At 29.8% G+C, this 137,029-nt stretch overlaps 24 protein-coding genes across 50 annotated transcripts; 12 read left to right on the forward strand and 12 right to left on the reverse strand.

Annotated features, from left to right (window-relative positions):
• Positions 1-12,630: 12,630 nt before the first annotated feature.
• Positions 12,631-16,111, forward strand: LOC122515339. The gene is made up of 4 exons (XM_043632656.1): positions 12,631-13,345; positions 13,475-13,604; positions 14,020-14,306; positions 14,414-16,111. Exons 1-4 carry the CDS (start codon positions 12,638-12,640, stop codon positions 16,109-16,111), a joined length of 2,823 nt encoding a protein of 940 aa, XP_043488591.1. The 5' UTR covers positions 12,631-12,637.
• A 177-nt stretch (positions 16,112-16,288) lies between these two features.
• Positions 16,289-17,561, forward strand: LOC122515127 (uridine diphosphate glucose pyrophosphatase NUDT14-like). 2 transcript variants are annotated; one of them, XM_043632340.1, is made up of 4 exons: positions 16,289-16,834; positions 17,053-17,126; positions 17,230-17,399; positions 17,471-17,561. In XM_043632340.1, exons 1-3 carry the CDS (start codon positions 16,395-16,397, stop codon positions 17,379-17,381), a joined length of 666 nt encoding a protein of 221 aa, XP_043488275.1. In that variant the 5' UTR covers positions 16,289-16,394; the 3' UTR covers positions 17,382-17,399; positions 17,471-17,561. The 2 variants fall into 2 exon arrangements, with proteins under 2 accessions (XP_043488275.1, XP_043488276.1); XM_043632341.1 differs by having other exon boundaries at positions 17,494-17,561.
• Positions 17,464-20,249, reverse strand: LOC122515126 (beclin-1-like protein). Of its 2 annotated transcripts, XM_043632338.1 has the most exons (6): positions 20,166-20,249; positions 19,531-19,811; positions 19,136-19,296; positions 18,636-19,048; positions 18,061-18,549; positions 17,464-17,675 (listed from the first exon to the last, which is right to left on the reverse strand). In XM_043632338.1, exons 2-6 carry the CDS (start codon positions 19,640-19,642, stop codon positions 17,558-17,560), a joined length of 1,293 nt encoding a protein of 430 aa, XP_043488273.1. In that variant the 5' UTR covers positions 19,643-19,811; positions 20,166-20,249; the 3' UTR covers positions 17,464-17,557. The 2 variants fall into 2 exon arrangements, with proteins under 2 accessions (XP_043488273.1, XP_043488274.1); XM_043632339.1 differs by lacking the exon at positions 20,166-20,249 and having other exon boundaries at positions 19,527-19,618.
• Positions 20,244-21,142, forward strand: LOC122515129 (transmembrane protein 170A). Its single transcript, XM_043632342.1, has 4 exons — positions 20,244-20,334; positions 20,407-20,580; positions 20,642-20,747; positions 20,833-21,142. The coding sequence occupies exons 2-4, from the start codon at positions 20,484-20,486 to the stop codon at positions 21,026-21,028; spliced, it is 399 nt and encodes a 132-aa protein (XP_043488277.1). The 5' UTR covers positions 20,244-20,334; positions 20,407-20,483; the 3' UTR covers positions 21,029-21,142.
• Positions 20,665-24,294, reverse strand: LOC122515125 (E3 UFM1-protein ligase 1 homolog). 2 transcript variants are annotated; one of them, XM_043632337.1, is made up of 6 exons: positions 23,977-24,294; positions 23,120-23,700; positions 22,893-23,039; positions 21,452-22,807; positions 21,137-21,298; positions 20,665-21,012 (listed from the first exon to the last, which is right to left on the reverse strand). In XM_043632337.1, the coding sequence occupies exons 1-5, from the start codon at positions 24,045-24,047 to the stop codon at positions 21,156-21,158; spliced, it is 2,298 nt and encodes a 765-aa protein (XP_043488272.1). In that variant the 5' UTR covers positions 24,048-24,294; the 3' UTR covers positions 20,665-21,012; positions 21,137-21,155. The 2 variants fall into 2 exon arrangements, with proteins under 2 accessions (XP_043488272.1, XP_043488271.1); XM_043632336.1 differs by having other exon boundaries at positions 20,665-21,020.
• Positions 24,295-24,547: 253 nt separating this feature from the next.
• On the reverse strand, positions 24,548-36,275 carry LOC122515112 (metastasis-associated protein MTA3). 4 transcript variants are annotated; one of them, XM_043632312.1, is made up of 14 exons: positions 36,069-36,275; positions 35,052-35,794; positions 33,375-33,442; positions 33,129-33,222; positions 30,588-30,770; positions 28,849-29,100; positions 28,495-28,766; positions 28,214-28,402; positions 27,385-27,804; positions 26,693-27,290; positions 26,457-26,606; positions 26,338-26,367; positions 25,659-25,920; positions 24,548-25,573 (listed from the first exon to the last, which is right to left on the reverse strand). In XM_043632312.1, the coding sequence occupies exons 2-14, from the start codon at positions 35,149-35,151 to the stop codon at positions 25,435-25,437; spliced, it is 2,757 nt and encodes a 918-aa protein (XP_043488247.1). In that variant the 5' UTR covers positions 35,152-35,794; positions 36,069-36,275; the 3' UTR covers positions 24,548-25,434. The 4 variants fall into 4 exon arrangements, with proteins under 4 accessions (XP_043488247.1, XP_043488249.1, XP_043488248.1 ...); XM_043632314.1 differs by lacking the exon at positions 30,588-30,770; XM_043632313.1 differs by lacking the exons at positions 26,338-26,367; positions 36,069-36,275.
• Positions 36,276-38,214: 1,939 nt separating this feature from the next.
• Positions 38,215-40,741, reverse strand: LOC122515202. Its single transcript, XM_043632443.1, has 3 exons — positions 39,257-40,741; positions 38,366-39,169; positions 38,215-38,282 (listed from the first exon to the last, which is right to left on the reverse strand). The coding sequence occupies exons 1-3, from the start codon at positions 39,597-39,599 to the stop codon at positions 38,248-38,250; spliced, it is 1,182 nt and encodes a 393-aa protein (XP_043488378.1). The 5' UTR covers positions 39,600-40,741; the 3' UTR covers positions 38,215-38,247.
• On the forward strand, positions 40,212-42,572 carry LOC122515340. Its single transcript, XM_043632657.1, has 6 exons — positions 40,212-40,266; positions 40,387-40,514; positions 41,505-41,782; positions 41,866-42,039; positions 42,102-42,183; positions 42,246-42,572. The coding sequence occupies exons 1-6, from the start codon at positions 40,212-40,214 to the stop codon at positions 42,444-42,446; spliced, it is 918 nt and encodes a 305-aa protein (XP_043488592.1). The 3' UTR covers positions 42,447-42,572.
• Positions 42,573-43,184: 612 nt separating this feature from the next.
• LOC122515101 (MAD2L1-binding protein) lies at positions 43,185-44,369 on the reverse strand. The gene is made up of 2 exons (XM_043632289.1): positions 43,793-44,369; positions 43,185-43,675 (listed from the first exon to the last, which is right to left on the reverse strand). Exons 1-2 carry the CDS (start codon positions 44,209-44,211, stop codon positions 43,312-43,314), a joined length of 783 nt encoding a protein of 260 aa, XP_043488224.1. The 5' UTR covers positions 44,212-44,369; the 3' UTR covers positions 43,185-43,311.
• Positions 44,370-44,691: 322 nt separating this feature from the next.
• Positions 44,692-47,144, forward strand: LOC122515099 (histone acetyltransferase type B catalytic subunit). Of its 2 annotated transcripts, none has more exons than XM_043632284.1 (7): positions 44,692-44,843; positions 45,305-45,457; positions 45,593-45,852; positions 45,989-46,145; positions 46,225-46,439; positions 46,553-46,704; positions 46,774-47,144. In XM_043632284.1, exons 2-7 carry the CDS (start codon positions 45,309-45,311, stop codon positions 47,071-47,073), a joined length of 1,233 nt encoding a protein of 410 aa, XP_043488219.1. In that variant the 5' UTR covers positions 44,692-44,843; positions 45,305-45,308; the 3' UTR covers positions 47,074-47,144. The 2 variants fall into 2 exon arrangements, with proteins under 2 accessions (XP_043488219.1, XP_043488220.1); XM_043632285.1 differs by lacking the exon at positions 44,692-44,843 and adding an exon at positions 44,927-45,078.
• Positions 47,145-47,892: 748 nt separating this feature from the next.
• Positions 47,893-49,502, forward strand: LOC122515100 (S-methyl-5'-thioadenosine phosphorylase). Its single transcript, XM_043632288.1, has 6 exons — positions 47,893-47,928; positions 48,125-48,285; positions 48,363-48,583; positions 48,660-48,862; positions 48,945-49,154; positions 49,262-49,502. The coding sequence occupies exons 1-6, from the start codon at positions 47,908-47,910 to the stop codon at positions 49,298-49,300; spliced, it is 855 nt and encodes a 284-aa protein (XP_043488223.1). The 5' UTR covers positions 47,893-47,907; the 3' UTR covers positions 49,301-49,502.
• A 1,793-nt stretch (positions 49,503-51,295) lies between these two features.
• On the reverse strand, positions 51,296-60,960 carry LOC122515098 (V-type proton ATPase subunit C). Of its 4 annotated transcripts, none has more exons than XM_043632280.1 (9): positions 60,723-60,960; positions 59,220-59,541; positions 55,811-56,383; positions 52,500-52,686; positions 52,246-52,344; positions 51,946-52,154; positions 51,698-51,842; positions 51,483-51,618; positions 51,296-51,414 (listed from the first exon to the last, which is right to left on the reverse strand). In XM_043632280.1, exons 2-9 carry the CDS (start codon positions 59,503-59,505, stop codon positions 51,319-51,321), a joined length of 1,731 nt encoding a protein of 576 aa, XP_043488215.1. In that variant the 5' UTR covers positions 59,506-59,541; positions 60,723-60,960; the 3' UTR covers positions 51,296-51,318. The 4 variants fall into 4 exon arrangements, with proteins under 4 accessions (XP_043488215.1, XP_043488216.1, XP_043488217.1 ...); XM_043632281.1 differs by lacking the exon at positions 60,723-60,960 and adding an exon at positions 59,805-60,155; XM_043632282.1 differs by lacking the exon at positions 60,723-60,960 and adding an exon at positions 58,098-58,128 and having other exon boundaries at positions 59,220-59,336.
• A 15,108-nt stretch (positions 60,961-76,068) lies between these two features.
• On the forward strand, positions 76,069-77,512 carry LOC122515297 (UDP-xylose and UDP-N-acetylglucosamine transporter-like). The gene is made up of 5 exons (XM_043632604.1): positions 76,069-76,160; positions 76,270-76,486; positions 76,554-76,868; positions 76,988-77,139; positions 77,246-77,512. The coding sequence occupies exons 1-5, from the start codon at positions 76,084-76,086 to the stop codon at positions 77,493-77,495; spliced, it is 1,011 nt and encodes a 336-aa protein (XP_043488539.1). The 5' UTR covers positions 76,069-76,083; the 3' UTR covers positions 77,496-77,512.
• A 900-nt stretch (positions 77,513-78,412) lies between these two features.
• On the reverse strand, positions 78,413-97,029 carry LOC122515299 (AMP deaminase 2). 8 transcript variants are annotated; one of them, XM_043632610.1, is made up of 13 exons: positions 96,518-97,029; positions 94,634-94,791; positions 86,759-86,987; positions 86,129-86,309; positions 82,193-82,349; positions 81,415-81,619; positions 80,686-81,233; positions 80,305-80,600; positions 80,097-80,223; positions 79,857-80,020; positions 79,489-79,783; positions 79,299-79,409; positions 78,413-79,211 (listed from the first exon to the last, which is right to left on the reverse strand). In XM_043632610.1, exons 3-13 carry the CDS (start codon positions 86,850-86,852, stop codon positions 79,041-79,043), a joined length of 2,349 nt encoding a protein of 782 aa, XP_043488545.1. In that variant the 5' UTR covers positions 86,853-86,987; positions 94,634-94,791; positions 96,518-97,029; the 3' UTR covers positions 78,413-79,040. The 8 variants fall into 8 exon arrangements, with proteins under 8 accessions (XP_043488545.1, XP_043488544.1, XP_043488543.1 ...); XM_043632609.1 differs by lacking the exon at positions 86,759-86,987 and having other exon boundaries at positions 81,415-81,601; XM_043632608.1 differs by lacking the exon at positions 86,759-86,987.
• A 642-nt stretch (positions 97,030-97,671) lies between these two features.
• LOC122515298 (uncharacterized protein PF11_0213) lies at positions 97,672-102,991 on the reverse strand. Of its 3 annotated transcripts, XM_043632606.1 has the most exons (5): positions 102,911-102,991; positions 101,946-102,017; positions 101,799-101,861; positions 100,874-101,036; positions 97,672-100,625 (listed from the first exon to the last, which is right to left on the reverse strand). In XM_043632606.1, exons 2-5 carry the CDS (start codon positions 102,014-102,016, stop codon positions 97,803-97,805), a joined length of 3,120 nt encoding a protein of 1,039 aa, XP_043488541.1. In that variant the 5' UTR covers position 102,017; positions 102,911-102,991; the 3' UTR covers positions 97,672-97,802. The 3 variants fall into 3 exon arrangements, with proteins under 3 accessions (XP_043488541.1, XP_043488540.1, XP_043488542.1); XM_043632605.1 differs by lacking the exon at positions 102,911-102,991 and having other exon boundaries at positions 101,946-102,390; XM_043632607.1 differs by lacking the exons at positions 101,799-101,861; positions 101,946-102,017; positions 102,911-102,991 and adding an exon at positions 101,296-101,372.
• LOC122515303 (peroxynitrite isomerase THAP4-like) lies at positions 102,797-104,151 on the reverse strand. Its single transcript, XM_043632619.1, has 3 exons — positions 103,649-104,151; positions 103,164-103,560; positions 102,797-103,087 (listed from the first exon to the last, which is right to left on the reverse strand). The coding sequence occupies exons 2-3, from the start codon at positions 103,548-103,550 to the stop codon at positions 102,953-102,955; spliced, it is 522 nt and encodes a 173-aa protein (XP_043488554.1). The 5' UTR covers positions 103,551-103,560; positions 103,649-104,151; the 3' UTR covers positions 102,797-102,952.
• A 7-nt stretch (positions 104,152-104,158) lies between these two features.
• LOC122515302 (katanin p60 ATPase-containing subunit A-like 1) lies at positions 104,159-107,177 on the forward strand. 2 transcript variants are annotated; one of them, XM_043632617.1, is made up of 10 exons: positions 104,159-104,773; positions 104,847-104,982; positions 105,073-105,217; positions 105,310-105,400; positions 105,475-105,596; positions 105,688-105,867; positions 105,946-106,088; positions 106,168-106,280; positions 106,411-106,537; positions 106,674-107,177. In XM_043632617.1, the coding sequence occupies exons 1-10, from the start codon at positions 104,509-104,511 to the stop codon at positions 106,870-106,872; spliced, it is 1,521 nt and encodes a 506-aa protein (XP_043488552.1). In that variant the 5' UTR covers positions 104,159-104,508; the 3' UTR covers positions 106,873-107,177. The 2 variants fall into 2 exon arrangements, with proteins under 2 accessions (XP_043488552.1, XP_043488553.1); XM_043632618.1 differs by having other exon boundaries at positions 104,871-104,982.
• A 93-nt stretch (positions 107,178-107,270) lies between these two features.
• On the reverse strand, positions 107,271-108,600 carry LOC122515304 (RNA-binding motif protein, X-linked 2). The gene is made up of 4 exons (XM_043632620.1): positions 108,280-108,600; positions 108,026-108,178; positions 107,514-107,643; positions 107,271-107,435 (listed from the first exon to the last, which is right to left on the reverse strand). Exons 1-4 carry the CDS (start codon positions 108,291-108,293, stop codon positions 107,313-107,315), a joined length of 420 nt encoding a protein of 139 aa, XP_043488555.1. The 5' UTR covers positions 108,294-108,600; the 3' UTR covers positions 107,271-107,312.
• A 3,446-nt stretch (positions 108,601-112,046) lies between these two features.
• On the forward strand, positions 112,047-113,571 carry LOC122515341. Its single transcript, XM_043632658.1, has 4 exons — positions 112,047-112,366; positions 112,427-112,687; positions 112,821-112,997; positions 113,088-113,571. Exons 1-4 carry the CDS (start codon positions 112,047-112,049, stop codon positions 113,569-113,571), a joined length of 1,242 nt encoding a protein of 413 aa, XP_043488593.1.
• A 626-nt stretch (positions 113,572-114,197) lies between these two features.
• LOC122515382 lies at positions 114,198-119,507 on the forward strand. Of its 3 annotated transcripts, none has more exons than XM_043632706.1 (13): positions 114,198-114,261; positions 114,342-114,428; positions 114,637-114,805; positions 114,933-115,194; positions 115,305-115,515; positions 115,662-115,907; positions 115,996-116,127; positions 116,224-116,423; positions 116,496-116,619; positions 116,695-116,801; positions 117,616-117,776; positions 117,855-119,062; positions 119,202-119,507. In XM_043632706.1, the coding sequence occupies exons 2-13, from the start codon at positions 114,393-114,395 to the stop codon at positions 119,328-119,330; spliced, it is 2,985 nt and encodes a 994-aa protein (XP_043488641.1). In that variant the 5' UTR covers positions 114,198-114,261; positions 114,342-114,392; the 3' UTR covers positions 119,331-119,507. The 3 variants fall into 3 exon arrangements, with proteins under 3 accessions (XP_043488641.1, XP_043488643.1, XP_043488642.1); XM_043632708.1 differs by having other exon boundaries at positions 114,248-114,297; positions 114,384-114,428; XM_043632707.1 differs by having other exon boundaries at positions 114,255-114,273.
• Positions 119,508-119,865: 358 nt separating this feature from the next.
• LOC122515383 (spermine oxidase-like) lies at positions 119,866-122,948 on the reverse strand. The gene is made up of 9 exons (XM_043632709.1): positions 122,852-122,948; positions 121,899-122,268; positions 121,564-121,807; positions 121,226-121,439; positions 120,874-121,104; positions 120,656-120,781; positions 120,371-120,573; positions 120,190-120,310; positions 119,866-120,109 (listed from the first exon to the last, which is right to left on the reverse strand). Exons 2-9 carry the CDS (start codon positions 122,119-122,121, stop codon positions 119,990-119,992), a joined length of 1,482 nt encoding a protein of 493 aa, XP_043488644.1. The 5' UTR covers positions 122,122-122,268; positions 122,852-122,948; the 3' UTR covers positions 119,866-119,989.
• Positions 122,949-123,816: 868 nt separating this feature from the next.
• LOC122515384 (serine protease snake-like) lies at positions 123,817-125,981 on the forward strand. 3 transcript variants are annotated; one of them, XM_043632711.1, is made up of 6 exons: positions 123,817-124,289; positions 124,377-124,409; positions 124,497-124,880; positions 124,951-125,221; positions 125,297-125,547; positions 125,614-125,981. In XM_043632711.1, exons 1-6 carry the CDS (start codon positions 124,199-124,201, stop codon positions 125,949-125,951), a joined length of 1,368 nt encoding a protein of 455 aa, XP_043488646.1. In that variant the 5' UTR covers positions 123,817-124,198; the 3' UTR covers positions 125,952-125,981. The 3 variants fall into 3 exon arrangements, with proteins under 3 accessions (XP_043488646.1, XP_043488645.1, XP_043488647.1); XM_043632710.1 differs by having other exon boundaries at positions 124,377-124,880; XM_043632712.1 differs by lacking the exon at positions 124,377-124,409 and having other exon boundaries at positions 123,817-124,134.
• LOC122515385 (palmitoyltransferase ZDHHC16A) lies at positions 125,974-128,397 on the reverse strand. Of its 3 annotated transcripts, none has more exons than XM_043632714.1 (6): positions 127,998-128,397; positions 127,785-127,932; positions 127,264-127,573; positions 126,974-127,164; positions 126,585-126,895; positions 125,974-126,484 (listed from the first exon to the last, which is right to left on the reverse strand). In XM_043632714.1, exons 1-6 carry the CDS (start codon positions 128,042-128,044, stop codon positions 126,397-126,399), a joined length of 1,095 nt encoding a protein of 364 aa, XP_043488649.1. In that variant the 5' UTR covers positions 128,045-128,397; the 3' UTR covers positions 125,974-126,396. The 3 variants fall into 3 exon arrangements, with proteins under 3 accessions (XP_043488649.1, XP_043488648.1, XP_043488651.1); XM_043632713.1 differs by having other exon boundaries at positions 125,974-126,487; positions 127,998-128,391; XM_043632716.1 differs by lacking the exon at positions 127,998-128,397 and having other exon boundaries at positions 125,974-126,487; positions 127,264-127,580; positions 127,785-127,876.
• A 509-nt stretch (positions 128,398-128,906) lies between these two features.
• LOC122515386 (pre-rRNA 2'-O-ribose RNA methyltransferase FTSJ3) lies at positions 128,907-132,613 on the forward strand. The gene is made up of 6 exons (XM_043632717.1): positions 128,907-128,973; positions 129,068-129,531; positions 129,643-130,573; positions 130,664-131,107; positions 131,220-131,601; positions 131,782-132,613. Exons 1-6 carry the CDS (start codon positions 128,907-128,909, stop codon positions 132,035-132,037), a joined length of 2,544 nt encoding a protein of 847 aa, XP_043488652.1. The 3' UTR covers positions 132,038-132,613.
• The last annotated feature ends 4,416 nt before the right edge of the window (positions 132,614-137,029 follow it).

Genomic DNA, 137,029 nt, shown 5'->3' on the forward strand with positions numbered 1-137,029 from the left:
TAACGCTTTTAAAACACGCCCCCTTCTTCTTCTTCTTCCTTCTTCCTCCTTCACCTCTTCCTCCTCCTCCTCCTCCTCCTCCTATTCCTCTTACATCTCTCTCAAATTTATTTATTATTAATTTATTAATTAATCCTTTGAGATATAGGATGGCTTTTTTTTTCTTTTTGATAAAATTAAATAAATGAAAATTATTAAATTATTAGTACCTACCGATAAATTCATCCAATTGTTTTTACTTTTTAAATAAATGAATGACTAAGCTGCGTGTATTTATTAATCAATCAATTATTATATATATATCGAAGTATATTCATTTAAATAAAATTGTTTTGTTCGATGAATACATTTTACAAATAATTTTATATTAAAATTCATTGATCATGTTTTACGAATCCTTGATTGGCACGCGTCGAAACACTGGAGTGTTGGATCAATCCGCTCTTATTTATTTTTAACGACACGTTATTGTAACGCAAACGGCCCTAGACCGGTACTGAATGATCACTCTCTCTTTCTTTCTCTTTCTCTCTTTCTCTCTTTCTTTCTGTGTTTAATCTTTCGTTCGATCGATCGATCGATTGATCGGTTATTAAATACGTATGGCCCATCAAACACCCTATATGTACCTTGTAATTATCACCATCATTCTTATTATATTGCTTGATAACCATTCGTTACTGTTCATATAACATATAATTAAAAAAAAATGTTATTTCTCTTAACGATGTGATCCTAACAATGAACATATCGACAATCATAAACACGAATTTTAATTCATTAATTAATCTTAACGATCGCGTTAACTATGATCCTCTCTCTCTCTCATTCTTGAAACAATAAATAATTTCATTCGACAATGAAATATCACAACCACCAGTTAAATATAATTGAATTATAAATATTCATTATATTAAAATATAAAGTATAAACCAATTAATCAAATCAATTATTACACCTAATACTTTAATAATAATAATGAATTTCAACGCAACACGAAATAAATAAATCAGCTAGAACAGGATCGCGAGAAGAATGATTGTGGTAAAAGTTGCTTGCTTTCTTTATTTTCTTTTTCTTTTTCTTTCATTCTTTATTTCTTTTTTTCTTGTTCTTTTTGTTTTTATTATCCGGTGACTGTGAGAATATTACAGGTCCAACACGTACTTCGATTACTGTCTCACGTTTCCTTCACACTCCTTTCATTAAAACGGATTAAATATAGAGAAAATCAAGCATCGTACATACCACCACACATAGATAATATTCTTACTTATATACGTGTGTGTGTGTGTGTGTTAAGGTATATCGTAATCGAATACGGGTGTTAGTGGATCGTCGGTTGTGTAACACATAAAACGGGGCGCACAAAAGACGATGCTATCAGGGTTGGAGGAGGTTCCGCGTAATCTATCCAATTATCGTTTGATCAGAGCCGTATCCTTCAATGTCCAGGGCCCCTCGACTCACCGTGAACAGTATTCTTCAAGTGGATGGATGATACTTCTTTTTGTAACCCCTTGAAACCTCCCCCCACCACCACCACCATCACCATCATCACCAAAAAAAAACAAGACCACTCGAGTTGATGTTGGTGCCAACTATTCTGTATGTTACTAGATTCGTTTTCACTGTCATCGGCATCGGTGAAAAAATAGGTAAGGTTTTGTTTAATGCATTGATTAGAAATACGTTTGTCAAAGGGTGGATTGGAAAATGATTAATAGAGAATTTATTTAAAAGAGGATTAAATGTGATTGTTTGATTTAGTAGATTTGAAATGGTTCCTCGTTAAGCATATCTTACATGATTTTACACAAGAATTTCATGAAATTCTATAAAATAAAAGTGTATAAAAAATTAAAAGTAGTGTCAGTAGATAAAGATGAAAGAAAGTAAAGAATAGTTGGGTAAGTTAGTAAAACACAAACTTAAAACGAATAATAATAATAATAAGAAGAAGAAGAAGAAAAAGAAGAAGAAAAAGAAGAGAAAAGAAGGGAGGTAAAAATGTTTGAAGAAAAATAAAACTAGAAGAAGGAGAAGAAGGAGAAGAAGAAAGAGAATAAGAAGAAGAATAAGAAGAAGAAGTATATAGGAGAGAGGTAAAGGTAAAAGAGAAAAGAGGGAGTGGACCGCGGCGAGGTCGCGACCTGTAAGCCCGCAGGCAGGGCCCCAGTGAAAGGCCCAACGGCGATCCGCATCCGCGGGGGCCTACGACGTAGACCCGAAGCCGAGTTGAAAGAACGAGGGAGAGAGAAAACATAGCAAGTAAAACTGAAACGAACAACCAAACGAACGAACGAACCAACGAACCAACGAACGAACCAACGGACGAAGGTACGAACAGAGGAACGAACTAACATAGGAACGACGAATGGGGGTTGGGTGGTGGTGGTGGTGGTGGTAGTGGTGGGGGGAAGGAAGGAAGGAACGAGGGGTCTTAGCGAGGGGCCTTAGCGAGGGGCCTTAGCGAGGAGGCATCGTGAGTCGTTTCTTAAGATCGCCTTCTTCTTGGCGGGCCCACTGCCATTATGGCGCACTTAAAGTGGCAATCGTGTTGGAAGGCACCACTGCCGCGCGCAATATAACCAAGAGTTGCGCAACCTAAGCTTGACCCCACCCTAAGGTCCATTCGTGGACGCTTATTCTACGCCACAGCTAACGTAATCGTGACATGGCACCAGTATACTTCGCTACTGACGGAATCCTCATTCTCATCCTCATCCTCATCCTCATCCTCATCCTCATCCTCATCCTCATCCTCATCCTCATCCTCATTCTCATTCTCGTTCTCATTCTCATCTAACTATTCTTCTTCTTTTTTTCCCCCCATAAAACTTTACTCGAACTATTTTCTGTTTTTCTTTTTCATTTCTATCAGGATCAACGAACAAGGACCTTTATAAATACCCTATACGTATTACCTTGTAACTTTGACCATTAATTACTATTATCAAGTATTTTTCTTTTTTCAACTATGTATTACACATTTATAAAAAAGTATAATTTACACAATAAATACTGTTATTATTTAGTTTATATTTAAAAATCTATTGTATTTTTTCTCATAGAACTGTCACTTTCCTTTTTTTATAATGTATTTAGATTAACGATCAAATGTATTTTGAAATGTATATCATTGACAAGCGTAATGGGAAATAAAAAACACGTGACTCCGGTGGCAAGGATATCTTTGAAATTCGAACTTAAATACGTATTAAAGAAAGAATCTAAAGAAAAAAAAAGAAAAGAAAAAAATCGAAGATCATATGCAAATAAAAATAGTACGATTATACGCATGCATGATTTAAATGCATCTAATTATTTACGTAAGTCGGTATAAGAACATACTAGACTTGATAATTATGATTATTTATAGTGCGTAAACAGTAGTTGCATAACGGTAGTCGTGTAACTTACATATGACGATTAAAAATTAAATAATAAATGATCATGAATAAAAAAGAAAAAAAGAAAAGAAAAGAAAGAGATCAAGAATTAATAAAAAAAAATAAATATAAATGACAATATACAATATATATTACGAAGAAATAATTTGTAAAATCAAATACGAGATAACGATCGATTAAAAATCTAACGTTAATTTGTTACAATGTAAAATATCTACAATGCTGCTACGGGTATTATACGTTTAATGTTTGCGCACGATAAATGCAACGTACACACTGCAATACGCATTAGCGATATCAGTTAACAGGCGTGTTAGAAAACGTTAAGGAATACATAGAGAAGTTTCAGTACCGAAAGTAACATACATTAGAGAGACCATGAACGTATCTTCAACAACCATGTGCGTAGAACATTATGCTTTCCATAATGGAGAAAACATTTCTCAACGTAATCGAAATAAAAAAGAAGATAAACAAAATCAACAAAATATATTGGCTAGGATCGAAACGTTAAAGTGAGAGAAAGAACCAACAAAATTAAGATAATAGTTTTGTCGTATATCCCGACACCGATTCAATCTTATTCTCTTCTAAAGTCTTTTAAAATTCTCATTGGAAATGGGGAGAGTGGGGGGGGAGTGTGTGTGTGTGTGAGATGCTCTTTCTCTCTCTCTCTCTCTCTCTCTCTCTCTTAGATCGTTTTCTCTTCAGCAAAGTACCTTGTTTCCTTTTGTTCTTCCTATTTTCTTTCTACCACCATTACTACGATCAAAGTAAAGGCATATACGTGATGATAGTTGTAATAGTGTTAGTTAGGTAGGTAGGTAGGTAGGTAGTACGCCTGTGCACATGGGTCGCGTCTAACCCGGTTCTCGAAGATTCATCCAGGTTGTCTTCGTACCGCTGTGGGGCTGGCTCTCTTATGGGGTTCCTGCTAACGACCTTTCCCCCGATAACTTACGCGATTTAATAGTCGAGTACACTAACGTAAGCTCAAATCTACTACTCCTACCACCACAACCATCACCACTTTCTTTATTCGTGTTAAATCTACGCGCGTGTATGTGTGTGTATGTGTGTGTGTGTAGGTTTATATGTAGGTATAGAAACAGAGATATAATACACACGAGAAGTCAGTTATTCTAGAATCTTACATGAAAGTTAGAAAGAGTGAGAGAGAGAGAGAGAACAAGTGCACACACAAAGATCCAGACTGAGGATCGTGCAAGGGAAAAGTTATGTGCGATCCTGGAAGAACCTTCGTGCAAAACGCGTCTTCTTCTCTCGATATCTTTTTCCTTTCTTCCTTCCTTCCTTCTTTCTTTCCTTCCTTCCTTCCTTCTTTCTTTCTTTATCTAACGTCAAGAGCCGGTTTCTGCATTCTAAATATACTTGTTTTGCCCGTTTAAATCTTTCCCCATCTGATTTCGTATACTCTCATATCTTTTCTTTTCTTTCTATTTTTTAAATGAATTTGTTGTTGTTGTTTTTGTTGTCGTTACTTTTTAATCGATACAATGGTATCGATTAAAGTGTCTTTACAATCGTATACGATTGTTTGTTCTTATCAAATATTCGATTAATTTTTATCTTTTTTTTTTAATTACTGTAATACAATTGTTCGTTCTTTATTGAATATTTAATTATCATTTTTATTCAAACTTTAAATTATTTTCAAAATATATATTATAATATATAATATAATTATATATTATATTAATATATTTAATTATAATTAATATATATTAATATATAATATATATATATATTATATATATAATAATCATATATATATCACTTATTTAATAATATTTCTAGACTCTATATTACAAGTTCCCATATATCAGTATCCCCCAGATGCACCATGATAAGGATCGCTAACTCAGATCTTGAAATTTCTTTTGTTGTCTGTATAATCCCATGTTGGATTAGTAAGAAGGAGCATGGTCATCATACCGATACCACATTAATGTGAGAAAAATGATCCTAGATAGCTCATATATTCTACATTACCAGTGCTGATCTCTTCTTAATGAGTCCTTTTCGATTTAACGTCAAGAATCATAGCAACTCGGTGCTCAACACTTCTGTCATACTACTAGCTGCTGTTAAATAATGATCGTTGTTACCCGACACTGATCTTTCTTTCTTTTTATATTTTTTTTGTATCTTTTTCTCTGAATATATAGTTTCTTTCGAAGTAAAATGAAAGTGAGGAAGCATAACGCGAAAAATTACAAAAGGTGGTGGGCTTGAAGTAGAAGAAGAAGAAGAAGAAGAAGAAGTAAAAGAAGAAGTAAAAGAAGAAGAACGGTTCGTTCCTACGTGTGAAAATTCTCGGAAGCAATAGAAATAAACGATCAAATTTACCAGGTAACTTTCTTAAAACACTTTCAGTTGAATTTCAACGAACGTTAACCACTTTGAGGATTCATTGCTAAAATATTCTAACGTTTAGCTTCGACACTTTACTACTGCAAAATGTACACCGGCAATGATCTTGCAACGATTATCCTTCTTCTTCTTTTACTTCTTCTACTTCTTCTTCTTCTTCTTTAACGTGTACACATATACAAAAGAAAAGAAAAGAAAAAACCTCACAAAAATTAAAAAATTTTAACGAGGATATTTTTACGCGGTAGAAAATATTGAAATAAAGAAAAGCAAAGGTTGAGCATTTATGTCACAAAAAATGATCGATACTTCTTGGTTGGTCTTTCTTATGAAAAAAAGAAAGAGAATGAGAGAGAGAGAGAGAAAGAGAGACCTTGAAATACAGAGTCGTCGTTTATTTAACCAGTAATTCCCTTAGACGCTTCCAACGAAAACGATTGTTACGTTCATCTTAAACCGTCGTTAAAGACCATCGTAAAATAAATGTCAAGTCTAACGCAATTACCTGTGCACGTGTAACTGCAAGCTGCTGTCGTCAGAATGGAAGGACAAAGAATAGTCATTAATTCTTTTAACTTGTGGAATATATCCAAATAAACGGCATAAATTTTTCTTTTGTTGGCTCCTTCATTATATTTCCAAAGAATCCACACACACACACAAATACACATAAATATCAAATAAAATAAATGATTATTTAAATATATAAAAGAAAACAAAACAAAAAAATCAGATAGAATCAAATAAGGTATATTACATAATCATTGTTATTTCTTAAATAATATTAAATGACGTTATGGTGGAAGGAATAGAAAAAAGAACAACCCTCTCTTACCCCCATAACGGGTAACATACGTATATATATACCATAGTTAATTCTATTAAAGAAGACTCGATACGCGCATCAATCTCGTACTAATAACGTGCCGGGACAATTTACTTTGTCTCAGCCATCTGCCGTATATTAAGCCCATATGTAGTTACGGTTTCTGTCTCGAGGCTAAGAGAAATCATATTTCTTTCTCATTCTTTCTCTTCTTTGATAACCGTATATCCCAAGGAAAATACTATCTCTCTCTCCCTCTCTCTTTCTCTCTCAATGCAATCACGATGCATCCCGATGCATGCATGCCCTCTCCGGATCAAAGTACATATACCGCTTCGGTTACAATTAACCACACACTACTCAACTCTCCTCAATACAAATATCAAATCCACCAAAGCCTATCTTCTTGGTTTTGTAATTAGTACACCTACCAATATACACACACACATACTCACAGAGATACAGATGCATACATTTACATGTTTGAGAAGAAGAAGATGATGAAGAAGCTTTGTTCGTGAATACTATCAAAATTGTTTTTTTTTTATTACCCAAACGATTTCTTTACCTCGTCATTCATTATTCTATCAATATTTGTAGAAATTGTACCTTTTAATTAAATGAAATATAATTCTTTTTTGAATTTGAATCATTCAACAATTTACGCGTATAATTTTTTAATTCTAACTCGTGACCGTTTAAAACAAACGACCTTTGAAAACCAACAAAGAGAATTCAATAGTCCTGACGATCGTATTACTAGAAAGCTTTCCCTTCTTCTTCTTCTTCCTGACCTTTCTTCTTAATGCAATTTCATGATATACGTTACACGATCTTAACAGTAGCTTAAGTATTAAATACAAGAAACAAAGAAGATTAAATCATCATTACTTTAGAAAAATATCAAAACTTATTAAATCTATACTTAATAAGAAGAACAAAAAAAAACAAAAACTAATGTAAGTTTTTTCACGTAAGCCGATTTGACGACGAAATATGATCTAAAAACTTGAACTGATAAATTTAGATCCATCTAATAGAATAAAAATGAAACAAAAAAACAAGCATTCAATAAACTCAGACAAATATAACAAAAAGAAATAAGACCAGCAAGTTTCCATGTAACCACCGGTGAGTTGGACCAATGACCTAACACTGAAGTCGTTAAGAACAGGAACGTTAAAGGGCTAAACATAAACTCGATCCAACTTAACAATCAACAAACCCAGCCAAGCCAAGCCAGCCAAGCCAAGCCAGCCAGTCAGCCAACCAGCCACCACCACCTATGGCTTCCATCATGTTCTGGACATGTACGAGAACAAATTAGGATCCACCAGTTACTTGACAAATTTCGTCTAGCGCTGCGGGATAGCAACATCTAATATCCTTCCTTTACTTTCTCGCTCACTCTTGTTTCTCGTCCTCCTTTCTCTCCCTCCCTCCCTCCCTCCCATTCCTTTCCCCATCCTCCCATCCTCCGCAATATCCCTCTTTCGTTCCTACTGTCATAGAACTCGGTTGGCCGAACGTAATCGCCCCCAGCCATATCCTTTTGTATTCCTCGCACGAACACTCAAACCTTTCAATACGATTCACGTTCTATTCTCGTAAACCCTATTTCTCGTATATCTGTATATATATGTGTGTATTTACGTATGTATCAGTGTACGTGTAAGACTCTGCTTTACTTGTGATACATCCATTTATACCGGGTGAGGTATATAAAACAAAGCAACAAAAATGTGTCGTTTTCTCGAACATTATATCACACTTTATCATTGATATTCTTTCGTCTCGATATTTTTTCTTCTCCCCTTACCATTCGAATAAGAAGCTTCTAGGAAAAAAGCTTTCGCTTTTCGTCTCGATTGAAAATTTTCGATACAATTTAAACAAGAGTTTAACTTTGAAAAATTAGATTGCGTTAGCATCGATATCAAATAAGTTTAATTCGACAGTTGTTTCTATTCCTAATGAATAATCGAATGATTCGAGTAACCTGTTTTAATATCTCACCCGGTATGCATTTATGTGTACGTGTTTCAGTGTGCGTGTATTGGCAAGAAACGTTTGTACTGGAGCGTGCAATACATATCAGCGTGATAGCTGCTAGGACGAAAGAGGATGAAACTTTCTTCCTCTGTGCTAAAGAAGAAGAAGTAGAAGAAGAAGTAGAAGAAGAAGAAGAAGAAGAAGAAGGTACCGCTAGTGCCCTCTGACCTCTCGAGCCAAGCGAACGAGGCCTCTTTCCTTCATGGGCACCGGTAATTTTACCTTCGATCCTGGCTTCCTGGTGCTACCCAGATCTAGATCATCGACGAAAATCCAAAGGAAAGATTCCTTGCTCCTTTCGCAAACTAAACATTTGCCAACCGATTCCTCATTCTTCTATCCCCCTATCTTCTTCTAATTCGTAAATGAGAACAACGCGTTGGAACACACTTGTTTCCTAGGCTGCTGCTGCTGCTACTTCAAGCACCTGAAATAGAACATTCGAAGTAATTACAAATAGAAATTGTTCTAGTTTTATCGAAGGAGAAAGAATTTTATTTTGTTATATTATTTTTCATTTATATATTTATATATTTTTATTAATTTTGTAATTATTCGGTACTCGTATAGAGTATATTAAAATATATTATAAATATTGCAAATGATCGTTATTTTTCTATTTTTGATTATAAATTAAGAAATCTATCTCGTATCTCACATCTTCTACTTTTCAAATATAAGATGAAAAATATTGCCATGACCTACTATGAAACAGGTGAAAGGTACCGAAATTCTCTTTTTTTTTTTTTTTCTTTTTTTGTTTGATTAGTCAACCTGTTGACAGTTATCGCATCGTACGATAATTAAAATAATATTTTAATATATGACATTTGAAATAACTAAGAAATATTATTTAACATTTGTAAATAATTAACATTGAATTAAATGAAATTCGACGAAAAAAAAAAAAGGTTATAAAAATGAGTTATATAAAAATATAATTGTAAATTTAATCATAATCATTAATTTCTCTTGAATCTTTCATATTCGCAATTTGAAAGAATAATGTTGACCCTGAATGCTTTAAGATTATCAAGTACATTAAAACGAGTAAAAACTTTAACAGTATCTACAAGGATACCTTCTTCTTAGCTTGCATTCTCTCACGACGAAGAAAATCCTTCAGAAAGATAAAGAAAAACATAAACATGAGACAAAAATAAAATCTCATAGTATAAAAACTATCATTCGAAACAATCGTCATCGTTATAAATCACACACACATACACACACACACACAGACAGACAGACAGACAGTTACATATTATAATTAAAATACGCAACGACGATTTGAAATTATGTTGAATATTCCCAGGGATTATTAAATTAATCAAATGCAGATATATGATAAACGATACAACTATTAAAACAGTTACTTAAGAATTATCCATTGATATACTCTAAGTATATTAACAGTTAAAAAAAAAGAAAAACAAAAATACAAAAAAGAAAAAACAAAATTAAACTTTTACATAATACATACATAAAAAACTGTCTTAATTAATATTCTAAATCCCAGTATAAAATAGTATATATAGTTTCTTTTAACAAATCTAACATATATTCAAATTTAATATCTATTATTGAAATAAATAAAACAAAAAAATATATATATATATTTTGGACATGGGGTGAAAAAAAGCAAATATATATATGGTGGAAGGATAGGTTGGTATTAATCGTTAATCGCCAATTACGCAGGGTTGAGTCCCGGTTCCAAAACTCTCAGAAGCATTTTAACGAGCCGCTCTCTGTGTCGCCCAGCAAAAGGAATTTAACTTGGTCTCATCCTTCGAGTAGCTTCCAACCATGGGCCCCCACGACGAGCACCCACAACGGTGTTCTTCGCGATATCCTTCTCTCTCTCTCTCTCTCTCTCTCTCTTTCCATCTCTTTTCCTCTCATTCATTCCTTTTCCTTCCTTTCTTTATTTCTATCTTTCTTTCTCTTTCTCATTCTTATGTGTTCCTCGTTTCTCCAACTACTATAGTCGTCCACCTCCTTTTCACCATCTCCAATATAAAGTAGCTGTGTGTGCGTGCGTGTGCTGCACCCCGTACCAATTAGCGCATACTTCGGCTGTTGGTGTTCGGGACCCCAGCATGGTCCCGACAGAAGGTGCTCTCTCAGGACCCAACTACGAGAACGACGGTCCGTTTTCAAGGTGACTTTTCTTCGCATATTTAACCCTTCACGAACGTTAAACCTCTTTTTACGCGGTATGATCTACTTAAAAGACTAGGTAGATTTATAAGAAATATTCAATTAAAGGTGTGTTCACTTTTCTTTTCAAGAAATAAATTATTAATTAAAAAATAGCACGCCGTAGTTTATGGGCTTCCTATTCCCTTTTTTTCCCTCCCGTCGATCGGATTCTTCCATTTAATAGTTTCTTTTAGATATACGTTCGTATCTCTATGGAAATGATGTAAATATATGTGCAATACTTATATATCTATTTATTCATTTTTTACTTGCTTCAAAACATTGACCTTGTTTATCCAGTCATAAGAATATTAATTATGCGAATAACTCGTCCGCTCATTAATCACTCGTTACCATATTTGCATATGGCGTTCGAGTGTTTTTATAGGAAACGCGTATTTAATGCAATGTCGGACGTCGACCAATAAGAAAAAACTTCAGTATTCTATATGCGTTTATAATTGATCGATAAGAGCCAATTGTATAATTGCATTGTAATGATATGTAAATTTTGATATCAAATAATTCGTCAAAATATTTGAACATTGCGTTTTCCCGTAATAACTTGTAATTAAACGCGTTTTCAATTGATGCACAAAATGTTCATATTAAATATAACGGTAGATTTAATATGATAGAAAAGGAATAGGAATTCTTCAGGACGTAATGATTAATTTCTTAAACAGAAAACACGACGAAATGAAACGCCTCTCTTACGGGGTCCCAATAACGGTGTCTGGCATCGTGTTTCGCGCCATAAGTTTTTAAGTATATAGTCAATGTAAAAGCTACGTAATAATCTACGACGAAATAACAGATATCTAAAATTCGAGGAATACTATTATGTAATTTCTTACATCTATTATTTGTAGATAAAAAAAGGAAAAAGGAAAAAAAATAAAATATCCTGACAAATCGTTTTATAATATAATATTTCAACTCTTAATCAAATGTGTTTTTGGAGTTTACTCCTTAAGAATCGAATTTTTGGAGTTCACTTATTAAGAATCGATTATCATATAAGACGCCCGGAATGAAAAAAATATGAAGAGTTTTTTCTTAAATTAAATTACCAAAGAATATATAAAGATTACTTAATGATTAAATTATAATTTTTCTTAAAAATATATTGTACATATATACTTAAACTTTAACATTTCACTCAAATATGAATGTCTATGAAGACGATTATTTAATTCAAACGGTGAAAAAGTAAGCTACTCGAATGAGCCACTATAGTGGCTCATGGACCTGGAAAAAATAATCGCAAAAGCCACTTTAGTGGCAGGCCGGCTAAGGGCGATATCGGTAATTGCAGTGCTCTATCTTTATCTACTGACCGTCGGTAACTGCCACCGTCGGTAACTCCCACTGTCGGTAACTCTACCGTCGGTAACTCTACCGTCGGTAACTCTACCGTCGGTAACTCCTACTGTCGGTACTCCCACTGTCGGTAACTTCACTGTCGGTAACTCCACTGTCGGTAACTGCCATCGTCGGTAACTGCCACCGTCGGTAACTGCCACCATCGGTAACTGCCACCGTCGGTAATGCTCGCAATATATGCTGCAAATATATGCTGCAAATATATGCTGCAAATATATGCTCGCTCAAAAACATCATAACTCGTTTGTTAATGTCACTATTAACCAAACCATTTCGACCCAGAATCCTTACAAAATTGTCTGCACTTTTATTGATCATTTTAATTTATTCGAACAAAAATAAAATAGGTTCCATTTTAAATATGTCGTCGTGTTTCGGTGGTCAAGAAAAACAAATTTATCTGGTCGAAGTATTGATCGATAAATTACAATTGACGCCGGATAAAATTAAGGATATCGGCGAACAAGGTGTTACGATTAAATTCAAACTTCTCGATTTTCCAATATTTGAAATCACGCGTGAGGATTTTGAATCTGTGAAAATTCCTCCTATAGGAAAAAACGGGATTATCAAATTTTCCGTTGGTAGAAGTTGTTTATTTATTAGAAAACCAAAAGAACTTGTTGAAGAACTTCGAACGACCAGTGTCGGAATCGGTGTATTTTGTATAGGTGACACTTATCCTTTAGCAGAAACCACTGTCAAATTGTCCGGTTGTCTATGCGACCAAGTAGCAATGTCAACTAATGATCCCGAAAATATGCCTAAACCATTCTCGGTAAAGGGTGGTTTTCATCTGTTAGATCCAGGAGAAAATCCATCAGGAATATTGGACATGGAATTAAAAATCACTTGTTTCGGACGATTCATAACTACGAAATACGAACTCAGGCCTAATTTTTTCGTTTTCAAAAAACAGGGCGATATGAGAGAATTTTGCGTAGAACGAAACATACCACCTCACGTTCGTGAAAATTTGATCAAAGCGGATTATCCTTTACCGGAATCCATACACGAAAAATTAATCGCCAGTCCCGAAATCAAAGTTCCTGATCAGCAAAAGAGAAGGGTGGTCACATGTTAGATCCAGGAGAAAATCCATCAGGAATATGACATGGAATTAAAAATCACTTGTTTCGGACGATTCATAACTACGAAATCGAACTCCAGGCCTAATTTTTTCGTTTTCAAAAAACAGGGCGATATGAGAGAATTTTGCGTGAAACGAAACATACCACCACCTCACGTTCGTGAAAATTTGATCAAAGCGGATGATCCTTTACCGAATCCAATACACGACGAAAATAATCGCCAGTCCCGAAATCAAAGTTCCTGATCAGCAAAAGAAAGAAAAAAAGGGAAGAAAAAGAGGATCAAAAAGAAGATGATTCGATCGTTAGAATTAAAATTGATTATACGAATTTGCAAAGAAATGGAATCTAATTGATATAAATAAAAAACACAATTGAAATGAAATGTTATCTAGTCTGTAAAGTAAATCACCATGACAACCAAACGTCTTTCAATAAATTTCGTTAATTCTAATAAGACCACTAAATTAAATGGCGTATGCGCTCAAAAATAAAATAAAATAAAATAATCCGTCGCGATTGAAAAATGTTATCCTAAATTCTCGTTTAATTAACAACAACAAAAAACTAACATTCGTTGATTTTCTTTTATGTCCAAATTATTCAATGAATAATAAATTGACATTGGCGGAAAAAAATCACTTCTTGCAAGGAGGTACATCATCGCCGGCAGGATTATCGATGAACGATCCAGTTTTCAAAGATTTAACGTCAGCTGAGAAATTGAACAATCGTGAGTACCGTGACTTGATTTATCAAACTTATTCAAACGAATCGACTTGCAACTGTGGCCCGATAAATCAAACGTTTCTTCATCATCCGTTAATATGTCGGTCCGGTTGTCAGCGTTTTTGTTGCATGAAATTAAGAAATCCAAAAATACTTAGGACAGTATGTAAAGACAAAATAAATTTACCACCCAGAAACGAGGAAACAAAATGAGGAAAAAAAACAATGACCGATTAAGAGGAGGAGGAGGAGGAGGAAGTGGAGACGATTATTATCCTGGCACAAGTACACCTATCGACATTGACGATAACATCGAGTTCACTTGGTACGGTAATAAAATCACGAAAGAAAATCGTTTGGAAGGTGGAGGATATGAATCTAAATTACCGGGTTGCGTGTGTTCCGGTTCACCGAGTCTTTATAAGAAACCAGAAGAATCAGCTAAGCAGAATTCTTCTTGTAAATCTGATTCAATTCATTTAAAATTAGCAAAGCCTGGTTGTACTTGCGCAGGAAAAGATTCATCACCTGTTTGGAGTAAAGGTGGTCGAGAGTGTAACAAAAAACCATGTACAGGAATCGATTGTTTGTTACGTGCGTTCAAAGAAGCGCAAGAATTTGTAGATTCTTTGGGTAAAGTACCTGGTCTCGAAGGATTAGGTTTGATGGACCCTTCGGAAAGTCCTTTCTTTGGCAGAGATATTAGTAAGGATTACGAGACAGATGAAATGCAATTAGAAAGGAAAGCAAGGATTATTTCATCGCAAATTCCATCACCGAATCCTCAATGCACAGCACCTTGCAATCCACGTTTTGGAACAGATAAATTTGATACTAGGACCGATAATATTTCTGTACTTCCTACAACTTTAGCTTACACTACACCAACCCCATTAACGATAGCCGTACCAGGTCGTACAGGAGTCGTACGAGAAGCTGTACCAACTATACTTGATGATGGTTCTACTATAATTTATAGTAAACCAAAAAAGAAAGAAGAGAAAAGGGAGAATAAGATCGAAAAATCTAAAGAAATCGATCCTACGCCATCTGCACCTTTGGAAATTGATTTAGGTCCTTGCGGTGAGCCTAAATGTAAATCGAGACTTAAAAAGAATACGAGTAAAGTGGAATCCATCGAGAATACTGAACATTCTAATAGAAAATCAACGAATCATATAAAATCTGTCAATACTACTAGTGTTACAACCCCTTTGACAGGTAGTAAAGTAAGTGAAAAGGGAAAACATCATAAACTGAAAGCCAACTCTGTAGGACCATCTGGTGATAGAAATATTAAAACACCAATAAAAGTTAGCAAACGTATTATGCGTTATGTGTATTCCATCGGTGACGTTTATCCTGGTGTTCATTATGGTCACAAAAATTGTATCGATATTCGTATGAGAGTACCAGCCAATATGGGTTGGCTATGGAACACCAGCAGTACTCTTTACAATTTGAAACCACGAATTGGTTGGAAACCTGGTGCCATAGGAAAATATTTGAGCGAATTGCTTAGAGAAGCTAAAGCTGGATCTACTGTAAGTGAAAGTAGACCGAGATCTGTACCGTCTCGTACTAGAAAAACTAAAGCTTTCAGAAGTATGAGCTTTACGTCGGTGAAAAAATTACAAGCAAAGAAAGAAAACGAAGAAGAAGTGGAACTACCACCAACATTGCACATTCATAGAAAAGATGGGACATATTACGTTACAATGTATCCAATAAAACAAGAAACAATGGACGTACCGAAACTGGAAGAACCGATGAAACCCTTGCAATTTAAAATTGTTAAAAACAAAGACGACGAATCGGTTGCATCGAGCTCGACCGCGTCAGACATGGAAATTGAATTTTCACCTCCTGCGGCTGTTAACAGGTATCGAAAAAAGCCTGATGTTGTTCACGTAGACACTCAAGTAAAACAACAAGAGATACTCGATTCATTCAAAATCACGGATAGTTCGAAAAAAGATAAGAAAAATAAAAAGGAAAAGAAACCTAAGAAATGATATATACACGAGTAACGTAAAAGATCGTAATAAAATAATAATTGTCAGAATAATAAAGATTTCTTTTAAATTAATCTAACAATTTGAAAAAAAAATATATAAATGAGTTAGATAAATAATAAAATTTGAAATTTACGCGGCTTTGTAATTCTCTCTCTCTCTCTACATTATCGACGGAACAATACTGCTGTCGTTTGCCAAGGCAACGCTAGCAATTGCAGAAGATCTGTCCTCGACAGTTAAAGTTTCGATTAAAATTCTGCAATAAATTGAAATATAAAATATGGATGAAATACAAAAGAATAGAAACGAGATTGTGAGAAAAAAGATGCTCGACGTGGAGGAGATAAAAATAGGAAAATATCCGATGGATTCGCCGTGGGTTAAACCAGTTAGAATTATTTATAAACAAGACGACAAGGAAAAAGTTTGGGATGTTGTTAAGTCACATGACAGCGTCGGTATAGTTGTTTTTAATATAACAAGAAAAAAACTCATTTTAGTAAGACAATTTCGACCGGCTGCATATTACGCTTGTTTACCTGACAAAATAGACAAAATTGATCTTAAAAAATATCCACCTTCGTTGGGTGTAACTCTGGAACTCTGTGCTGGTATTGTTGACAAGGACAAACCACTCGTTGAAATTGCCAGAGATGAATTGAGAGAAGAATGTGGATACGAAGCACCTGCATCTGCTTTCATAGAAATCGTCACCTACAGGTGGAAATAATAAATTATAATGTAAATATATATTTAAAAAGAAAAAAAAGCAGAGAGTCATAATCAAAATTGTCCAAAATATTAAATAACAAATGTTAAATTATCATTGAAAGTATATAACAACAGCTATTATAAATTATATGCTACATTATTATGGATGCATTTGTGCTTGAATATTTTAATGTTACTATTTTATTAGCGGCTTTTAATTCTTCCAGAGGTGTAGGGTCCGGTGCTACCAAACAAACTCTTTTTTATGTCGAGGTGACCGATGACATGCATACGCATCCTGGTAAGTTTAATTTAATTCGAATTAAATATTAATATAAATATTATTAAACATATTGCTAGGAAAAGGAGAAGATAAATTTTAATTTTGTCAATTCGTTATAAAGGAGGTGGCGCAGAATGCGAAGGTGAACTTATCGAATTGGTGGAAATGAACATCGAAGAGGCAGAAAATTATATTACTTCAGGAGAAGTACAAAGTCCGTCCAGTTTTCTTTTTGGTATATCCTGGTTTCTACGCAATAAACATGGACATTAATCTTTACCTTCTAAACTGGTAATACATACATAAATAAATATTTATATATATATATATATGTATATAATAGAAGGAAGAAAAATTTATAGAACAATTTTATTTACAAATCGAGCGGATGTACACAAGCAAATAAGAAATAGTTGCATAGACAAAATACACAATGATCAATTATTACATCAATGCTCGTTATCGTCTTTTGTAAATTGCGAGCTGACCCAAGCGAGTCCCCATTTTAAATTAGTTAACAAAAACTTCAAGGCCTTGGTCCATTGTTCCTCCGAATTAAATTGGATTCTAAAATGAAATGAGAAGGATAAAATACAAAATAAGGTTCAACGAAAGAAGTCCTAGACCTTAATGGTTTGAGTCACAAGTAGAGCATAAACCCATTACATTTGATCATCGTGGACAAGCGACAATGTATTGGAATTTTGCTGAAGTCGGAATACTTTACTTTACTGCTAATCGCATTTATAAAAAAGAACATAAACATTGCTTTGGGTTTCTCAACAAAATTTTTCCAAGGAACCTTGTGAGACTCAAATGATTAAATAAAATTCTCATAAATGAAATGCTATTGTTATATGCTAACTTGTCATATTCTGTGATGTATCAATAAAATATTATAATAATAAAATAAATGATTAAATATATAGAAATAAAATGATGTATATATTACTTGATGGAGTATGAGTTTCCTGTAGCAGAATCTTCTATTTTACCACGGTCCATTCTGTATGGTAAACAAAATCCACTATCTCCCTTTTCAACTTGTTCTTTAAATTGTTGTAAACAATCGAGAAATGCAACCATAGCTGCATCGAATTTGGTATCCCATAAAAATTTGACACCACCGCTTCCGTACAAAGGAAGTTCTCTATGTTGATCTAATGCTTCGATATAACTGTGATTACCAAATGGTACTAAACGAAAGCGTTTAAAAGTCAAATTCATTTTTCTTGCGAGTGATGCTAATAAAAGAGTTGTTTGTCCCCATGCGGCATTGATTTCGCTCCAATCAACGGGTGCACTAGGTAAACGTCCTAAACGAAATGAATTAATAGTTCCAAAATGTCCTGAATGCCAAATGTGAAATGTAGCATTGAAAACATTTGTTTTCTTCAGTCTTTCAAGTTGAGAAGCTGCATAGGCCAATTGACACTCCAAACTAATTAGAAAATCAAATATATATGTATGTATATATATATTTATATTTCAATTAATATTAATAATTCTATTTATTAGAAAAATTACCTTCGACATTCGTCGTCGCTTAACATAAGATCTCGTTTGTGTCTTGAGTATTCTCTCCAATATCTTTCTTCCTCGCTTTGCAATCTGACTCTTTCTTTTTCTTGTTCAGCAATAGCATTTCTCGTAGCTGATTCTTCTTTTCTCAAAGCTTCCAATTCGCTTATCATTCTTTCCTCTTCCGATTTAGCATCTTGTAATTCCTTAGTTAAATTTTCCATCTCAATATCTTCGTATCCCAATTGTTGCTGTTCAGATTCTAATTTTTTTAAATATTCATTATAGTCTGACCATTCGCCTTCTGTCATTCGTAGTTGCTGATCCATTAACAGCAACAAACTGTCTGTACATTCATCACAAAGTGGATGATCTGCAGAACTACTACTGCTTAATATATCAAACAGCGTCGCTCTTACCTACGTAAAATATAAAATCAATAATTACTTATAGAATTAATTAATAATTAGTTAAAAGAAAATTATAAAAAACGTTTCTGAATATACTTTTAAATGATGACTTAAATTTTCTGATTCACCGGTATCACCGACCAGCATGAAACCATTATTCCCATTTCCTGATTCTGTTAATCTGAACGGTTGTACTGAATGTTCCAAACTACCACTCGCAGGCTCTAATTCTGCAACGACTTGTTGCTGAAGGGGTACTAACATTAAATAAAATATTATGAATTTCTGTAATTTTTCATACGGTTCATATTGTATGCGCATAGTATAACTATTATTTTATATTTACAAAAAAATAAACAAAATAATAACAATACTTGTAAAGTAACATACAGATATTTTATTAATCATTATTAATGTAATGTCTTATTTTCGAAGATATAAAAGAAGAAGAATATTTAACAAATCAATAGTTTAAAATAGAATTTACCTACGTGAGAGTTCAGCCAAAGTATGTTCTCCTAGATAGTTAAAACTGGAATCTAATCTCAATGGTTGTAAGCATCTCTGGCACGTAAAACTTACGTTACTTTTCATATCCATCATCGTATTTTTTATTCCTACGATGTACTATTTTATTTTATTAATCAAAACTCACTCAATTATAAACGTTATTGACAAATACTTTTTTGACGCTTGGAAGACAATCAGCTGATTAAGTTCGTTGACATTTCTCCAGAAGGCGTTAGTAATTCCAAAATTATAGTGTCGCCATCTAACAAATGCGCAAACAGTTGTTTTAAAAAATACAAACTAACCATAAAATAACAAAAAAATGATTAATTATATTTTAAATCTATTAAATTTATTAGAATTAAAAATATTCTTATTCTTTTTTTTAAATGCAATTTTGCAGCAAATTATTTAAATTCTTGTTTGAAAATAAATATTTCTGTCTTCTGACGTATACGTCATGTTAAAGAGCCAATCACAATGTACAAAGAGTAAAAATTCTTCAATTTTATCTTTTAGATAATCTAAACTATTACGATAAACTATATAAATAAAAAATAATAATATACTATTCATAGAATTAGTGCATTTTTAATAATAAATGTGATATTATAACCTTTCAATAATAATCCTTCCAATAAAGTAGATAACAAATATGCAGGTCTATGCAGGTTATGTGCAACCAATATTTACTTGCTAGTTATAAATATGATTTTTGTTGCAAAAAGATATATAAATCTCACTGAAAATAGAATATAACAACAATTCTATACAATATACACAGTGTAAATAGTTAAATTGATTTGTTTTATAATCTTCAATGAAAAAAAAGAAATTATTTGATATCATAACTATAGGTACCTAGATGCATTTTTAGATTATACAAATTATTCTAAACGAACTAAGAAGAAAACAAAGCTTCCAAAAACGTATCATGATTGAACATACAGAAAATTCTTTAGTTCATAATCAAGTTTTAAGAAACATAAACACTGGAAATATATTTTACATGCCGTTAACTTCTTTCGCTGGTATGTATATTAAAATAAATATTTAATATACATATATTTTTTAATTTGTATAATCTTTCAGAGATGTGGTACCAGATATTCCTATGGGCGTTATTTTCTTCTATATTTGTTCACATGATAGCCGGTACAATTTGTTTCGCTACTTTACGACAACATAAGTATGGAAAGTATGTAAAACTTTTAAACAGATATTGCACTCAATTATATTCATAAAATTATAAAGGTTTATAAATATTATTTTTTCTTTTACAGATTTTTTCCACTTCTTATAATAATAATGGGCATATTGCTACCATTAACATCAGGTGTATTAAGCTCTGCTGCTGTTGCATTTGTTTATCGTGCATCAAGTCATCAGATGCCACCATTATATGCATTAGTATGGGGGATCGGTCAAACAGTCGTTGCTGCTTGTGTTGGATTTACTAGAATCTTAGCAACTTTATAATATACATGTATATAAAATATAATTAGATAGTAACAAAGAATATAAACAACTATAACATAATCATTGTGAACTGAAGTTTTAATATATAATTAAACATTGTATAAGTACCTTTTACAAATGGATATTATTATCCTTCTGATTTTTGTGTCTTTATATGTGTATTAATATTGTCAGGAATCATTTTGATTAGTTCCAATTGATTTTTTAATGCTTCTTGTGCTTCTATTTTTTCACTATTTTCTGAAGACGATATGCTACTTTTGACTAAATCTGTAAAATATTGTAATCACTTAGTTATAAATATTTCAACATATTGTTCTACCAAAATGTAATATTAATTAATGTACTATCTCTAAAATATACAAATAAAATTGTTAATGTTATAATACGCTGATATTTATTTAATTACTGTAAAATACATACCACAATAATTATTTAATAATTCTGAAGTTTCAGGTATTACGTATGACTGAAGAAAAGATAAAACCATTGAAACATGTTTTCCAGACATATGTATAATATTTTGCGTCGCTGCTGTAAAAATTAAACTCGTAACCAAATTCAACGCTAATGCTGGATCCTGCGTTATTTTTAACTCCTTTAATAAAGCTTCTTTATGAGTAAAAATAATTTGTTTATTTATATCTTTGTTATGTTTCTTTTGTATCACAGAACAAGCCTGCAATGCTGGAGTGGTAAAATTCAAGAAATCTTTGATAATGCATTTTGTAACAGCTATGTATATGTTGTTTAGTGGTACTTGAATATCTGAAGGTAGTTCGACAAGTATTTTTTTAATTGTATTAAAATCAATATTATCGGGATATTGCAATTTATTTTGTAAACTAGCCAATTTAAATAATCTCGTTACAAAATCCCGACATAATGATTTCATTAAATATTCTGTCAGAGAAGTACGTTGGGATTCTTGTTCAAAAAGTTTAATACTTTCATTGAAAATTTTAATATTTGTTGCTAGAATAATTAAATCCTTCTTAAGTTCATCTGTATTAAACGCATCACTAGATTCAGCTAATTTTTCTGCTGCACATAGCGCGTATTCGTTTACTTTCTGATGCAAAGTTAAAGCTAATTGATCGGCTAAATCATCTATTGCTGCAATTTCACGATTTTTTATAAGTTCTGCTGTAATATCTTCTAACGATACCAATTCGTGATCAACATTTTTATCTTTAATATATATATTTTCATCATCAGAAAGATCCTCATTAACTTTCTGTTGCAAATACTTTTTCTTCGTCGACTTGGTCTTCGTTTCTCTTCCTTGATTTCCACCTCCTGCTTTTCCACTCGTAGCTTTCTTACGTCGTTCCTCTTTCTTATGAGTTTTATTATTTTTAACTATATTGTCATCGCTCTTGAACTTAATTTTATCTTCACATACTAACTGTAACCATTTACCGCTGGTCACTATCATTTGCGCTTTATGTTCAGCAACTTTATACAAAAGTTGTAAAGAATTATATAGAAAATCGTCAGAAACTAAAACTGTTTCCATGAATACTTTGACCGGACTATTATCCAATATTTTATTTAAAAATATTTCAATATCTTTTTCATTAAGAATCGAAGGCAAATAATCACGAACATCTATGAACGATTTAGTATTAATAATATCATTAGCGATGGTTTTAATTTGATCTACAATAATATCATTGACTGCAACAGAAGCGAGAAAAATGATATCATCATTAGGAAAATATTTTTTAATAGTATGTTTCGGATCTGATATTCCAAGTCTAACAAGTGCATCATATTCTAAAAAGAAAAAGAAAAAGAAAAATAACATTTCAAAGATTACACAAATGAATATTTAACAAAAATTTATAAGTAAAATGCGTACCTAAATATCCATTTTGTTTATAGAAATCATGAATCCATTGAGTTTGATTTTTAACATAAATATGTGGTAAAAACATACCAGTTTTGACTTGATCTCCCGATATGATACCTGATATTTGTTTTTTCTGTTGCAGTTCACCCAGTACGGCTAACATTTAATTACAAAATATATAATTATTACAAGAATTAGACATAACTGCATAAATATACGATCATACGAGTACTTACGATAAATAACAAAATCAGGAACAGAACATTCTTTAGAAATAACAGATAATGAAACAGGTTTTGTTATGGCAGATAAAGCACCTCTTATTTTAGCTTTGTTTGTTTTAATAAACCTATTAGTATAATAAATTTGTTTATCTTGCGTAATCTCTACATCCATTATGATCTTTCGAGTTAAAGCGGTTTCTATAGTAGTTCTTATAAATTCAGTTGGTAGATTATAAAACAACGTTAAATCTACTACTTTGATGTAGTGATGTTGCCAAAGTTTATCATTGATATCTTTCATCATCTGTTCCCAATATTCTTCGTTAATTAAATATCCTAAAACTACATGAATGCCAGATTCAGTTGCCTGAATTTCGTTGGCCAAAGTTGTTATTAGAGTCAAACTGACGTTAAGGATTTGTGCTATGTCATTCAAATTCATTCTACCGCCATGAAAACTTAACTCATCTATTATCTGCGTTTTAAGATATTGTCGTGTAACATATTCCTTTCTGTCATTTGTAAATACTACATCCAAACGCTTAGTCTCGATGAGTTTTGATACTATTTCTATACAATTGTTTTCTGTTAATCTACAAAAAAATTAATATCATTTGAATAAATTATTGATATCAAATGGTACCTACTATTCATATTTTATGTTATAACTTTGAATTAGTATCATTTTGTCGTTCCATATGTTTAATATCTTTTTAAAGAATTTATATTAATTTTTACTTTGAACAAATAAAAAAAATAAAAGAAAATAGACTATAAATTATAATAAAATTACAATACTAGTGTACATTATAGCAACCATTAGACATTGTATAATAATAAAATAATAAAATATACAATATAAAACATACTTTTGCAAATTGCTACTAAGTTGTGCACTTTGAAAGTCTGCCGCTAATTTTTCTATTTCTTCCCAATCCATGATAATGGTTTTTTTGTTAAAAATAATCTTCTATTGTTTATATTCTTTAAAATTTTTAAAATACTTTCTTCTTACACTTTTATTAAACATACGAAATACACTTAACTTAGCAATCGCATGAAGTTGTCAACTGCATATAAACAGGTTATGTCTGAATTTAGTCATGATCAGCATTGCTTCCATTGAAGCGCTATATTCAAAAATTACAAAATTTTCATATAGGGTGTAAGTTTTATTTTTTTTTATATATAACACATATATATATATTTTTATATAAAAATAAAGACTGAAAAAAATGATAAATCATTCATTTAAAATAATTAGGATGTTCAAGCCGATCTATGATTTTTTTTTTAAATTAGATTATGCAAAACCGCATTTCTCATGCGTTATGCATTTACATAAAAGTATATTTAACAAACATTATAAATACATTAAAATAATAAATTTTTTAAAAGTTTATATAAATGTATTTGATATATAAAAAAGGATGGATTGTCGAGGTTAAGAAACTAAATATATTCTTCCACTTATGCTTATGTTTATTTATTAATTGTTGCGACGGAAGTCATCAAACTTGAAAATTTAATAAAAATATTCACAGTGAGCATTCTTTCTCTCTTACGTTCTGACCCTTTCTCTCTCTCACATTCGTTTCTGTACGTGCGTACAAACGTATGTACGCAACATTATTGCGCGTGTATATGAGCTAATTTTTTTTATCCAACATTGAAGTTGTGTCCAACGGATCAGGACAAGTTTTTAATTTGTTGTTGCCTGGCTATGCTGTATGAATGGTGTATGATTTATATGTACATTCAATTATTAATAATTATTATTAATAACAACAATAATTAATACGAATAGAAAATCATGTTTCATTCGAATGACTTGGATTTTTTATTTTTTTTTTGTTTACTTGCAATTATTTTACCTTTTTTTACTTTTACGCTTTTTTGTTTATACCATTTTTAATTTTTTTATTTTACTTTTACTTTTACTTTAATTTTTTCTTTTAAAGTTCAATGAAGAACATTTAACTTCATTAATTTTACTCATCTTTCGTCCTTACATGTGTGAAGTTTACAATTGGTAATGTTCAGTGCAACATGCAGGTTCGGATAAGTGAGGCCTTCAGTTTATCGACGACTCGCTGTTTTATTTAACGGGATTCGACTAATGCCAGCCACTATAGCAAGCATTAGATCTCTCAGTTAATTATTTTTTTCTTATCAATTTCAAAGTTGTTCTCAATGATAATACGCTTTATAGCTGCAGTCTTAACAATAGCCGTCACCCTGGCACTGAAGTATACCGATGACACAATAATTCCAATAGCAGCAGATACTGATTAAGAATCAGCTGCTTAAACGTTCATATTACCGATTCAATCGAGTATGACTACCATGTCATCTCCACGTACCGTTCTTTGAGAATGAGGTGCATGTAAGGGTGCCGGTAATCTACGCCATGGTTTACGAGCTGCTCTTCGTAACTCCACCGATGACAAAGATCTTCTAATTCGTCTGTAAAAAATAATTTATATAGAATAAAATCTCTTCCTTTCATTAAATAAATTTTTATTATTATATTTTTATTTTTATTACTAACTTTGTCTGGTCTGAAGCACGGAAATAAACATCATCGGGTGCATCCATCCAGGAAATAACTTGTTTGCGCGCATTACTTCTAGATATTGGTGGACCAAGTGATAAAGAATTCGGAGGGACAGGTCTTCCATTAAGCGGCGGTGCTAATGGAAGAACCGCAGGAGCAGCATGTTCCAAAGCATGTTTTGGATGTAATTGTTGAGAATGATGAGCCCTTTTGGGAGGTGGTGGACCACTGGAGAGCCCTGGGTTTAGGGCAATACCTGTAAAATAATAACACAAGATATCTTTTTAAACTGTTAGTAAGTTGGAAATTTTTTTGTAAACTCGTTCATGTTTCTAATCCATGGACGCAAGAGCATCGCTAAAACATACTGTTGGAATAAATAAATATATCTCTAATAGATTAATCAGAAAAAATAATAAATCTTATAAAAACTGTGTTGTATACACTGTTTAAAGTTTAACAAATGTTCTTTTCTTTTTATTCCTCTTTTTTTCTTTTTGAAATATATTTAAACTTCGTATGTGTTAAGTTAAAATAAATTCGTTTGATAATACTTTTTAAAAATATAATCGGTGATAATTCATAAGGACATATAAAATCTTCAAATGTCACGTGAACAGTCCAACATTCATGTTCATTTTTGCTTTCTCTGTTCGTTAAATTTGTATTTTACCTTCGTCCCAATCCACATCAGAGTAGTAGCCAGTAAACAGAGACAACATTCAATACTAGGGAATAGGCTTTAACCATAAAGAAAAAATTCTAACATCATTAAGTATTACTATAACTTACCATCCGAACCATTGATTTCATCAAACGGAGGCCTTGTGCGTTTCATTATAGTTTGTTGAGCTTGCATAGCAGGCTGTACTTGAGGAGGAGTTAATGTAAGCCTGTCTATTTCTGGTTTATTTGGTACTCTTTCATATAAAAGACTACCATCTGCAAAATGATAAATAATTAGCTTAATATTACATGAAAATTTGTTAATAATATTAAAATTATATAAATAAAAGATATAAGCATACCAGGTGCTTTAGGAGGACGAGGAAACGAAACACGATCTGGTTGTTTACGTTGTGCTGGTGCCGTAAGTGTCAACCAATCCCAATCCCCTGGTTGTCTTGGAGAAGGATGATCACCCAAACGCGTGGCTATATCAGTAACACGTGGACGAAGTTTGGGTCGAGCTGCACGCGCTAAAATGTGCAATTCATTAGGAGTTTTCGCAATTAATTGAGGGGATGTACAATAATGCCGTAATGGAGCCTGATTCACAGGTTGATGAGGTGCTCTGGCAGCGTGACGCGTACGCAACTGCATAGCGCAAAGTCGACGAGCAGCTCGTGCTATTGCCGATGTACGTAAGTAAAATGCTGAGCGAGTTTTCATAACAGGTCGTGGGGAACCACCACCACCACCCCCACTTGCTCCGCTTCTTAAATCAACACCATGAGCACTGGCATAATGTCGGCTAAGGTGAGCCTTCAATTTAAATTCTTTTCCACAAGAAGGAATGCTGCAACGATGGGGTCTATGAGCACCACCAATTCCTTTACTTTCTTCATCAGATCCAGCACCACCTCTTTTTCGTTCTAAATCTACATCATCGATACGAGATGGAACCTAGAATGAATTCATCCAAGAATATTTCATTAAATTATCTTTAATATGCTTAATTAGATAAAATACTTTTAATAAATCCATAATATATATATACCTTTAATCCACCATATTTTTTCCAATACATCCAGCACGAATGGCATAAACGACATTGCATGTGTGATGGGCCCCAAGCATACCATTGTGAGCTTTGCATACCTTGACAACTTTCGCATGGTTTTCCACCAACACCAACCATAAGCATACCAGTATTATCAGTTGCCATATTGCCGTTACTATTGCCATTTAATATATTTGTTGGTTTTCCATTAGAATTATTAGTATTTCCCAAAGGAACAATCGTAGTTCCAGATGCCGTAGACGAAGGTACTGGTGTTTTATTATAATTTGGTATATAAACTTGTTTTAATTTACTTTCTGCTTCTACGGCCTTTACCCTTTTTTGTTGTACGTAACGATCGGTCGTTTTCCACATATAATAATATTCAATAACGTTTTTCAAAGTTTTCCAGGGTAACTGAGAAATATTAAGTTAATATATTGAAAAAATATAAAAATATATTGGAAATAAAATAGTAATTATACAACATGAGGCAAAAATCGCGCACCAACGTATTATAGAAATTATTCAATAATAGAACTGAAAAATTATAAATTTTAAGTTGAAAGTAAACGATTTAAGGACACCGCGTATCTAAGATATAAACAACTTTTATATATATATATATGTAAATAAAATATATAAATGTAAATATATAAATGTAAATAAATAATGCGGTTTTAATGATAAAATAGTTTTTATACTTTATACACTATATAGAACATTGATTATGTACTAAATTCTAATTAGGTACTACAATGGTACTTCAATGATGCGCGACCTTAGCCTCATCCAGTATATTAAATTAAAATATTAGTATGCTTACAAAGTCTTGACGTATATCAGAGAAATCCTTTCCATATTTATCAAGAGCTTCTTCAAACAAATTTGCCTCTGAAGCACTCCATTCCTCCATTTCATCTCTGCATAATACTGGACCAGTACTAGGCACCAATGATGACATTGCTTCAGCTACATCATATTTGTGTCGATGTAAAGTATCCATTGCATGAAACTAAAATAATACGATTGAGATATATCCAATAGTTTGAATACTAGATCATTATTATTATTTTTATTATTATTACATACAAATGTGTTACTTACTAGAGTAATATCTCTGGATGCAGCAGCTGCGGACATATGTAAAGAGGGTTGTTTGACTGACGAAGAACAATCGAGAGCTCTTGCAAAAGTACCAACAGATCGACTAACAACAAGAAATTGATCAATTTGACGATCTGTCAATGAATGACGTGGCGTCCAGACTAATGTCTCTAATTCTTGTAATCTGCGAGGATCTGCTTCTCTTTCAGCAGGTGTTAGAGGTGCCGGTGCTATTCCATCAGCTTGATATCTACTTCCTACTCTAATTTCACCTATAACATTTAATATGATAAATGAATAAATATATTAAACATTAAAAAATCATCAGTTTAATATTGTCATTCAAATAATTACCTTTATCTGCTAATAAAGTACGTTGAGCTGGATCAAAAACTAAGCAGTAAAAGAACGAATCTTCTTTATTTAGATAACTTAATAACGATTCTGTTTCATTCAATAAAGTCACACAGCATTTGCCTCTTATATGTGTGGCAGGCATTGTTTCTACCTGTCGAGATAAAAAAAGTTCTCTATGCTTCATTTGATGACGTTGTTTAGTACTTAATTCCATTACTCCTCCAGGGCCTACTACACTTTCTTCCATGCCTGTATTAAAAAAAAAAATGTTTATACTATCGCGATTGCATATACTATGATAGATAACTAATATTAGGAAAAGCTTAAATGATATTTTGCTTAAAAATAAATAAATAAATAAATAAAAAAAGAAAGAAAGAAAGAAAGAAAAAAGAAAGCTAAAAAACATAATAAAATTCACGCTTAATTAAAACTTATGTTTTATGTTCATTAAACGATAAAGTTAGTAAAATATATATTTTTCACTATAAAATATTTTTTAATGTAAAGAAAATTTGAATTATATTAATACTTGTTCATGTAATACAAAATGTCTTTTTTTCTTTTTTTATCAATAGAGAATATTTTCCATACGATTAAATCAAATGTAAATGAAACGCAGGGATATGGCAGAATCAATCAAAATGCGCAGTATAATAAATGAACCAAAAGATACTAGCAAGAGCGGACAACAAAAAAATGTGCAAAAATAATTGTAAAAGTCGATAATAACATTCATAGCATAAAAAGAAAAGTATTTTTTTTTTTTTTTTTTTTTAATAGAACAAAATATGTAGAGAAGCCTCAGATTACTAAAGAATCATCATTCTATACGGCGGGATTTGTTTGTGAATTGATGAGGATGATGATGATAATGATGCTGACAAGAATGATAAATAAAAATGAAGCCAAACATATCATCAGGAAATGGAAATGTTCGATGAATAAATTTAAAATGTGTATACTTATATAGTAAGTGTAATATTAAATATATATATAAATGTATAATATATAATATATATATTATTACTTATATATATTTAATATATAACAAAATATCATATATCATTCAGCAAATATATGCTATTATATTAAAAATTTAATGCAATATGAAGTATTTGCATGATGAATAGAAGATGTACGGGTTTTTCTATAAATATTACATTTATAGATGAGTTACCGAAAACTTCTTACGTAAAAACTACGAACGAGAAGCTCCGATTAACCCAAATTGTTGTCTCTTTGGCCTTACAGTGAATTTCAGCCTTTTCTTACAGCAAACACCAAGATTACAAAGAATTTTAAAATCCCGCCGTTGAATCTGTAGCCTTACATCATCACTGGCTTCTATATACAACTAATGAAATAATTAAGGAGCACAATCGTGACCCTTACCGATGAATCTACAACTACTTATTTTAATTTCCTTGTATAAATAGATTTCAAAATTATATTTTTCAATAATATTCATACTCTAATAACATTTGTTAATTAAAATCCTAGAATTGATATAAAAGTACAAATCTAATTTTTTCTAAATATTTTATATTTTGATCTAAAAAAAACTCTAGAATTCTAAAACAATAATGCTTTTTTTTAATATAAGAAATTATTAAATAAGCCTATACAATATATCATAAATTTCTAATCTTAAAGATACAAAAATCTTGATATTAAATATATATTTCTACTAGATTCATCTGTAGTGGTCACTTTCTAATCGACTGCTCACTCACCATGGGGCTCTTGGGCCTCCGATAATGGGGCCTTCAGCCAGCCCCCTTTCCCGCCCCCTTTGTTCATCACTTTTGGGCCAATCCCATCTTTATTAGTGATTTCCTTAGTAGAATCTGGATTCTCCAGTTTCGTACTCTGTGTGCTTGCAGGAGATTCTGACCTTTGCTGCTCCGCACTTGCCACTGGAATTTTCATTACAAAACCCACTCTACTATTTCTGATTACTTATAATTGTATTTTTTTTTTTTTCAAAACTAAATTCAATACAAAAATAAAAACAAAAGTCTAGTGTCTACGAACTACATACAACAAAGACTTTTTAAACACGAATAAACCAGTAAGTTTTCTCTACGTATTTCTTGTTACTACGTATAGATAAATATTATATATATATATATCTATATATATATTTTGTATCGATAGATAAAGAATCTATAAAAATTTTATGAAAATGTTGTCCACACAAAGCTACATATATATAAATATATATCAATATATATAAATAGAATTTTGATTTAATTAGCCAATTCCCATCCACGTTTCTATTTACTAATTTAATTAACGCTCAAAACTTACTTTTACGAGCTACAAGATAATATCATTTTTAAATATTAATAATAGCAATATTATTATTGCCATATATTTATAGTACATTTACTATAACATATACGATAGAAATAAATCTACTTTTCCCCTTTCTTATTTTGCAAACAGTAATACAAAATTAATTGATTAATAACAGACACACGCGAATAGATATAATATTAGTAACTTATTATACGTATTTAAATATTTATAACAATCTTTCATTTTCCAAACCAAAAAGAAGTAAACATACAACATACACACAGCAATAATAAAAATGTATATTTGTAGTAAAGATATATCTAGTTCATACTGCATACTTAGTGTATATGTATTTGTTTATATATATATATATATATGTATAATATGTATATATATAATATGCATAGATTGTAGATAGGTTTTTTCAGAAAATTTGCACAGCTCGAAATACGGGGAACGAGAGGTAGAATAGGGAGAGTCTGATTTGAAACAAATACCGGCGGATAGAGATACAATACAAGTAGAAGCACGTAAGAGTGAAAGAGAGCGGATGCTCACACACACATTCTTACTCGCGCACGACATAAAAGAAGGGAGGATGAGGAGGAAGAGGAAGAGGATGAGGATGAGGGGGTGGAGATGGAGGTAGAGATGGGGGTTGAGGTGGAGAAGGTGGATGAGGAAGAGGAGGCATGGTGAGAGGCTGAGGAGGGAACAAATGCTTAAAACGAAGATGGCTAGTGGAGGCCCACCACCGCCACCAGTTTTGCCCAGGCTCGCACACTCGCCTGTGTGTGTGTGTGTGTGTGTGTATAAGTATAAATGTATGTGTGTATGTATACCTTCGTCCTTTTCCATTCGTGATACGTGTATACGTATGTATTGCAGTGTCCAAAGAGAGTAGTGGCGAGTTGGGTGTATTTGTAAGTATGTGTATATGTGTACGTGCAAAAGAGAGAGAGAAAGAGAGAGAAAGAGAGAGAACACACATAACACGTACCCGACCAACCCCTGCGTCAGTCATTCATTTAGTTGAGGCTGGCGGGAGGAAAGGTGGAGGTGGAATGGGGGCCTTGGCGGGTGTACCGCCCCCTCCTCTTTCTCCCCCGATCCCCCTTCGCCACCTCCACCTCCTCCTCCTCCCCCCAACCTCCGACTGCCACCCCCAGCAGATCGATACAACCCCCATTCCACCCCACTGCCACCCCCCAACTTTACTTATTATACATTCCCACCCTTACCCCCCAGCTGCCCCCTCAATCCCCACGTCTCATTATCTTTGCCACTGCAAAGGAAAAATCGAGAGAGTTTCGGAGACTCACACACTCTCACATACACGTACACACATGTATATATGTATATGTATATGTATATATATATATATATATGAAAGAGCGCGCGTAGACGACACATGCATACACGTACCTCTTCCATTTCTATCGTATTCTGTCGCTTTATCATTGACAAATGTATTTACGAGCACGTATGTTTATGTATATTTGCATGTATATAGATATAGATATATAGTATCTATGTATTCGTTTAAAGTTTAGTTTTTTAAGCCTTATTCTATATTAAATGTTTGCAGTTTTGTCTAGCTTGTTTCTAATCGCCACAGGTGCGAGTTAAGTTTATATTTAAAATGGAATATTATTTGTATAAAAATAACAAATATGTTTATATATAAATACGTATACACATTTACCATACGTACGTACTCGTTAATGTACTAATCATACTAATGTATTTTTTCATTTGTTAAAAACGTAAAATCTCAGGTAGATTTAACAACGTATATTTTATCTGTTATTACTTTGAAAACAAAAAGAATGCTAAAAAAATAAACATATCCTTCTTCTTCATAATTATCATCTCACTGTGTGCAAATAATCAAAATGTTTTATACATTTTGATTTATATTACTTGTTTTTAATCAAATAGAAATTTATAGAAACCCATGGATTTGTACTCACACTGATGTTTATCTGCTAATACTATTAAAGTAGAGGGTAAATCCCTCCGCCTAAAAAAACACATGACTTTTGCTTCAACGTTTCCATTTGGAGTCTGAAAAAAATAAATAATATGTTAATATATGATATAACATAAGAATGTATTATTTTATTAATATTAAAAATAAATATCTCAGACAACATTTTGATGACCAATGTACATATGAGATAAATTTAAATGAAATTATTGATTAAATTTGATTTTACCTTATTTAACTCTTCTATCCTTCTTATTTGGTAAGGAGAAGTGGAAGATGTTTCAAAATATACATAATCTGAAATAATATTGATACATTTGTTAGTTCAACATTAAATAATTCCATATAATTAGAAATACTTAGATAATAAAATATATTAATATAAGTAATGCTTAATAATAATAGAAATATTAACGTTCCTAAGTATACAAAAATATTTTAAATGAGTATAAGTATTGTTACATATTTGTATTGCAATTGAATAAACTAATTTCAAAATTATTTGTTATCTAACACAAAAATACTATAATCTTGAAAGAAACTAAACAACATTTCTATTCTTCTGACCGAACAAACAAAAAAAGAGAAAGTTACGGTTGTCCAAAGTTTCCTTGAAAAAACAAACAATATTCTTATCATTTTTTAAATAAAAAGAGAAGACAAGAACAAAGAATTACAACCCTGAAAAATGTTCTACAACGATTCAGGCGGATTTGAACTTTGCATCTATATGCACGTATATCTGATATTTAAACAATAAGTAAAATGACCTTTCACGTTTTCCAAAATTGAAATAAACCATTCAATTTGTAAATCTTCGTTTACATATTTGTAGAAAATTGCTTATTCAAGTCTTAAATTTCCCAAATTTCCAAGAATTTCCAAATATTTACTTGAAAAATTCTCGTACTGACTCATCATAAAAATCTCTAAATCTATTCTTTCATTAATTAAACAAAACACGAACAAAAATATAATCAAATCTTCCTCATCGGTGAGTGTCTGAAATAGCTAGAAAAGATTGGCGGGTAAACAGAAAGAGAACCATTACAATTCCACCATTTCAAATACTCAAAGTCTACCAACGCGTTTTTCCGAGAAAATAGCAAATAATTTTTTAAAAAATACTTATTAAAAAAAGTATAAAGAAATGATTTCAATCAACGGGATTCATCGTGCAAGAAATTAGCATGACCCGAAGGAAGGAGCAATAGTGGGTCCGGTATGGGGTGGTAGGGAGATAGGTAAAATATGGGGAGAGAGAGAGAAAGAGAGAGAAAGAGGGAGAAAGAGGGAGAAAGAGAGGAAGGTGAAAAGGGAGAGGAAATGAGGGGCTGAGTGAGTGAGTGCGGGGAAGAAGAGGAGGAAAAGGGGGTGGGAATAGCGGGAGGGTAACGGTAGGGAGGAAAAGAGAAAAGCAGACGTAGACGTACAGGACGCTGTACGGTAGCGGGGAAGCGGTAGCAGGAGGGAGGGGAGGATGAGAGGAGGATGAGAGGTGGAGGGGAGAATGAGTGGTGGAGGAGGCAGAGGCACAGAGGGAAAAGAGGAGGGAAAAGAGAGAGAGAAAGAAAGAGAAGAGGGGCTACAGAGGGAAACGAGGAAAAAGGGGGGAAAGACGAAGAGAGAAAAGAAGAGGGGTCTCACGCGCGCGGGGAGAAAATGGGGTAAAACGGGGACGCCATAGCGATGCCATTTGCAAACATTAATTTGTCCTAGGTTAATTAAAGCCGCGTTGTTTGGTGCTCGAGCTCTATGGTAGAATGGAAGTTTCGCGTTAACGTAGCTCTCAAATATAATATCTTTTTTCTATTATTTTTTATGGGGGGAGGAAGGCAGGTACATGTTTATTATACTTTCTTTCTATGGTATTTTTATTGGGGTATCTTTGGTTGCAATACTTTACCTCCCACTCGGTACATGTTGGCCGTCATGTTGCTGGCGTCCTGTCCAGCCCCAACAGGAAAATTGGCGTTCTCGTGGTTCTCTCGGTATTCGGCCGGCATCGGCACGAACTCGTCCTTCAACGACGCGAATTTATCGGCCCCCCAGAATCACTTATTTTCCACCAGTCCACGAAAATTTAATCACGTCGCGGTGTCACTTCATCGTGTTTGTTGTCTCTTTCTCTCTCGCGCACGCTACTTATTATTCTTTTTTCCTTCTTCTTTCCAGTCTTATACAGAAGTTCTGTATATGTCCTCTCTCTCCCCTCTCTCTTCGTCCCTTTTCTTTTTCTGTATATGTGTCTCTATCTCTATCTTTATCTCACATTACACGAGCATCGCGCGCTTCTTTACCAGCAGCTGGCTCACTACAGCACTGCCACTCTCGACGCGACGACTACGAAAGCGACCAGAAGACTACTCTACTTTACTCTACCTCTCCTCTCCTCTTCACCTCCTCTTCACCACCTCTTCCACCTCCTCTTCCTCCTTCTCTTCTCTTCTTGTTCTTCTACTCTTCCACTACCTCCACCACCTCTTCACTAGACGACGACGGCGGCGACGACGGCGGTGATGATGACGACGACGACGACGATGACGACGACGACGACGACGCACGCGGAAGAACTGAGCAAAGGATACAACGCCGCACGCGCGCACAGTCCCAACTCTTTTCACTTTGTTTCCCTTCTCTCTCTTCCTTCTTTCGATGTATTATATATATATATATATAATGCATATACTTATATCGATATATATATATATATATATACATATATATATATGTGTATCGTCTATATCTAATTTCTTGAATACTCGTATCTATTCGATTTGACTTCTCGAATATTTAGTTCGTTCTTCACTTATTTATAACGTGATTACAACGATTTAAATATAAGAACACAAACGGCGGCGAATATACAACAATATGACGAGGATACGAATATTAGCGAGAAGAGAAAAAATAAGTGCGTTACATAGTCAATGTCCGTTACTTGGTTCACAAATGAACAACGCCATTTTCATTCTGCCGCGAGCGCGAGCAGGCTGTACGATCTTTTCCCCCACCACCAGCATCACTACTACCACGCTTACCAACACTGTGTCAAACTATTCTTTTCTTCTCGCTAGACTTGAATTCTTTTACTTTATTAATTATTTGGCGCCAATATACTTTTTACTTTTATTCGTATTTAAATAATATTTATTTTAATAAAAACAAAAATTAAAGATTAGACGATTTAATTGAAATTCAATCGACACTCGTAAGATGTCCTTTTCGAGATCACAGCGACACTATGGTCTAACTAAAGCATGCCAACTTATAATACTGTTATGAACACTAAAAAGCACGATCATTGGTCGAATCATATCGAGAGAATTCAACGTTTTATAAATTACCACCAACTCGAGCGCCTCTTATTTATTCTTTCGTTTGTTCATTGGTTATTTTACTTCTGGTAAAAAATTTAGGAACTAATAAAAACTAGTAATGCCATGCCAATGTACCACTTAAACGTTCACTAAATTTAAGCGCGAAATTTAAAATTTATCGATAATTAATCATTAATAATACATATAATATTCAATGTATTATCTTCTTATTTTGTATTTTACATACAATTTAATATAAATTAAATGTAATATATCATAAATTAATCATATATTAATCATATATTAATCATAATATAATCATATATTAAATAAAAACTCACTTTTAATTAATTTATGAAATATTTATATTTATGAAATTAGTCTTTCTATACACTTCCTTACTCGCAGTCACATACTTCTTTCCTCTTCTTCATCTTCTTCTCTTGTATTGTTAAAAAGTATTACGTAAAAAGATAATTAAAATTACTCGCTAAGACGCTAAGCTTATACGAGATTGCCTTCTTCTTTTTTATTTTCTTTTCTTTCTTTCTTTTTTGTTTTAATGCGAAAATGTTTGGTAATGCACCTGACTAACAATAAATAGAATGACGAACGTGTCGATTTGATGCGAATACGTAACACAGGATTATATTCATATGTACATACATAATTATAATAATAATAATAATAATAATAATAATAATAATAATAATAATAATAATAGCACTAGCAGTTGCAATTGTAATAGTCTAGTAATTTTAGCAATAATAGTAATAGTTGTAGTTGTAATAATAATAATAATAAAATAATAATAATAATAATAATGATAAAAATAACATAAGTGCTTTATAATGTAATAATGAAAATAATAATACACTGTTTCATAAATGTTTATAATTTAATTTCATGAAATTTCGATAGTTACGTAAGGCACACCCTATGGTCTTTTTCTTTTTTTTTTCTATAAAGTGATCTTGTCTTGTCAACGTATAAATAAATGTATACGGTTGTAATACGCGATTAGCCTAACTTAATAAATGTATTATATACTATTATTTGTGAGAATTATTAATATGCTAACTATAGGCAATAATCTGTTCTGTACATAATTCTATCTTTTTTACGATGGATAATCGTAGGCTTTAATAATAATAATAATAATAATAAAATAATAATAATAATAAAATAATAATAATAATAATAATAATAAAATAATAATAAAGGTAATAATAACATTAATAAGAACAACAAGATAATGCATATGCACAAGATGAGAGCATACTTTTCTTTCAACATGATATGAAAATCATGTACTCTATCATCGAATATAAAAAAAGATGAGCGAGAATAGAATTTTTTTTTTCTTAATATTAAATTGTCTCTACGCTCATATATCGTATCATTCATGCATCCAAAAGTTCACGTTAAATTCTCTTTACTTTAAAAAAAAAACATTGATTACATTAATTCACATAAGAAATTTCTAAATATTTTTATACATAGAACCAATAGTTTCTTTTCTTTTTTAAATTTAATAAAAAATACTACTCGTTATATAATTATGTAATAATCTAAAATATCTATATGCCAATGTTGACTGCTTATGCATTTGTATGTACAAGTATAACATCCAGATGTTATCCTTCTGGTTGCACATCCCTACTTACTATGATATTATTGTTTATGGATAAAAAAATAATAATATATCGCGTTTTTGTTGCAGGGGCAGTGTTTTCATAGAATTGTCCATTGATAAGGCACCAATTTATGGGATCCTGAGATTCAACCAGCATGTTTTGATAGATTTAGAGGCATATCTAAAGTATAATGAACATATAATTATTTTTTGTAAATATATGTTTAATTAATAATTGATAAAGAATATTGAAAAAAAATCTACCTGAAGGAGGAGTAAGCGTTTGTTCTCTGTAGTCTTTGTAATGATGTACAGGTGGAGAGGAAGGATGAGGTGGTGGCGGGACAAACAATGGCAAAGGGGGTGGGTAATGAATAGGTGGCTGATATTGCATCCATAATGGAGCTCTATATGGTCCAGGAGGCAACATTGGAACACCATAAAGCGAATGATGTACAGTTGCATTGGTAGATCCAATATAAGGGTCCATTCGCACTCTCGGATAAGAGTTACTCGATGAGTATTTCACAGGTTGCCTGTCATCCGGTTTCAATAAATTTCTTAAAAATCCTGGCTCAGGATTTGGTTTATCTTCTCCTAAGATACTAGTTATACTGTATGAAGATAACTGCTTTGGAGAAGGCGTAGAAGTACTGGTTATATTAACAGGTTGAGGAGTAGCACGCCTTTTAGATGCTTGATCCTCCAATGAAACTCTTTCCAATTCCCTTAAAATACGCTTGCGAGGTGAAACAACATTAGGATCAAGGAGACGTGCTAATTTATCAACTATCAAACTTAAAGCTTTCCCAGATGACATATCGTTCACTTTACGAAATGATTTAATATGAGATACCGAGGACTCAGGAATAAGCATTAAGGATGTAGGATCGTGTGGACGACGACGTTTGCGTGCTACCAAACGTGGATACGCGCAGAGGCGGCTTTTTGGATTTCTATGGTAATAAAAATTGAACTCTGTAGATATCCTGCGTCTGGGATTAGCTTGCTTCCAGCAATGGTCTCTTTGCCAAGGGCTCGATTGAATCGAAGAATTATCGTCAGAAACTGCAAATATGTAATATTTTTATATAATTTATTCTCATATTTATTTATATTTATATAAAGAATGATTAAATTTTTTTTAACACATACCGCTAAGAGAAGTGGTACTCTCTTGTCTATTGGGTAGAGTGCTTGCCGGTGGCCAGAATGTCTTTTTTGGAACAGGATACCATGTAGTTCGTTCTCCATCTCGACGATGTGACAGCTCCAATATAAACTTTCCATCTTTAAAAAATTTCAACCTTCCTCCAGGCGTTGGTAAAATATTATTATCGTTACGTTGTTCGCTATGCTGTGTTGGTTGGGGACTCGTATTTTTACCATTAGTATTGGCAAGGGTCGGGTGCAATGTTGGAGGATCACGCGAGCACATCTCTGTCGTGCCCCTCACGTGACCTGTGTGAGCATGACATTCTGCTGACTTTTCACGCATGCTGATACTTTACCGGTATCCATTTTCCTCCACTTGAGCTCCCATACCTTAACCTCTGGGTAACATTTATTAGAAAATTCTCTAATCTATGTAAGGTATTCTCTTCCTTTCCTCAATAGAATTTGTTTGCAGTGTCAGCGGAGATGTAGATCAATCTTGCTAAAGTATTTTGGTCATATCATTTGCCAGAAACATGTTTCTTAAACGTATTTCAAGGAACATCTGTCAATCAACATCGGTGATATAATACAAATGTTTCTTACAATATGATCATCGAGTGAAATATTATTTTGGAAAATGTGTATTTCTTGTTGAGCATTGTCGTAGATCAGATATTATTATTATTACATAAAATGCTCATCGTGGAAGATATATCAATGGTTGACAGGTAGATTTACTTTTTCAGACAAGCAAGCTTATGCGTAAGACAGTGCCTGACAAGAAGTGATTATGAAAGCAGCATTCCTCTAGTATTCAATCAATCAGAAATCTATGTGTGTATATGTGTGTATGTTGTTGTTTCTTTTTTTTCTCTTTTCTAATTTGTAGCAAATCGTATAAGGAATATATATTCCATAGAAAAAATCATCAACATATTATTCAACGAGGATAATGTTAATCATTGGTAATCCAATAAAGTTTAGTGCTAAATTTGAAAAGGAATCTGGTAATATATAAGTGGCAGCCGCCAGATTCCCACCCACCCACGCACTGCCGCCTTTTCTAACGAGCCCTATTTCCTTTACGATAATAACCACATTGCAACGATATATCCTTAAATTCGAAGATACTAACGATCTTCTTACGATTCTTACTAAAATTAAACTTGGCTTTCTAAACGAGAAATTGTCCTCGACCAAACACGGGAGACACACGGCACTTTGTAATGGAAAACACGTTTCGGCCGACACATGTGTTTCACTTCACCCACTTAATATTCACGTTATTCAGTTAATCGGCCTTATTCGTTCGATAATACTTTGTAACGTCCCAACACCATGATTTTTCTCATCATTTTCGATCTTTCAATGTAAAAAAACAAGAAATTCTCGCCTTCGTGTACTCTTCCCATCGACAACACTGTGGCGGTTCGCAATCCGCACGTTCCTCCGTTTCTTAGTTCAACTCCCACAATCAGTCTATGCCAATTTTTGTGGATTTATATTATAGAATTATATTACAAACTTATTATATTACGGATATTCAATTAGCAAATATTTAAAAAAATATACAAAATCTTTAATAATATTATTATATTAAAAATTACGATAATTCAATAATCAAATTTTAAAAAATAGACAATATCTATTATAGTATTACATAATTTTAACTTATCCATTCTTAAATTATATTTTTTTATCGTAATATTTAATTTGATTCTGTTTATATATCGAATATAAACTTAACAAATTATAATATGCAATATTTACCGCGTAATTTTTAACAAATCAAATATGGATTCATCTATGCGCGCACTAGTTCTATTGATAGATCGTTAACCAATAAGAACGGGTGAATTTTGAGTACACAAAAAGTGGCGCCTAAATTCATATTTAATTTTTGTAGAATGAAAATTAAATTTCGTTAAAATCGAAATAAGATCATTTATTATTGACATATGTCATCTTGTCATTTATTTTCATGTTAAATAACATGATCTTTAAATAAATATATAAAAAAGATGCAACTATTGGAAGAATACGAAGAATTAATTGAGCGTGATTCAAATCAAATTTCGATTTTATGGAAAATCTTGCAAATATTTTTTTATTTTTTAACAACAATATCAGGATATTTTTCTGCAATTTTATTCTATATTTTCTGGGTATATATCTGGATATATTAAATATTGTTTTTATATTATTAAAAATGTATATCTATTAATCTTATTTGAATTATTTAAAGGAGGATATTTTTGGAGGACATTGTCCTCTTTGGGCACACACGTACATCTTATCTACAGTAATAGTAATTAATTCCAATAATGATTGCATAGAACGTGAAACTGTTGTTAAAAACATTGAACCGGATTATAAAAATTGGTTAAATTATATTGTCGTTAAATATGATTATGAAAAGCATTGTGAGTGTTGTTATATTGTAAGCTTATTTTCTTGTATATTCGGTATTGTATGGATCGCATTATTTACTGTTCATGGTAAAGGCGGATACAGTTACAAAATGCAAGTATTTTTATCTTCATAGGTGCATCATCTGTACATTTATATTTTTAATTTATTTTATTAATTATTTTTCTTTTAATTAGAATTCCTTCTCCATGGAGAATTATCCCTCCTGCATTGTTTTTTAATTTAATATTTGGAATAGTTACTATCTATGTAGCACATGATTTGGAAGTAGGATTTAATACCTTTAAATTTGACATGCATAAAGTTTTTGTAGAATTAACAAAAAACTCTGAATTATCATCTGATCAAATGTAAGTGTTGCTTAAAGTAATCAATGGATTTAAATATAATTAATAAAAACAATATTTTGTAGGATCTGCAATATTTTACAAAGTTATGTGGAAGTATACAATGTTCATGGATACAATGCATGTAATCTATTTTTTACGTTAAAGGTAAAACTTACATTTGAATAAAATATATATTAATTAAATATTGAAAATAATATTTATATTAGATTTTCACGTGGACAATGGCATGGAGTTGGGTTGCTGGTTTAATTTTATTATTAATACGTGTTCTATTAGTTGTAGATTTTAGAATTTTAAAAATTAGAATTTATGAACTTCCAAACAATTCAGTTACGTTATCTTCAGATACCAATAAAGATAACATAAAAATAGAATCTTCTAAAAATGATAAAAAGAAAAAGGACTGATATGCGCTTTTGAAATACATAAATATACCTAAAAAAAAATAAAATAAACACTGCACATCCTTTATTTTATGTAATCTTATTAAATGTTGACTGTACTTTCGATTAAAACAAGTTTGTATTATAAAATTTATATATTTTTTAATTCCACCTCTGAAGATATTTCTGCTACCTTTATGTATCTAGTGTCGGTTTAGAATTTTTGTTTTACTAATATTCTTATCGCAGTTCTATTAAATTTTGCATAAATTTCTGTTACGTATTATAATATTTAGAATATGAAATTTCCCAAATATAATACTACGATTAACACAAATACTGTTAGCTAAAGTATTTCATAAGTTGCATGTTTTAGTTTAAGCGTGTTTATTGATATTATTAGGAAAATATTATAAATCTTATAAAGAATGTAAGAAGACGTGAGGATTCTTTTAAAATAGTCTAACTACATTTATAAAATATTATTTTTATAAACAGTAAACATAAATGTATACATTAAAAAAATTTACTTTTATATTTTTTACTTTGCTATTATTTTATATAAACGTTTTTTTTATAATACTGAATACTAATACAAACAGTAGTCAATATATATGTAATATCATTTAATATGTTAGCTCGCCGACAAATAAAATGGGAAATAAAAAAGAAATATTTATCAAAATATTATAAATAATTGATCAATGAGATTTTTTATAATGTAAAATGTTTTTCTATAAGAAATGATCAAAGATGAAAGTAAAATTAATTAGATGAAATGTATTTTATCTGATTGATATGAGCGAGAAGAGGAATATAAAATCGATATGATAAAAAATATGAAATTAATCTATAAAGATGTATTTTTCATTCCTATTATAATTAAAAGTTATCTAACATATTTGAATCCTTTAATTATTTCTCTAGATTGATACCATCTAAACGGTGCTTGTACAGTCTGTTCATTTGACTGTTCCTCACATTGAATTATAGAGTCATTTTCATAAGATTTATCAAGATCACGATATACTTGAACTAAATTTGTACAATTACAATTTATATTAAATTTATTACTATTTAGCAATTTGATTCTAAAACTCTGCGATGTTTGTATCGAGGGTATATAATGCGGTTTAGGTAAAAAGAAATTAGATATACTATTGCTATCGCTTTTCTGTAACATAACGAAGGTGTTTGTAGGTCCCAAAGGAGAAGTCATAGCATCTTGAAATTCTGTACATTCTAGCATCGATCTAAAAAGAAAATAGAAAAATAAAGGTTGAAATTGTATTTTCTGATAATTAGAACTACATATAGATAAAGTAATAGTAAAGTTAATTAGATAATAAAATTGTTTATACATCATTTACCTCATCAGATTCAGAAGAGGTTTCTGCGAAGAATGTTCACATTGTAAATGATGCAAACTATCAAGCATTATTGGTGGTAATTCTAATGTAATTTGCAACTTTGGTGATAATATTGTTGGTCCGATAATGATTATAACTTCCTTAACTTTAATAGTCTTAAGAAGTAGTTCAGAAGACAAATTATCGGTCACATTAGTTAAAGAATTAGATAAAGTTTTGATGAATGATAAATTTCTGTCTATTTTTTTATTTTTTCCTTGTAAGTGCACCAAGGAATCATATGTGAACGGTATTTGTTGTTTTTGATATAATACATATTTTAAAAGCTCTGTAATAAGCTTCGTACATGAATTACTTGTTAGAGGTTCATCCAATAATACGTTGATATCCTTTTCACATTTCCGATTGTTTGAAAACATTTTAAATTTATTAACATAACCAAGAAATTCAACCTTTCATAAATATTTATATATATTTGGATTTTCACAGGCAACTACTTTATATATTCGTACATATAGTAACAAGTATTAACAACTTTAAATATCAACCTGAGTACACAAAACTTAAATGAACTATCAGTTATTTTTGTTCCTTCATAATCATAAGTTAAAAATATTATAGATGGTAAAACTTACATTTATATTATTAAAATGATATGAATGAAAAATAATTATAGTTACAAACTATAACAACAATATTGATTAATTTAATTACATAAGTATGAGAAGATATTATTAAAAATATTATTAATAATTAAACCATAAATATAAACTTTGTTAATTTGTTTTAAAATGAAACTTTAAGTGTAACCAACTTAAGAATTATATTTTAAGTTGGCAATATTTAAGTACTAGTTTATTTTCAAAAATAGATGTTTATAGAAAAGATAGTAGAAAAAGGGGGTAAGTCGTTTCATTTTTGGCGCGAAGTTATTTTGTAATTATTTCGTTATATTTAAGTAATAATAATTATTATTATACAACAACATAAATTAAACTGAGAAATAAATATCTTATATTTAAATCGAAGGAAACTTGTTAAAATTCGAGTGGTAAGTATCAGTACTTGAAGTCGTTAATTTTTGAATAACAACAGAAAGGTTGGATCGTAGTTAAATAGTATTTTTTATATTTGTGATTTAAATTTGAAAATATCGATATTAAATATTATTTCAATTAATTTCCTTTGTTTATATGTGTATGTTTAAATATTCTCGCAGTGATTCATCGTTTCTACGTGACAATTGTGTTTTAAGATTTTTTTGCTCATTCCTGAAATTATAACCTGTAAACAAAGATGTTTTTTATTAAAATTTGATTAATTATAATATTTTAATTAAATAAGATTATTTAAGAATAATTGATATTTTGCATACAAAATTGTTCATTGCTTGTAATATTTATTTTATAAGCAAGTTTTAAAATAATATTGTATGATATAAATTAGATATATAATTTGTTATCTGAATATGTAAAAGTTACATTTACAGTTTCTTTTTACTTTTTATTTCAGTAACATGGAAGATTCAAACGGAGGGCATTTAAGCCATTTAGTAATCAACAGTAATGAATGTTTGGAATTTAAATTAATACGTGATGTTGATGATTTAGAAGATGATAAGACTTCGTTTAAACCAGAAATGTCTCACCAAGTATTTGGAGACAGGTTTATATATATTTTTTAATATTATCTACATTTATACAAATTTATTTATATATTTATATCTACGTTATTATATAATGTTACATATAATGTTATACATTTAAAATTATAATGAAATATATTTATTTTCTTTATTAGTGAGACTATATTCGGTTATCAGGACTTGAAAGTGAAGCTATATTACTCAGCTGGTTTGTTAGAAACTTATTTGGGCATGACATATTCGGAAAAAGTAAATAAACTTACTTATGATGTCGAAGCTGACGAAGTATTGTCAAAAGTTGCGAGTAAACTAGCACCTAAAATTCATAGTAATCTAGATACCTTTGTTGAATCTCTTAAAAAGGATAGAACGTTCAGACCTTGCGGCGAATTAATTTATTCCTTTTCAGTAAATGGTAATGTCATTCAACTTTTCTTTTATTTTCATTTCACATTACTTTAAAAAATATTTTCATTTTTTTTATTGCACTTTTTAATATATTATCGTTAAATTACAATATTTTATTATAAATATTTTATTTTTGATTTTAGATAAATCTAATACAAGACAGTTTGAAGTTTATAAAGCAGATATGTCGTGTAAAGGTTTTAGAGAATATCACCAACGTCTTCAAACATTTGTTTTGTGGTATATTGATGCTGCTAATTTCATAGATATCGATGATGATCAATGGCATTATTTTAATATGTAAGCATTCATTCAATATATTATTAAAGACAATAATTTGTTTAATGGACTAAATAATTAATTGTGATATATAAAATAGGTTTGAAAAATATAAAACATCATCTGGACATACTCAGTATGGAACAGTTGGTTTTGCTACTGTTTATCAGTATTATGCATATCCAAACCACACTAGACCACGTATTGCTCAGGTATTAATTTTACCTTTGTTCCAAAATATGGGTCTGGGTACTCATTTATTGCGTGGTATTTATTGTGAATATATTGGTAAAAGTAACGTCAAAGATATAACAGGTAATTTGATTTAAATAACTCTTAAAATTTAATATAATAAAATTCTTAATTTAATTGAATTATCTAATTAATAATAGTTTAATAATTCCTTATCTTTTTCTTTATTTTTTTAGTGGAAGATCCTTCTATTGATTTTCAACGAATAAGGGATTATGTAGATGCGATAAATTGTCATAAATTACCTAGTTTTTCACGAAAATATTTACTTCAAGGTTTCAACAAGACCATGGTTATCGAAGCTAGAGAAAAATATAAGATTAATAAGGTATATAATAAAATAATTCTTATTATCGTCTTTTAGAAATTGTTGATAAATTATATTTTTTATTTTCAGAAACAAGTACGCAGAGTTTACGAGATATTACGTTTACTAATAACGGATATTTCCAATGAGCAAGAATATCGTGATTATAGATTAAATGTGAAAAAAAGACTGAATATTCCCTACAAACGCGAACAAAATGATTTAAAAAAATTAGAGTTAGTCTTCAAAAGTCTAAACAAACGTTCCAACATTACCTTACCGCCGATGGAACAACGTATGAAAATACTCGATAAATTGTATCGCATTTTAGAGGAAGATTATAAAAAGGTCGTTAAACGTTTGAAAGAAGAAGCTGGATTATGGATATGATTAAAATACTGTTTCGTATTATATAAGAACATTTTTTACAACGTTATAAAATAGATATTCTTGAAAAACAATGTCTATGTACAAAATATGATGCGTGTGTGTGTGCGTTTTCTTTTTATATATATATATATATGTATATATATGTATATACATATATATATATATATTTATTTTACATTTATTTTTTCAAAAGAATCTTCTTTTTTCTAATCTTATATACTATTTTGAAAATTCTTGTTATTGATTTGTTTATGCAATTATCATACTTGATTTCAAGATATTTAATTAAAATTATAAAGACTTATCCTTATATAAACACACGTGTATTAGTTACTGTAAAATGATAACAAAATATAAAAATCAAAAAAAATTGTTATTTTAAAAAAAAGTAATTTTTTAAATTCCATGCGTCAAATTTGGTTTTATTTTATTTATTTTTCTATAAACATCCCACCCACATGCATGGTGAAAAATCAGTAGTAGGGGATTGATTAGGAGCTTCTTCTTTTCTACTACGAATTCCAAGAGGCGCCACCATATATTTTTAACGAAAAATATCGATAACTGCAATTACGTTGCGGATCATACCAAAGATTGCTTTAAATCGATTTTGATGGTCGAAGTTTTGTTGAAAAAGTGAAGGTTCGATTATTTTATTCTATTATTTGAATTTTTAAACAAACATTAGTTTATGTTATAACAATTGCTTCGAAAATACAATTTATTATGCATTGTAATAATTTTAATTTCTTATCATTTATTTCTTGTAGATTTGTAGATTACACTACTGTATATATATTCTCTAAGAGAATATTATTCGTTTCTCATTGGAAAATGTCGAAAAATAAAATTAAGGTAAGAATTGTTTGATTAATGTCAAGAATTTATTAAATGAATCACTTGTTGTTTATGTACATGCATCTTTCATTTATCATTTTCTTTTGCTTATTATTATCTTTTTCATCTATTTTGTTCTTTTTTTTTTCTACTTTCATAATTATATATACTATTTCTTTCTTTCTCTCAACTATACTATTCAGTCTTTTCATAGATTGGTATTATTGGAGGGTCAGGACTCGATGATCCAAATCGGCAAATATTTAGTTACCAATCCGAAACTAAACGTGAAGATGCAACTAACGAATTTGGAACACCGTCGAGTAATCTTTATCATGGAACTATTTCTGGAGTAAAAGTGATATTATTGTCAAGGTAAATTTATCTTCATTTTTATTTATTATATGCATATATTCTATAATATTTAAAACACATTTCATTTGTTAATACAGGCATGGACCGGGTCACTCTATAACTCCGACTAATGTAAATTATCGTGCAAATATTGAAGCTTTAAAACTTGCTGGATGTACGCACATTCTTGCATCGACTGCTTGCGGTTCATTAACAGAATCAATCGGTAGAGGACAATTAGTTGTACCTGATAGTTTTTTGGATAGAACGACTAAGCGAAATGGTACTTTCTTTGATGGCAGTTCTAATAAATATCCAGGTGTGCTATGATTTTATATTAAAAAGATTTAATTATATAATTTTTGTTATTCTATATTAACATATAAAAATTGCAGGCGTTTGCCATATTCCAATGGAACCAGCATTTGATCCGGACATTTCCAAGATTTTATTACAGGCTGGGAAAGATCTTGGCTTTGATGTAAGAAATGGAGCAACAATAGTTTCAATAGAAGGACCACGTTTTTCTTCCAAAGCTGAAAGTAATGCACTCCGTCTTTGGGGGGGACATTTAGTTAACATGACTACTTATCCGGAAGTATGTTTAATTCTAACTCATTCGCTCTCCTGCCTCCCTTCTTCCCTCTCTCAATTAAGTATTTATTTATTTATTAAATCAGGTCTGTTTAGCAAAAGAAGCAGGATTATTATACGCAGCTATAGCAATGGCAACTGACTATGATAGCTGGAGAGAATGCGAGAAAAGTGTACACGCAGCTGATGTTTTAGCAGTATTTAAACAAAATGTTGATAAGGTAACAGATCTGCTAATACGAGCTATTGAATTAATATCTTTAGAAGATTGGGATCAAGATATTAATAATTTGAAGGTAAAATAATATTTATACAAAATATTATTTTGAAAATAAGTTGAACTGAACTGAATGGACTCGAGTTAAATACGATTTATTCTAATAATAAAATTAATTAATTTCAGGAACTCATTAAAAGCAGTAACGTAACGCATAATGTTTGACGATAAGAAAACCTCATCAATTGTGAATAAAAGTTTTAAAAATAAGTTAAGTAAAAAAAGAAGAAGTATATAAAACTTTTTTAAAAATGTTGAATTTGATTTAAATATAATATATTTCTATTTATTTGTATTTGATCCAAGAGTTATAGAACACATTCCATTTGTTTTTCTAAATCCTCAGTAAATACGTTAACGTTTAAAATGAAATTTGATATTTATTATAACACAACATTAAATTTGTATTATTAATAAACATTAAATAACTTACTCAAATATATTTATAGCAAGATTTTTCTTTTCTCTTTACATTTTAATCTTATTCAAGTATTGTCATAGTTTAAACTAAAACATTGCATCCTGCGTCGATACATACACAGTGGCAAATCTTAATAGTAATGTAAATCGATTATTTTTAAATTCATACTAGACGAATATTTAAATGGAAACAAAAATTTTGTTATGATTTTTTGCAATAATATTTTTACACTGTTGTCACAAAATAAATTTGACGTATAATATAAAATTCTAAAATATGTTCTTGCTTTTACACCGCCCAGATTATTTCCTGCATAAATCAAACATTGCAAACTGAATAACACTGGGGTGGTAATAACTCAAACGTTGAATATATATATTTTCTTCGCAAAAATATACTAGGTATGTATATGTCCTCGTCTTTAATACATTGCTCTATAATATTTTTTCAAGCTATTTAAGAAGCAATTATTTAATACTGTACTGTTTAAACATATTTATTATTTTATCTGCATATTTTTATCTTTTCTTGTTTTTTTTTTTATATGATATTAGAATTTTTCTAAGTGATAACAGTGAAATGCCACAGTTGTGTTGCATTATTATATACTTACAGTAATATTGTGCAACGTTAATTCTTAATAAATATGTACCAAAACACTTTTCTTTTTTTTCTTTTTAAAGCATTTATAGTAATTACATACGAACAGTGTTTTTATATTTTTGGTTGTCATTTCAGACGACAACAACGACAAAAATATAATTCTAACGTATTGCCCAGAATCCAGGCCTTTTAATAAAGCACACAGCTTTTTTTCTTCTTCTTCTTATTATTATATGCGTGAATGTTTTAATTCACGCTCACCTGTGTATAATGCATACATATTTAACAATTACATTATTATTATTATTAATATTATTGGCATTTAAAGTGATGTATAAAGTATTGATCACTTTAAAAATTAGAACGAAATAACGCATAAATAATAATATGCATAAATATTCTAATGCCTACTTTTCCTGAGTGAATTAAGGATCGTTTCGAGTTTGATTCTACAGGCAAGATTGAAAAAAAAAGAATACAAATAAAAGTGATGCGCAGCAACACTCATTGTATTATAATAAATAATATAATTTCTGTACCTGTTGAAATATCGTATAGAAGTTGTATGTATGTTAAAATTATGCGTTTCGTCGTCGACGGATAAAAAGAGAAATTAATCATATTATCGCAAGATTGCGCATACGATTTACGAATATAATTTGATGAATGGTAATTTTATTCCATTACTATTGCAACAAGTTGTATAAATCCAATCTTTGGCAAAGTAGGAGAGAAAAAAATAAAAATAAAAGAGTCTCTATTAAATGAAAATTAATATTTCTAAACAATAAAGTATGTACACACTAACGTTTAACTTCTTATACAAATTTGTTATATATGCGATAATTTGTTTAAAAATTCATATATATGTGCATTTTCAAATCTTTCGAGTCGCTATAAAAATAGTGATTTCTGATGAATAATTATTATACAATTACATTTTTGTCTGGAATAGATCGTTACAATAATTATATGGTAACCAAGGATAAGAATGCAATTGGCGTTTCTACAAATGCAAACAAAATTTAATTAATATCTTTGAAGTAAAGATAAATTATTTTTCTTTTTGTATGCATTTATGAATAATAATAGTCACCCGAAGAAAAGTAAAAAGGGTAATTGAAATATAAAGAAAGAACCTTTTAACAAGTTTGAATTATTACACCTTACTGTCAACCATATCCACATTGATCTTATAATACACGTAAGGAAAATAATCGCTTTGTCCAAATCCTAATCCTGGTATATCCATACTCTACAACAATAAATTACTATAATAATTGTCTATTCAATTTGATATTATAACTAAATTAGTATCCTTACATCTTGGTTCTGCCCTGATGCTGTAGCAGAAGAATCCAAATGAGCGTAAAGCTGATTCAAAACATCGCGCAATCTCTTCATAGATTTTTTATGCGGATGCAATAAAATTGCTTGGAAATTAACAGGTAAACCATACCTAGTGGAAAAACAACATAACAATATATACAAATAATTGTTTAATATTATGTTTTTCCTTGAATTAAAATATGTATTACCTAAGAACGGATTCTACGAATACGCGTAGAGCTTTAACGTGAATCCAAGCACAGAAACATTCGCTAAAGTTTACTTTTAACCAACGCACTAACGATCCAAATTGTTTTTTCTTATCGGTTACCAGTTTCGTTATTTCGTTTTTACCTGTGTTGGATATATTTATTATAATAAAATGAAAGATTGTTTATCTTTTATTTGCCTGCGCATTTTTTTTTTAACTTTGTATATAATCTCATATAAAATATACCTGCGGCTAGTTCTTCTTCATTATATGTGAAGTCGCGTACGATAAACTTCTTTTCGCGCGCATGCAATTTAAATTCTTCAATAACTTTTTTGAACAATGTAATTGTAAATAATCCATATTCAGAATCTTCGACTATAAGCTGTGTACTACGGGGTACAATCATATTAGTTAACTTTTCATACCCACTGTACCAATCATGATAGTTAGACCTTAAAAACGTATTAACCAGATATTACATATAATATACAAATAAATATGATACATTAGTTTTATATACGTAGTAAATGAGGTAATACGTACTTTGGTACGATCACAAGTAACGTTGATAAATATTCACTGTCTAAAATAAAATGCTCCTTTTTAACTAAATCCGCTAGGTTTCTTGTTAACAAACTTCCACTGTACAAGAATTTCTTTATTATTACTATTCTTTTTTAGATTTTCATTTATTACTTATTACTATGAGATCCATTTATAAATTGTGAAATGGAAACTATGAAAATATATCAAAAAATTACAATAAACTATTACAAATGAATAAAGAAAAAACTTACGTTTGTTTTTTCTCAAGATTTTGTAAGCTTCCTTTCAAATTATTGTACGTTGTAGATTTAGTTTTAAGATCGGCATCTATTTGACCCACTTGTTTGCTAATTATATCCGCAATATTTCTTAATGATTGTTTTATCGGATATTTAGCCATATCCCACTGGAATCGAGTTATATACGAAGGTAGATCACCTAACAAATTTTCAATATTAATATAACTAAATCTAGAATTAAACATTTTTCTATAACTAAGATTGAAATATTTTAAAACAGAGCTTTATCAATCAATATCTAATTTCTAATGCTCATACTAGTACATTATTAATAAATACTAATAATTTATCAAATTCAACGAACTAAAAAGACTTATAAGAAGCTCTGTTGAAAGGTGTTAAATATATATATTCAAATTATATGTCAGATTATATATTGTATGACTAAAAGAGTAACAATAATTATAAATGAGATAAACAGAGAAAGATTTTGTTTTGATATCATATAAGAATAAATTTCACTGATTCTAGTACGCTCCTTATGTATTATTCAGAATAGCAGGCAGTACCTAAACTGAATATATCGTGCAAACATTAATGTGTAGGTGCACATACAACTTCATTAAAGCATTTTATATATAAATATAAATATGTATATATAATATAATCGTATATATATATATATATATACACGATTGTATTCAATCATTAAAAATGATATACTACTGCATACAATTTGTATTAATATACCTAATATGATATAGAATGAAATAATATAGAGAAGTGTCGATATAACTGTGTTTATGTTTCATTATGAAGACTTTGTCGATTGTATTACATTAAATTGTGGGCATCTCTTTTCTTTTTGTTTAAAATATATGCTATATTTACATACAATATTAATGTGTGATAATTAAAATTAATTGAATAGTAAATATGAAAACTTCTGTTCAATAAAAACTTCTATTACATATTTGTAGATTTAAATTGTATGTAATTATTTTTAAAATTGTACGATAAAAAAAATATCGATGAGTATAACAAATAGACTTAATTTTAATTAAACTTTTATCTTTTTTCGTCAATGTTATCTGCACGGTTGTATGCATTGCAATTGTTGAGATATTTTTTTAATAATTAATTCCCTATCCCCTTCCCACCACACACACACATATAATGGTTAACGAAAATAATTGATACCTATGCTCGTGACAAGTTACAATGATTTGTAATTAATAATAAGTACGATAATAAAATAAGCCAAGCAGCTGAGATGATATAAAGCATTTCATGCCAACCGAGTATGAAGACATTTGTAAGAGATCTTATTATTATTATTATTATTATTATTTATTGCTCATTAGCTAATAAATTATCATTCAAAGAAAGGTAAAAGAACTCTAGATTATTTGTATTATAATATACTGTGTAGTAGGTGTAATTAAGTTGTAAGCATGCAACACAGGCTTTTTGTTTCTTGTAAATTCATGTACCGATCGATAAACATATTTTCAATTTCATTATTTATGTTGGTGCTATATATATATATATATATATTTGTATATGCTGTTTAAAATTCTTGTATGTATTCTTATTTATGCTGTATTGTACAGTAAAGCAACATACTCAATTTAAAAAAAGAAAGAATATAAAACAAATATTATTGAATTATATCAATGTATCGAATGCGATGGAGATTTTATGATTATAACTTTCTTTTTTATATGAATGTATAAGAAAATATTTATTATTATTATTATTATTAAAAATGCAAAATTGAAATAATAGGACTGTTTTCGTTTTTAATATGAGCGAAAAATGAATTTGTTAATAAGAAAATTAATGAATTGCAGCAACCAAAATAAATAATATAAAATTTTTGAATGCATATTTACTGTTAAAATTAATGTATGATCGAATTGATATTGTTGCAACGTATTATATATTTTACATTAAATGAAAATAGTATTTTATATTATAATTAAAATAAAAGCATTGGATTATAGAAAAAGAAATAATAAATAAATGAAAACAAGACAAATAACTTATGTTTATAGAATACTAAGATAATAAATAGACTAAACAAGTAAAAAAAGCAAAGAAAATAAAAATAGTAAAAGTAATGAAGTATGTGCATTATGCAATTATCAGACAAATTCTAATTCAAATATAAATCTGTGGCATCTGGAACAATCAATCGAACATATTACAGTTTGTTAAATTGAAGTATTCAGACACAACCAGTACACAGGACGCAGGAGTAAGAAGGACTAACCAAGATCAAAAGATATTATTGGTGTATTTACCAATATGAATATTTTATCGAATAGGTGCACGCATATTTTATATTTCAAATGTGCTATAATGTAGGCAAATCTCTTTGCATTCCTTCAGGTTTTTAATTCTTTTCTTTTATCTTTTTTCTTCTCTTTTTTCATATTCAATATAACTTTAAAATTTTTTTTTCAATCAATCTATACTCAACTAAATTTGAAAATACTTTGAAACTATATAATAAATTAACGAGAAAATATCTTTATAGCTGTAGCATAATTTCATAATTAGCATAAATTCAATGTTGTAAGTACTGGAGAGAGATTGTCATGGCCTTTTGATGATATGACATAATATATGATTTATATTTGTATATTATTTTGATTTTTCAAATTTATAAATATTATATGATTTTGTGTCCTTCCGATTGTTAATCTATTATAAAATAATAGTGAACGTTACAAGTTTGTATTACAGTGACAGAAAGGAAAACAAAGAGTAACAAGCAATACTTCGTCATTGAAAACAGCACACTCACATTAAAAGAAGATAGACTTTTAAGAATTTGTTACACGGGAGGCAACGATACTGCAAAAAAGAATTCAGCATTACATACATTGCATATGTATGTGCAATTGTGCGTTATTGACATCTAAGGAAATGCGCACTAGGATCATGATATAATACAGTCATTGTATTTTTGTATGTGATTACGCATTTAAAATGAAATATTAATATATTAGTTAAATTCCTAAAATGGCATGCGATAGATTATTTTTCTTGTGAATTGAATAATAATAATAATAAAAATTAACAAAAAAAAAAGATAATAATAATAATAATAATAAGACCACGAAAGTGACAACCTCTCTCTCTCTTTTTCTCCCAATATATAAAAGCGCTTTGAACAGAGGATATATATGTATAAATATTAATATCGCTAAAGGAGAAAAAATCCTTGGAACAAACACGACCATAGGTCAGTTATACCTTGCCATTATTTTAGGAAAAGGTATGATAGGTTGATGTGATGGTGGTAGGATGGGTACCTGGATTAGGCAAACTGCCACTATGGTCTTGATCTTGGTCATCGCTTTGGCCCACATCATGGTTGTCATCGTCATTATCGTCAATTGATGCACGATTAGAGGCGGTTTGGTCTGCTTTTTCGGTACTCCTAGGTTGCGTTGTTGACTGCCATTTATCTTCTTCACTGCTGCAGGTTGATGAAAAGGAAGGAGTTGGGCTCGCTGAGCCAGGACTTGGAGTAGGTGTTGAAGGAGTTGAAGCAGTGCACCAACGTGCACGGTAACATGAATACACTGACGAAGGATCATTCGACGTTCGAATATCGCTGACACCTTGAGTATTATGTAATGACTTCTTTTCAGAGTTGGATAGATGGTTCTGATGATAGTGGCTATAACGATGGTCATGGTGATGATGACGATGGTGATAATGCTGACCTAAACGGGCTGCTGCTTCTGGTTCTGACTCGTCCAACTCCCTCCATTGCCTGTGGTGCTCCCTTGTAGTCTTGTGTGACGGAGTAACAGGTGTGTTTGGCGGGGTGTCCGGACCCCCTTCGGGGCTCAAGCTCTCCCCATCCACTGATGTTTGACCTATCCATTACAGCCCAGTCCCAATCTCCTCGCGATCTTTCTCATGTCTCGCTCAACTATTATTGCGTCCTACGCAAATGCCTAACGACAATGCTGACCAAACTTAATCAAAACAACTAAGGATCGAACGAAAGACCTATGGAGTATTTAACGAAAATTATTCTATCTCTAATGAATCTTCTTTAAATACTAAACCACTAAAGATTTGTGTCTGTTGTTCTATGTAATTTCTCTACAAATATTATCTATAATAATTAAATACATTTTTATTATTTCATAAAAAAATTAGAAGTGAATAATTAAATAGAAATTTGATGAATGCTTAAGTACGACCATAATGCAGGAATCTTTTATTATATACAAAAATTACTTTTCTGTAATAATATGTAACAATATGTTTAATAATATGTTTAATAGAGCACTCCTTGAAATTACTAAATTATATATTTCAAAATTTATATATTACAAAGATGAGATATTATATTAAAAAAATTAATGTAAAATATTAGAAATTATTCATTTTACTCTGGATATTCATTTAAAAATTTTCCTATAGTCGTTAAATACTCCGGCGTTTAAACAAAAAATAAAAAATAATATAAAAAGAACGAAATATAAAAATGAAATAATAAACTATAAAACGAAATAATATTAAAGAAAAAGATTAAAGAAAACAATTTAACTAAATAATAAAAAAATAACTGAATAATAAATGAGCAAAGATATATACCACAAAAAATATAAACAAAAAAATATATAGAGCATTGCAAACAGGCATAAATACTAAATTGAGACTGACAACTAAATTTAAAATTAAACAACCTCATATTGACTAATTGGAGCTTGGTGACCACAGTAACCCAAGCAACTCCTTGCGTCCTCTGGAAGGTTCATACGTCGATGTGAGTGGTCCACATGTCCAGAGATAGAACTTTTATTTACCGATAATATTATTTTGTATTTTTCTTTAAATTTTTCTACGCTATGTTACATGTATGTGTTTTTCTTTTATTTTTTCGAAAAGCTTTAGTAAGAATAAATTTGGAAGGTGTACATGTATGATTATCTGTTAATATAAAAATAATAAGTATAAGGTAGGGAAACAGGGTTAATGTGGTCTGAATAAAAATTCAAGCAAGCCAAGCAACATCACAGATACAGAAATGAATTTTTAGTAGACAGAATAAAAATGAAATTCTTTAAATTAAGATTCATAATAAGCACTCTACAAATATATCAATCATATATAATTAACTTATGGTTTATACCACTATTGTTTTCTATTTTAAGGAAAGGGTCACTGTGCATAATTATAAATGTAACTTGAAATTTGATAATAATTAGGAAAGGAGAAAATTATTAATTCTACTTTTATGAAAATCTACTAAATTTTTCATGTATTGATGGAACGCATGATTATTTATATATGTATACGTATACTTGATCATTGATTCAAATATTGTAATATATTATCTACCAATGCATTGTAATATACAGGGTGTCTGAGGTTTTTCTATTCAAATAATGTCAGTATATTTTATGCACAGAAATCTCAGACACTCAATATATGACGAATTATAGTAAATCTAATAGTAATAAAAAAAGAAAAAATAATAATTTTCAATGATTATTTATAATGAAACGTAAATGAACTATAAAGGATTATTATTGATATTCTTTTGTGATATATTGAAAAAAAAATAGTGGTACATACCATATTTATCGGTAACAGTTATTACTGTACGCTACAGCAACAAAAATTTTGTCTGCATTCACATAAACAGTCATAGATGTATAATTTTTTATAATTTAATAATTATTTATAACGTCAGTGTATGCAGACAAAATTAATCAAGTTTTATATTTTCCTATTCCCTTGTATCTTTAATATATGTATCGAGAAAAATATTAATCGTTAAATATATAAAATTACTTCTCATTAATGTTAGATAAATAAATGAAATATTGAACAAACTAACTGATATACGTTTAAGATTATTAAGTAAATCAGTATCAAGTAGTGTATATGTATTGTGTCGTGTACAGTATTCATTTGACATGCCTTTTAGATTAAACAATTTATCTTTTTATCATATACTTAGAAAAGAATCGATCGATACCTGTTATAAGGGTCCAAAATGCAAACACTTTTTTTAAATAAAATTATACAAGAAAATGTCGTGCATTTGATATTATATCTTTTTTTTTTTTTAATATCATTGAACATGAGGATACGTTTACTTAAATAACTATAATATAATGGGTGATCGGTTAACGAATATAATTCATTCAAAGACAATGTTCACTACTCAAATTGTTCGTTGACTGATCATTGAAAAAAAAAAACAAAAAACAAAATAAAATTCTATAAATCCTACAAATTGCATCGCTTCTTCTTATATTTATTCTGTGAGATGTTCATTAACTGATCACCTATTGTATATCAATAAAGAATTTACATGTCAGCAATAAATAAAAATGCTTATATCTACAAGTCTATTAAAATTACTTCTTTTTTTTATTGAATTCTATATAATTTATTTATAATATAAATCGGATAAATATATCATGTTGACATGTAAACCTTTAATCTAGTGCAGAATAAGGTAAAAGAACAATAGCATGACATTTCCAAATAAGGGATAATAAATTTCTATATGTGTTTAAAATTGACAAATATAAATTTGAAATAATTTTGGACCCTATTATATATTAGATAATGAATTATCCTATTATTGGAAATAGATTATATATATAAATATATATATATATATGTATATATGTATATACAAAAAAAAGAGAAAGAAATGAAGAACGATAATAATTTTATACTCACTGTTATTGGCCAAAAGATTTTCATGTAGTTTATCTCTTTGATCTTCTAAAACTTCTCCTAAATAAGTAGCAACTTTGCGTGTAACTTGTTCCACAAATGTATCCAATTTTCCTAGATCATCGGATAGACCAACCAACTGATCTAGCGTTCCCACTTTAAGATCAGGTATATGAAACTTGAAATTTTCAGATAAAGAATTTTGTTTGCTAGTTAAATTGTTCATCGTTTCCCATGTCTGTTGACAAGTTTTATCTCCTGGTGCCGATATAAGCCAGTATTCGGTCATCTTGAACGATGCGTTCTAATTCTTAGTTTTGAATATCTATACATAGAAAATATTAATAATAATGAATTAGTAATTTAATAAACAATTAATTACAATATAACAATGTACATAGCACTAATAACAAAAAGGTTATGTGATCAAGGAAATGAGAGAACATTGGATAAAAGAATGCGAAGAAATGGAGAAAGAAACAGTAATGAGATAAATAATTATGAAAGTAGAAGAAAGAACAAGACAAACAAGGAAAATAATAAGCAAAAGAAAAGGAAAATAATAAATTAAAAAATGCATATACATACACTCAATTGCATTGACAAATAGATAAATGTAACTCTCATTTAAGACCGAAAGGCAAAGGTAAACCATTCACTTTTATAACATATCCTATGTACAAGTATATACATTTCATTGATTTAACAAAACAGATGCAGCCTTGGTTAAACAATTAATCAATTTATATTCTTCTTGTAAACAACCATCTGCCTCAATGTTATACATTGTGTCAAATAAATAACTTATATGTTTATTCAAATGAAATCATTAAAATATAAGATTAACAATATATTTAATGACAGATAAATAAAATTCATAATTAGATTAATAGAGAAAAGTTCGTAATAGAAGTATAGTCATTAGATAAACGAATTATAGAAGGGGGTGTGGCATGTAATTAAATAACGTTTAGTCGAGTATATTATGTAATTAGGCGCGCTTTCCACGTGACGTGCGCCAACTACTCCTCGAATGGCGGCGCAGAACACTTGGATACCAACAAATATAGAAGAATGACAAGTGTAATCTCTGAAGAATAAATATATGAAAAAGCAACGTCCTTGAATCAAGAAATAAACTTTAAATGAAATACCGATAAAAGATACCTGTAACTATCCCGATGACAATGGCGCCTGTCGTCTATCCGTGTATGAATGTGTGCGAATCAAGCGTTTTATAAAATCAATACTACACCACCAACATATCGTTCTCGATTATCAATTATTTTCGGTATATGTAGACACAGATCGAAGAATTTCATTAAAATCGATCTTACCTCTAATTAATGAAAGTTCAATTGAATAAACATAAATTAGGAAAATCTATAATCGCGATAAATCACAGTTTTCGTTAAATTTGGGTTAACGTCACCCTTTGCACTAATATACAATTAAAGTGTATTTATGATAATTGCTTTAACTCAAGACTGATAAATATTTACTTACAAGATCTTTTAGATTCTGTTAGACGATTTTAAATTGAAAGGCCAGAGAAATATAGATAATATTTCAATAGAGTCGTTCGTTCAGACGGACTTTCCTAAAACAATCAGAAACCATTGTGACCTCACGTGATGGCGTGCTGCTGCCTCTCGACCCACCCGACAACTAAACCAGCTAATGATCAGCTGACTCACAAAGCGTCTTCTATGCAACTCAAAACAATGTTGCCAATTATCAATATCAAATAACTTCATCTTTAATTCGATTTTTATAACTATGAAAAATATATGATATAATTATATTATTGTTATTACGAATATATATTTAAGATATACTATATTTAAATAATAATTATTGATAACATATCGTCGCGCCATCAGGTATGAAAAGAATAAAACTAAAATAATAGATGCAGTTCTTTTAAAACGCGACCGAAGGATACAGAAATATATATAGGCTCACAAGTCGCCTTCTTTATCTACCCAGAATCATCTTACTTACTACCGAGACCACCAGTGGACGATAATAGATACTTAACGAGACGACGATACAATATTATCAAAGAATATAGTATTCTTTGATAATATATGATAATATATGATATATGCTTTGATAGTAAATATAGTTTAGTTACATTGTAATAAAATTTTATATAATTCTATTTAATTTTTAATGTATAAACATGTGTGTGCCTTCAGAAATGCATTTATTTAAAAAAATTAATTATTTAAGGCGTTCAAATAGAAGAAAATTTCCAAGATTTATTATTAAATCCTACGACGATCACCTGTAACAAAAAGAAAACTATATTAATCATACAATCAAGTGATAAAATAGCCTGACATAGTAATCGTCCAATTCGCAGATGCACTTTTCTCAATTGAATTTTATATTTATTTTTATCAAATCTCTATTTATTTACCGTTGCAATGAAATTAAATTTAAACGCGTGATTTTACATTTATATAAAATAAATAAAAATATAAAGAGATAGGAAAAGTAAAAATACTAAGTTACAAACAAAAATAATATCTATTAATTATTATGAACTACTTTTAAACTGTACTCTATAGAAAAGAAAAATTGCAAATTTAAAAAAATACGATCATAGTGAACGATTGTAAGTAACGAAATAAGAAAATAGAAATTACTGTAATATTTAACTAACGTTAATTAAATTTCTAAATTATATAATACGGAAATTTTAATATTTTTGACTCTAACTAAACACATATGCATCCTTTTTGACGATATAGACACGAATTTGGTGTCTCAAGGAGATGGAATGGTCCATCATCTCCAATTACAACTACAAATTAATGACGAGCAACAAAATTATACAATAAAATATAAAAAATCACTAAAGAGCCATTTTCGAAAAGTTCGAACTTGCTGTTGAACTTTTGAAAATAACTCAATAGCCTCAATAGTAGTTGCCCTCTTCAGCCACATTTAAGTGGGGGCCTCTTCGGCATAATGCCTCTTCTTTCTTCATGCCCTAAACGCTGCTGTGAGGCTTTTTCTAAGCGCATTATGCAATACAAATCGTACAGTTACATTTACTCGAATGCCTCAACAAATATTTGATCTAATCGATGAACCTATTATTAACACTTTGCATTAAAAAAATAAAATAATATCAAACAAAAGCAGGAACTTTGTACATACATCATATGGTCTTACTTTTTTACTCGACTACTTTTATCATTACTCTACTTTGTATTTACTATGCATATATAACAAATGAAGTATTCAGTAGGAATTACTAAAGAGCAAAGCGTTAATATACTTAATATTAAGTAAGTATCCAACGTATTCAGCTATCATCACTTTTTCGAAAAAAAATTAACTTTTAAGAAAACGCAAAGACTTTTGAATCGTTCGATACTGATTTATATATCGCGGTACAGAGTATCAGCAATATATGGAAAAAATAAAGAAATATTTAAATGATAAATGAATTTAAAGGTTGCTGAAACTTTGTATAATATTCGGAGAAGAAATTTTCCACTCCTAAGTGAAAATTACAATCGCGCGACTTCTCCGGTCTCTACCTACTTATAAATTAAATAAACATTCACACCTAAGTATGCTACCTGCCTGTACATTGGTAATATCTAAAAAAAGCAAACATACGTACATACCCACCCACCCACTCCACGATTCTCTCACATACCACCAGGGTGCAAAAGCCTAAACTAGAGAGCATGCCCCGGGGCACCTCCGACACCCTAGTTCAAACGCGTGTTTTCTAAACTTATGGGAGTACGTACCAATGCTGTAATCGTCTGTCAAGGCTAATGATTATTGCAAAAATGACTAATGCAAAAATAAAAGTATACACTAGTATATATTGCATACTAGTTATATACGAGTATATCATAGTTTCCACAAATAAATGCGGTAACTCTACTATCCAAAACGATTTTATTACAAAAAAAAAAAGTAGAAAAATTTAATATAAATATAAAAATATAGAAACACTCGTATTTGTCATATCACACGTAATATGTAGAAGTAGTGTTCTCAGTATTAAATGATGTATTAATTAAAAATTATCGCGAAACGATGTACAAAACACTTTACCTAATACGCACACACAGGTGTAAAGTACATCGTGCAATCACTAGCACAATGACAGCCGCCAATAGGGGAAAAACTTAAAACTAAACCTATACTAACCGTTTCTCACCTATACGAGTAGCACCTGGGCACAGGCATAGATGAGAACGCAGAAAGTATAGGGGGGAGAAACGGGAGATTAGTAGATTAGAAGCTGAAAATCCTGATCTATAAAATATGATTAAATACACATAAATACATAAGACATAAATACATTTTTATAGAAATTCATCTAAGCGGCTAAGGACTCTACAATATATTTGATAAATATTAACTTTTAATATCTTTTAATATCTCTTTTAATATATTTTAATATATTTAAAAACCTCGGACGACTCCTTTCATTAAGTTGGCTGTTCTAATAAAAGAACTGGGCTTTGAGCCACCACTTAACTGCTAGAATCTATCCGTCGCGAATGAGTTTGTCTTCTTGCTCATTTATTTATAATATCGAGGTATCGATATATTAAAATTAATCGCGATTAGATAAACTAAGTACGAAGCAATGCATGTAAGACATTTATTACATGCTTTTCTGGACAAAAACGAGTAAATAAATGCTCGATTTCACCACTACTAACCACGAACAAAACACGTAATAAAAAAGAAAGTACATTAATTAATTGCATTATTAATTTCAATGAATTTAACCGGTGAGACAAGAAAACCTATCCTGAACTAATATAAAATATACAATACAATATACAATTTTAATGAGTAACTCCTAGAAAGGAATTACTCATGTGCTCGTCACTAATTTATTGGAATAATTACAACCAGTAACTCGTGCCGATTAGGACCTTTCATCCTCGACATGATTGAGCACCGGAGGGACTTTAAATTTTAACTCACGGCATAAGAAGTTCTACGATGGCTCCAAAACACAGCAAGTATTGTAGAATGTGAGTATCGAAGATCCATCGAAGATCCATCGAAGATCCATCGAAGATCCACCGAAGATCCACCGAAGATCCATCGAAGATCCATCGAAGATCCACCGAAGATCCATCGAAGATCCATCGAAGATCCATCGAAGATCCATCGAAGAATTCATTCCACATCTTGATAAGGTAGAAAGTCCGTCGTCATATCTGTAAAATAAAATAGAACAAAACGATAAGTTATCTGCAATATAATTAAAATCATATAAAATAAAATCGAATAAAATGTAAATAAAAATAGATACTTACAATGCATTCAATGGGATGAAATTCAATTGCACCATGGCGATGCACCTCGCGTGAATCTAAAAACGCGGTATAAACGAAAATAAGAAACTATAGATGAGTTTCTTATCGCGAAACCGAAATTTTATTATACGACGAACAACACTGATTCTAATTCGCGTTTGATTTTAATTTGTTTTACGCCCGATCACTGATTCTACACAACTAATTCAAAGACTGCTTTGCACACAGTCAATGCAAGTAGAAAAATCTTCATTGATGCACTGATTCTAATACGCGAACAGTCTGTGCGACTGTTTAAAGATAAAAATACAACTTTACTCGAACAAACTCTAATGCAATTACTGCATTGGTCGCAGTTAATTTAATATATAAATTTCAAAAATAGTTCGCGAACGCGACGGAATTGAAATGAAAACGAACGAACGTGCTTCTAATCCGTGATTTTAATTATATTTAACGATACAACACTCCCGTATATTGCTTCGCGCACGATAGCAATGCACGAACACTTGCAACACTTCACAAACACAATTCACAAACACTTCCAACACTGATATATTCCTATGATGATCTGAAACAGAAATAAAACAAAATTATAAATATCATTGTTGTAAGTAAAAAAATATTATAATTATTGAGAAAGTGTTTAAAATAAAAATTGACTTACGTTTATTCTTCATTGATGAATGCACGATGGGTATCCTACCCTTAGGATGACGATGAGCACACGTTTAAACCGAATAAAAGAAACTTACGGAGTTTCTTAACCGAGCAAACGAAACTTTTACATACGGCGTACAACACTGACTTTACTTTCCGATTCTTTTATATTTTATTTTACGATGCAACACACGAGTACTCATTGCCTACGCGCTCGATTGCAATGATGTTCTGAAACAAAAAAGAAAAAGAACAATTAATATCATCGTTATATAAAAACCATTAAAGTTATCATAGAAGTGTTTGATAGAAAATATACTTACTTTTAGTCTTCATTGATGACTGCAGGATGGGTATCCTACCCTTAGGATGACGATGAATAAAATAAAATAAAAAAACTCTGAAAAGCTGAAACATACTAAAAAGATTATAGAACAATATATCCTGTGAATCATTCCTGAAGGCATTGCACACTTTTAAAGACATTTTATCATAAAGAATCAATATAAATTCAAGCAATATTAATTGCCTTTATCTCACTACTTGTATAAAATTACATATAAAGTATTTAATATCAGTAAAAATTGTTAATAAAAATCGATAACGTTATATATATAATAGTTTAATACGTCACGTTCGTTAGATCTTAGCTCGTTGAAGGATGATCAGGAATCACGTAATCGCGTCCTTCATGTCGAACGTTCGGCTGTCTTCGTTTTGTTTTCGGCTGTCTTCGTTTCTTCTGTTCTCACTTCGAGAAATTCCTGGAATATACGTACACATTCGTTATTGCCCGTAGATAGAATATTTTGTTTTCTTATTTTCTCTTTCTCTCTCTCTCTCTCTCTCTCTCACTTTCGTTCTCACTCTTTGTATACATTTCTGTATGTTTAAAAAAAAGAATAACGCTTACCTCGATGAATATGAAGATAAAAAAGAGTAAACACAATTGTTAGACTGAGTATATGTATTCCTGCTGGACTCTCCTAATGCTCGTACCTAAAAAAAAAAAAAATTACATTAGTATAACATAAAGAAAATCAAATATATGAGTGTATGTGTACGAGCTGCCTATACTTATGCATATATGCCTGTATGTGTGTGTATGTGACAGGAATCGATTTAATACGAAATACGATCTTTGAATACATAATTATGAAAATAATTAATTAGAGCATCATTAGAGATGGTAGTAATTATCGTACCATGAAAAAAGCTGGAAATTAGAAGAAATATTGTTAAGTAACATTGGTGAGATTGGCGGCACGTCGAGATATATCGATGTTACATTCTCACAGATATCTATCGAACTTTTCAATATTTCGTTTTGAAAACACTCACGTATGAAAATCTTGTGTGTAGCTATCGTTTGATATATAATAGGAAGGTGTAAAATACTTTTCAATTACCTGAGTTAAACGAGATGACAGGTATACAAAATGGTGGTCGTCGCTGTGACGTAGCCGCAAAGAAACGAAGCGACATCTGAGACGACATCATGACTGCTTCAGAATTTTCTTTTTTCCATCTATCATAGAAAAATATCGAATAGTTAAAAATAGGATATAGGAACATAAAAATTGTCGAAATATATACTTTATTAATCCAAACAATGAAAATTGAACATTATAAGTCGATATCCATAGAAATGATGCCGTAAAACAAGATATATATCATCGCGTAGAAAAATGCATACCAATGTACATGGAATTTTTTTCTACGCAAATATTCTTTATCCTCGACATTATCGTAATCTTTCGATTATATCATTTGGAAGTCATTTGCTAGAAGAATCTATTAGTATATAGGAAGATTATTTACGTTAGAAAATATTTTTAATTACCTGAGATTAACGGGACGACGTAGCATCCGTCCGATCTCCAGCACCGACGCCGCGAAAAGGAAGAAGAATGATCAGCAAAGAGCCCTGATTGGCTGATAATTATTGCAGAAGAAAAGATGACCAATCAGAAATTCCGAATTACCATATAGAAATGATTTTACGCACACAAGCTTGCCCCGTCACGTACGTAACTCGGCTTTCTTCATGACCACGCTAGTCAAGCTAGATATGATAATTTATTTATTAAATAAATAAAAAATTTATTCTATTTTCTATTTAAGGTACAAGTATCTTGTTAATATTTAAAAAAAACGAAAAGAATAAAGACAATATGCACTATAAACCTTATCACACCGCACAGAAGAACATACATAATTTATTTATTACATAAATTAAATATCAATTTTATTATCAATTATAATTATCTAATTATTAATCCAATTAATAATTATTCTTATCTAATTTATTTTTCTATTAGGTGTATACGTTCCTTGGTAATATTTAAAAATAACGAGTAAAATAAAGACAATATACACTAAAAACTAATCACATTGCAACGTTCTGATTTAAACATTCCTTCAATTTTTATGTAATTGTTTAAACTAATATACATTTGTTTTAACGTCCCTGTGCAATGATGACTTTGGATAATAAAATTTTTATCCAAAAAAATATCACATTAAAATTATTTTATATTCAAAGTATGTTAATAAGTATGTAATGTTTAAACCAGTACATATGTGTTTAAACAATCTGAAATGTAAAGAGATTGCATTAGAATATTAAAATAATTGTTAAATAATCGATAGAATGTCTATTGTTCTCTAAAAGATCGGAATATATGATCTATGTACCGTCCCCTTCGAAATCCACCGTTGAAATGGGCTCTTTTCCTCTATGAAAGTACTTTTATTAAACGTTGTTTATCTGACTTTCCTAACGTTGCGCATGTGTATAAAGGGTGTCATACATCTAATACATAATATTTAAGATTGTAAAGTTCTTATTTTAGTATTCTTTTAATTTTTGTGTAATTATTATAGTGCTCCTGCGCAGTGAGGACTTCGAGGGTGAAATTTAGCTGCAATATAAGAAAAGTGCATTAGTGCATTAAAATAATTGTTAATGTATACGTAATGAACACGAATATAGAAATGAAAAAAGAAAGTACATTTCTCTAAACAATTATACAATCAATATATTAAAACAATGAATAAATAATATACTAAGGAAAAATGTGAATTATTAAAGTTTACCATTATGATAGAAGAAAGCTGGGGTGTTTGCTCGTTTAAGTATCATAAAAAAATTGCCTGGATTAATTTTAAAATCTTCCAAATTCTTCTTTCATGTATGTACTTGATACACAAAACAATAAGAAAGCCTAATTGATGGTGTGTAATTCCAAATTTTCAAATACTTGCAAATCTGAAAATCATAAGATTGTATTAGTAAAGTATCAAGCAAACTGAAAGAGTCTCTATATGTATTTGTATGATATTTGTATAAGATGTCACTCACACTCTTTTTCTCCTTCTTATACTTTTTATAACAATCTTCTTTATGTTATAAAAGAAAAGACATAAACTTATCACAACTGACATCAATATAAAAAAGTAAACACAATTAGACTGACAATGAGTATGTGTATTCATGCTGTATTCTATCAATGTTTGGAAACCTAAAAAAAAGTATAAAATAACTTAGCATTGGTATAATATAAAGAAAATTAAATATATAAGTGTTTATTATACGTGTAACACTTTCCTTGTTAATATTTAAAAAATAATGCATAGAATAAAGATGATATACACTAAAAACTTTGTCACATTGCAAAGAAAAACACAATGATATAGAAAAGAAACAACGATGCAGATATTTTTAAAACAATTGACATCACATTGCACATAAAAACACAGTCGTATAGATAAGAAACCACGTTATAGAAATATTTAAAACAAATGACATAAAGCAATATAGCCATCCTTAGAGAATTAAAATAAATTGAAACAAAACAATTGACATATCTCATGCCAACGATGAAAGTATAAATTCCCATACTCTGCTTTGATATGGAAAAACTCTTGTTATTTTAATTCTTGAAGGATGGCTACAATGCTGTATGTCAATTGTTTTTAAAATATCTGCAACGAGGTTTCTTTTCTATACGACTGCGTTTTTCTGTGCGGTTTTTAGTGTATATTGTCTTTATTTTACTCGTTATTTTTTTAATATTACCAAGGAACGTATACACTTAATAGAAAAATAAATTAGATAACAATAATTATTATTTGGATTAATAATTAAATAATTATAATAATTCATAAAATTAATATTTAATTATTGTAATAAATAAATTATGTATGTTTTTCTGTTCTGTGTGATAAGGATTTTAGTGCATATTGTCTTTATTCTTTTCGTTATTTTTTAAATATTAACAAGATACGTGTACCTTGAATAGAAAAATAGAATAAATTTTTTATTTATTTAATAAATAAATTATCATATCTAGCTTGACTAGCGTGGTCATGAAGAAAGGCGAGTACGTACGTGTGCGTAAAATACATTTCTATATGGTAATTGGGAATTTGCTCAGGGCTCTTTGCTGATCATTCCTCTTTCTTTTCGCGGCGTCGGTGCTGGAGATCAGACGGATGCTACGTCGCCCCGTTAATCTCAAGTAATTAAAAAATATTTTCTAACGTAAATAATCTTCCTATATACTAATAGATTCTTCTAGCAAATTACTTCCAAATGATATAATCGAAAGATTACGATAATGTCGATTTCGCTACTTTTTTTGAAAGTTGACTACCGCGCATACTACCGCGCGCAGCAGATGCGCAGCAGAGGCAACGCAGTGGCAACGGATGGGGGCGCAGGGGAAAGGTAGAGGAAACGCCATTTTCTGTCAGCTGTATATGTTCCAGCGTACTGCGTCATCTCGTTTAATTCAGGTAATTGAAAAGTATTTTACACCTTTCTATTACATATCAAACGATAGCTACACACAAGATTTTCATACGTGAGTGTTTTCAAAACGAAATATTAAAAAGTTCGATAGATATCTGTGAGAATGTAACATCGATATATCTCGACGTGCCGCCAAATCTCACCAATGTTACTTAACAATATTTCTTCTAATTTCCAGCTTTCTTCATGGTATCGATACTTACTACCATCTCTAATGATGCTCTAATTAATTATTTTTCATAATTATGTATTCAAAGATCGTATTTCGTATTAAATTCGATTCCTGTAACATACACACACATACAGGCATATATGCATAAGTATAGGTAGCTCATACACATACACTCATATATTTGATTTTCTTTATGTTATACTAATGTAATCTTTTTTTTTCCTTTTTTAGGTACCGAGCATTAGGAGAGTCCAGCAGGAATACATATACTCAGTCTAACAATTGTGTTTACTCTTTTTTATCTTCATATTCATCGAGGTAAGCGTTATTCTTTTTTTTAAACCATACAGAAATGTATACAAAGAGTGAGAACGAAAGTGAGAGAGAGAGAGAGAAAATAAGAAAACAAAATATTCTATCTACGGGCAATAACGAATGTGTACGTATATTCCAGGAATTTCTCGAAGTGAGAACAGAAGAAACGAAGACAGCCGAAAACAAAACGAAGACAGCCGAACGTTCGACATGAAGGACGCGATTACGTGTTCATTCCAGATCATTCCTTCAACGAGCTAACAATAAGATCTAACGACGTGACGTATTAAACTATTATATATATATATATATAACGTTATCGATTTTTATTAACAATTTTTACTGATATTAAATACTTTATATGTAATTTTATACAAGTAGTGAGATAAAGGCAATTAATATTGCTTGAATTTATATTGATTCTTTATGATAAAATATCTTTAAAAGTGTGCAATGCCTTCAGGAATGATTCACAGGATATATTGTTCTATAATCTTTTTAGTATGTTTCAGCTTTTCAGAGTTTTTTTAATTTTATTTTATTCATCGTCATCCTAAGGGTAGGATACCCATCCTGCAGTCATCAATGAAGACTAAAAGTAAGTATATTTTCCTATTAAACGTTTCTATGATAACTTTAATGGTTTTTTTATAACGATGATATTAATTGTTCTTTTTCTTTTTCTGTTTCAGAACATCATTGCAATCGAGCGCGTAGGCAATGAGGTACTCGTGTGTTGCATCGTAAAATAAAATATAAAAGAATCGGAAAGTAAAGTCAGTGTTGTCGCCGTATGTAAAGTTTCGTTTGCTCGGTTAAGAAACTCCGTAAGTTTCTTTTATTCGGTTTAAACGTGTGCTCATCGTCATCCTAAGGGTAGGATACCCATCGTGCATTCATCAATGAAGAATAAACGTAAGTCAATTTTTATTTTAAACACTTTCTCAATAATTATAATAATTTTTTTACTTACAACAATGATATTTATAATTTTGTTTTATTTCTGTTTCAGATCATCATGGGAATATATCAGTGTTGGAAGTGTTTGTGAATTGTGTTTGTGAAGTGTTGCAAGTGTTCGTGCATTGCTATCGTGCGCGAAGCAATATACGGGAGTGTTGTATCGTTAAATATAATTAAAATCACGGATTAGAAGCACGTTCGTTCGTTTTCATTTCAATTCCGTCGCGTTCGCGAACTATTTTTGAAATTTATATATTAAATTAACTGCGACCAATGCAGTAATTGCATTAGAGTTTGTTCGAGTAAAGTTGTATTTTTATCTTTAAACAGTCGCACAGACTGTTCGCGTATTAGAATCAGTGCATCAATGAAGATTTTTCTACTTGCATTGACTGTGTGCAAAGCAGTCTTTGAATTAGTTGTGTAGAATCAGTGATCGGGCGTAAAACAAATTAAAATCAAACGCGAATTAGAATCAGTGTTGTTCGCCGTATAATAAAATTTCGGTTTCGCGATAAGAAACTCATCTATAGTTTCTTATTTTCGTTTATACCGCGTTTTTAGATTCACGCGAGGTGCATCGCCATGGTGCAATTGAATTTCATCCCATTGGAATGCATTGTAAGTATCTATTTTTATTTACATTTTATTCGATTTTATTTTATATGATTTTGGATTATATTGCAAATAACTTATCGTTTTGTTCTATTTTATTTTACAGATATGACGACGGACTTTCTACCTTATCAAAGATGTGGAATGAATTCATCGATGGATCTTCGATGGATCTTCGATGGATCTTCGATGGATCTTCGGTGGATCTTCGATGGATCTTCGATGGATCTTCGATGGATCTTCGATGGATCTTCGATACTCGCATTCTACAATACTTGCTGCGAAGTAGGAGTGTTTTGGAGCCATCGTAGAACTTCTTATGCCGTGAGTTAAAATTTAAAGTCCCTCCGGTGCTCAATCATGTCGAGGATGAAAGGTCCTAATCGGCACGAGTTACTGGTTGTAATTATTTAAATAAATTAGTGACGAGCACATGAGTAATTCCTTTCTAGGAATTACTCATGAAAATTGTATATTATATTGTATTGTATTGTATGTTTTATTAGTTCAGGATAGGTTTTCTTGTCTCATCGGTTAAATTCATTTAATTAACAGTGCAATTATTAATGCACTTTCTTTTTTATTACGTGTTTTGTTCGTGGTTAGTAGTGGCGAAACCGAGCATTAATTTACTCGTTTTCGTCCAGAAAAGCATGTAATAAATGTCTTACATGCATTGCTTCGTACTTAGTTTATCTAATCGCGATTAATTTTGATATATCGATACTTCGATATTATAAATAAATGAGCAAGAAAACAAACTCATTCGCGACGGATAGATTCTAGCAGTTAAGTGGTGGCTCAAAGCCCAGTTCTTTTATTAGAACAGCCAACTTAATGAAAGGAGTCGTCCGAGGTTTTTAAATATATTAAAATATATTAAAAGATATTAAAAGATATTAAAAGTTAATATTTATCAAATATTGTAGAGTCCTTAGCCGCTTAGATGAATTTCTATAAAAATGTATTTATGTCTTATGTATTATGTGTTTTAATCATATTTTTAGATCAGGATTTTCAGCTTCTAATCTACTAATCTCCCGTTTCTCCCCCCTATACTTTCTGCGTTCTCATCTATGCCTGTGCCCAGGTGCTACTCGTATAGGTGAGAAACGGTTAGTATAGGTTTAGTTTTAAGTTTTTCCCCTATTGGCGGCTGTCATTGTGCTAGTGATTGCACGGTGTACGTTGCACCTGTGTGTGCGTTTAGGTGTGTGCATTGTACATCGTTTCGTGATACGTACTATCGCTTTTATTATTTTTTAAAGTTATTGAATAAAAATAACTTGTAGAGTCACGCGTACGATACGAACTTTTTTTTTTTAACAATCGTTTTGCATAGTAGAGTTACCGCATTTATTTGTGGAAACTTTAATATACTCGTATATTACTAGTATGCACATATACTAGTGTATACTTGTATTTTTGCTGTAGTTTTTTATGCAATAATCACTAGCCTTGGCAGACGATTACAGCATTGGTACGTACTCCCATAAGTTTAGAAAACGCGTTTGAACTAGGGTGTCGGAGGTGCCCCGGGGCATGCTCTCTAGTTTAGGCTTTTGCACCCTGGTGGTATGTGAGAGAATCGTGGAGTGGGTGGGTGGGTATGTATGTGTATTTGCTCTTTTTAAATACGGTAATTGGCAGGCAGGTAGCATACTTCTTTGAGCGAATGTGAAAACTTTAATTTTAAGTAGGTAGGATCCAGGAAAGGCACGAGGTTCGCTTCCACTCCGGAGTGGAAATTTTGCCGCCTGGTTTATACAGAACTGTTACAAAAATTTTTTTTTATTTATTCTAATATGCTTGCTTTGTAAATTTATTTTGTGACTGTTCTGTAATCTTCATTATGTATCATGATTCAAAGGGATTTGCAACAATTTCAAAGATTCATTTCTATTTCGATTCTATCTCGAACGAGATAGACTCGAACAAATTCGCAAATACTTTGATGAATTTGATACTTAGTTTTAAGTATTATGTGATTAGCACTTCGCACAATAGCGATTTTCTCTTATAATGAAAAATATTTGATATAGTTCAATATAACAAATGAATGAAATGAAAATATTGCAAGAAAATGCATTACATTTGTTGCATTATTTAATTTCAATTGAATTTTGTTATTTGATATTAAAAGTGCGACGTGTTATTAGGTCATCGAGGTAAATTATCTGCTTGGACGTTAGATTAAATGTGCTCGTGTAATATTATGCAATGAACTCTAAGTTCATCCATGGTTATACGAGCTTGAATATAATTAACATTAAATATAAATTAATTTTTTCATAATTCCATATTAGAATCATAAACGAAATAAAAGTTAATTTGCAAAAAAAGATATGAGATATCTTATCTTTCTTGCACGTTGAAAATGTCCAATGCAGTTTTCAGGGATGAAGAAAGAAGAGGCTAATGCCGAAGAGGCCCCCACTTAAATGTGGCTGAAGAGGGCAACTACTATTGAGGCTATTGAGTTATTTTCAAAAGTTCAACAGATAGTTCGAACTTTTCGAAAATAGTTCTTTAGTCATATTTTATATTTTATTATATTACATTCTTGCTCGTCATTAATTTGTAGCTGTAATTGGAGATGATGGACCATTCCATCTCCTTGGGACACCAAATTCGTGTCTACATCGTCAAAAAAGATGCATATGTGTTTAGTTAGAGTCAAAAATATTAAAATTTCCGTATTATATAATTTAGAAACTTAATTAACGTTAGTTAAATATTACATTAATTACTATTTTCTTATTTCGTTACTTACAATCGTTCACTATGATCGTATTTTTTTAAATTTGCAATTTTTCTTTTCTATAGAGTACAGTTTAAAAGTAGTTCATAATAATTAATAGATATTATTTTTGTTTGTAACTTAGTATTTTTACTTTTCCTATTTCTTTATATTTTTATTTATTTTATGTAAATGTAAATCACGCGTTTAAATTTAATTTCATTGCAACGGTAAATAAATAGAGATTTGATAAAAATAAATATAAAATTCAATTGAGAAAAGTGCATCTGCGAATTGGACGATTATTATGTCAGGCTATTTTATCACTTGATTGTATGATTAATATAGTTTTCTTTTTGTTACAGGTGATCGTCCTAGGATTTAACAATAAATCTTGGAAATTTTCTTCTATTTGAACGCCTCAAATAATTAATTTTTTTAAATAAACGCATTTCTGAAGGCACACACATGTTTATACATTAAAAATTAAATAGAATTATATAAAATTTTATTACAATGTAACTAAACTATATTTACTATCAAAGAATATATCATATATTATCATATATTATCAATGAATACTATATTCTTTGATAATATTGTATCGTCATCTCGTTAAGTATCTATTATCGTCCACTGGTGGTTTCGGTAGTAAGTAAGATGATTCTGGGTAGATAAAGAAGGCGACTTGTGAGCCTATATATATTTCTGTATCCTTCGGTCGCGATTTACAGTTTTATATTAAGTTACTAAAAAGCAATGATTAGTCGCATATCTTTCTAAAAAAAAAAACATTATTATATATATAATTTATTATTTCTATCTTAAAAATATTTCACGTAATCTAAAATATAACATGTGTTATCATATAAATAATATTATTTACGGTGTTAATTTTTTTTTGTATGTAACTTAAATATATAATAATAATAATAAAATTAAATAAAATCATGTTAAATATATATAAACAAATAAATTAATTAGAAACTAATTGGTTGATAGTGAATATGAATTGATTGATTGTATTACCGGTATACAAAGTTCATTATTTTATACATGTTGGTGGCTTGTTATTTGTTCGACGTATCGTATGAATAGGTTACGTAATAAAATAAATTATCATGAATAGAAATTTATCAGTAATACCTTGAATAAGGCAACGATTATATTCCTTATGTTACTCACAATCTATTTTACATATTTCGTGGCACGTTGCTTGAAGTGGTTGTTAGGTTAAGTGATAAAGAACAAAATTTCAATTAATATTTAAAATGCGTGCGGCTATTGCAATATTTTGTGTTTTTTTGGGATGCTGCACCAATGTGGTCTTTTTGGAACTTCTTGTTAAGTTAGTATATATATACATATATATATATATTCACTTTTCATATTATTTATTTAATATCTCCATGAAAAAAAATATTTATTATTCTGTATATTTGATATTTCATTTACAGAGAAGATCCTGGTAGTGGAAATCTAATAACATTTTCACAATTTTTCTTTATATCTTTAGAAGGATTTTTATTTACTTCCAAATGCGGAACTGTAAAACCAAACATCGGTATAAAAGATTACCTCATATTAGTAGCAATGTTTTTTATTACCAATGTTTGTAACAATTATGCATTTGATTTTAATATACCGATGCCACTACATATGATTTTTAGAGCTGTGAGTAAATAATATTAGGTGTATTTTATTAGCAAAGTATCAATTGTATTGTTTTATAATTTTTTAGGGTTCTCTAATAGCTAACATGATAATGGGTATCATAATATTAAAGAAACATTACTCATTTAGTAAATATTTATCTGTTTTTATGATTACCTTTGGAATTGCGATATGCACTATTATCAGCAGCAAAGACATTAAGTCATTGCAAGCTAAGAACGTTGAACACGTTCCAACTACGCCATGGGATGATCTCTTTTGGTGGATGTTAGGTATTACATTATTAACTATTGCATTATTTGTTTCTGCTAGAATGGGTATCTATCAAGAGGTTTTACATGAACGATATGGGAAAAATGCAAGAGAAGCTTTATATTATACGGTACGAAATTTTATAATTATATATAATATATATAGCCGATATAAATGGGTATATTTATATCGAGTTAATATTTATCAAAGACTCATTAATTGAAAAGATATTTATATGATCAATTTCAGCATTTACTTTCGTTTCCATTTTTTTTACCGCTGACGTTTAACATTTATGACCATTTTGTTTTGGCAATGGCATCGGAATCGTTGATTATACCTGTGATTAATTTATCGATGCCTAAAGTAATTGTTTATTTAATTGGAAACGTTCTTACGCAGTATCCTTATAACATTTTGTATTTATTATGATTGACTATTTAATTTATTATAATATCGTACCTAGGATACATAACCTATATATTTTTCCTAACTTATATATTACAGATATCTGTGCATAAGTTCTGTGTTTGTTTTAACTACAGAATGCACATCTCTTACTGTAACACTGGTAATAACTTTAAGAAAATTCTTTTCATTGATTTTCTCTATCATTTATTTCAAGAATCCATTTACTTTATATCATTGGATCGGTACATTTCTAGTCTTTACGGGTACAATAATATTTACAGAGGTTGTATCGAAAATCTCTCAAAGTCTGCAATATAATACTACGAAGAAAGCAAAAGTACAATAAGTATATATAGTCTCAAATTTGTTTTTCTTTTTATTTAAATGACATTTTAGAAATAATTGAATTAAAGCTGTATTACTAGTAAAGAAAGTTTCTTATTTTAATAATTGATATTTTCATGAAGAAATTATAATATTATATACATATAATATATAATGTACATACAGGATGTCTAAGAATTTTCCAGCCAAATGATATCAGCGTATTTTATGCACGAAAATAAGAAAAAAATGTTATATAAACATAGCTACGTTTAAGGATTTGATACCGTTTAGTTGGAGAAAGTTCAGACATCCTGTATATATATGTATATTATATATTTCTGTCTTTCTCTACAAAAAAATATTCGTATAAAGATTATCTACTTAGATACATTATAATAATTAAATGTCGCATTACTATATATCTATATATAAATGTAGGCTCATCAATAAAACAATTTTTGATAAACTTTTACCATAAAAATAAATTGAAAAATAGATAAGATCTATTAAATTTGACCAAATTTAATGATAATTGTAATTTGATATATACACATATGATTGATTATTTAATAATGAACAGTTAATCCTTGGATAAATTTGTTAAATTAATAATAATATATAATGTACATAAATATAGATATATATATATATATATAGGTATATGCCAAAATGAAATAATTTGTTGCATACGAAAATCATAGTTAACACATTAAACGTCACACTGATCTCTCTATGAATTGTCCTTAGACTTTCCATCCAGGCTGTTTGGCGTTTAATGCGTTAATTATATTAATTAAATTGATTATACTTTATACATAATTATATTATATAAACGTATAAAAATGTAAGAAACTAAAAGCTTAAATTGAACAAGTATTTAAAAAAAGAAAAGAATAAGAATACTACTATTAGATGTGGCTAAATTGTAAAAAAAAGATATAGTTATCAAACTCTAATAAACTAATCGATATTTAAATAAAATAAGGAGTATTTCTAACTAACAATAAGTAATTTTTGTCAATTGGTCAACACACGCAGATTTAAGATTTCGTTTCTGCCATTTACTTTTGTTCTTTGTCGTAGAATAAAAACTTCGAAGATATTGAAAGACACTTTTATATAAGATTATTAATAGTTAGTTTGTTCACTTATACGTAACCATGGAAATATGCATAGTAAATAAAAATATAATATTCGATACCAAAATGTATATATATAAAAGGTATTGTCAGATTTCAGTTTAACATATACTTTGAGAAATATAATACAGTTAGATATTTTTTGTTTGTATTAAGAAATATAATTAACGAGAAACATTTGTTTAATATTAATTTAAGATCTTCCATATGAAAGAAATAGTCTACCTATTTAAAAAATATATATATATATATCATACAGAAATGCTTAGTAAAGATTGTAAGATAAATCAAATTAATTTATTTCATTAGAGAAATAAGAAACTTATCTGTTCCGTTATAAATTTTTGCCCATATTTGAGATGATTCATTTCAAAGAAAATATCGTTGTACTTTAATATAATAGATCTTGCAAAGTTAACCAAAGTTTAAAATAGTATAGATTCCGGTTTTTCTACGACTTTGCAAATGTTGCATAATTCATCGACCAAAGTTTCATATCTATAAGCCACTCGTATATCCGGTACATTGGTCCTAGTGATATCATTACCAGCAACACCTTCTTTTGTATAATTTGGACCAAGCCAGTATTGTTTACTCTATAAAATATTTGGATTAAAATTATTTAATATAATATACACAAAATATAAAATATAAAAATCTATTACATAAATATTACAACAAACCTTGTGTGGGAAACCACTCATAAGAACTGAATTACGAGCTAGTTCGCACATATCGCATGAACTGAGCTTCCATACTTGTGCAGCAATACTATACTCTTCCATCAAAGGTTCCTATGAACGAATCAAAATTTGTAAAGAAACGTTTGTAGTAATATAAACTATATAATATATGAATTTTTATTTTTCTTACTTTTGTGAAGTGGAATTGTAAAGGATCATCCGTTGAAAGACTTACGCACAATCCTCTGGCAAGATATTCGGGTAGAGGATTACGATGATAGTTTAAGAAAAGAGAATTGTTACTTAACGGAGACATAGCAATGCCAATTTGTGCCAAATAATACAAATATTGGAGTACAGGAACTTTTCTTAGCAAAAGCCCATGAGAAATATTTTCTGCCATCATGTAACCACAAACAAGATGTTGAATCGGTCCAGCTTCTCCGCAATGAGGGCGAAGAACAAAAGTATTGAAACCTTGTTCACTATGAAATAAATCATAATAACATTCACAAATCTTTTTTTTAACTTTTCTTTTTTATTAACAATTTAACTTACGCTCTGAAGTGATTTAATACGGTCATATTTGCATATGTATAATATTGATAGTAACCATATGGTGGATTTTCAATATCATCCCACTCAGCTGGAGGACAAACATCTTTATCAAATAATGGATTTTCGGGTTTACTTTCGTCATCAACAGAATCAAATCCTATCACCTATTGTATAAATAAATATTGAATAAGTAATAGCATAATAAGTGAATATATTTTCAAATAAATCAGTACTACTTACGTATTGTAAAAATTTGTGTAATTCGGGATGAGAATTAGGATCATTAGTAACTTCAAATAAAGGTAAAAATATATTGTTCAAAATCTCTTGGAAATTGGTTATAAGTTTATTTAACTTGAAGATATCACTATAAATAAAAGATATGCAATTAATCTTTTATATTTTATATATATATGATAAATAAATGTAAATAAGTTGAAATACGTACTAAAGTCTTGGAATTTGAATAAGCCAGCGTACATTGTCAGAATAAACGTCGCTCTGTATCGCCCATTTAGCTAACTTGTCCCATTCTTCAGGACTTTTACCATAAATGGACAATCGTAATTCAGCGTTTTGATATTTAGATTCTTCGAGATCGCTCGCTACTTCCTTGATTATGCTTGCGAAAAATTTACCATTGAGATAATTATCCGTTTTAAGAAAAACTTCGCGTAATCTGCTTTCACCGATAGGATTATATTTAGCATTGAATTTATCGAACCTGTGAAACGTGTTCCTATCCTGTGAACAAAGAAACAAACGTTTTGTAGAATAATTTAATAATTTCAAAATATATAAAAATAAAAAAAAAAAGGAAGAAACTTACAGCATGTACGTCTAGCATATCTACACTTAAATCGTACGTAGTTAAATTCATTGATTGAAAAACTTCGCTCAGTGTCATGGTTTCACCATTTTTCGAGCAAGTAACAATTTCCTCGGCATGATTTTTCAACGTTTTCTTAATAAATCTAAGAAGATGTTTTTGATTCATACACGAAGCAGCATGAATATGTGTGTCAACTTTTCTGATATTATAAAAATCTCTATGCGGAACAGCTTTCTGACTAGCCAATTCTCTGAGTTCGTTCAACAAAACGTGTAATTGAAACTTCGATGAAAGATAACTCAATCTTCTATAACAGAATGATTTCAAAGGACCGTCTGCAATCATGGCACAAAGAAGATTCATGTCTCTAACAAACACTCCTAACTCTGGATAGGAATATGGAAGTGGTTCGCCATTTTTCGCATCTTCCTCGTTTGCGAAAACGTTGAATACACCGTTTATTGGTAATATCGTGTAATTTTTAGATGGCGGAAATTTACATTCCCAAGGATCACCACGGGATGCTGGCGCGTGTACCGGATGATCTGGAAGGATCGATAAATAATTGCATTATTATTTTTTTACATTTCAAATCAAACTCAATATAATATGACTCGAATGTTTCGTTATATTAAAACTCATATTTAAATGTATATGTTAAAAATATTTATTTATTTATTTATTTTGTTTAAATTTGTTACGTGCAACACGCACACGCACACGTACCTGCGATAGCTTTGCGATCATCGTGCTGAACTTCGTCGTTGGAAGTAACAGGTCGTTTATCGATGCTGCGTAAAAATTTGGTCGTGATCGAAGGAAAACTTTGTTTAGAATTGTTCATATAATTTTCCCTAATAACCAAAGCTTGAACGAGCATCTGGGATGCCTGTTGAAGATCTTCCAAAGGTACCTGCAAATACACACCCACCTTATAACAAACAATTCATATTAATAATAGAAATATTTTACAACATAATATTCGTATTTGATCTTTTGATATATTTTTCCTAAGAGATAATAAAATTCTTGCGACATTCTTGCTAACTTATTTGAATCGTTCGATAACGAAAGTAAGTTAAATATGTGTCAATGATCGATTAAAGGGGATGATATCATGACCTACGTACGTTACTTTCATCGTTAATTATACATTCGTTATGTTCACTGCATCGTCATTATTAATGATTATTATTAAATATTTGTTAAGTTAAAAAAAACAAAAAAACATATATTTATTAAGTCAAACAAGATCACACTTTTTTTTTCGTACGCGCGAGTAAGAGGAGAGAAAAAAAATATTAAAGTATAATAGTGGAAAGAGAGACTCGTATTTGACAAAGGTTTCTTGAGTGACAAATGCACACGCAAGGTTTCTCGACCAAGTTAAGTCTCGAAAGAAACATCATGAGTGTTCCTAATTCCAAGGATCATTTCTTATCGAATAATATAACATTTGTTAATTTCTTAAATATTTGTTATTTTATTTGTAAATCAAACTTACTCCCGATGTATCTTCGCCGGATATTGAAACTCGTTGAAAGTGTGGTACGAAGTCATTTTCTTCGAAATTAAATGATGGATCATCGGTGTGATCGGGTACTCCGGGACCAATCGATGGTTCATAATGACTGCGTCTTTCTTCGAGATCCTTCGCGGCTCTATAAAGAAACAAAAAAGAACAAATTAAACAAAAAAAAACACGACAAAATTACGAATCAAAAATAAACGAAGTAAGAAGAAAATTTGTAGCGTTGCGTACGGGGTAAATTTGAATAAAAAAAATACAAACAACAGGCGATACCTCGCGCGTGCGATTACTCGAATCTCGGAAGAGAGTATAAAAATATATTTCAAGTTATATTTATAAACATTTAAAATGATAATTGATAAAAGACAATGACCAGGTTTAATACATTGAACTTTCGACTGATATTTCGTTGATAATTGGTAATGTTTTAAGGAAAATATTTAATAAAACAATGAATGATTCGAAGGTTAATGATTATATCGGTATAATGAATAGATACACGATTGAACTAAAAATAACTTAACAGGATAGATAATCATATTTTAAATGGATATCCTGTCGGGTAAGATTATAACTCTATTAGGTCAGTCTAACTTTATTGATGTACGTGTCATAGTATATTAAATAAAAAATATATATTATCTTAATTCTCTCTCTCGAAAATAACGCAAGGATATTCAAGCTTTCCTCCCTCAGAAATATATGACACCTAATTACTTTTTTTTAAACGATGTGTAGTAAGATTAGAAAAGAAAAAGAAGAAGAATAAAAATCGTTTGATTTACCTCAGAAGTATGGTATTATCCCGTAGCCATTTTTTCGATTCATTTGCACCAGCAAACATGTTACGTATTCCTATTCTTATTTGCTATTGTCGGTTTGTTTTAAGCACGTATTTGAAGACGCACAAAACTTTACTAACAACACGCTAATGTCTTTACTTTTCTTTTTATTTGTCTTTAAATAAATATCTTATCTCACAGAAGTGTACAAAAAAAAAATATAAATAAAATAAAATAAAGAAAAAAATATTGTTTCAATATAATCGCTATTTTAAAAAGTTCATATTTCTCGTTAAACTATAATCAAGATTACAACATTTTTTGAAACTTCCGTATCGTAGAATATCGCATGATTCATTCTAATCATATGAGTTTATTTTAAGAAATTGAATACTTCATGTGATTTTCGATAATATTTATTAAAGTATTAATACATCTAACCGCATCCACAAATGCACGTAAACAATTTAAATCTACAGTTATAAATGTTTTGTAGTGTTGGTGGATCTCCTTTACATGAATGTTTCCTTATCAGTCATATATTATCCCACACTTATTTGATATGTATTAGAATGTTAGATATTCTCTCACGTATAAAACATAAACTATCGCCATAACGATGCTTATGTGTAGTGTTTGGAATAATTACCATAATGGAATAAAATATGATTGATGGAAAAAAGGGTAATTTTGATCGTTCGAAAAATAATTCACTATCTTTAATTTCGTACTTGTTGAGTTGATTTTTGTTTGAATGTTTTCTAATTAGAGCAAAATGTGAGGGAACATGATAATGAAAAGTAGTAACCTGTTGCTACAACATCAACCGCTTTTCTCTTTGATAATTTCAATTAAATTAGCTTGTGTGCCTCTTTCGATTAAACAACCACCACGTGTCTAATACGATTTATCAAAGGTTAGCCAAATATATTATCGACGTAAAGACGATTTAACGTGTTATAGAATATTTTAATAGTTTATTAAACGTGATAATAATAATAATAATCCACGTGTTCGTGGAGACGATCATGTATATCAAGAACAATATTAAATTAATTCAATGAAATAGACTATAATACTTAAAAGAAAATGAAATGTGAAAGGTGTTGTGTCACACTGCAGTAGAAGAGAAGAAACCGTCCAATGTCACGGTAATGCGGTAACTCGTTGTACGATTACTCCCCACTACCCTTAAAAAGAAAAATAGAAAGAGAGAGAGAGAGAGAGCAAAAACAGGAAGAAAGTAGAAAAAAAAGAAAAAAAATATGATGACGTAAGATGTATCTAATCTATATTTTCACGATCGATCGTTGAGAAAAATTCGAGGCATCGAAACACATGCGTATACTCACACACATACGCGTGTACACGCGTGTAGGATTAAAAAAAAGAAAAACCGTATATAATACGGTTTTATTTATTTGAAATAATTTACGATTTGTTCGAAAATAAAGGAACACCTTCTAAAAGGGAAAGTTTTGTGTATTTTTGATTTGTTAAAAATTAATGTTTAATTTTCGTCTCAATCACTCGGACGGTTTTTAATTACTTCGATGATTTCGTGTCTCGTGCATAGTTCTGATTTTTTTTCCCGAAATATCATGGACTATGCAGAAAAGTTTTCAACGTCCGGTCGCGTCAACGTTCGCGCAAGTACTGAGAACGATAGCGAGGGCAAATCACCAGCAGCACACATAAGCAACAACCCCTTCCTATTTTCGTGTCGTATGCGTTCCTCGTATTACGTGTAAAACCAATACAACATTATACTTCCGTTTACACGCTTCTCATCCAACTATTTTCCCCTATATTTTTCCACCACCACCACCACCACCACCCACCACTACCACCACCATCTCCACTAATACTATTATCATCACTAATACCGTCACAATTTACTGCACTACCACTACTCACTTAATACTTTTTCTACTTTTATGGTACACCTATATCCATTTCAATTACAAATATTACAAGTCAAACAAAATATTAAAAACGTTCTAACTCGAACTAGCAATGTAAACTCGATTATTCCTCTTTCTAAATGAAGACATTCTGTTTTCTTTCATTAAAATCGTGAAATGTCTTTCATTAAAAGCACCCGAGCATCTCGTCTCTCGCTAATTAATATATACTCTGTTCATTAATTAATACATTGATTGAATTAATACAATTCCGTCTCGATCGTTTGCAAGAGTTCTACCATTACTTTTAATTGCATAAAGTAAATGAAAAAAAAAATTAAGAAGAAGAAGAAGAAATAAAAAATAAACAACATTATCTGGTGCATGAAAATAAGTTCGCGTTAACCGCAAATTGTGTTTACTCTTTTGTCCGTAATTTATTTTTAAATATAAATTATAGATTACAGTTAAAAAAAAGAAAAAGACAAATAAAAGATTATAATTATGGCGTTAAATTAATGTACGCGATTATTACCCTCGAAGAATATACCTTTATTATACGGATGATGATGTAGAAATTGAGATAAGCAAAGTTACGTCAAGTAGTCTAAGCTTAATCATGCAGGCTCCGTGCTGAATTATTGATCGAAACTTTGCAACACACGCGGAAGTAGAATGATAGATATACAAATGAGAAGGATCCTTGATCGTATTGTGTGTGCTATTTATAACGCGTATTATAATATGCAATCGATTTACATAAATTTGAACAAAATCTAGAGGTATCCTAATTTTATTTCTTCTTCTTATTCTTTTTCTTTTTTCTTTCTTTCTTTTTCTTTTTTATCTTCACTCGTGCATATACGTGCATGATTATATCTTTGTTTATTCTTTTCGTGTCACTGTATCATCATAATCATAATCATCATCATCATCATCATCATCACATCACCATGAGGAAACGGCGTGACGCAACGTGTCTACACACATTCAACGTGACAGGATAAAGGCGCGACCTCGTTTCAAGATTCTTGTGTTGAGTTTTCATGAATTCCGAAGCGACCGTGGGATCGATCGGTTTATTTCAAGGTTACACCCTTTCTAACAATCGTTATAGTTATTTCTTCTTTTCTCCCTTTTATTTTTTTTTATTTTTAATATTTAAACCACTTCGTTCAACGATGAAAAAGAAATATTGTTTGATAAGATTAAAGATTACTTACTTAACAGTAAGCTGTCTTTGGATGAGCAGCTTCTTCTCGATCTGTTCGATCGGAAATTGCGGTACTTCGTAAGGTGCTGAAATTTCATTTGGTAATTCTTGCGGAGCAAGTCTTAATGAAGTACCACCACCACTTGCTCCTGTTACGCTACCTTCCAGACCATAAACAGGACTTTCGCTACCTGGAATAATAAACAAACGTGTTTCTAGAAACTGCTCGGTAAATTCACTGTTACTGAATTTATAGCATTGGTACACAGAATTAATTTGTTTTCATTCAATATGTTTATTATGCAATAACAGAAGCAAAAACACAGGTGAAACATAATTTATATATATAATTATTTATTTATACGTAACGACTGAGAACAAAAAATAAAATGAAATAAAAAGTGCACGATGATTTTTAAACTGTGTATTTGCAATTTAAATTCGAAAGATAAATTGTAGAAATAAAAAATCGATATATCCTTTTTTTTCTCTCGCATCTTTATATTACAATTAACGAATAATAAATAAATTATGTTTGCGATAAAATATCATTCTATGCGCCAATACTTTATAATGAAATATAGGAATTCGTTAGAAATGAATAAGAAGGAAGAAAAAAAACAATATGAAGAATGATTACCAGTATATTTTAATTGACCGGTTTTCTGCAACCATTCGGTTACGGAATTACGTTTATATCCGGTTAAATATTCATTATCATTTCCCAGTACCATCGTATATCGATATATTATTCACGTGATCTTCCTATAGAATAAAAGTTTTAGAAATTCCACTTTGGTTATCGTCTTTAAACTTCATACGATAAAATCTGACCGTTGGAACATCGATCGTCGTGAGTTTTTAATAGGCTAAAATTAAATTAAGATTTAATTACTATTGGACGGGAAACCGTTTGTCCTCAAGCAGTATATTCCTCCTCGACAAATTTCGCAATATTTTCATTCGGCGCAAAGTGCAATAAACAAAATATGTTTCTTTTTTTATATATATATAGTATATATCATTATAAAAAAATAATTTTCTTTTATTAATACGGCAGCGATGAAACGAGTCACACGTGGGAAATAAGTGAATTCTATTCGTGGTTTTTCTTTTCCTTTTTTTTTCTTTTTTAAACGTAAATAATTTATTAGTTTGTTTTTTTCTTCTTTTTTGTAACGCAGAATATAATTAGAATATTTCACGATGCATGTATAGGTGTATGTAATATAAACTGACATATGCTTTATATTGTTATAATGTATATGTATGCAATCGCACAAGTTGAAAGAAACAAACACTTGTAATTGTTGGAAACACTCTTATTGCAATGGCGTACTCCCTTTTATTTAGCAATCGGTCATTCGAATAAGTTGTTATTATTTTATTTCTTTTTCAAAGACGCCATATAGAAGAAACGGGTTCTGTAGTTTATAGATCGACGCATGCACGCGAACGCAACTATTATTAGAAATAGTAGGGATAGATTATGGCGTGAGTTGTTCTCGAAGGAGTGGCAATTCCGAATTATTATTATATTTTTTTTATTTTTATTTCTTTTCTATTTCTTTCTTCTTTTTTTTTTTTTTTCTACAAACACAAATTACACTCGCGGGAAAAAAAATTTCACGAATTTTGCGATGGGAGTATAATGCGGTTCGTATTTTATTTTTTTTTCTTTATTTTTACGGTCTTAATCTTATGTTTAATCTCGTAGTCTCATCGACGTTCGTATAAATTTATTTAATTTCGTTTCAATTTATTTGTACAGATATATATATATGTGTGTATATCTCTGATAGTAAAAAAAAAAAACTTTACCGTTATCGAAATGAAAACAATGATTTAAATATTATTCCCGATTCGTGTGGATAATATACATATATATATATGTTATTTTTTCATTGTCCAGTGTATAATACGCATAAAAGAAGTTAGGATTTTTCTTATCAGATAAAGGTTATCGAATACGATCGTCGATATAAATAATTTCAAAATATCATTGGAATTATGATTTTAAATATGAAAATAGATTAAAAACGAATGAAAATATATGAAGTATAATTAAATTTGGCTAAGATCTCGCGTAGGAGGATACATTTTCAGCCATAATCGCGAAGTACGCACATTATTTCTTGGCGTTGATTCATTTCCAAACGAAAAAAAAAAAGATCGATCTTTTAGAAATATTATATTACATTCAAAGAAATTTTCAAAAAACGAATAATTACATTACTATTGTTACGTATAATAGAAAAAAAAGAAAATGACTAATATTTATCGTACAATTTTTTGAAAATAAAATCTTGAAGGCAACGAATTGAAAATGAATATGCGAAAGCCATTCCGTTTCTTATCGTTTTAAAGAAGACGGAGAGGAGAACACATAGATAAATAGATATTTTCAACGAACTGTATATTTATCAAAGATAAATTCATGAACATTTTCAAACCGTATTCTCAATTATTTGATCGTAATTGAAAAATACATTTTTCGAAATCTAGAATCTTTTCTTTTTGTAATCGACGTTTCAATGGTTTCTTTTTTGAGAATCATCGAATCGTAGGAAAATAGGTTTTAATCTCGAACATAATCGAGATAGATTTCATTCTTACCGTGGAATTTCTCAAACTAAGAACAACAATAAGTGAGAAATATTTTCTGCTCTAGTTAATATATATATATCTTTTTTAAGCTTGATTTAACAATTTTTGTTGTTGTTCAATAATAACACAGAAAAATAAACAATCACGCCATACACGCAGCACTCGCGCACGTGAGAGAACAAATAAACGTATCGATACGATATTCTCGTATGTATCGAATCTCGAACAAAAGCAGAGAAAAAATAGATATAAAGAGAGAAAGGAAATTAAAACGAATTCAGTTTATGTTTGAGAAAGAGGTCGGTGACCATGTTAACTGGTTGCAAGTGTTGAATACACTGACTGTAGTTTGTGCTTGGCACTTGGTAGACATCACAGAATCCGTACGTGAAATTTCTCCCCTCTTCTTCTTCCCCCCCCCCACCCCACATGCATACACGCAAATAGAACACGCACATTGCGCACAAGAACGAGTAAGTAAATAAATTAGTAATTAACCAACTACGAACGTGCAAAGGTGTAACACACATCCGGGATTCTGTGCCAAGATGACGTGGTTTCTTCTTTCTTTTCTTTTTTTTATTCTTTTTATTATATTTTACTTTTTTTTTTCTTAGCGCCACCAATGAAATTCGTTTAATTATTTTTTTTCTTTTACAATTTTTCCCATTACTTTCCATTCCCTTTTTTGATATTTTCTTCTTCGATAGAGGTATAGATTTGTTCGTGGAAAGTATTTTATTCTGCACGGTTGTTTATTAGAAAATATCATATTTCAATTTGTATTTTTAATCCTTATGTATTTATATTTTTTTTTTTCAGAATGAATAACAAGGCTCGACGTATGCGAAAAACAATTTCGTGAATCATCCATCGTCGTTGTTATTTCGCATACAAATGAAAATTATTTCTCTCTTTGTTCGCGAAATGGGAATTGCATTTCTTTTACGTTGAGAATAGAATTTTTTGTATTAAATGAGCTTAATTATTATACATATCTGGATTTTGAAATTGTATAGAAAGTTGAGAATTCTATGATGATAGGTGGAACAATGGTGTCTCTCCAATAGTAAGAACAATCAATGTTCGTCTCTTTCATTACTCTCTCTCTAAGTTTTCACATCCTCCCAACTCTATCTTTATCTCTTTCTCTCTCTCTATCTTTCTCTGATTTCCCATAAATGCTTTTCCTGACAAGTACATTCAAACGTGCCCTTTGTAAATACACTTTACATTTAACAATATAATATTCTAAAATATTCTGTTTTATCATTAAAATTAGGAACAGTTTAAGTATACCGATTTATAAAATTATCTTTATCTTTATAAAAAAAAGAAAACAATACCAATTATATTTATAATTACAATTATCTTAAAATCGAATGAACAACAAAAAATATAATACACGATGAAACATTTGACAATTAAAATTCTAAAACTTATATACATGTACATATATATATATATGTTAGTAAAAAAAATTGTAATTTAAATTAAAACTTTCGGTACTTCGAAAGATCAACTTAGTTAGTACATATTAATAGATTTTCGAGAAAGGTACGCTTTCTCAACGCAATACATAATACACGTATAATATAAGTATATAGCCATGTATATATGTATATATGTATATGTGCATAATATAGTTAGTTACTTTACATTTAACAATATAATATTCTAAAATATTCCGTTTTATCATTAAAATTAAGAACAGTTTAAGTATACCAATTTATAAAATTATCGATCTTTATGAAAAAAAGAAAACAATATACCAATTATATTTATAATTACAATTATCTTAAAATCGAATGAACAACAAAAAATATAATACACGATGAAACATTTGACAATTAAAATTCTAAAACTTATATACATGTACATATATATATATATGTTAGTAAAAAAAATTGTAATTTGAATTAAAACTTTCGGTACTTCGAAAGATCAACTTAGTTAGTACATATTAATAGATTTTCGAGAAAGGTACGCTTTCTTAACGCAATACATAATACACGTATAATATAAGTATATAGCCATGTATATATGTATATATGTATATGTGCATAATATAGTTAGGGTAACCAGAACGATGTGGTTCTTCGAGGATCGTTCAAGTCACTTGGTGTTTTTCTCGTGGAAAGTCTTGTCAGTGAATCAAGTTTTGGCAACGAACCAAACTCTCCTTTCTCGATGAGAGAGAAAAGATAAAGAGAAAGAAAAAGAAAGAAAGAAAGAAAGATAGAGAATCTCTCTCGTTTACTTGCTAGTGGAAAAGATCAATACCATCTCTTGGCACCGTTATCTTCGTACTACGTACAAATTCTTAAGCTACTCGAATTTCCTTCTATTATTTTGAATCTAAACGCATCTAACAATTTGTTACTTTTCTATTTAACTTTATGTATCATAATTCCGATGTTTATCATCTACCTGCATAGTCAACTTCGTAATACGGAATCGCTTTAAATAAACACATGGTCGTAGTCTAACGAAAATATATTCTTTTCTTTGAATCGTTCACTTCAATTCTATTGAAACAATTCGAGGATAATATTATATTTGCATATCATACGTATTTTGTTGTTTCTTCTTCTAATCTATCGGAGATTTGTTAAATCGAAGAACATTTTAATCGTTCGTTAAAGAAAAATTTACCTAACGAGATAGAAAACAATTTATTCGATCTCTCTGACACGCGCGCGAACATATGTAATATTTTTTCTTTACTCGCGTATCAATATTCATTTAAATTTGTATTCGAATTGTCTCTAATTGGTACAAGTTCCAAGCTAGAAAAATATTCCTTTTTAGAAAATAAATATTTGTTGATACTTTTTTGTTTATATGTTAATTACTATCGTTTAATAATTCCAGCTCATTAAAACTGATTTTGATTATACGTATATAAAACGTGTCGATGAATAAAATGTTAATACGCGAAATGTTTTTATATTCGTTTTAATTTTGAACAATATAATACAGTGAGTTAATTTTTATCCTAACGTAGACATTATTTTGATTTTTTTCTTTTCTTTTTATTTATCAAATCTACTCTCGTATTTTTCAACATAATCTTGAAACTTTTCAAACCCGTTACTCGCATATATAAATAGAAAATGTATATATATATACCTGTTTTACTTGGATCGGATTTTCGTATTTTGGTGAAACCCGTCTCGTACATAATTTGAATAATTTTAATATATAAACTTCGTAATTATTCGTATATATCGTTAACAAAAAATTCAATCAAACAAAAATATGAAGAACAATAATAAATACGAACAACGGTTACCGAATAAGACAACGATTGTATTACGACTAATTGCTTATCTTTAACAGAAGAATTTGTTTCTCTCCAATCAAGAATCATTTCACCTCCCACTTTTACATTTACAAGCATATTTCTGATAAATTTGACGTTTATAAACTTACAGAGAGAGAGAGAGAGACATACAAGTGTTAAACTTATTTACATTGACTTCATAACAAACGTTCAACGTAATTTTATATGTTTCTATACATTAAATATTTTTAAAATACTTGATGTCAATACTTGAACGTCATTGATAAGATACCGTTGGTAATCGCATTTTAAAAGTAATTTTTCCTATTGTTTCCCTAGTCGACTAAAATAGCTTCGTGCAGACGATCGTTTTAAGAGACCACTTACGCAACATTAACGCTCCAAATACTTTCAATGACAATTTGTTTTAAATGCCATTGAAAATTATACGATCCTACGCATACACACACTTATACATATATATATATACATACACATAGATATTATATTATTTACAATAACGGTATGTTAAATTTTGTGTATTAACATTTAATTAATAAAAGTGTAATTTCTTGAATTACCTTCTTCGGTATCGACGAGAAAGATCGATGGTAGCCGAATTCCAAGAAATGTTTCGTTTTCCGTTGTCGTCACACCTCTGCTCGACATTTTGATTTTGTATTTTCTTTTTTTTTTTTTATTATTATTATTATTTTTAATTGTATTTTTATAATATATTACTTTAAAACAACGATAGGCACGATAGATGGTTCTTTTCAAACTGACTCGTTAAATGGCATCGATATTATTACTCGAAGAACTGACGTTAAAAACTACGTTTAAAATATTACAAGCAGTCGTCCAATGATTGGCTTGTCTTACACTTTGCTTAATTTTTTAGCTCAATAACACACATACGTTAAACGTTACGTGTTGCATACTATTCTTATCAAGTACATGGTCACAACAAGGTATACGAGTAATATACTTTTGGCCAATTTAATTTATTGGTATTTTATTTTGTTCACTTTCACTTTGATCCGTTTTGATTTATCACGTCAAATCGAAAGGAAATGTCTTCAATTTGTATCTCTCTCTCTCTCTCATTCGTATATAATATCGATATTAATGATATTTAATTAAAAATAATACACGAATGTAATATTTGGAGAGTCAAGAGTGAGTATTCGACAAAATGAAAATGAACGTGATCAAAATATGAAATAAATATAAAAAAGTACTTGTGAATGATGTGTGAACTAACTGACTGCTTGCTGTTCGTGGCAACCGAACTGAACTATACTAAACTGAAACTAACGAGAGTTATTTTCTTTCTGTTCATCCACCGACACCTCCTTCGGAGGATCCCGAACTCTGTTAGTGTTGAAAAACAGACAGAGAGAAAATATTCTGACAGTGTCAAAAATACTACAAGGAGAAACGAAGAAGAATACGTGGGCTCAGGCTTAATGCCAATATTCGAACGAAAATCTGTTCGATTAATTTGTGTATCATGTTCATTCACTATTCAAACGTCAAAGATTATTTCGAAATAATTATCATTATAATTGTTTCTTCATGGGTTAATAATTTTGTGCAAAATAAAAATCATCAATTTTTGAAAATTCTACGATATATAATTCTGTTTTGTAAAATATTTCTATGGTTTTGTGATCTCGTTAAATATAAAAATGCATTTCTACGAAATACAGTTTTGCAAATTTTATGGAACACGGTTGAATGAGTTTAAGATTAGATTTTGGATATTTTTGACAATAATTTCGGAATATTTTGAAGATTATATTAACAGGAATGAAAAAGACAAAATGAAAATAATTCAACAAAACAAAGAAAACTATTTAAATCAATGTACATATCATTTTCAACAGATGAGAAAGATTAAATGTTACGTTTCAATGAATAATTTGACGAATATAAAGAATTTTATTATTGTCACGTTTGGTGACAATTGCGTAATAAGGTGAACATCAAGTGGTCCTCGTCGTGACAAGAAATTATAAATATTCACTAAATTGCTTTTATAATGCTTTCTTCTTTCGTAGCACGAAAGGCAAAGTTAATGGGAGTTCGTGAAGTTTTCTTAAAGAGTAAGAAATCGATATAGCGTATGTATTTGTATATGTGCATATATATACTCGGTATATACACGTGTACATATAGATGAATAAAGTTAGAAAACAAAGTTGATGCTAAACGATCGATCCTGTACTTTGTTAGCACTTTTCTATGCTACTGTCTTTTTTTTTTTTATTTTAATAAAACATTCATTTGTTAGATTTATTATCTATTGGGTTTATCCGGGCAACCCAATAATTTTTAATAAAAACAAAACAAAATTTAGGATGAATCTTTTTGTTGCAGTTGCCAGGGGACCCTTATCAACGTGAGGCCCTGTATTATACATATAATATATAATTCTGTTTTATTTTTAATGAAATTATATTTATAATTATTATTATTTACAGGAAAAATTCAAGGCAACAAATGGTGGTGGTGATGGGGGGGGTTGCCTTCGTGAACTCATAATAATACGCCGATGCCCTAATTTTTATTTGATAATAAGTAAATGAAAAGAAAGGTATAAATTAGTTTAACACTTACGACCACGTTGATCAGGGTTGTGTCCTTGTGTGGTAGAACTATCGGCATCACCTTCGCCATCCAATTCGTAATAAATTCTATCGGATGCAACGTTATTGTCATTTACTCCATTTACATCAACTACACCGTTAACCGCAACACTATCCTCCATATTTTCCCTGTGGACATTCGTATATATATATAACTGTTAAAACTTGACAAATTGATCATGCAATTTAACAGTGGTTACATTCAAGAAATAATATGAACCATGATGAAAAGCAAATACAAACATGGTTCACTGCAATTGTGTCATTTCTCTTTTTTCTGTTTTTTTTTTTTTTTTTTTTTTTTTATCTTCTAGGGGAAGTAAACGAATAAGGGATAAAGTTTTAACGAAGCAAATTTATTTTATGATCTATTGCAAACGTTATTTTTATCACCTTGTTAAACTTTTTATTAATTGACTCAATAAAATAGTTTAAATGTAATAAAAATATATAACGATTTATATATTTTATATAATTATTATATTTTTTTATTATACAATAATGAAATAAAATTAATGTGTGAATATTGTGAAATTAAATTAAATTCTTTTTAGAAGACTTTTTGAAAGATTAATAAATGTTTGTTTTGTTTTTTTTTAAGTATTTGATTGTATTATAACGATCAGTTTAATTTTATTGATTACTACGTTTTAACATAACAAATTCTAAAGCGGTCTTTTAAAAAGACCTTCGGAGAAATTCGTGTTCTTTTAATAGATCATGAAGAAGTTAATTCAAGCTCGTTAAATTACAGTATCAAAGGGGGAGGGATTTGATCGTTTCATGTTCAAAAATGTTAGGTACTTTATACTAATACAATAGTGCATTAAATCGTTTAATAGAATCTTTGTATGGGTTTCTCAGTAATAACGTATTTTCAATGAATGAGAATTCTTCAAAAAATGAATCAGTGATGCAATATATGTATACATTGGTTAACTATAGTTACTCATGCTATACTTCGAAACTATTACTATTATATAAAATAATGTAATTATAATTAACTGATTCTTTCTGCGAAAAGAATTATTCTTATATATATATATATATATATATAATAAACAATAATTTTTGAGTCAGCAAAAATCAATAATTATAAAAAACAAACTTCCAAGATGTCACTGTTATTCATTCAAGATACTTGCAGTTAATGCGCAGGTGCAAAGTGCATGCAATTCTCGTTGATTTTCTTTGAACATGTGAAACACAACATTACAAATGTATACATTTAATTATCAATCAAAATGTTTCATTCAAAAACGATAATTTTGCTGAAATAATACACAAAATTGATAGATAATTAAATATAAAATTTACAAATTAATAATAATAATAATAATAATAATTTTCTCAAAGAAAATCCGCGATATGTCAAAATGATTGTTCGTTCACTTGAGAATTTCTCGACAAATTTTCATAAAACAAAGAATTTATTTTATTGAATTGATTGAGTGTCTAGAACAAAATGGTGGGCTATATTAGAACCTTGTTTTAGATCATGGGGCCCTAGATTTTTATTTTTATAGGATGTTTATGTGTGGTCGAAGTATTTGTGTAAAACAAATAAATTAAGTAGTTCTTTTTATTTTGGTTGCAAGGAAAAAATTAGGGTCTGGCATTTATGTATTAGAAATCTTAGAAAATATTAATTGGTGTTATATATGTTTGTGTGATTAGTGAACTCAGATGGTAAGGCCCATTTCTTCGACTACAATTCTTGCATTTATTTTAAAAATTAAAAAACAATGATCCCAGGTGCAAGATTGTGCATTTGTTTTTGTGTATCCTACGCTTGGGATGGGAACAAATTTGTAAGGGAGTGTTTGATGCATTAAAAATCGATAAACATACTTACATAAGTTATAAACGATGAACAATCAGGATTCTTGGAATGTTTATAAATGTATTTCAATTTTCTAATTGTTTTTTTTTAATAAAAAAGAACTTACAAATAGTCAAAAGAACATCGACAAACGGTGATCACAATGCATTAAACGTACGACATGCAAGCCGGTAAAAAATTCGACCAATCGCGTGGCGTTTGAATAACCAAATTAAAATAAGCGCGCGTTTCTAAAGAACGACGTAAGTATTTATTATTTTTTTCGTCTTGATATACGACAAACACAACAAATATTACGAACTTATTTCTCAGATGTTACAGTCATATGGAAGCACTCGCATGTGCGTTGATTAGAAAATTGTAAACTTCTCTTTCTTCCTATTAATATTTAGGATGTAATTAGATTATTTCAAACTTTTTATGCAGAATATATAACAAAATAACTATCGAAAATTGAAGAACGATTATACACAACACACGCTGGAGTGTGCTGCTGGTCAGCGACTGTCACTACTGCATACCAGAGTTACTGTGTATGCGGTCAGGGCCGTATCAAACTACTCCAAAACCTCACCTACAAAATTTATACTATTAAATATGTTATATACGAACAAAGCTATAATTTCAATAATAATATTAGAAATATTTTATATCATACGATATAAAGACGTGTTAACGATAAATTTGCATCATATATTGTTTTGATTTTCAAATATTCTTTAATTAGATTTGTAACTATGATATTTATTTATTTAATTTATTCAAATATTAGTTTGCGTAAAAAATTTTATTCCCGGATGTAACTTATGGGTATTTTTTTAAAAAAATAATTGTTACAGCACTGTCTATGGTGAGACGCGTGCATCACGATTCGTGATTGGTCGCACGATACGATGCTGTGTTAACCCACGACACTCGACTAGCGCAGACTCACACCTGTCGACTATGAAAATCCATATCAAGTGAATATCACATATGTATTCCTCTCACATGCTAAATATTAGTCCTATTCTCAGAAATTTAGCACAAAATTGCCATCCCCAAATTTAATTTCAAATCTTAACTTCATAGATTATCCTTGCACTAATTATCTGATAATAAAAAACAAAAGAAACATATACAAACGTTTAACAAAACCATAAGAAAATTGAATATACTATTTCAATGAAAACAAAATTTTATTTCTTTTATATTCAGTCAATGATTAAATATATTATACTAATCGTATATAAATACATGATCTATTCTATGGTTTTATATCTTTAGAACTATACTCGCTCTATTATTTAAGCAAACTTTACTGAAAATCAAAATCACTTTCCGTATTCGAAACGTTTCTTTCAATCGTACTTTCCGTATCAGAATCCAATAAAGAATTAATGAGATCTTTCTTTTTCTTTGATTGAGTTGTTTGTTCTACGGGTATAGATTTTTGATCATGATCACTAACAACATTACTTTGATCTATTGATTCTTTTTCTACTTCATTATTTTCTACATTGTCTATTACATCTTGAGCTTCTGTATTATCAACGTTGTAATTAGTTTCTGTATTAATAGGATCCTGAACAGTTTGCTCAGTAGTGTACTGTTCCTCCAAATATTCTTCATTCGTTACATTATCATTTATTTGATTACTATCATAATTTTCATCGTACACATTGTCCTCGCGATATTCTGGATTCTCTTCTACATATTCTTGTCCAGGTTCTTGTCCTGGATATTCTTCATACTGTTCCTGATATTCCTCTTGTGTCTTTATCGCATTTTCATCTGCGATAGATGATTCATATTCTGGGTTGACATTTTGATAAGTAATCGGTGATTCATACTCTTGGTTAATATTATCTTCTTCTAACGCATTTTCATCGTAATTATATTGTTGATTTGGATCTATAAATTCTTCATTTACCTCGGATTTGTATGTAACTTCTTGATCGAATTCTTGAACGTTTTGTTCACCCGAAACATAATACTCGTCTGATGTATTCTGTTGTTGCAATTGTTCTTGCTGATTATCATCAATTATCTGATTATTTTCTTCTTCAATGACTTCTATTTTATTGTCGTCTATTTCACTTTCGTAAGGCTGCTTCGAATATTCAAGATAATCGTTTTTAACTGGAATATCTTCAATTTGCTCCTGTATTTTGTTGTTTTCATTAAAATCTTCGCTATTCATAATTATCTCTGAGTCTTTATTCATATCCTGCTGTTCAATTGGACCGATTTCTTCGACGATTATGTTTTCAGGTAGCGCTGTTTCATTCTCTTCAATTACTAATGTTTCTGTAATCTGTTTTTCGTGATCATCTTCAGTAACGATCACCGTTTCATTATCATTATCATTTTTATTTGTGTCGTCTAATTGTATTTCTAAAATTTGTTTTGTCATACTTTGAACATCCCAAGGATTCAAGTATTCAGCGTTAACAAATTGTTCTAAAATTTCTAATTCCTCTCCTTTCTGTAATGCATTATCTTCCTTTTGACCTTTTATTACAGTTGTACTATTTTCAACTTTTATATCTGCACTGTTTTGTAGAATCGTTTTCTCGTTTTCATTTGGATCTCGTGTATTTTTAACTTTCGTGTTATTCCAGTTCTCATTCTCAAGGCCTTGAATATTTTGGTCTACTTGTTCTAATTCTAGATCATGCGATGCAACATCATTATTAATATCATCCTTTTCCAACTGTGCAGATGTTTCTAATGTCTGATCGGAAAGTACGTCGTATCTCGTTTCAGAATTAAGATTTGTATTTCTATCATTTTTAGGTACAGCTCCATTCATTTTTTTATCTTTATCATCGGGAGATAATTCTATTTCTTTAACAGTGGGCTTTTTAGATGCAAGTTCATCAGCCAAAGCTAGAACTTTCGCAACTTCTCGAGACGCGCGTTCATCTTTAACTTTATCCGTAGGATAATCTATTCCATCATCGGAAAGCGTAATATTAAGAAGATCACCGCTTGTATTCTGTTCGTAATCATGTTCATCCAAACTTTGTACATCCAATTCTCGATGAAGATTATGAATTTTATCGATGTATCTATCCAACTCGTTTTCCAATTTTCTCGTAGTTCTGATCTCTTCATCCAAATCCGAATTCTTTTTTGGAATATTCGATAATCCATGCATTTTTCTTCCCAAACTCATATTACTTAAGTTTGGAACATTACGATAAAGTGAATTATCTCGTGGTAAATATTCCGTTGGAATGTCTTTAGATTTTAAATCATCGTAGGAATATCCCGTTGGTTTATAGGTCGAGAAATAATCAATTTGTTTGAAAGATCTTGGAGACACTTCTATCGGCATTCTACGAGGTGAATCAGCTTTTAGAATCTTTCTTGGCACCGATCCCAAACTAGAGATTGATGCTACGTTACGAAAATTCGCCGATCTTGGAATATTTTTATTTAAATCGGTATCACGGTATAATGTGTGCTGTGTCATTGGTAAATTAGATCGACGTTGAGTAAACGTCGACGGTATTTGATTTAGCGGAACGTTCATAGAATTACGATGTAAAATGTTCTCATTAATCGAAGCGTCGTTAACAGCAAGACGTGTAACATTTTGGTTTGGTTCCATATGGCTTGTTGATAATTTATTATATTGCGAAATAAGTGATCGATTCAAGGCCACGTTTTCTAAAATCGATGCAGGCAAATATTGAGCTTGAAAGTAGTCATTATTTTCAAGATTCAACGACGATTGATCCGGTTGATTAATCTGAGATAACATTTGCGGCAATTGCAAACGTTGATTTATATTTTTAACATCTCTCGGTGAATTAGTATTTCTTTCGTACTCAGAATTTCTTTGAGAAACATTTATATTGTGGTATAAAGTATTAGGGGATGAAACGATTCTCGTTCGCGGTGAACTTTGTACATGCAACAATTGTTCGCTTCTCGATGGATTATCTCTCATTTTTGTATTCAATTGAATAGTAGAAAAATGAATGTTTGGATTTACTTGGTGATTAGATTGCACGATAGATTTCTTCGAATATCCTTCATCGATATGACTTGTGACTCCACTGTCGCCAGTTATGCTACTTGGATTTGGACGATTCGCGTAATTACGCAATAAATATGTTTCGTACTGTTTCTGTAAGATAAAAAATATATTAATTTAAAAATACAATATATGTGAAATAAAAAATGTAAAATGAAATGTAATATCAGGGGGTTTGTTCAATACGATCGATAGACAATGTTATAATATCAAATTAACAACGTCATGGTACAAGGAAGCATTATGCTTTCACTGCACGCAATGTTATCCACATATACTTACATACATTATTTAAATACATAGAAAAAATATTATTAGAATATAGTCAAAGATAAACTCACTCTGAAAAGATGAAGTTTTTCCGTTTTTGCGGTCATTAATGAGAGACTATTGTCGACCCTATCCAATGCGCCAAGAAGTTTGTGGTTTCTTTCATCCCTTATTCTTTGTTCTTCTAAAAATTCTATATACTTCATTCGCAATCGGCTTATACAAGTATCTCGTCTGAAAATAAAATTATTTCTTATTGAAAGAGCTAAGATATGAACTCTGGACTTTCAGCAAGCGAAGCAGACACTCTACCACTAAGTTAAAACCCCTCTAATCATTTGTTATTGATGATAATAATAAAAAATAAATCATTTAATTTGTGTATATAGCGAATAAAACAAACAAACAAACAAAAGAGAATATAAAAAAGGAAGGAATGTAAAATGGAAAAGAATTTGAGCTAATTGTAAAAATAGTCATTAAAGTAATTTACGCTGACAATTGGAATCTGAAAGAAACATTTCGTGACATTTAAAGGGAAGGTCAAGCATTGGAGGTCTGCACGCGATGAGAGAACTACAGGACGTTTTAAAGGATGATACGCGCAATAGAATATCGAACTTGGTAGGAATATAGTTATATTTCGTATTACGATCGATGAAATTTCTCAATGCTAAAATTCCACACACGTACACGTAAACAGGTCCGTATTTATTAAAAAAAAAAAAAAAAAAAACTAAAATTATTAATCAAATATCTGTTCCTAAATAAAAATTAATTATTGCATATTATAAAAATAAATGCGATGATTAATATTTGATTTTAATTGAATTGAACTGTTTTCTTTTACTATTATTTTAATTTGGTTGACACTGTATAACTTTAGTTTTATATTATTTTTAAAAAAATGATTGTGTCAATCTTTTGTTTGATATAAATTTTAAATTTAGATTAATTATAGAATTAATAAATAAATAATTGGTTTTAGATGTTTACCTGTTACGAGATTCTTGTACCAATAAATTAAAACGTTCTTCCAATCGTATCCTTTCCTCTTCGCTAGAACAATAATAGAAATAATTCATAAGAATAATTGAAAACACTGAAAAATATTTGAAATACGCAATATATAAGGGCACTTACCTTTTACGCAATTTACTCTGCAATTCGAGCATTTTTTTATAATAATCGTGAGCATCACATAGCGATGTCATGCTGTAGAATGAAAATTAATTTCAAATATTCTTCAGCTTATCGATCAACATCGATATTCGATATTTTACGGTCACGTGATCGAAAAAACTAAAACCGCGCGTTAGATCCTCTCCATTTTGAAAAAAGGAATTATGTGTCAATTTGTAAATAATTTCAATAACTCGGATTAAACAATTGCACTTACATTTAATGATAATTTTTTAATTAACGAAATATTTTACAAATTAATAATGAAATTATTTGTTCGAGAGAGCAGGAACGACCCTTCACCATACGAACACAATGAGGAACTGTCGCGTTTTATGAAGCGCCGCGCAGAAAGAGGGGTGTTTCGGTAGTCAAACACGCAGGTGTTGTTGGATACGTTGCATGCTTCTATAACATGCGGGTATAAATGATATTTTTACAATTAACTTATTAACAAGCCTTTTTATTATCATATCAAACTATTTTTAATTTATTTTTTAGTAATATATAATATCATTTATATATTCATTATGTATAGATAATATTATATTATATTATATTATATTATATATAAACGTTTTACTTAATTAAATTTTTAAAAAGATGTAATAATATATATAATATATATATAACACAATATAATATAATGATATTATATAATTCTTACTCCTTGAGGTAAGAGTGACTATTAATAAATAAAATAATATAGTAACGTTATAGTATATTACTATCATACTGGGTGAATCCAAAAGTATATTAAAAAACTTTATATCAAAGTTTTATTTTTTAAAATTACTAGTTTACTATAATCATTTCATGTTTTAAAATATATTAATTGATTTCTACTTATATTCATTTCCATAGTTTTGGTAGCTGCTTACAGTCTCATTTATGTTACAATATATTCCAATATTAATTATACTCACCATTATTCATTTGTAAACTTATCATTAGAGTAACACATTATTTTATTTTTCCTCTGAGTCTTCTGCAATTTTGGTATACTTTACACGTAAATGTTCTGTTAACTCCGGTACAGTTGTAGTAGCCATACAAAATACATGCTCGAGTGAATTTCCATTGATTTTGAATTCTCTGTACGTCTATAATAAAAGACAAAAATAAATAAAATGAACTTCACAAAATAATACAAATAAGAACTAAAAAATGCAATAATACCTCAATAACAGCTGGTTGTTTAATTCCTTCAGTTTGTCTCATAATTCCAGTGCTTTTTAAATTAATAACATTATCAACAACAGTACCTTCTTCAATCGTAGTCAATCCAAAACTATGTGCCAGAAGAAAAGACAATTTATTAGTTCCTGGTATAATTCTCATGAATCCAGTTTCACGATGCATCGGTTTCTTTAATGCAGGATGCCAACTCTGTGCAAGGCAGTTGAACATCGGTTGGCCAATAGATGTAAAATTGATTTCTTCGCAATAGGTAAATGGTTTTATCGTTGGAAATTTACCTAATCCAAGATTACCGTTATCGGTGATCCATTTTCCTTCTAGGAATGCTATTTGTTTTAAAGCTTCATGCATTGGTAACCGGTTCATATTTAATTTTCTAATTTGTAAAAATAAAATATACAAATAATATATTAGAGAAGGAATAGATTTTAACAACAAATAAAATAATAAGTGTAACCTCTAACCTCTTGATTACATAAATTTAAAAGAAAAATTATGATTGTTATTCTAACACTTAGATTTATTTGTCAGAAATATTACTGCACTTGCTGATTTATTATGAAAAGAATTTTATTATGTTTTTTTTTGTTAGAATTTATATAAATAAATATTTATGGAAGATAGCACGTTAGTCAATTTTCTAAAAGCCCGCTTGTAATTGGTTCACAATATGGCGTCCGCATTCATTTTTCATGATTTTATTTTCGGAATCTTTATCCACTGTACTTTCGTTTATATATTTAGCCGTAGTTTCTTCAGTATATGACATTTGTAATTCATTTAATTAATCAATGTCATTTTAATTAATTGCATCATTAAACAAACGTTAAAACATAACCATATTAACATTTTTCCATACTAAATTATTTCATAAACCCGTTGAATACATGCATGCAGTTATTGTTAATGTAATATTTCATAACTTTTATAAAACACTCTAATTTAAATAATAATAATATATATTTAAAAAATAATAAAATAGAAAAAAAGAAAGAATTTATCGTGATGATGTTTTATCTTGAATTTTAAATATGAAGCTAACATTATTATATGTCAAATTGACATATGAGAGTGTAATGTGTTTACAAAGACAATAAGCATTACTCATTTACCAAATTTGGTTGTAAGAAGATAAAACAGAACTTTTATTGTGATTCAAAAAAAATGGAGAAATACGGGCGTTTTAATTTTAATAAACAAGTGTTTATTTTCAATTGATATCAAAGAATATAAAAGAAAATCTATTTTATTTATACCATCTTAATCATTTATGATCATTTTATAACAATTTTTATCTGGAATATATTAAGAAGAATAAAAAACTATGGCAGTATCTATAAGTGAAATTTGTGAAAATACAAAGTTGGCACGTGAAATGGCATTGACTGGAAATTATGATACTTCTGGTGTTTATTATCAAGGTGTCGTTCAACAAATTCATAGACTCCTTTCAAGTATAGCTGATGTTACAAGAAAGGCTAAATGGCAACTGGTGCAACATCAAATCGTTCAAGAATTTGAAAAAGTCAAAGCCACATCCAATACGTTACAACTTTTCAAAGTCGACACGCACGGTGATAGAATAATAGGTAACATCATTAAAACTATACTTACTAATTTACATAGTCTTTTGTTTTACAAAAATGTAATATTTATATTTAGGTACATCATGTTTGTCTTTTGAAGAACCAACAAGAGATCCAACATCGTGGCCTTATAATAATACAGATGTTTCATGGAACCAAACACCAGCTCGAGACCCAGATGTTTGGCCACCTTTAAGTACAGCCGAACAAAAGTGAAAATAATTTTATATTTATCAATATCATTTTATTTCAACAAAAGAGGCTTGGCACTTAACATATTAAACATTTAATATTATTTTTAGAAATACCAGACAACAAAAGGGACAGCAAAAACAACAAAATCGTACTAATTTAAGAAGATCCATTCCTACAGGGAAAAAAACAGAAAATAAAACAGTCAATAAGAAAGACGATAGGAGAACATCTAAACGAGATGATTCTAACAAGGTTTCTATCTATTGTATTAATCATAATAAAATATTACATATAGCACACACTATGATTATAATAATTGATTTTATTTAATTATATTTGTATAGGAAAGATCGGAAACAGAAAAAGTGGAAGTAGAAACCGAGGAACGTAAATTTGAACCATCTGGAAATGATAGAGATCTTGTCGATTTATTGGGTAAATTAATTATCAAAGTATCATAATATAAACATTATTATAGTTAATTAAAATGTTTTTATGCACTTTTGTAGAAAGGGATATCGTTCAAAAAAATCCAAATATTCATTGGGATGATATAGCAGATTTACACGAAGCTAAAAGATTATTAGAGGAAGCTGTCGTTCTTCCTATGTGGATGCCAGATTTTTTTAAGGTATATTTAATTATAGATAACTATGCGATTAACTATTCATTAATAATTATCTATGTTGTAACAAGATTATTATTATGTTTTATTTCATTAGGGAATACGGCGACCATGGAAAGGTGTACTTATGGTTGGGCCACCAGGGACAGGGAAAACTATGCTTGCAAAAGCTGTAGCCACAGAATGTGGAACAACATTTTTTAATGTTTCATCGTCAACACTCACATCCAAATATAGGGGAGAATCAGAAAAACTTGTTCGATTACTCTTTGAAATGGTAATAATAGTTATAATTATCATTTATATAATAAATTGTACGTGTTTATATTAAAAATTTTTGTATGTTTGTTATCAGGCTAGATTTTATGCACCAAGTACAATTTTTATTGATGAAATTGATTCCTTATGCTCTAGAAGAGGATCAGAATCAGAGCACGAAGCTTCAAGAAGAGTTAAATCTGAACTTCTCGTTCAAATGGATGGAATAAGTTCAAATAAGTAAGAATTATAATTTTGTGGTAATTCTATTAAGTTGTATTTGTTTTTATTTATTAAAAATTAATTATATTTTTTATAGTGAAGATCCTAGTAAAGTGGTAATGGTATTAGCGGCTACTAATTTTCCATGGGATATAGATGAAGCACTTAGAAGGAGATTAGAAAAGCGTATATACATTCCTTTACCAAATCGTAGGTTTTATGATTTATTTTCATAATTCATACTTGCATATTATATGAACTATAATAATTTACTGTAGAACATATAATGTAATCTAACATAGTATTTATTACTTTGTAATAAATGATTCTTATTTTATAGATGAAGGTAGAGAAGCATTATTGAGAATCAATCTTCGTGAAGTCAAAGTAGATTTATCTGTAAATCTAGCAGATATTGCAAAAAAATTAGAAGGTTATTCTGGAGCAGATATTACGAACGTATGCAGGTACGTGCAATTCTAAATATAATTTTATTTCATTTATATTTTTTTAATCACAAGTACGATGCTTTCGATAAATCAGAATCTAATGTATTAGAAAATAAATGGATACATGAATATCTATACGACGTTTTACGTTTAGAGATGCTTCTATGATGTCGATGAGAAAAAAGATAGCTGGTTTAAAGCCAGATCAGATACGACAATTACCGAAAGAAGAATTAGATCTACCGGTATCTGCTACGGATTTTGACGAGGCCGTAGAAAGATGTAATAAAAGTGTATCTCAAGAAGATCTAGAGAAATATGAAAGATGGATGAGCGAATTTGGTTCGTCTTGATAACATTCTCAATAAAAATTATTTCTTATTTTAACGCAGATGACACCTATCGATCGGTATCTTAAGATATATTCCAGATTAATTTTCTATTTAAACATGTATGCACATATGCACGCGCGTACGTGTAATATATTAAAACAAAAAATTTACCAAGATCATTTAAGAACATTGAAATGCTCAAAATAACTGATAATTTTTAAATATATAGAAAGAGCTTGGGAAAAACTAGAAATACCACAAAAAAAGAAATCATATATGTATATAATTAAATTTTAAGCACAAATATTAAGTACATTGTCTTGTGAGTCGTATTATACATTATTTTCAAAAAAAGAAAAAAAAGAAAGAAAAACTAATTAATATAAAAATATTTCAATTTATACATCTACATTAATATAAATGTTTATTTTTTTATTTACATCTGTGACAAACTTAACTTATTAATATTTTTTCGGTGCACAACCTTCATCTCTTAATTTTTTAGTTTCATCGTCAATATGTTTCGTTTCTTTGGGAGCTTTATAATTGGCTACATGGTCAACGCGTATTGTTCTACCCAAAATCTAAACAGAATTAAAATTAATATAATTAGCTAAAAAATATTTAATATTGCAGCAAATTAGAATATTTTATTAACATACTTTAATGCCATTGAAATTATCAACAGCGAGCACAGTACTCCTTTGGTCTTCATAACATATAAAACCATATCCTTTTTGTTTGCCGGTGTCCTTATCACGTACTAAATTAATATTTACTATTTCACCATACCTATAATATAATAGTACTAATAGTAATTATAATAAACTAAATAACAAATGCCTCTCACATATGTACTTACATGCCATGTCAATAAATACGTAAACTTAAACAATTTAATTTAAATTTAACATAAATCTAATACTATATAAATAAATATATAAATATATTATATATTATACAATTTTGTATCTAATATAAATAATTTGAACGAAACTAAAGTATATCATTGATATGCGATAATACTAAATATTTAAAATTCTATTTCCTTGAAAAAGCCAGTTGCTTAAATTATATCATTAAAATGAAACGAGTATTTTTATTAATCCAAATTAAAATACTTTTATGTACATATACATACTGAAATAAAAAAATAATATTATTTTGAACTTACTGCGAGAACACTGCGATAACATCACCTTCCGTTAAGTCGTATGGTAATCCGCCAACAAATATCCATGCACTATCTTTGTATTGATCATGCCAGGATGTTTTTTTATTACCAATTAAATCTTGCTGAGCAAGTTTTGTTATATTTTTTACGTTACTGCAAATATAATACAAGAGGACATTGAAATATATGGTGCATATGCAATAAATAAAAAACAAATAATTAAATTTTAAGGCTCTAAAATGTGTAATACTTACGTCAAAGGATTCATTTCAACTTGATTTCAAATTATTAAAAATTCACAAACAATAATAAACCTTTAATTAAACACATTTATATGAATTAATTGTTAAACTTATTCTTTTTTATTTTTGGTTAAATAATAACAGTATTAATAGAAAAGATTATACTGTGAATATTAATCTTTACACGTAAGTCTATATTTGTGATTATATATTTACAAAAATATATATCAAATTATTGTTTAATTAATATTATTCTGTTTTGCATTATAAAAAAAAATTAAATAGTACACAGATTGTTTACATGCACAGCTGAGTAATGCAGATGTAATCCGTTTCATGTATCAAGCGCTGCAGTCTCAAGCGATGACGTCATCAAGGCGCGAAATATAAGAAATTTCAAAAGAGAATTAAATTGAATGTAAGAAAAATTCAAAGTAGCATAATAATTTGAATAATTTAAATATGTTTAGATCGTAATAATGATTCCATGTTGTCTTTAATATCAAAATTTCCTAATTCGTTCAAACGTTTTATCAAATCATCTGTTATGTACGCTTTAAACGATTGTTTATCGATATCCCTCATAAAACTGAAAAAAATAAATGTTTTGTTTTAATATTAAAGTAATAATAAAAGGATAGTAATGGTATATGAAATAAAATGAAAATGAATACTTTTCTAAGTTGCATAGTTTTTCAACTTGTTCTTTAATCGTTTCGACATATTTTTTTCTCATATTATTAAACAATTCGATCAGCTGTTTTTTATTCATGCTTGCAATAGATTCTTCTGCGAATAATATTTTAATTATAGTTTATATAAATATTATATTGGATATTAATGCGAGGTATATTAATTATTATACTCGATAAATGTGAATCCTCCATAAATTTTTTAAATGAACCAAACGAAGTACAAGTTTCGAGCAATATATCATGTTGATGATTCATTTCTTCAATGCAAGGAAATGATCCTCTTGAGAGCATTTCGCTATATGTTAAACTCATTATTTTAGGTGCATGCTCTTTCAATAATCCTTTCCTTTTGCATGATTTTCCACACGATTTCAAATTAAAATCATCATTCGTAGATTCAATTAATTTTTCATTCTACAAATTTAATTATTCGATATAAATAAAAGTAAAACTTCATCCTCTAATAACCAACCTTGTTCCCGTTAGGAATTGTTTTAATATCATCTAATTGTTTTATTTCTTGTGGATCAATTATCGATTGTTCACCCATTTTACCATCGTTCATAATTTCATCTTGTGATATTTTATTTTCTTCCGTATTAATTAATTCTGGTTCGCTATGTTTTAATGTGGACGTTGATTTTGACATTAATTGTTCATGATTTTGTATATTTTCGTTTGTATCTTTTAAAGAAATTCCTAATTTGATATATTGTTCAATAAGATTGTCTTGAATCGTTTGAATACACAAATTAATGTCATCCGTGTATGTGCCATCTCTATTTTTTAATTCTTGCAAAAATGTTAAACACCAGTGCAATTGTGGAATACCTGATAAAATTAATTTATTATTTGCATTAAATTAATAGAATATTAATTATATATGTTAGTAATATTATACTCGGAGATTTTTTCTGTTTTTTAGAAAACAGTAGCCATATTACACCGAAAACATGATCTTGATAATGCCGATTATCGAATGATATTGGAAATATTTTAAAGAAATACAAAACAGGCTCGAAATCGTAGATATCGATGATTTCTTTTACTTCTTGGCTATTAAAAATAATTACGTCTTGATTAAATACGTTGATGTCTAGATTTGCTTTTTATTTTGATATTTTCTTACGGTTTCTTATCGAAATTTGATTCTATTTCTTCGATACGATTAACATCTGTTAAAATTAATTCTGGTTTATCTGATTCGACAGTTTCTTCTTCCTTATCATTTTCTAATCGAGGAATTATAGTAACTTCTGATTCCGTAAAATTTTCTGATTTAGAAATGATAGAAATTTCTTTATCTGTAGTATTATTTTTTGATTCATCCATTTTTATTTTTTTTTTTACTACGTATACAAAAACTCATGTAGTAAACATTTTTAAAAATTTAATTAACCTTAAAAGATTACATTTTTGATGATACTATTACAATATTTTTATCTATAATGTTTCAATTATTTTTTTTTTTTTTTTAATTAGTCATATTCATTTATTATGAAGAAATCGTACGAAAATTTTACAATTTGAACTTGGAATCGATACGAAGTCGGACTATATAAATAGTTTTCAATTTAAAGCGCAAATGATTATAACAAAATAAAAACAATTAATTTTATTTTTGTATATTCTTTAATTTATCGATTAACAACAAGATCGTTTATATAAATATCTTCTTTGCTTCCTTGAAAATGATTTTTCTCGGTCTCTTCCGCGTGTTCGATCATGCCAGAATTTTTCAAATTATCTATAATTTGTAAAATCTTCGAAATATTATGCGGATGATTATTTTTTCCTTTTAAATTTTTAAAATACGATTCCGTACATTTTACATGCTTCATTGTAATATTTGTATAAGAGTGTTTAGCAATTTTCATCACTGTACTGATTACTATACCGCACACACGAATCTAAAATATATAATTATGTTCTTTTTTAATTATAATATTTTTTAATATTAAAATTATATACACACACATATATTAAATGATTGTATAAATGTGTTATATAAATGACCTTATCGTATTTGTCTTGTTCCTCCAAGGATTTGTACAAATTAGGACACTTTATTTTAGTTTGTAAAATGTCATCGATGTCAACGTCATTATTTTTAATTAATTTAGATTGGCATACCTAAAATATAATATAAAATTTAAAAAAAAAGAATATTTTAACGATATAAATATCATTTACAAAATTACGTTCAACGAAGACGTCGAATCTTCAGTAAGGAAACTATTACTGTCTCGAAAATTGATTTCCGATTGTATCGATTCATACAAACATCCTCCAGGACATGGTACGATGTCAGATGATTGTTCTAAGTATTTTTTTTTATATAAATCAAAACAACATTCCGTTTTATTATTTTTCGAATATTTATTCGAAGTCCCCGTAGTTCTATCATAGTTATCAAATATTTTTCTCGACATAATTATGTGAAATAATAATTTTGATTAATAATCTTCATCGTTACGGACCATAGTTCGCGTAGTTTAATTTAAAAATTTGCAAAAGAAATGCAATATTTTGATTTGTTTAAAATGATCCACATGCAATCTTAGAAAGATGAGTTTCGCGAATATCCATAGAAAAGATTTTCGTTTATTTCGTTTAATGGTATTTTGAAAAACAAATGATGTTTTATTAATATGGCACATTGTGTCAGAAAATTCAAACCTTCTACTTGTCAAATGTGATCACACACACAACCTTTCAGGCCCAAATAAATATTTAAATTCTCGTAAGCAGTGATTGGCATTAATGTACTAAAATAAATTAATTATATTTTTATGTGAATGATATCTACGATTATGGATTGTTAAAATCGTAATTTGAGAGATGACAAATTTCATGGTTAATTTTGTTCATTATCAACGAGATAAATTATTAACGAAAATCACGAAAAAAGAGAGAAATCCTAATTAATTAGGTAATGCATGATTATTTAAGAATATTGAATAAAACGCGTACGATTTATCGTTGATTTGACATTAATCTTTAAGGATAATCCACTTACAAGTCTGATACCACTAAATGACAAGGAAAGGATTCAACTGGTTACGAGTAGGTTTTTAATTAATAATGGCAACCCGCAGACCAGGTCTAACAAAAACCCAAGCCTTGCGTCAAGCAAAATCAGCAGCTTTAGTTAAACAATATGAGGAAAGGCAAATGAAAGAAACTGTTAAACAACCCAGAGTGGATTTACCAAAGAGAAGTAAAAAACCGGTTCGCGAGCCGACAAAAATTGATTTCACTAAGCCAGCTTTGACGAAAACGATGTTAGCACGAGTGAAACATGCGGAAAAATTAAAGCAAGATTATGAACGTAAGATGGAACAACGTACGCAAGTGGGTCGTGGGCCTAAACGAACCCCAGCACCGATTGGTGGTGATGCTAGGTTTGTAAGAAAGATATTTCAATATTAAATCGAGTGATATGATTGTTGTTTTTAAATCAGAATGGGTCGAGAAAGGGTAACAAGAGGAGAACCTTCTCAGAGACGAAAAGCATTGCCAGCAATACCAGAAAAAACTCGTGAGCTTGCTAAGACTATCAAAGCAGATGTTATTCGTGCTGAACCGATAGGTAAAGGGCCGATCGACAGTATCGTTATACCACCAGGTTCGATCAAAGATAATCGTACTACGATCATCAGCATACCCCAACCAGCGGAAGCTGCTATTTCACAAATAGCCAATCGTTCGATGCAAGTTATCAGGTGCCTTACACAAAATAGATCACATTTCTGAAAACGTTTTCCATCCCTTTCGATAATAATTAAACAAATAATTGCGCATATGTGAGATTAGTTTAAATATCCAGACGCGTATGTTAAGTTAAATGATTATTAGCGAGATCTTGGACGAACAAGACGCTGCTGAGGCTGTAGCTGTACAATCGAAGCTAGATGATTTGCAACAAGCGAGAAGAGATTTTGTAATAACCGTAGCGAATGTCAGTGGACAGGTTGCTACTGTAGATGACGCGGCTCCTGTACAACCTAGTACACCACCCAGATATCTTCAAAGGTTTTAATACTTTTCAAATTGTTCTTCTTTTATTCCTACGTAATAAATTAGTTTCCCTTAAAGTATAAAAGAATTGTAATTATCTCTTAGAATACCGGATTTGGACGATCCTTATCTCCGTATTGAATATACCATAGATCATCCAATCGTCGAAGCAGCTCGTGAGTTTATGCAAAAAACTCTAGTTGCTATGAAAGAAAACGGAGTGGCTAGGAAATTGGATGAGGAATTTAAAAGAATCGCTGAAATGGATATTGACGATGAATTTCTTCGCGAGGGAGAACTCATACACATAAGTGACGACGATGAAATTTATATACCACCTTATGTTGCAAAACCAAGAGTTACTGCATCACGACGACGCATTTACAAGAGTCCAGAATACTTCAAATATCCAACATTTGATCCGGAAGAGTTGGAAAGATTTTTCGATATTGAACATTACCCAATACAAGTACAGACAAAACAACCAATTGGTCGAGAAGATCTTCATCCTGATCTTTGGGAACTCGATGATCCCTGGTGTATACCACCCCCGGAACCTGATGTATCTGATTTCATTCAATTTGATTGAACAATTAACGTTATCATTTATCAAAAATCATTTTATTTGCTATCATCGCAAATTTCTATTTTTGTCCTTTCATTTCTGATTCGTTTTTTATACAAAATACACCCCGTCAGCTTACTGCTATGTATTTTACAATTAGTGTCAGGTCAAACCATTCAGTAGATTTGTATCTTAATTATAAGTCGAAATATATATATATATATATAAATTGGACGATAACATGATTTTTATAAAACGTAAATTTATATTTTATAAACAATAGCTCTTCGATTCAAAGTGCAACATTGTATGTAACATGATTATTTAATTCATACAGTGAGTAAGTAAGTTATTCGAGTGAGCCACTATAGTGGCACACCGACCTGGAAAAAATATTCGCAAAAGTCATTTTAGTGGCAGGCCGGCTAAGCACCATATCGGTAATAGTTGTGCTCTACCCTTATCTTATCTATAGTCGGTAATAGCAGTATTCTACTTTTAAATATATCGACAGTCGGTAATTGCAGTTTTCTATATTTAGAACACCGACTGTCGGTAATAGTAGATTTCTAATTTATTTTACTCTACGTCGGTAATACTTTATATTAAGGTTACCGACGGTATCAATTATCGAATATTAAATTCGAGATATATCGAAATATATTAGGGATGTAAAGTGGCCTTGACTCTACATTTAAATTTCCCACGCTGAAGGTAAACTACTTGGTAATGTGTCATTGACTGTCAACGGTCTGTAAACTTAATAATATATATACGTATATACATGTTTACAGAGTAATAACGTTAAAAATTAAACTCTTTTTAATTATACAAAGTCAACCATTATGGCGGATAGTGGAATACAATCAAAGGAATCTAAGGTATAACAACTTAGTAGATCTTTTTTAATTAATAATCAGATAGTTTAATACATTGATCAAGATCTTTACTTATTAGATAACTTACTGATAAGATTTTTAGAAAAGTATATATACATATACAGATATGCTAGTATTACATTAATTTATTATTTACTCATTATACATTTATTTATAATTGAAATTCTTTGTGATTTGATTTTTTGAAAAGGAATTCACTGAATCAGATAAATCGCGTTTAGAACCCAGAATAGTAATAATTGGTGCTGGACTTGCTGGGATTGCAGCTGCTAGTACATTATTAAAATCTGGTTTTAAAAATGTTATGATAGTTGAAGCTAATAAACGTGTAGGTGGTAGAGTATATACCACGTTATTTGGCAAGTATTAAATTCCTCTTATCTTACATTTAATAATTTATTTTTGACAAAGTATTGTACATGCAAATGGTCTTTTTTAGCTTTTCTATCTTTTGTTATTTTGCATTTTTCCTCTTTTTAAATTTAGGAGATAACGTGATAGATTTGGGCGCAGAGTGGGTGTACGGTGAAAATGGAAATATTGCTTACAATATGGCTTATCCGCATCAATTGCTTTCTTCTTCCAAAGGATTGAACAATTTTAAACAATATTTATTTGGAAGATGCGATGGCAGTTTATTTGAACAAGAACGTTGTACTGGAATCTTAAAGGCATATTATAATTTTTCTGAACGCTTTGAGGAAATGATGGAAATCCCTGGATCTTACGGAGATTATATGATGGAAAAGTAAGAAAGAAACGCTAGTTAATAAATATTTTAATAATTATAAATCATATATATAAGAAAAAAATGAAAAAAAAGTCAACGACAACAACAAATGGTATATTTGTTTGTAGGTTGTCCAAATGGTGTGACGATAACAATTGTACTCAAACAGAAAAGGATCTTCTTATACAGTGGATACACCTATTAGATTCTGCCAGGCGAAGTATACCATCATGGTATGATATTAATTGGAAAGGTGTAAAGAGTTATTGGAAATGCCAAGGAGACAATTATCTTAACTGGAAATCACGCGGTTTCATAAGAATACTTGATTGTCTAGCGGTTTGTGAAAAAATATTGGAAACATGCATGTTTTGTATATTTTTACTTGTGTGCGTTTGTGTGTATTTTTGTTTCTCTTTTTGATTTCTCAAGGTTTTTGTTTTATATAAATTTTATTCATTATAACTTGTTTTTTCTTATTTTAGAACAGAATCCCTAAAACTAAGTATTCATTAGATATTATGGGAATAATTAGATTTGACAAAGAATTAATCCATATCGACTGCACAAATCCTGATGATATCATCGTTACAGTTAAAGTTGATGAAGATGAGCTATTTAAATATAAAGCTGACCATGTTATATTCACACCTTCTTTGGGAGTATTAAAAGAAAAATATAAAATGATGTTTAAACCTCGTTTGCCTGAAAAAAATGTAAATGCCATAGAGGTATTATATAAATAAATATATATATATATTTTATTATAAGAAAATATTTGTAACAGTTAATATTAAATGAAATATTATCTATGTACAGGCTTTAGGTTTTGGTACTATACAGAAAATATTCATCGAATTTTCAACTCATTGGTGGAACGATGATGTTTCTGTTTTTTGTTGCCCCTGGACGATGGAAGAGAAGAACCTATTTTTAGAAGAAACTAGTTCTGTATGCTATAGTCATATGTAATTTGTCTCTATTATTAAATATATTATTTAGTTATATTTCTATGTATATAAATAAGAAATATGTTCTTTTTTACAGAAGTACTATTGGATATTTGATGTATTCGCTTTTTATACGATAGATTATCAGCCTAATGTTTTGTGTGCTTGGGTTGTGAGAGAAGGCGCTCTAGAGGTAGAAGAGCTAATGGATGATGAACTTATCGAAGGATTACATTTATTGCTGGAAACTTTTTTTGGAAAACTCTATGCGATTCCAGAACCAATTAAAGTAAAAAGGTAATTAAAATCATGAATATAAAAATCAAATTTATTTATTTCAATATTTTTTACATTGATTGTTATTTATAGAACGGCATGGTTCACAGATCCTTTTTTTCTTGGATCTTTAAGTTTTCCAACCAAACTATCTGAAAAAAAATCTATAATGCCACGTGATCTTGCTAACCCAGTTATGTCTTCTAAAAAAAAACCTGTATGTAAATATATTGAGATTATCATATTTGATCATTTTTAATTATTTCAATTAATTTTGTTTATTACGTTTCAGCTTTTAATGTTTGCTGGCGAAGCAACTCATGATACTTATTTTGGAACTGCTCATGGAGCTATCGAAAGTGGAATGCGTGAAGCAGAAAGAATAATTTGTTATTATTGGTATGGATAAATTGTCTATAATCATTAACTATATTTGAAGATTTATTATTGCACATTGCATTATTACATTATGGTTTAAAATTCGACTGAATGCTCTGCTATATTTTTTCAAATCTACGATTAACATTGCTCATTTTTATTTTATATATTTCATATATCGGATTGTTCAAATTTATTAAAAATAAAATTTTAATTAATCTGTGTTTGCGCGTAATAATTAAATTAGTAAAGCTGAAACGCATTAATAAGCTTTAATTCATATGAATCAAATAGCACAAATGAACATCTTACTGTATTATAACGATTAATGTGTTCTATTTTTATTGATATGCATGCTTTTTCTTAGGCAATTATAATCTCATCTTTAATCCAAAACTACGTTCTTCCTAATGAATGGATTATGGTAAACTGTGGACGTATCTTTGTTTTTCCAATTAGAAACTACTACATAACAAGTATATACATATGAATAATAAATTGTAGTGTTAGTCATATTGCTTGATGCTTAGAATATTTTACTAGGGTATTATAATATTTGATGCACAGATTTTATAATACATCTTACTTTTTTTTTTTATTTTCACATAGATATGTATATATTACTTCTCAATATATTAATATATTATAATCTTTTTGATTATAATTGAATTAATATTATTTAAAGTTATTACGTTAGAATAGATAGATTATATTTATTGTGAGTAATAAATCAATCAAGTAAATATAAAATTAATGCAAAAAATTTGATAACGTATATTACAAATTAAGCTTACAATTATAATGGCTTATAATATAATATATATGATTGATTAAGGAATCCGCAACACGAGCTAGAAAAATTATCAATAAAAGAAGCTATGGAAAAAGAACCGATGTTTACTCCAGATGTTGCAATAATTGGGGCAGGCATTGCTGGGTTAGCAGCTGCAAAAACTTTAGAAGATGCTAATTTTAAAAATTATCTTCTAATAGAAGGTGAGCGCTTTTATTTTAGCAGAATATTGTGAATTAAAAATAATTATAAATTATATATTATATATATTAATTCAAAAGCTCAACCAAATATTGGCGGACGGATAAGTTCCCAATTAATGGATGGCAAGTGGATCGAACTTGGCGCACAATATTTACACGGCGATCAAAGCGAATTAGCTAAATTTTGCAAATCTAATGATATAGAATACGAAATTCAAAATAAGGATGGAGATGGTACATTTATAACTTATAAAGGGCAAAAAATCGATAATGATTTGGTACAAGAAATTAAAGACTTTGTCTATGATATATTAAAAGAAAGTGGAAACGTCGACAAAGTAACTGGAGCGGCGTTTTCAAATCTTGGGAGGATGATGAGAAATCGATTTGATGATTACTTAATGAAGTCAAATGATGAACTCGAGATAAGGGAACTTAAGGAAGGAATTTTTGAGTGGGCCACTAGATACCTTGCAATAGACAATTCTTGTGTAACGTTAGATGATTTGTCTGTGAAAATGTACGGAAATTTCCAAGTTGCTGGTGGTCCAGAACACCTTACAATAAAGTCTGGATACGAATCATTGTTAAAAGTTTTTAGCAAAGATATACCTTCTAAAAACATACTTTTAAATACTGCTGTAAAATTAGTACATTGGAAACAATATACTGAAGATCAATTTGAAAGGCCAATTACTTTGGTATTAGATAATTCAAGAACCATTACTGCAAAATGCGTAATAATAACCTGTCCCCTTGGTTATTTGAAAGATCATATCAAAACAATGTTTGTACCTCGTTTACCCACGCCTCATTATTTGTCGATAATAAGTATGGGATTTGGTACGGTAAATAAAATATATCTTAATTTTGGTGAACCTTGGTGGGAACCAGAAACCAAAGGATTTCAATTTGTTTGGGAAAAAAATAAAGTACATGTATTCGGTAAGGGAATTATACCTCTCTGGGCTAAAGATCTTACAGGTTTCGATGTTTTGCCAAGTCATCGAGGTTTATTACTTGGGTGGATCGGCGGAAAATCCGCCATTCTTATTGAACGCATAAGCGAAGAAGAAGTTGGAATCGGTTGTACAAACTTGCTTAGGCATTTTCTTAAAGACTATAATATACCTGATGCGAAAGGATGTATTAGAACGACATGGTCCTCGAATAGATATATAAGAGGTGGTTACAGTAGCCTTACGCCAGTGTGCGATGAGACAAACTGTACCCCGGCTACATTGGCAATACCAATTGGCGGTAGAACAAAAGAAAAAGATTCTAAGGTAAACAATGAGTATCTCATTAGTTCTTTTATTGATAACTGTATGAAAATATGTAATATTATAAAAAATATATCTTTTATTTATTTACTTTTTGATTGTTATTATTATTTCTTTTATTATATTTTTTTATTTATTATAGATTCTACCAATAATGTTGTTTGCTGGTGAAGCAACGCATGAAACTTTTTATTCCACTGCGCATGGGGCTTATGAAACTGGAATAAAACAGGCTGAACTATTTCTAAAATATCATGTAACTAACACTTAATTTTTCTTTTCTATTTTTTTATTTATTCTTTTTTTTTTTCTAAAATATATTAATCGTACCTATATAAAGGTATTTATAAAATTTTCAAAAATGATTCTATTATCTAAAATGTATTACTAGTAATGCATGTAATACTAGTAAGTCTTGTATTCAAAATTAATCCTTTTGGCAAATTAATCTTTTTTGTTTTTTTTGTTTTGAATCAAATTCACCCTTTCGCAAATCCATTATCTATTGTCCATTTATGGCATCGATTTCAGTCGTCTCACAGCTCTTTCAAAGTACGTTTCGTTGCTAACAAAGTCTCTTTTAAAATCTTTTTTTACGTCGTTTAATATGGATAGCCAAAAGAAGCATTTGCAAGTAAGTTTTAACAATTTTGGAAAGAGGGCATAATTAGGCTTCCTGAGAGATGTAAGAAGGTAATAGAGTGGAACGGTTTGTATATAACACAGTAAATCAACCTTAAACAACAAATATTGTCTATTGAAGTCGCATCAAAAAAAAAGCAAGGAACTTATGGGACAACGTAATATTTGAATTCATGTAAAAGTTTATTCGGAGCACAAAACCTGTACATACGTTTTTTATATACATATATATATATATATATATATATATATATATAGATATATATATTTTAATGTTAAGTAATATATTTATAAAGTTTCTGCATAGAGTTTTATAATTCTATCCGCTTCCCTCCATCCAGAATCAATCGCACCGTGTACAGTCGAATAGAAACGTTTGCTTGTAGCTTCTCCCGCAAATAAAATCGTCTGGAAAAAAAAACAAATAAACGTAAAATTAAAAACGAACAGTATTTTTATAATTATAACAAACTATTAGTCACACGTACGGGACGTTGATTTTTAATTATAGGTTCTGAAAGTTTTTCCGCCGTTGCTTGTACTTTTTCAGATTCAAGACTTCGAAAACTATAAGTTCCACGAAAATGTTTGTTGTGCGTCCAATTACTCCTGAAAAATCATATCGATGAGAAATTGTGTTATTTAAAAAAAGAAATTTATCGAGAATACCTTATTATTGCGTTAGGTTCTGTAATATTATAATGTTTCCCCAGAAAAGTGTGTAACATTTCCATGGAAGTTTCAAGAACTTTGTCATCGGGAAGCGTCTCCAAGGAACGGCATCCTTTCGGCGTTACCCAACCGAGTAATAAATGAGGTTTATTTTCTACACTACCAAAGAACGTCGTATTCGTAATCCATTTTTTGTCCGGCTAAATAATTAAAATGCATAATATATAATATTAAATATGCATTATAAAAAAAAGTAAATGCACTTATATTCTATTTACGTACATCGTTTTCTAATTCGTTTTTATAAGTTTCGTTGAAGAGAAAACTGAATCTCCAATTTAAATTAGATTCCCACCAGGGCTCGTCAAAATGAAGAAATATTTTACAAGCGGTACCAAAAGCGAGACCCTATAAAAATTAGAAAATTATTATCAATAATGAGTATATAAATTATTTAAAAAAAAAAAAAAAAGAAAGAAAGAGAAATAAATATTTTATACATTGATAGTTGTAATTTTGGATTCCGGCAAAGAAGGAGTAAACAAAGTTTTATAATCTGCTTTCAATACACCCAAAGATGGTGTCATTATAACATGATCCGCTAAATATTCTTCCGTATTAGTTCGAATTTTAATAGAATCATTTCCCGAATAATCGATATTAATTACTTCTGAATTAAGAAGTGTTTTGTTGATAATTGGCAATTCTTTGCTCGGATCTGGATATCTTTTCTGAAAATAATAACAAATATATCTCATTTATATCTCGTATTCTGCATAAGCACGCGTATATATAAATAATCAAATAAAATTAAAATATAAATTCACGCGTAATATATAGAAACGTTTTTACCATTAGAATATCTAAAATTGTACTATATCCACGTTTCTTCCAATTAATAGAAAGATTTCCCTCGCACATTTCATATTCTATTTCTCCATTAACCGATGGCTCGTACCAGGTGTCTGATGCAGAAAATGAACATTCTACTAAATTGTAGAATGATAATAATTCATTCTGAAGAGTTGCATTTATTTCTGGATGGTTGTTAAAGTAATCGTCGAATCTGAAACGCAATTGTTATTCAAATTTACAAATTAAACTTAACGTTACATTTAATTACTCGGTAAATATAAATGATTATAAAAAAGAAAAAAAGAAAAAAGAATACAATAATATATGATATATACTTTTGTTCCAAAAATTCACCAGCAGAAATGTTAGAATCAGATATATTGATATTATCGAAAGCATGTTCATAAAGATTCATGGTATCTGTGAAAATTTGATCATCAATCTTTGCTCCCGTAGAATCAAACATAGCCGAATGCCAAGTTGAATTTTCCAACAAATCAAGAGGTGCAGCCAATTCGTATGCAATATTATTTTTTTGTCCGTGTACCCATTGTCCACCGAGATCTATTACGTATTCACCTAAAAAAAATAATATATATAATAATAATAATTATTATTATTTAACTCTGATAACATAGTAAATTAAAATTACATATATATATATATATACCAAATTGTGTAGTGTGAACACGTCCACCAATTCTGTCTTGTGCTTCTAGGATTACAATATTTTCTAATCCATTTTCGTATAATTTCGAAGCTGCTGCGATACCAGAAGTACCAGCACCAACGATAACGATTCTCGGCGAATGTTGACAATTAACGAAATTGCCAATCAAACGATTGAACAATAACAATATATATAATATTTTTAAGAACATTGCTGAATACATTGTACAGTAAACGTTGATTTAAATACAAAATCACGGACACTAGTTATTGTTCATACTTTTAACGGAATTAGTGATAATCAGAATAGGATTGTACTGATTATTAATGAAGTATTTTATAGACTTGTATTATCGGTTGAACTTTTTTATCTGCAATTTTAAATTTAAAAAACATTGTTATGCTCGAGTCTATTTATCTTCGGTTAAAGGGCAAACAGTTAAACGGAAAGAGAGAGAGAGAGATTATTCTTACGTAATCTAGTAATTTGTAGTTAAATAAGTAATTAAAGATATTATTTAAATATTAATGAATATACAGAATGTGTTAAAAAAAAATAAAAGCATTCAATATTTATAAAGTGTATAGAACAGATTACATTAAGTAAAAAAAGTTTAGTAAAGATAGTTCAATAGATTTATTTGTTATTTGAGAAAACTATGAACTGATTTAAAGTGATTTTAAAATTACCATCTTTTATTCGTGTCTTAATATTTAAATAATTTTATTATTATTTAAATAATTTTATTATTATTTAAATATTAGTTTAATATAATATACGTGAACGTGAAATATTGTTTAAATAAATTAAAATTATATTTTGAAACTACACCAATTATTTCGAAAAACTTTTTTTTTTTGTTATTTAAATATTTTAATTTAATTAATTTAGTGAAATATTGTTAAAAATAAATTTTAATTAAACAAAATAATAAATGAATGAAGTATACTAACTGGAAAAGAATGAGCTACGTTGCTCGTTCGACGAGTACGAAAAGAATACTAAACGGTGTTCTGTGAAAGTTAATGAAGCTTTTCATGTTTATTTGACGTCACTTCCCCTCTCCGAATTTAAGGGAACGATCATTAAAGCACCGATTTAAAGAATATTATTAATCCATTTATTCCCCCATTAACAATTTAACATTTAATATTACAATATACTAAATTATAAATAATTATATTAAATAAATTTCAGCGCAAATATTCATTTAATATAAATTAGTGCCTAATTTTCGATTTACGTTTATCTTACGTGTATTATCGGTTGCCTAATCGCAGGGGCTTATGAAATAGATAGAATATAATAATAATAATAATCAGATAATATAAATGAATCATCTTTTTATCTGTATTTGTAATCCGATTTAATACTAATTATTATTTAATGCTTTATTCTTAATATAATAATCGATATGTGCGTGTGTGTGTGTGTGATAGTGATATCTAGAGTTAAAAGAAACTTTTTAAATTAAGATAAATAACATTGAGTTTCTCATTTAAGAGATAGTTATGTTTAACCCTTTCGTTACTACGGATACATAGTTTTCATCGTGGTTGCAGTTGTCAACATTTTTGGTACAGTAGATTATTATTTTGTATAAATTTCTAATTAAAAATTCTCAAATTTATATTAGAAAAAGAATAGCTCGATGTTTAATTAATAAAAATAATCATTCATATTATTTAATCATTTATATGATTACAAATAATTATTAAACATAACCTTAATATTTTAATAGTGATATTTTCTATACATAATAAATGTATGTATATTAAAATGTAAGAACAAATGTTTTATATATAAGAATTAAGAAAATAATATATATATATGTATATAAGAAGTAACAATCATTTATATTATTACAAATAATTAATATATTTTTTCTACACCTTTCTTTTCTTTACATTTATTATAGAAAAAAGAAAATGAAAGTTATTTTTTCGTTAATCTCAAATATTCATGAATGTGACAATTTCCTAAGAATAATACAAAAATAAATCTCTTTTCAGAAATACGTGTAGTAATTACTAAATAATTATGTATATACATCATCGTTTGAAAATGATTCGCATATATATACATATGTATATATATAGTTTAACGATAATCTTTGAATATAAGAGATAAAGTACTAGAGAAGAAAAAGAAAAGAATAGATCGATCAAGATGTATCTTCGCTTTATCTTTCTATTGACTTGGCATTGGCACTTGGCTTATTACCTCGCTTTAAAAAGTTATTATCATTATTATTGAACTTTGATGTACGTATTCTTTAGTCGTTTAATGTTTATTTTACAATGATGATATTTCTATCAATACGTTTATATTTCATCCTTGTTTTTAATCTGCTGTTTACGAGGAACAATGTAACATCTTCCAAAAATCCAGGTTAATTATTTATTATTATATACATGCATTTAATTTATAAAACTACATAGATAAAAATAATGAATAGATATTTTTTAATATTTTTAGATTCTTCCATTATGTTGGAAAAAATGAACAATGGTTCCTATCATGTGACTTTAAATATTCATAATCCTTTTTTTGAAGAAAATATAACTAATGCTTATCGTAACAACCCATTTCTTGTAGATGCTTTTTCGCAAAGTATGCATTTATCGTTTAATATCAGTGGACTTAATTCAGAAAATAATTCATTATTAATGAAAAATAATGAAACAATGAATGCCATAAATAGTATATCGTACAGTCATAATCCTTTCTTTAATTCAGCAATTACATCTACTTCAGCACCTTCTTTTAACAAACTAGAGAATAATTTTAACTTATTTACTAATATGTCTACCACAATGGATATTCCTAATCGAAAAAATATTCCTAATCGAAGAAATATTTCTAATATTACCAATATAGTTAATAATAATAAGGAAAAAGTTTTAAATCCTCCTCAAAATCAATCTAAATGTTTAGAAACTTCGAACTTCGAATACATTACTAGAACGAAGTCGGATATTAGTAAGTTTATTTTAACGGAACAAGATTTATTATTGATTTTAATGTTACTAATAAATAAAATATATTATAGAATGCGAAGAATACAATGAACAATTTCTGGTTTTATCGGAAGTACAATCTTTAGTTGGTACAAATCCACAAGTTACCCGAGTAGAAAATAAACAATGCATAAGATCTGACCCACTTATAACTGGCGGTAAGATTGCAAAACCTGGTGAATTTCCTCATATGACTGCATTAGAGAAAATACTAGAGGACGGATCTGTTATGTTTATCTGTGGGGGCACATTAATTTCACCTTATTGGGTACTTACAGCTGCACATTGCTCTCATGGGCCAAAGTAAATTATTTTTCTATATATAACATTTCTTTATATAACATTGTCGATTACATGTTGTAATATTTAATGTTATAGCGGTGGTCCAAATGTTGTGAGATTTGGTCTTCATAATATGGGGGATAAGAAGTCTGGAATTATGATTCATATAGAAAGAATAATACGACATCCATTTTACAAGCCTCCTGTAGTGTACGCAGACATAGCTCTTATTAAATTACAAAAAGCTGTTGAATTTAGTACTTTAATCAGACCAGCGTGTCTCTATCAACAGTACGATAAGTTATGCTCAAAAGCTTGGGTTAGCGGCTGGGGTGCTACAGAATTTCGTAAGTTTATGGTATATTTAATATTTAAGTAATTTTATCATCTATCATAAATTTAACAATTTTTAGTTGGTGAACCGAGTAAAAAATTGCGAAAAGCAGAACTTGATATGATAAGTAATATTGCATGTTCGTTAAGATATAATAGCACCTTTGTAATCCCAGATGGTATAACACCTAGTATGATATGTGCGGGTGAACTTAATAGTACAGGTGATATTAAAGATACTTGCCAAGGAGATTCTGGTGGACCTTTACAAATACTACATCCAAGATATTCATGTCTTTACCAAGTTATTGGAATTACAAGTTTTGGCGAAGGTTGCGCGATTTTAAATTCACCTGGTGTGTATACAAGAGTCTCATATTATCTTAATTGGATAGAGGATATTGTCTGGCCAGAGTAGCTTTAATGAATATTGTGATATCTTACAAAAGGTAAAAAATTTAATTTATTCAAATAACTGATAAATTTTAGACGGATTACATTGTCTTTATCTGTATTACTTTTTTTCATTTACTTTTTTTTTTTATATATATATATTGGAAAAGGACATACTTTCATTGAAAAAGTAAATATATAATTATGAACGATGATATTTATATCTGCAGTGATTTAGGAAATATGTATATATATATATATACGTGTATATAAAAAAAAACAGATGTTGCATTGTATAACAACTATCGAATATTTTGTGTATTTAAATGCATGATCATCGATATCGTGCACATAAATGTATAGTTTGACTAGAATCTCATAGGAATAAGAATCATATGGTAGACACCGGAGAAACATTTAAAAGATAATTACAACATCACATTCTCTTCAGGATTGTTTCAATTTTAAACTCAAGATATTTTATTATCGTGTATCGTTTTCCACGTAAGACCATCTCCATATGGCCCATGAGTTGAAGGAAACAAAACATACCACCAACTTCTGAAAAAAAATTTAGGTGGTATATTAAATAAATAAATAAATAAATAAATATATAAATAGATAAAAATATAATACTAAATTGTTTTAATAATATTACCTTTTAACAATGCCTAAAAATAATTTCCAATTTTCCCTCGGTCCAAAATTATAAGGATTTTGATATGATTTTCCAAGCTCTTTATATTTTTTTGTTTCAGTGCTATTAATGCGTGCCTCAATGCTAGTTTCTCCTCTTGTAATAAGACCTGCATGCCACCATGTAAGTGCTCCCAGAGCTGTAAACGTAGCTACACAAATTAAAGCTGCAAAAACTATTAGTCTACGTCTCCATTCCTTTTCTTTATTCTCGGCAGCTTGTTTAGCAATTTCTGCTATCTCTTCTTTGGATAAATGATCTAACGATTCTGCCTGAAAAACATATTTCTTTTATTGGTAATTATTTTAATAGCAAAAACAAATTTTCTAATATATAATGTAAAAATATACCACAGGAATGATCTCCGTATTGTTAATACGAACTGGATGACCATCTAGATCAGCTTCGTGTGCTGGAAAAAATTCTTGATATGCTATTTCTATTCCAAATATCATAATGAATAAAATTCCAACAACGGTAAAAGCCATATATTGAAAAAAGTGTCTGTGATTATAATGACCGACACAATTATTTAGCCATGCTATAAATATAGTTAAGAAATTTATATAACTTCTATGCAGAGGTACTGTTTTTTTTATTTTATATTATATAAATATATTTGAATATTCAGAAAGGATACGGCAATGATGATCCATCTTGAGCACGCATTTGTTACAAATAGAACAGTGATGCGTTCTAGGAGGTTTAGGTTTAATACACTTTTTACAAATACTCACAGCCTCAGGAATAAGACCGCCCTGCGGTGGATATCCTGCTGGTACATTTACACCCATGTAGTAGTGGAAACATACATTGATAAGAAGCCAATTTCCAATTAGTAGTAAAAATACTGTTGCTAGTGGGCTCTTTTCCCACCAATAAGGTAACCCAATCCAATATGCAATGCATACAATGCATACTTTTAATAAAGCTACCATTACTACACATACCTAAAGGCTGTGAAGTTTAGTAAATATATTGTGAACACTAAATGATATTTAAATATAAATCATGAAATTTATACAATGAGTGATCGGTTAACTAATATAATCAATTCAAAGACAATGTTTGCTTGTCGAATAGTTCATCAACTGATCATCTACTGTATATTCGCATGATCTTTCTATTTTGAAATAGATAAAATCAAAAGGAAAAACTTACTGGTCCTAAACAGGCAGTAAAATTTTCAACAAACCAAAACATTGGTTCCAAGAGTATATCACACACGTAACTCCAATCCAAAAAGTCATTATAAAATAATGATTTACATGTTAATTGTAAACGCCACCATTTTTTCTTTATATTCAGCCTTAAATAGAAAATCATTCATTTAATGTTTCACTTAAAGCAATTATTTTATTTAAATAATTGTACCTTATTTGCCTAGGTGCTTGTCTCAAAGACCATTGAATTCTCGCCATTTTTTCTTTGATACTAGTTTTTATTAATATTAAATATTAATAATGAAATATTAAAAACATTATTTAAATTTTTATTTTCAATATGTAGATAAATCTATGATACATTAATTCCATTTTGATGAAATATCTTTTGTACATTCATATAAAATTTTGTATTCTAGTATAGTATTTAATTACACTGTACAACTTTTTGATTGTTGTGATTTAAGACAAAATATTGAAATGAAATTTAAGTATACTAAATAAATAAAAACATATTTTTAATTCTATACTGTTGAAAGTTCTAATCACAGGTTCCAAATTTTAACGTAAAATACTGCCTACGTTTTTAATTCTTTATCTACAAGGTCAGGTGGCGTTTAAACCAATAAAATTCTTTTTTTAAATATAAAAATTAATTCATAATATTATTTTTAAATTGAAATATTAATAGATTGATTTTTTTAGAAAGAATTAATTTTTATATGTAAATTTTAAAAATATTTCCATGCATAGGTTTGATTGTGTATTTTCTAAGATTTAATTTTGTTATTATCGACTTAAGAAAAATCGATACAGAAGTTCGAGTAATATCAAAAATGACAACAATCGATTATGTCTACACTTTCGATTATCGTACTGTTCCACTCACTTCAGTTCGTTCCGTCTTTGGGTTATGTCGTATTCTGTTTTGAAAAATCATTTTATAAAGGTTATGTTTGCAATCGGCGCGCTTGGAACCGCATGTTATAACCTCTTTATTAATTGTGTTTAATTAATAGTGAATAAATTAAATTATAAGAAAAAAATAAAATTGTGCTAGAAGAAAAATTAAAATTTAATTTATTTGTTATTTAGTTAGAAATATTTTTCAATCCTCAAAATGGGTAAAAAAGGGAAAATTGGAAAGCAGAGGAAGGATAAATATTATCAACTAGCCAAAGAAACAGGTATATAAATTTTTAAATATTATTATGTACTATTTTTATATACTTAAAAAATTACAAAATTAATCTCTTCTTTTTTCTTTGCATTAATTTTTAGGTTACAGATCACGTGCCGCTTTCAAGTTAATTCAACTTAATCGTAAATTCGAGTTTCTCCAAAAATCTCGAGTATGCATAGATTTGTGTGCAGCCCCTGGTGGGTGGATGCAAGTGGCACGACAAAATATGCCAATGTCATCTGTAGTAATAGGCGTAGACTTGTTTCCCATCAAACCGATACCCGGTTGTATTAGTTTAGTCGAAGATATTACAACGGACAAATGTAGAGTTGCAATAACACGTGAATTAAAAACTTGGAAAGCAGATATCGTTCTAAATGATGGAGCACCCAATGTTGGTAAAAATTGGTTACACGATGCGTATCAACAAGCAGTTTTAACTTTACACGCTGTTAAAGTAGCCACACAATTTTTGAGACCTGGCGGATGGTTTATTACTAAAGTATTCAGATCGAAAGATTATAATCCATTGATCTGGGTATTTAAACAATTGTTCAAGAAGGTAAATAGCTGTTAAAATAAATAAGTAATAATTGTTAAATAATTGGTATGCGTTAACATTTTATATATATATTATAAATAAATTAATTGATTAATTATTTTTCTTTTGCAGGTACACGCAACAAAACCTCAAGCTTCTCGTAGTGAATCAGCTGAAATTTTTGTAGTCTGTCAACATTATATTGCACCTGACAAGATAGATCCCAAATTTTTAGATCCAAAATATGTATTCTCAGAATTACAATTAGAACCTTCGAACAAGTTGGATGTCTTTCATCCAGAAAAACAGAAGAAAGCGAAGGCCGAAGGATATCCAGAAAATGATTACACATTGTATCATCCAATTTCTGTAAAAGATTTTCTCAATTATGAAAGTGCGGTAGAAGCATTACAAAAAACATCTGCAATAATATTAAACGACGATGAAATAGAAAATCACGAAAAAACAACGAAGGAAATAAAAGAATGTTGTAAAGATATCAAAGTACTTGGTCGTAAAGAATTACGATTGTTAATTAATTGGTGGAAAGCTATGAGAAAAATATTTGTCGAATCCAAATTGGAATCAAAAGACGTAGAAGAAGAAAAGACGGAAGAACCAACCATGCCTTTAACTGTTGACGAACTAGAAGATTTGGAAGATAAAAAAATTATGAATGAAATAGAAAAGGTTCGTGCCGAAGAACAGAAAGAATTGAAACGGAAGAAAAAAAAAGTGGCCAAGGAAAGACAAAAGTTGAACGAACGTTTGAATCTTAAAATGATTCACAAAGGAGATGAAGGACCCAAATTGGAAGGAGATGATATGTTCAGCTTAACCCAAATCAAAACCCATGAAGCATTGACAACCGTTACGGATCAAAGTCCTGATTTTGTAGCGGAAAGTGATCATGATTCTGATGAAGATAAAAGGAAACCAAAAAAGATAGCATACGAAAAGGATAAAGGACATTTGGATAGTTCTGGGTTGTTTTACAAATCAGATGATAGCGAGTCTGAAAAATCTGATGATGAAAATACAGACAGCGACAAATCTGGATTAGGTATTAATATATACATATAATAATTACTTTCATAGATAATATATACAACTAATTAATCAATTTGATTTATTATTCACGTTTATGTTTTAGGTTTCAGTTCGTCAGAAGATGAAGAAGATAAGAATGACAAGAAAAAACGTAAAAAAAAGGCAACAGAGATTGAAGACGACGAAGAAACCAATCCATTGTTAACTGATCTCGATCATAGAGATAAAAAAACTAAAAGAATTCACAGAGCCCAGTTATGGTTCGAGAAAGATGTGTTTAAAAATTTGGAGGACGAGAAGGATGAAGATTTTGAATTAGACAAAATGATTGAAACTTATAAGAAAAAGGGTGGCAAAATTGTGGGAGAAGAAAGCAAAGAAATGGAACAAGAGGATGGTGACGATGATGGCACCAATGTGGACCCAAACGTTGAGAGCGACGATACGGATTCTAACTACGACGTGGAAGAAATGATGGCGCCAAATGAACAAGATAAGAAGATAGGAGGAAAGGACGGTTTCGAAATAGTGTCGAAAGAATATACTAGTAAGTCAAATAAATAAATCTATTTATAAATTAATATATGATACTTATCTTCATAGTTATTTTTTTCATATATATATATAATTTTTTATTATTCTCTCTCTCTCTCTCTCAGCTGAAAAAGTGAAGAAAAGAAAATTATCGGTGCAAGATCTGGCGTTGGGTTCTCTTATGGTTCAATCAAAGAAAGCTCGACGAGATTTAATCGACGGTGCTTGGAACAGATATGCCTTTAATGATACTAATTTACCAGATTGGTTTATACAAGACGAAGAGATGCACATGAAGAAAGATGCACCTGTACCGAAGGAACTCGTAAAAGAATATCAAAAGAAAGTCGAAGATCTCAATGTTAGGCCGATCAGAAAGGTTTTGGAGGCTAAGGCGAGGAAGAAGAAACGTGCGATGCGTAAATTTGAAAAAGCTAAGAAGAAGGTGGAAAATTTAATGGAGAATACTGAATTAAGTGAAGGAGAGAAAGCACGACAAGTCAGATCGTAAGTCTGCATAAAAAATTACATTAATTGGCATGTTTTATTTCATATTAATTTATATATATATTAACCCCACAATTTAATATACATTTTTATTTAAAAATATTTAAATATATTCGATTGAATTTTGTAGATGCAATAATTGTAGATATTTATTAATGAATTTTTGTTTGTTATAAATAGCATATATAAGAAAGCTCATCAAGAACCAAAGAAGGAAGTGACGTACGTAGTCGCGAAAAAGCACTCCACACAAAAGAGAGCAGTAAGGCCATCAGGAGTAAAGGGCAGATACAAAATGGTTGATCCTAGAATGAAGAAAGATTTGAGAGCAGCTAAAAGTAAAGAAAAAACGAAAGGACGAGGTAAAACAAAGGGTCACGGTGGTAAAGCACCTAGGGGAAAATCTAGAGTGGGAAAGGGAAAGAAATTTAAATAATTGTATATACAATTGTTTTTCTTTTTTTGTATCTCCAATGATACATTACAAATGAAATTTTTAATGAAATTATTCATTTGTAATATATATAGTTGTTTTTACAAGATCTTAAAATACGCTTGGAAAGTAAAGCGTAATTTCATTTATACAAAGACACATTTCTTGTATATACATGCAATATTTAAGTATAAAACGAACGAGTGGTGTCAACAAGCCATTACAGATACTCGACCTTGACCTTAACTGCATGCACTTTTTCTTTGGCTTGACACGAAATTTCAATCAGACCAAATTTCGCAAGCCATGCGTTATCGTTTAATAAATATGATTTATAAATAATTTTATCTTTTTTCTTTTTTTTTTTTAATTACATTAGATAACAATTATCTGGTCGCATTAATTCAACCGTTTATTAATAATTAAAATGAGATTATAGCGTGGAGGGCCGATACTCTTCTCGGCATTCGGTCAAATACGACCTTGATTTATTTTAGGATACTTTCGTCGTACGTGTCTCTATGTATATGACTATTCTAGAAGTAGAAGTATAGAATGAACACATATGTATTATATATATATATATATGTGTTTGTAGAATATGTCACGTAGCGCCGTCCTATTTTTTTTCCTTGCTTTTTTTTCTTTTCTTTTTTTTTTCAATTAAAGAAAGAATATCTTTATACAATTTTTCTTTTTTATCATTTTTTTAGGATCTATTAGAAATTTAATTTAATTAGTTAATTAGTCTGCGAATGATTATTATAATTTCCCATAAATATAATATTTTATTTTATTTGTATTTAACCCTTTCGTTACTAGCGACCCATATAAGTGTCGCATCAATTTGACGATACTTATGTATTATAAATATCTATAAAATTTATACTCGTTTCATCGAAGCATGCTATAAAGAAAGGGTTAAATAAACACGATTGTGTTCATTTATGCTAATAATCATGACAGTAAACTAATTTTTATAATTATCTAACTTACAATTCAACTGTCATAATTATCAGAACATTTAAATTAATTAATCAAAAAGCAAAAAAAAAAGAAAAAAAAACAATGTCGACCAATCCCGATCGCCTATCAATCCAACTCCCATTCTCATATGCGTAGATAAAATCAAATTGCAATTAAAAATAATCAGATAGCGAAGTATTACGCTAAGTTGCGTACGTGGTGTGCAACAAAGTTATACGATAGAAGAGAATCGCATCATCGGCATCGTTTGAAACGACGTAGGAAGAAAGGAAGGAAGGAAGGAAAGAAGAAAAGAAGAAAGGAAGGAAGGAAGGAAGGAGAAGCACAACACGAGGATAATATTAAGACGTATTTACTATCGTAACTACCCACCTGTCTACCCTATTTCACTCTCCCCCTTCCCTTTACCCTAATACCCTAATCTCATCCCCCCCCCACACACAGAACATTTTTAAAGCCACCCTGTTCTTACCCTCGATCTTTCCTTTCCCACCACCACCACCACCTTTTATCAATCCTCTTGAACACTCTTCACCTCCCCTAATAGTCACCCATTCTACTTCCTTTCACACAGAAACCCATTCTACTTTCCTCTGTTTTTTTTCTGTTCACCCTAGATATTTTCTATTCCACCACCTTCAACCAATCCTTACGAACATTCTTAATATCATTTTCCCCTTCCCAATAGTCACCCATTTTTCTTCTTCTTTTCTTCTTCTTCTTCTTCTTCCTTCCTTGCTCCTCAACCCTCTCCAACACAGTAATTCTACCCCCTTCTTCTTGTTCTTCGTTTTATTCCTACTCTCCTCGGTTTTCTGTTCCTCTTCTACCTTCCTCCTACTCTCTCTCTCTCTCTCTCTTCTTCTTCTTCTTCCTACTCTTTCTACTTTTCCTCCTACTCTTTCAACAACAACAACCACCACCACCACCACCACCACCACCCTTCTCCTCCTTCTACTCTGATAGTTGCATCGAACATTCTGATGCAACTGTGGCCTGCGTAGCGTCGGGACGCAGCGGTCGATGTCAAGGACAAGGCCGATAGGTGCTATAACGTTTTATACATCTATAGGTGTGTGTGTTGCACGTGTATGTGTGTGTGTGTATGTGTGTGTATTTGAGAAAGTGCCGTAGAAATTTTGCCGGGCCTTCGGCCAACTCGACTTTTTTTTTTTCTTTCCATCTCTTTCTTTCTTTCTTTCTTTCTTTCTTGAGATTGATCTTGAGCTTGTAAGTTGTGTCTTTCTTTCCTTTTTCTTTCTTTTTTTTATTTTTATTTTTATTAAGGAAAAGAAGGGGAGCGAAAGAAGAAGAGTAGTCCTCGACATTTTTTTGGGTGCGGGGGGGGGTTGAATATTTTCGTGCATTTTTCTTTTCTTCTTTTTTTTTTTTTTTTTTTTTTTTCTCGTAAGAAAAATTCGTAGAACGTTTGCAAATCATCGAGGATAGTATTATTTTCATCTCTTTCTACTACTTTTAAGTGTCTCGGGAAACGATAAAATAAATGGCTGAACTCGAGCACTGATGCAATCTGCGTTGCGTCTCGACGCTGCAACGGGCAATGTCAAGGACGCGGCTGACGGCATATACCGAAAGAGTGAGAGAGAGAGAGAGAGAGAGAGATAGAGCGAGCGAGTGAATTTGCAAAATTTATTTTTATGGTGTAGGGGAACAAAATAATGTACAGGTAAAGAAAATAGAAGATGTGGAAGAATTTAAGCGTCGACGAATATATGGTTAATGAATGAATAAATAAATAAATAAATTAATTAATTAATTAATTAATTATTTAATTTAATTTACAGTGTGTTATGAAAAAAGTTTACAGGTAAAGGGAACGAACGAAGGCAACAAAAGGGATAGAAACGATCGATAAATTAATTCGTTAATTACTTTTCTTTTTGTCGTCGAATAATAATTTAATATATTTATTCATAATTTTTAACTTATAACCGGAGAGAGTGTTTTTTTTCTAAAGTTCAATCTAACAAAAGGATAATAATTTATTCTCAACCGCACCTTTTTTCCCGTCCACCAATGCAAATATTTTTTATTATTTTATTCTTTTCCCTTTTCTTTCTTTTTTTTCTTTTTTTTTTTTTTTTCTTTTTATATATCACGATAAAAGCATTCTCCAATCAGAAGAAATTGTGAAGTAACTTATTAAGAAAAAACAAAAAAAAAAAAACAATGTTCCAATTCTAACGTAGCCACGTAGAACATAGAAATGAAATTTAGAAATGCGTAGAATTTCTAAATTCTTCGTCAAAAATACATCTATCGATCATCGAGTTATACAACGAGCTTTGATTTTCGGTAAAGAAATGATATTTTCGTACGACCAATGAAAATATCCTTCTATGGATTGCTATAAATCGTTGGGGTAGATTGGCGAATCGCAAAAATATTCATTGTTATTTTTATCGATAAGAAAAACGTTTATTTTCGATCTTGTATAATTGTTATCATCGTCGTATCCTTTGAAAATATTTTTTCTCATTCTCTTCATATACGGTTTTCTATTATCTGTATCTATTCTTGCACGTCGCGATCGATTTTCCTTCGATGAAACAACTCGAATGAAAGAAATAAATGGAAACTTTTCGAATAGGAAAAACGAAAAAAAGAAAAAAAAACAAACTTTACACAAATTTCTCGTATAAAACATTAACACACACACACACGCGTACACGTACACGCATACATAAACACATTATATACAAATATTATGTACGAGTGCGTGCATGCATACAAATTTACGTTCTTCTATGCGTAATATTAGAACATTCAAATGCAAATACATACAGAAACATACAAACATATAATAAATAAACGTAATATTTCTCACACAATATTAAATTATTTTATATATATATATTATTTTTTTTATATTTATTAATAGCCATTCTTATTTCAAAGTTTATTCTACTCCAATAATTTTTATATAACGTGGTCCTACAAAATTTGTACACTTCATTCGAGTTCTACCTTCCCTTTTTAATGGTAGGGGGAGAACACCCTTATATTATTTTATATATATAAACAAAATTATGTATACACATATTTTTTTAAACAAATAACTATAGATAACACACTTACGTAAATAAATTCATGCAAACATTTTTTTCATTTTTTTTTTGTTATGCATCTATGCACTCATACAAATAACACATATACATAGGTAACTATAAGTGCACGTACATATACATATATTTATACATATATTTATATACACATATACATATATATACATGCATAAATATACATACGTAAAAACGTGTTTTATTTATTTATAATATGCATAGATGCAAAAATACAAATAATGCATATATATATTTAAACGTACACACACACATATATATAAACAATTTGGTGCAAGGTTATGTAAAACTTGTTGGAATATTAAGCAATAAAGGAGACGATAAAGTTGTTTTTGATATCGTCACGCGCCTGAATAAGCTCATGCTACTAGCTAAAACGCATAGGTATATCAGAAAGTGTGTTGAGCTTACGCAAGAACAATAATATCCAGTGTAATAATCGAACCGCGCCTTTTAAAACGATACGCAAAAAGCTTACCCCGCCTTTCAATCGAAAGCTTGCTTCTCTCTCTCTCTCTCTCTCTCTCTCTCTTCAAGCTCTTCTAATTTCGAGTAAAACGATTTTAAAAAATAACCGCGTTCAGCCTTGAAACCTTCGCGAGAAACTCTAACTGTTTACTAACTGTTAAATTCGTATTAAATCTTTCACACACGCGATATAAATACATTTTACGAATTAACAATATTACGATTTATTTATCATATCATATTTTTTTCTTTTGCTTCTTCGCAACGCACCAGCAATTTATTTTATTTTATTAATTATTATTCGAAATAGAAAACACAAACAAAATAATTATTCGACAAGGGGTGTAATTATTAGATACACGCTTGTTTTTTTATGATAATTATTTAGTAAAACAAAGGTTGATTTGTTGTCGTTGAAAATCCGATATAAAAATTTGTT

The sequence above is a fragment of the Polistes fuscatus genome, unplaced genomic scaffold, assembly GCF_010416935.1.
Source record: "Polistes fuscatus isolate 324 unplaced genomic scaffold, CU_Pfus_HIC Scaffold17, whole genome shotgun sequence".
Classification (NCBI taxonomy): Eukaryota; Metazoa; Arthropoda; class Insecta; order Hymenoptera; family Vespidae; genus Polistes; species Polistes fuscatus.

What these genes read in the sequence shown, in the direction of transcription:
- LOC122515129 (XM_043632342.1), top strand. Translation starts at nt 20,484, where the DNA reads ATGATTGAACATACAGAAAATTCTTTAGTTCATAATCAAGTTTTAAGA. An exon ending in GCCGTTAACTTCTTTCGCTG is followed by an intron (nt 20,581 to 20,641) that starts GTATGTATATTA and finishes ATAATCTTTCAG; the next exon opens with AGATGTGGTACCAGATATTC. An exon ending in CGACAACATAAGTATGGAAA is followed by an intron (nt 20,748 to 20,832) that starts GTATGTAAAACT and finishes TTTCTTTTACAG; the next exon opens with ATTTTTTCCACTTCTTATAA.
- LOC122515202 (XM_043632443.1), bottom strand. Translation starts at nt 39,599, where the DNA reads ATGCGTGAAAAGTCAGCAGAATGTCATGCTCACACAGGTCACGTGAGG. An exon ending in GAGTACCACTTCTCTTAGCG is followed by an intron (nt 39,170 to 39,256) that starts GTATGTGTTAAA and finishes ACATATTTGCAG; the next exon opens with TTTCTGACGATAATTCTTCG. An exon ending in AACGCTTACTCCTCCTTCAG is followed by an intron (nt 38,283 to 38,365) that starts GTAGATTTTTTT and finishes ATTATACTTTAG; the next exon opens with ATATGCCTCTAAATCTATCA.
- LOC122515385 (XM_043632713.1), bottom strand. Translation starts at nt 128,044, where the DNA reads ATGGCGAGAATTCAATGGTCTTTGAGACAAGCACCTAGGCAAATAAG. An exon ending in TTACTGCCTGTTTAGGACCA is followed by an intron (nt 127,574 to 127,784) that starts GTAAGTTTTTCC and finishes CACAGCCTTTAG; the next exon opens with GTATGTGTAGTAATGGTAGC. An exon ending in TTTTTAGGCATTGTTAAAAG is followed by an intron (nt 126,488 to 126,584) that starts GTAATATTATTA and finishes ATTTTTTTTCAG; the next exon opens with AAGTTGGTGGTATGTTTTGT.
- LOC122515126 (XM_043632338.1), bottom strand. Translation starts at nt 19,642, where the DNA reads ATGATGGATATGAAAAGTAACGTAAGTTTTACGTGCCAGAGATGCTTA. An exon ending in TACTTTGGCTGAACTCTCAC is followed by an intron (nt 19,297 to 19,530) that starts GTAGGTAAATTC and finishes ATTTAATGTTAG; the next exon opens with TACCCCTTCAGCAACAAGTC. An exon ending in GGAAACTCATACTCCATCAA is followed by an intron (nt 17,676 to 18,060) that starts GTAATATATACA and finishes ATTTCATTTTAG; the next exon opens with AATCCAATTTAATTCGGAGG.
- LOC122515341 (XM_043632658.1), top strand. Translation starts at nt 112,047, where the DNA reads ATGGCAACCCGCAGACCAGGTCTAACAAAAACCCAAGCCTTGCGTCAA. An exon ending in CCGATTGGTGGTGATGCTAG is followed by an intron (nt 112,367 to 112,426) that starts GTTTGTAAGAAA and finishes TTTTTAAATCAG; the next exon opens with AATGGGTCGAGAAAGGGTAA. An exon ending in CGTTCGATGCAAGTTATCAG is followed by an intron (nt 112,688 to 112,820) that starts GTGCCTTACACA and finishes AATGATTATTAG; the next exon opens with CGAGATCTTGGACGAACAAG.
- LOC122515304 (XM_043632620.1), bottom strand. An exon ending in GTTATCGCAGTGTTCTCGCA is followed by an intron (nt 107,644 to 108,025) that starts GTAAGTTCAAAA and finishes ATTATATTATAG; the next exon opens with GTATGGTGAAATAGTAAATA. An exon ending in ATAATTTCAATGGCATTAAA is followed by an intron (nt 107,436 to 107,513) that starts GTATGTTAATAA and finishes AATTCTGTTTAG; the next exon opens with ATTTTGGGTAGAACAATACG.
- LOC122515386 (XM_043632717.1), top strand. Translation starts at nt 128,907, where the DNA reads ATGGGTAAAAAAGGGAAAATTGGAAAGCAGAGGAAGGATAAATATTAT. An exon ending in CAGCGACAAATCTGGATTAG is followed by an intron (nt 130,574 to 130,663) that starts GTATTAATATAT and finishes TTTATGTTTTAG; the next exon opens with GTTTCAGTTCGTCAGAAGAT. An exon ending in AAAGCACGACAAGTCAGATC is followed by an intron (nt 131,602 to 131,781) that starts GTAAGTCTGCAT and finishes TGTTATAAATAG; the next exon opens with CATATATAAGAAAGCTCATC.
- LOC122515100 (XM_043632288.1), top strand. Translation starts at nt 47,908, where the DNA reads ATGTCGAAAAATAAAATTAAG. An exon ending in TGTCGAAAAATAAAATTAAG is followed by an intron (nt 47,929 to 48,124) that starts GTAAGAATTGTT and finishes GTCTTTTCATAG; the next exon opens with ATTGGTATTATTGGAGGGTC. An exon ending in AAAGTGATATTATTGTCAAG is followed by an intron (nt 48,286 to 48,362) that starts GTAAATTTATCT and finishes TTGTTAATACAG; the next exon opens with GCATGGACCGGGTCACTCTA.
- LOC122515101 (XM_043632289.1), bottom strand. Translation starts at nt 44,211, where the DNA reads ATGTTTTCAAACAATCGGAAATGTGAAAAGGATATCAACGTATTATTG. An exon ending in CCTCTTCTGAATCTGATGAG is followed by an intron (nt 43,676 to 43,792) that starts GTAAATGATGTA and finishes TTTTCTTTTTAG; the next exon opens with ATCGATGCTAGAATGTACAG.
- LOC122515112 (XM_043632312.1), bottom strand. Translation starts at nt 35,151, where the DNA reads ATGCCGGCCGAATACCGAGAGAACCACGAGAACGCCAATTTTCCTGTT. An exon ending in ATTAGCAGATAAACATCAGT is followed by an intron (nt 30,771 to 33,128) that starts GTGAGTACAAAT and finishes TGAAAATTCCAG; the next exon opens with TGGCAAGTGCGGAGCAGCAA. An exon ending in CGTGCTTCAGACCAGACAAA is followed by an intron (nt 25,574 to 25,658) that starts GTTAGTAATAAA and finishes TATTTTTTACAG; the next exon opens with ACGAATTAGAAGATCTTTGT.
- LOC122515099 (XM_043632284.1), top strand. Translation starts at nt 45,309, where the DNA reads ATGGAAGATTCAAACGGAGGGCATTTAAGCCATTTAGTAATCAACAGT. An exon ending in TAACGTCAAAGATATAACAG is followed by an intron (nt 46,440 to 46,552) that starts GTAATTTGATTT and finishes TTATTTTTTTAG; the next exon opens with TGGAAGATCCTTCTATTGAT. An exon ending in AAAAATATAAGATTAATAAG is followed by an intron (nt 46,705 to 46,773) that starts GTATATAATAAA and finishes TTTTATTTTCAG; the next exon opens with AAACAAGTACGCAGAGTTTA.
- LOC122515298 (XM_043632606.1), bottom strand. Translation starts at nt 102,016, where the DNA reads ATGACATCGCTATGTGATGCTCACGATTATTATAAAAAAATGCTCGAA. An exon ending in CAGAGTAAATTGCGTAAAAG is followed by an intron (nt 101,862 to 101,945) that starts GTAAGTGCCCTT and finishes TTATTGTTCTAG; the next exon opens with CGAAGAGGAAAGGATACGAT. An exon ending in GTACAAGAATCTCGTAACAG is followed by an intron (nt 101,037 to 101,798) that starts GTAAACATCTAA and finishes TTTTATTTTCAG; the next exon opens with ACGAGATACTTGTATAAGCC.
- LOC122515340 (XM_043632657.1), top strand. Translation starts at nt 40,212, where the DNA reads ATGTTAATCATTGGTAATCCAATAAAGTTTAGTGCTAAATTTGAAAAG. An exon ending in ACGTTTCGGCCGACACATGT is followed by an intron (nt 40,515 to 41,504) that starts GTTTCACTTCAC and finishes AATTATTTAAAG; the next exon opens with GAGGATATTTTTGGAGGACA. An exon ending in GAATTATCATCTGATCAAAT is followed by an intron (nt 42,040 to 42,101) that starts GTAAGTGTTGCT and finishes AATATTTTGTAG; the next exon opens with GATCTGCAATATTTTACAAA.
- LOC122515302 (XM_043632617.1), top strand. Translation starts at nt 104,509, where the DNA reads ATGGCAGTATCTATAAGTGAAATTTGTGAAAATACAAAGTTGGCACGT. An exon ending in TTCGATTACTCTTTGAAATG is followed by an intron (nt 105,868 to 105,945) that starts GTAATAATAGTT and finishes GTTTGTTATCAG; the next exon opens with GCTAGATTTTATGCACCAAG. An exon ending in GATATTACGAACGTATGCAG is followed by an intron (nt 106,538 to 106,673) that starts GTACGTGCAATT and finishes TTTTACGTTTAG; the next exon opens with AGATGCTTCTATGATGTCGA.
- LOC122515382 (XM_043632706.1), top strand. Translation starts at nt 114,393, where the DNA reads ATGGCGGATAGTGGAATACAATCAAAGGAATCTAAG. An exon ending in GGAGATTATATGATGGAAAA is followed by an intron (nt 115,195 to 115,304) that starts GTAAGAAAGAAA and finishes ATTTGTTTGTAG; the next exon opens with GTTGTCCAAATGGTGTGACG. An exon ending in AGAATAATTTGTTATTATTG is followed by an intron (nt 116,802 to 117,615) that starts GTATGGATAAAT and finishes TGATTGATTAAG; the next exon opens with GAATCCGCAACACGAGCTAG.
- LOC122515098 (XM_043632280.1), bottom strand. Translation starts at nt 59,505, where the DNA reads ATGACCGAATACTGGCTTATATCGGCACCAGGAGATAAAACTTGTCAA. An exon ending in TGAAGAAGAACTAGCCGCAG is followed by an intron (nt 51,843 to 51,945) that starts GTATATTTTATA and finishes TATCCAACACAG; the next exon opens with GTAAAAACGAAATAACGAAA. An exon ending in TTCGTAGAATCCGTTCTTAG is followed by an intron (nt 51,619 to 51,697) that starts GTAATACATATT and finishes TTTTTCCACTAG; the next exon opens with GTATGGTTTACCTGTTAATT.
- LOC122515339 (XM_043632656.1), top strand. Translation starts at nt 12,638, where the DNA reads ATGTCGTCGTGTTTCGGTGGTCAAGAAAAACAAATTTATCTGGTCGAA. An exon ending in CTGATCAGCAAAAGAGAAGG is followed by an intron (nt 13,346 to 13,474) that starts GTGGTCACATGT and finishes TTCAAAAAACAG; the next exon opens with GGCGATATGAGAGAATTTTG. An exon ending in TCGCCAGTCCCGAAATCAAA is followed by an intron (nt 13,605 to 14,019) that starts GTTCCTGATCAG and finishes ACTTCTTGCAAG; the next exon opens with GAGGTACATCATCGCCGGCA.
- LOC122515384 (XM_043632710.1), top strand. Translation starts at nt 124,199, where the DNA reads ATGATGATATTTCTATCAATACGTTTATATTTCATCCTTGTTTTTAAT. An exon ending in TAGAACGAAGTCGGATATTA is followed by an intron (nt 124,881 to 124,950) that starts GTAAGTTTATTT and finishes AATATATTATAG; the next exon opens with AATGCGAAGAATACAATGAA. An exon ending in CTGGGGTGCTACAGAATTTC is followed by an intron (nt 125,548 to 125,613) that starts GTAAGTTTATGG and finishes AACAATTTTTAG; the next exon opens with TTGGTGAACCGAGTAAAAAA.
- LOC122515299 (XM_043632608.1), bottom strand. An exon ending in TACACAAATTTTTACAATAC is followed by an intron (nt 80,021 to 80,096) that starts GTAAGTAGTACT and finishes TTTATACAATAG; the next exon opens with GTGATAGGATTTGATTCTGT. An exon ending in GTATTAAATCACTTCAGAGC is followed by an intron (nt 79,784 to 79,856) that starts GTAAGTTAAATT and finishes TTTATTTCATAG; the next exon opens with TGAACAAGGTTTCAATACTT.
- LOC122515383 (XM_043632709.1), bottom strand. Translation starts at nt 122,121, where the DNA reads ATGTATTCAGCAATGTTCTTAAAAATATTATATATATTGTTATTGTTC. An exon ending in CCAAAATTACAACTATCAAT is followed by an intron (nt 120,782 to 120,873) that starts GTATAAAATATT and finishes TAATTTTTATAG; the next exon opens with GGTCTCGCTTTTGGTACCGC. An exon ending in GAACCTAACGCAATAATAAG is followed by an intron (nt 120,311 to 120,370) that starts GTATTCTCGATA and finishes ATGATTTTTCAG; the next exon opens with GAGTAATTGGACGCACAACA.
- LOC122515303 (XM_043632619.1), bottom strand. Translation starts at nt 103,550, where the DNA reads ATGAACCGGTTACCAATGCATGAAGCTTTAAAACAAATAGCATTCCTA. An exon ending in AACAACCAGCTGTTATTGAG is followed by an intron (nt 103,088 to 103,163) that starts GTATTATTGCAT and finishes CTTTTATTATAG; the next exon opens with ACGTACAGAGAATTCAAAAT.
- LOC122515297 (XM_043632604.1), top strand. Translation starts at nt 76,084, where the DNA reads ATGCGTGCGGCTATTGCAATATTTTGTGTTTTTTTGGGATGCTGCACC. An exon ending in TACATATGATTTTTAGAGCT is followed by an intron (nt 76,487 to 76,553) that starts GTGAGTAAATAA and finishes ATAATTTTTTAG; the next exon opens with GGTTCTCTAATAGCTAACAT. An exon ending in GAGAAGCTTTATATTATACG is followed by an intron (nt 76,869 to 76,987) that starts GTACGAAATTTT and finishes GATCAATTTCAG; the next exon opens with CATTTACTTTCGTTTCCATT.
- LOC122515125 (XM_043632337.1), bottom strand. Translation starts at nt 24,047, where the DNA reads ATGGATTGGGAAGAAATAGAAAAATTAGCGGCAGACTTTCAAAGTGCA. An exon ending in TAAACAAAATGGATATTTAG is followed by an intron (nt 22,808 to 22,892) that starts GTACGCATTTTA and finishes TTTTCTTTTTAG; the next exon opens with AATATGATGCACTTGTTAGA. An exon ending in ATTATTAAATAATTATTGTG is followed by an intron (nt 21,299 to 21,451) that starts GTATGTATTTTA and finishes AATATTTTACAG; the next exon opens with ATTTAGTCAAAAGTAGCATA.
- LOC122515127 (XM_043632340.1), top strand. Translation starts at nt 16,395, where the DNA reads ATGGATGAAATACAAAAGAATAGAAACGAGATTGTGAGAAAAAAGATG. An exon ending in ATAGAAATCGTCACCTACAG is followed by an intron (nt 16,835 to 17,052) that starts GTGGAAATAATA and finishes TAATTCTTCCAG; the next exon opens with AGGTGTAGGGTCCGGTGCTA. An exon ending in TGACATGCATACGCATCCTG is followed by an intron (nt 17,127 to 17,229) that starts GTAAGTTTAATT and finishes TTCGTTATAAAG; the next exon opens with GAGGTGGCGCAGAATGCGAA.